This window comes from Pyrus communis, chromosome 10 (genome assembly GCF_963583255.1).
Source record: "Pyrus communis chromosome 10, drPyrComm1.1, whole genome shotgun sequence".
Lineage (NCBI taxonomy): Eukaryota > Viridiplantae > Streptophyta > Magnoliopsida > Rosales > Rosaceae > Pyrus > Pyrus communis.
In genome coordinates this window covers 13,239,636-13,383,814 of record NC_084812.1, presented here as the reverse complement: position 1 = coordinate 13,383,814, position 144,179 = coordinate 13,239,636, and the positions used below count along the sequence as shown (strand labels likewise).

Below are 144,179 nucleotides of genomic sequence, written 5' to 3'. Positions count from 1 at the left end.
ACTTTTTCCTAATAACACAACCCTAAAAGGTAAATATGATGTAGCTGGAGAGGTTTTTTTATTTTTTATTTTTTTTTTAAATTTAGTGTAGGATGGTGCTTCATTTATCCATTGAACTCGTCATGTGTCTTGTCTTAAAACATGGAAGAAAAATTTGATGCTTTGAATATTTTAGGGTCATTAATAACATGAATTGGTTTGGCCTAGGGCTGGCCACGATTTGGATAGGTTCAAGTTTAGGTTCAAATCACAATCCAAACCACACATTGCGGCTTGCCTGTATTTCAAACCACAACCGAACCATATGACTTAAAATTAATGTAATTGGTTCACCAATGTTGTGGTATAGTTTGGTTCGATTTATGGTTTAACATGCACATATTACCAAATAAATTTGTTTGAGTTATATCGAAATAAATATAAGAAAAAAGTATATACTATCAATTTATAAAAAATCCATCATCAAACTACAATCTCATAACTCAAAATCTCAAACTTTCAATCTCATAACTCTAAAATTGTAAAAATAAGAATGCGAAATTGGCTAACCAGAATATTCAAGTTATTAATAGGTGAATAATTCATTATCCTCGTACAAGGTGAATTAAAACGCCATAAACCCTAGTATTAATAGGGCAATCCCACCATCAATAGGATGAGTATACATCAATTCACCTTGACACGCAACTTGATTGATCCATAGTGCATGCATGTTAAAATGTTGTGATATTTGCTAGTGAATTGAAAGTGGTCACTGTCCTAAAATGACAACAATTTGATGGATGTTTTCCACGGATGCCGACACATACAGACAGGGAGGGGGTTTGGTAGGTTAACGAAACTGAGAATTGAGAAAAGGGCAGTTCCTACTTTAATAATTAATTGTTGAACCAATCTTTGGATCTACCACTACCACTACCATATTTTTGCCCTATCAGTCCGTCCGGGGGGTCAAAAATGTTCAAAGATTCAAGTACATTTATGCATGCATGCATGCTGATTGCTGAAATGGTGGTATATTGTTATCCTATCTTACTATGTTTTTTATGCATCCACCAACCAACACACACCAGAACAACCCGCTTTCCCACTGGTAATTTTCTTTGTCTTGTTTTCTATTTGGTTAAATGGGCATGGTTTTGTATGTTACTAAACTTTTAAGCATTTGTCAGTTTCGATAGGTAAATGATTATCACACGTATTTGTTATTCTCTTATAAATTCACGTTCACTTATATCTGTTGTTTTCGTTTAATTTATTTAAACTTATGGTAAAAAATAAAACAGATGTGTAAAAAGAGAAAACGATGTGATATCATTTTCTGGTTTGATATTATTTTAGCGGTTTTGATTTGTTTTTTCCTTCTTAAAATAATTATTCAAAGTGAAGGAAGCATCCTAATTTTGTCGCAAAATATCTAAAAGGAAGTATAATTTTGATAAAGACATTTTAACCATGACGCATCGTACCATTCAACTACTTAAGGCACAAATTTTGAGTAAAATAAACACATATTTGTCCTCATTTGAGAAAGACCGGTTACTTATGGTTAAATTTGTGTGGTTAGGGGTAAAGTTATATCGTCCAAAAATCCAAGCTGTTTTTTAAATTGAGTCTAATTGTAACATACTTATTATAATAAGGACTACAAAAAATTTCAAACAAAACATATTTAAAATAAAATTGAGTACAACTAATTTTGAAGAGTTAGATTATAAGCGAAAAATATCTGTAATATAGATAGCTAAAAACGATTTAGTTGTGATATAGACAATTATCGACAAACAAAATCTATGATATAGATATATCAAATAAGTAAAAGGACTGAATGCAATATGATTGAACAAATTTTAAGATTTAGGATATTACAATTCTTTAAAATTTCAATTTTATCACAAACTTAACAAAAATATAATAATTATTCGACATCGAAGGACTCGAATTTGAATCCTTGCTCAATATCGTATATGGTTTGTATCAAAAAATTGGAAAACGCTATAAGATTGTTTTAGACTTTTGGTCGAGGATGTCCAAAATTTGGTTCCTCATCTGAATCAGATGATCACCAATGTAGACTGTTAACTGGACCTGTGCATCGACCAACACTAAATGGGACAAGGCCCTAATCAACAGTCTGGTTTAGTCTTATGATCCCACTTCTTAATTTTTTGTTGAGTTCATATCATGTTTTGAACTCCATGTTTATTAGACACAAGACAACCCAACAAGAAAACGACACGAAATTAACGAGTTCAAATTGGCCATAAGCAAGCTTGTGTCATGATCGTGTTGACTCATTTAACGCAGTTGATGCAGTGTGTGTTTTTGGGTCAATCCACTTGGAAAGTAATACGCTTTAACACGTTTACGTAATGTACGATTCATGTAAACCATACAACACGAGATAGAACATCTTAACTGAAGGTGAAGTAGCAAGTTTAAACCCGTTCAGTTGATGTAAACATTCAAGTCTATGAATATATTTGTAACGTTAAATGCTAAACCGGTTAATCGTGTCACTGTCGATAAACATGTTTAATGATCGTCGTGTTCGGGTCTGAAAACATAAAAGGGACCAGAGCAACAAGTGTGTCATGTATGAGCTAACCCTAATTTGTTTGTGTCGAATTCATGTCGACCAGAACTTGACCCGTGAACACGAATTGACACCCCTAACTCTTGGAATAATTGTACGTATTCTCTTTATGGTATTAGAGGAGCTGTTTGAAAAGAACAAGCCCATTAGCCCATGTATGTTCAAAGTTGGGCTACCCTTGGATTCTGGTTGTTGTAAACCACTTGAACTACGAATCCCTGCAAAGAGCGAATTCGCGAACGCAATATACACTTCATTAATACTACTTAGCTAAAATTCATTAGCATTATCTTACCCAAGCTCCAAGTTGTTATGGTCGCGAACCACCCATTGAAGCCCAAGCTTCTTTACAAAGTCAAAATCTAAACGAATCTCAACCCAAGGCAAGAACGAAAAACACGTTTCATTTTCCTTTTCGCTTCGTTGCAACAAACATTTCATTTCACTTTGATCTTGGGTGGATATAAATGAATTAAAAGAAAATCAATCAACACACGTTTTATTTTTGAGGAACATGTTCGAGTACCATACAAGCTCTATGACACAACTTAGAAACCTATATGTGATGCTCTAAATCAAGGAGTTGTAGAAAGCGTCTTAGTTTGCATTTGATAGATCGATTACCTACCGTTTATTTTCTATCAATGTGACGTTGAGAAAGGGTATCAAGGGACCATCTAAATTCTAAAACGGCTTCATCTCCAACGTAAAGTAGTAAACACAACCTGTTCATTTTCTGACGAAAGAAACCCCCTTCTGAATGCTTGCTGCTAGTTCTTTCTTTGCCTTCTCCAAGCCAGCCCTGTTTTGCAAACACGGAAAAATGTAAAACTTTTCGTATAGAGTAAGTCAATTGCACGGCTTCAAACCAGGTAAGATTACAAACCTCTCATACTCATTCAGGGGGCCAAGAGGATATATTTCCTCAGCTCCAGTACGGCCAAGCCGCACCTTGGATGCAAAGAAGGGAAGTTCAGTCACCTACAGTAGGCATGCATTCCTTGTTAGGTCGAAGACAAGAAGGACCAGTTTATGCCATAAATTCAGTTCATACAGAAGCAAATAAAATGCTAGCAACATGCCTGAGAAGCCAAAAATGCACATTCGACAATCCCAGCATCTCCTCGCAAGCCACGAAGGCATGCATCTGCAAATTTAACAGCAGCATATGCCTGCATTTTTTTGTCAGTTACTGTAAAAATAAATTAAGAAAAAGTAAAAACTTCTGAAACTACTAACCATTGATAATGTTGCAGAACCAGCTCCAGCTTTTGCCTGAAAAACATGTAAAGATTGACTGGTAAACTAGCACTCTTGAGTATCAATAAAATTATGGTAGCACGAAAATGCAAAAGGTTTTGAAGCAAGGCACCGTTTTTTAATTTCCAATCACAAAATAGAGGAGACTTCACTCTTCTAAAAGATGAGACGAGACTAAGCATGGTGTTAAGAACATGACAGCACTGAGCCAGAGAGTGGTAGCCTATAGACAGGAAAAGCTATGACTACTAAACCTCTTGCATAAGACCTGATAACCACTTAAGGAGTCTCTGCCTGCAAACACTGAGGGAATGGGAAAAGCCCTCAATACCATCTGCTTTCATTTACAAGAGCAATTTTTGAATCCTAATAAGCAAATCTTTGACATGAGCTAGTCCGTGATACTAAAGTACCTTTATCCCACCCTGTTAATTGTTTTCATGTCTTTTGCATGCCCAAAATCTGCAACTATTCACGATGACCACAAAGAAAGTTGCTGCAAATAGAAAGGGAGCCCACAACTATTGCTCAGATACTCTGTCAATTGTACAAAACCTTCAGCCACCACTTAATTCGATTGTTGTACCCTCTTAACACCTTCTACGGTACTTTGTCAGGGTATCAGCCTTAACATACTATTCAGAACTTATAATTCTTCCAATCTACTGTCTACGGTACTTTCCCACATTTGTTCTGTCAAAAAATTATCTAACTTTCTGCATTAAATTAAAATAAATTGTAGGATTTGCATTCACTTAAAGTAAAGCATGTAGTCTCCATATGTAATTAGCAGCCAATCAAGAAAATAAGCATTTTGTTACTCACCTCAACCACCTCAGTGCCACCTTTCTGAATGCGATCTGTTAGGTAATCAACTTCTTTTGGGGTGAAAGAGCATGGAGGTTTAACCTGCATAAAGCAATAACGACAATGACTTTAAACAAACTCTCTGCACAATCACACACAGAGCTGAAACATCTGAAAACAAGGTGTCCTAACCTGAGACAGAAGAGGCAAAATTGTAACCCCTGCATGACCCCCAACAACGGGAACGTCGATGTCCCTAGGATCAAGACCCAGAATCTCTCCCTGCAATCATATAACAATTTCATAATCTATAACGAAAATGTGCAATTGGGTAGCAATAAAACATAATAATCAAATTACTAAATGCATACCACAAAAGTATTGGCTCTAACAACATCAAGCATGGTGACTCCCAATAGTTTCTTAGGATCGAAGGTACCAGCTTTTTTGAAAACTTCAGCAGCAATGGGAACTGTGGAGTTCACAGGGTTGCTAATCACGTTAACAATGGCATACGGACAGCACCTGGCGATTGCTTCACTGATCGTCTTGACGATTCCGGCATTGATGTTGAACAAATCGTCCCTTGTCATTCCGGGTTTTCGGGGCACACCGGCCGGAATGATCACCAGCTCCATTCCGGTCAGCGCTTCCTCCAGCTGCTGCTGCCCCAAAAACCCGCGCACCTACAAAACCCAATAACCCAATTTTGCAAATTTAGAAATTTGAAAATTGAAATGAATGAATCAACGAATTTGGGATTTGGGGTTTGGGGTTTTGGAGCTTACTACGGCGCCGGTGTCCATGTGGCTGATATCGGAGGTGACGCCGGGGGTGTTGACGACGTCGTATAGGTGGAGAACGGAGACCAAGGGGTTCATCTTCATTAACATGGCGAGAGGCTGGCCTATGCCGCCGGCTGCTCCAAGTATGGCTACTTTGAAACCAGCAGCGCCGCCCTTGGCGCGGCAATCCAAGCGGCTAACAGTGGCAGCGTTCTCCATCTGGAGATTTGGTGGGTCCAAATGGGCGGAAATTCTAGCAATCCGTTGGTTCGCGTTTACTTCTGAGCTCGTCTGCTGCTGCATCGTGTGATTTTTTGTGACGAAAATTGATCTGATCGTCGATAAATAAATGAGCAGAGAGAGGGGGTGGAGAGGATGAGTGAAGACGGGAAAGCTCTGCTGGGAAATTGGGCGGTGTGGAATATGGAAACTGATCTTATCCCTAGTTGAAGTTCCCAAAACCCAATAATATGACTGATCCGAACTTTCTGACTTCTGGCGCTTCACAGCAATTGGGTTAGGACAAGGATTGTCTGCTCTCTCATTTTCGATGCTTTTTTGTGCGCGGTTAAATCATGTTAATATTTTATATTACTATTCATTTTTCTCTTATTATCTCTATAAAAAAAAATAATATAAAATATTGATGTGGCTTAATCGTGACCACATAAAACAAGAGAGCACAGGAGGGCAGACAATTCTTGTCGATTGGGTTATGGGAAAGGAGGTGGATTATCTGCCCTCCCATTTCCATACTCTCCCCATGCCCTCTTGTTTCTGTAGTCACAGTTAAACCACGTCAATCTTTTATATTTCTATTACTTTTTGTTTTATTATTTTTATAAAAAATTAATATAAAATGTTGACGTGGCTTAACCGTGACCACATATCATAGGAGGGCATGGGGAGAGTATGAAAATGGGAGGGTAGACAATCCACCTCCTATGGGAAAATGATAAGGATTTGGATCTCATCCGGATCCAAATTGTGGGGATCCGTAACCTCACATCTTAACTATTCATCTATCCCCACATCTTAACTATTCATCGTACATTGTACGGTTAGAAATCATTTGATTATTATTATTTAAAATTAAACACATATAGTAACTAACAAAAACTGACCGCACGATATACGATGAACGATTAGGATGTGAGGATCCTTAGAATCTTCATAAAGAGGATCCTTATCCATGGAAAAAGCCATAATATGAAATGGGTGCATTTTTCTCACCCATAACTTTGGATAGGGGTGGAAAAAAAATTGGAATTTCTCAAACCGAATCGAACAAAAAAAGTCCCGAAACCAAACAGAAGGTTCTGAACCGATAACTATTTTAATATAATTTTATATATAGAATTAATAATAGCTTTTGGATTTGGTTGAGATTAAATCTTAACCATTCGTTAAAAACTTAACTCTCTCTCACCTTAATTCCTCACAGATCACAAACTCTTGACTCTCTCTCAACCTTTGAAGCTCTCTCTGAGTCTTGACCTATCTTCCTCTCTATCCTTTCTGAGTCTCCAACATCACCACCCACCACCACACTTCTCCCTCTTGAACCTCTCCAGCGTCGTCACGACTATAGAGGCATGCATCTTTGAATCTGTCCCTCTCAACCCTTTATGTTTCTTTTTATCATCTCATGCGTCACTCCCAACCACTCATTCCTTTATCAACTCATCGTCGACCACAATCATCTCTGTTTTATCTTCGGCGTTCAAGCTATTAAGGTAAGCAATTTCATATTTACAAAACGAATTAGGGATTTATGCTTTAGGGCTTTTGAATTAAGGTTCGAATGAGGATTTACAAAATGGGATTTTACGATATAGGGCTTTTGATAGTTTCTGGATTTGGATTTGGATTTCTTAAATTTGAATAATTTGAAATTTTTAGCATGCATGTTTGATTTCTGCAATAATATTACTTAGATTTATGAGTCATGCACATGATAACGCTCCAAGAGGTAAGTACCTTTGGTTATTTATTGTATACATGATGGAATGTAGATTTTACATGCTTACGAGTCATACACACGAGCTACACTCTGACTTGAGTTAGCCTTAATCATGTGTAACTTTTATATGATAAGCCTCTAACTGATTCAAGTCTAAATTCCCTTAATCGACCACAAGCAAGTCAGCTTGGTCAAAGAAATAATGTCCTATGCAATGACTCAGACACCTATAATGGGTCAACATTTGGAATTGCATATTTAGAGCTGGGAATGATCTTTCAGATCGTTTCCATGGATGGCCCAAGGAATGTGCCACCTTGCCACCCTCACAGCAAACTCTCATTCTTCCTTTCAAGAATGTATATGTTTTGAGCCTCGCATGACTTTGTTTATACTTTCTTGCATCATCTTTTTTGAGGTATAGGAACCCCCCAATATACCTGCAAACATCAGAACTTTGGTGAAATAATGTTCACTAACAAGTTAAATTTTGACTCGTTAGGGCTTATGTGGCTCACATTATGGGTCTTGCCAAATTGTGCACATTGCATGTGACTCATCAAGGACAGACGAGTGATCAAACGACACATGTCGACATTGAAATCTCCTTCAAACAAGAGCAAATTAACCATTGTTAAAACCAAATTTGCGCACCGATCATGTGTAGAGGAAGTGTTCGAACTCGACTACTTGCAAAATAATAAACAACTATGAACAAGCCTAGACCGGGGGAAGGGGGGAGGGTGTGTCGACCAAAGACTCTCTGACGGTCAAGTTAGTGAATAGTTTTAAACTCAAGCAGTGGGCAAGAGAATTCAAGTGTTTAGACTGCGCTACCAGAGATGAACCCTAGATGACTGTATTTATACTTTAAGGAGATAGGCATTTTTAGGATAGAATCCTATTCTAAGTCAGGAGAATCCTAGAGGATATCTAAAGGTAGATATTGCACATAAGTTATAATTACTTGCGATTCACACCAATTCTTAGATTGCAGGAACTCCAAGACTTAAAGGATCTGATTGTGTCCATATCCAGATTAGATCGCGTGTTTGCAAAACAAGCATGGTTATCTAGTGGAGTCGCTAGGGCTCCACCTATCGCCCCAGAATAGGATAATGGTGGCACTGCTACTATTTCCTCATCCAGTTTCCTCTCTGATATTTCGATGTTCAAAATCCTTAAACCAAAAATCTTCTTTTTCCTTAATAATCTCTATCACGGAGCTAAGTAATTCCCAATTTAGCCATTATTCCATGCTAGTATCCTTCGCTTCTTGCTTTCATAAAATTCATCCCCTCGTAGCACCTTCCATGCAATTCTTGTGTATGGGTGGAATCTCTGCAAAGTGTTGAGATTCTTCAGAGGGTTCTTCGTCATCGCTTTCTTCCTCATCCTCCGCTTATAGACGATGGCAACGACGGATCTCCATCATAATACTCACCCTCAATGTAGTATCTTGCTCGAAACATAGCAAGATGGGTATAACACGTAATTTATTATGTAGCAATATCTTTATTAGCACCAAGGACTCTTGCCAAGGAGCCTTCAAAATTTTTCTTTTGTCAGGGGTGAGAGCTTGTCTCCCCCAAACTATTGTACCTATTTGAACCCTTTTATTGAGACTTTGATAATAAACATGTGCATACGCGATCTTTTTACTTTGTCTTGTGCCTTTTTTCCTTAATCTAATAAATCCTTCCAAAGTAAATGAACTTGTAGAAATAAAATAAGCAATGAAGCAGGATACAAGTAAGTTTGTGGGCTTGGGACATAGCTCAAAAGCCCCATCGGTAATGTTGATGCGGAGTAACATTACCTCTCAAACTTAGAATCCATAAAGTATTCTCATTGCGATATCCAGAACACCACCATACTTCGGTACCAGGAATTAAACCTTAAACCCATGAAGAATCTTTCGCTCCGTGCTTTTCAATTCATTTATCGGACTTAAAAATTTCAAACAACCTGCAAGAAACAAATCAATAACAACTTTTTACCATACCTTAGTTCTTGGATAAAAAATTTTAATACTTGTAATGTAGTACTAGGAAATGATTTCTTTCTTAGATTAGATCACGTGTCCGTCTCCAGTGAAGCTTAAACAAAAGTTTTTTGGAAAGTTGGTCGTCGACATGTGGATCGAAAACACTTTTTGAATCCTTTTGTCAGCATCAAACCTCAACGTTTTCGATCAGACTACCTTAAGTAGCTATGTCAAAGCATTTCCACATATCGGAGCTTCATTGGAATAAAATTCCTCTTAGGGATTTCTAGTATGGATGCCCCTTTTGGACTTGGAAACATATAACGTCGCAGAACATACTTGACTTAGTATGTTGGTCGGGGATAGAAGTAGTCGTGCTTGGGGTTAGAGTTCAGAACCACATTTGGATAATTCCTGGGTCGCCCTTTCGACTATTCCCTTTAATAGCATAGAGCCTAGGTTTGAATGTTATAATCCACAACTTTACTAGTTGTATAAACTTTCCGGAGGCTAGATGGTGAGTTAGACTTTCGAGTCAGGGCGCCATGTGCTCATCCCCGTAGCTCGCCAATCGTAACCGCGCTGTTTACCGTTTAAGTCTCCCAAGCTAACATCTGTTTAACATGGAATGAGCTAAGAGAGACTTATCTGATAATGCTATTTTGAATTTTAGACTTGCATTTGTGTGAAGTTTTCAAAGTATGTGCTTTGTTTGGGACAAGTGAGGTACTCCATGCATCACAAAAAAGAAAAAAAAAAAAAAACAAACATCAAGACAACTAAAATTTCCTTATTCATGGTAAAAGTAGGATTAATTTTTTAAAGTGATGTGATTGAATCCGAGAAGGATTGCCTATATATCTCTGGGGAGGAAAATCAAATCACTTAATGTAAATAATTACATCAGGGATAACTTTTGACGATAAGCTTATGGTGAGGTGTTAGGAGATGAGTTCTCTACGAACTTGTCTTTGCGTAGACGATGGCTTTGCTATTGAGTCCGGAGTGGACTGCTTACATACTGGGTAGGGAATCGAACTAGGTGTAGTCCCGATTACCTTTTTTTTTACTTAATTTGAAGACATTAACAGGAAGTCTATCTTAGGGTAATAAGAGTCAGATTTCTTATAACCCTTTCCATCATTTCTCTTATTTTCAGAATTTTTCGTCCTCCATGGATGCAGTTTATGTTAAAAGTGGGCTTCTTCGCTGGTCGTCGATCTTCATCGTTTGTGTACTTATCTGATTGGTTCCTATCATTGGGTTCAACTCAGCCTTTTTTCCTTACTTTGTCTCTGATGAATTCCCAGCAATGCCCTGATCCAACAGTTATTCAATGTGATTCCTTAACATTCACAACCCCTACTGGCATGGCCAATGTTCTTGTGGAAAGAGCTGTGCTCGTTTAGGTTTTTTTTTTTCGGCAGGTGTTTCAGGAGCGGTTTTGGGCGTCTGAAGAATAACTTGTCCTTTATGCTATTAAGGATGTTGTTGATGGTGGTGCTTTGAGTAGTATACTGTTTTGGCTTTGGTGGGGCCTGTTTATTTGGACGTCCTCCTTTAAGAACTTGTCACAAAGCAGGATGAGGGGTGTTTTTGTTAGCTTTTCTTTTGTTAGTTTTTTTGGGGTAATCTGGGTGGTTTGTGGTTCTTCTAGTCTTTTCATTCCAAATAGTCAGATTGTCCAAGATATCAAAGTATTCGACCAAAGTGGCATAATCATGCTTCCTTTTGTTCAGTTTCTGGGAAATGAGTGCATAGACATACATGCCTTGTTTGAACGCTATAGTGGCCAACTTATCATTAGATTTTTACATTTCTATCAGCTCTACCAGAAGCGCTTCAGTTAGGTCATGAGATTTTCATTTGTAGATTGAGGGGTCATTCTGAATAGGGCTTTATGAAGCTTGCGAACATTATGGTGCATTGAATAGGTGTTCGTGAAGATGTCAGCCAAACTTTCAAAACAATCAATGGACCTGGTTGGCAGTTCCAAGTACCATCTCATGGCTAACCTCTCCAAGATGGATGGGAAAGATTTTCCCATCTAGGCATTATTGTTGTTATTTAGGACCATGAGATTCCAGTAGTGCATAACATGGTAGTTTGAAGTCAGAATCACCACAGAATAGTTTAAATTGAGGTTGGGAAAACTCTTTGGTGGGGGGGCTGATTTCGATCGCCATCGAAATCAGACTTTTGACTAGGACCATCTACCTACTGGGGATTCGAGGATAGTTGTTCCTGACCAAACTTCTGGGGTTCTCTCTATCTGAAGGACGTTGCCGCTCTTGGTCTTCAGAAAATTCAGGTTCGTCAAATCTTAGGTAACGAGGCTCCACTCTCAGTGTTCCCATTGTATTTTGGAAGGAGCATTATGTGGTTCCTAGAGTATGTCTTCACAGGCTACATTGATGACCTGTCCGCCGCATATGAGACCCCTGCTTGGACTAGGGACATTTGTGGAGATTGGGAAAGTAGGTGACACTATGGGTTCTCATTTAAGGGTTATGGTGATTATGTTTCCATAACCAAAAACAGGAATTTGGGTTTCAGGATTTGGTCCGCTCGAGTTTTCTAGATTCTGTTGGAAGTATGCCCTCAAAGCCACTCATTTAATGAAATAGCTTTTGGAATACTTATTGTGTTAAACTTTTATATGTTTAATGAAGGGCAAAGCTTATTGTTAATTATTATTTATTGTATTATATGTGTAAGCAATAAGGGAATCCAAGGAATGTATTTAACCTAAGAGAGAAGTGATCTAAGTAAGTTAGATTAATGAGACATTTCTCTTATGTTCATTCCTAAAACGTTCTTAGTCATAGGATTGCCAGTTGGACATTGACAATCTGCTAAGGTTAATATGTGTTATGTTAACTCAAGCGTGAGTATGACTAGTCTCAAGTCATTTGATGTCGGACACTGAGACAAACACATAGGTGCTCAAAAGGTAATTGAGTACACTGAACCACGATCAAAAGAGAGTTCGAACATACATGTCATGTAAGAGCTCATAAGTTGCAATATGCAAAGTAGCCCTTTGACTTGAAGCATCATAGATGTCTAATGGTTAGGCCCTTGATCTTTGATCATATCAAAGGCATTCATTCGAGAGTGTCCACGACATTGTTGGGGTCAAGCTATCTAGTCATGTAGGCATATGAATGTGGATCTCTAACATTCCATGGTGGAGGGAGAAGACTTTGAGATATGATTTGGGAGTCTTTGGCCAAAGCATACGAATATGACTTAGGAAGCTTGTTCCAAATCATATTCAATTGAATCATATAAGAGAAGTATCATATTGAATGGTAGACATGAAACAAACTATCACTCAAACAATGTGATTAAGAGTATTGTATTAGAGAATGACCGTATTGCGTTATAATTGTAACTGGATAGGTTCTCTAACCACATCTACTTAGCTTAGGTAGCCATGGCATACTGCTAGGTGTCACTCATGGTTTGTGGAAGCTCTGAAGATTAGCAAACACTAATCTTCATCAAATGAAGAATTGAAATGTAGTTTTAATTCACAATCGATCGTTAAGAGTAACAATCGCCCACTGCCTAGCTAATTGGAACCTAGTGGATCGTACACCGAGTAAGGATGAAAGTGAATAAATATAAATGAGATGGATAATCAATTAAATAGTTTAATTGAGAATGGTCAAAATTAATTAGTTAGTTAATTAATCTTACGAAAGGTTCGTAATGGGCTTTTAAGTTGGTTTTGGGTCCACAAGACCCATTGAGTTTAAGTTGTGTGACAACTAAAACTAAATGGAAATTAACCCAAAAACAAAGTCAAAACCGGCCAAGGGTGAGTGGTAGCAAACTTGGGTTAATTGCAAGTTTGCCACTCACATGTGAGGTAGTATAAAGTCATCTTTATAGCTTTTTCTCACTAGGGTTTTCTTAAGGCAAAGAAGATAAACTTTCCTCTTTTTTTCTCTATAGAGGCTGGCCACTTAGGGAGAATTTTACTAGCATCTAAAATCTTTCTAAGTCATCCATCTTCTCTTCACACTACATCTTTGGTGTGGAGACTTAGAGGTACCAAACCTTTGACACTTTTTGGAGTTCCTTTCCTCACATCTTCGAGGAGCAAATGAGATTCAAAAGGAAGAAAAATCACAAGGAAGATTCAAGGAATTAGGAGGTGACTTGAAGGCCTTCCACTTAGGAGGTGACACTTTTTGCACAATAATCAGATTGTTCTGACTTATGCAACAGGGACATCTGAGTGAACATGGTTTTACCTTTAACTCCAACCACTATAACGACTCAGAGAGTTAGCAGAGCACCAAAGATGACTCCATAAACGCCTATAAATAGGTATCCTGACACCTCACAACTGGTTAGATATTCTGAGCTTTCTCTCTATACACTTAACAATCTTTATACCTGTTTCTCTCATTTCCTGACTTAATCGTTGGAGTGCATATGCCAAAAACTACCATCCCCGGCGCTTGGTTTCATGATCTTTCTTAGTTTTTGTTCTTGCAGGTTTGATCATCCATTGTTGCGCAGAATTGTGTTCAACAACGACCCTTAAAGAAATCACATCTGATTTAGGATCAAGTGTTCACAACTCTTGAATTGAATTCTACTTAGAAGATCGAATCACAAGAATATTCTTGTAAAAGAATAGGTACACATAAACTGTAACCCTAAACACTCATTAAAGTCGTGCCTTGTGTAACTATTCTTTTACAAGAATATTTGTCTCATTTGATCTCCTAAGGTATCTATATTCTTTTAGGGATGAATCAAAATAGGCACATGTCACCCTACATCCATCTTGTTAGCTATGCATTTGGAATTCTGACCAGGGGCTTACAATTTGGTTTAGAAATATGAAAGATCAGATTTTTGATAAACATGCAAGTAGGACTAGTTGGACTTGGCTAGCTCCGAATCAAACAAGCAATTCAAAAGTCATATCGGTACGCATTTAGGAAAGGTCATTCTAGAATGATTTGCTTACGGTCTGTTGGTAACTATCTATCCTTGAAGGGAACGTATTTTCAGAAGTATAGTTAGGGTTAGTTGTGGGACCATAATATTTTGGCCCATGATACATGGCACTTAGGTAGGTTAGAACGACCGGAAGACCATTAGAGTGATTTCATAGGTATTTTGGATCGGACTACCACAATTCATGGTAGCCTGGCATGATTCCATTAGCTTTAAACTTATCAAAGAGTATTACTTGTCTCCACGGTAAGGAAACTCTATTTTATGTCAAATTAGGATATCTTGGAGATTAGGCAAAGTAATCATAATCCTAAGAGGATTGGATATTTTATCCTAGATTCTCACATAAATAATGTCCCAATTTAATAGGGATTGCTCTCTCAAAGAGCTATGTAAATACCCTAGTGTGGGCCTCTCTAGCTTTTTATTTTTTTATAAGGGATATACATCTCTAATCATCTGAAATAATCAATACACATTCTCCTAACAAGGAACTTGACATATTCTGAACACATCGTTAAATGAACGGCACCCTAAATCTCTAATTTGCGGACACCTAGCTCTGTAATTCTCCTACTCTATCCATCTGCCGTCAGGGATAACCAATTCCATATCTAAGGGGAAGAAGAAGAAATGATGCTATAGAAGGAAGGCACCTCTTTGCCGAGAGAAGAGTCGAGAGAGCGTAAAGAGAGAGAAAATGTATAAAGAAAAAGGGAAGGGGAAAAAATAACAAGTGCTACTGCCTTCCTTTTTTTTTTTTTTTTTTTTTCTAATTCTATTTATACTACACGAATAAATCCTAGTATAGATGATGAATCCAATAAAATAAAATAGCACACAAGTTACACACAAAAAATAAAATAAAAAATTCGACAAAAAAATAAAAATAAAAACATTAGTTAAAAACAACTAATCATATTATTTAACAATAAAATTATATTAGAGTCTTCACAAATCCATATATGATCTGAATATGATGTATTCAATAGGATATTAATCGAGACATCCAAGCCGATTATCCAAATAGATCTGAATCTAATCTATAAGTATAACGGGCAAAGTTATTGCTTATTATCTCTGTCAAAAAGTTGTGTCCTTGTATGTTATTAAGTTTTCTGTGTCCTTGTCTGTCACATTATCATTGATAATACTCAAAAGCTCACACCCATTTTGGGCCTCCAAGAAAGTCCTCATTCTTAGTTCTTGTATTTCATTGGCTAGAGAATGACAACGCTTTCATTTATTGTGCCCGAATTTTCTAAACCCAAAAAATAAAAGACCAGTAAGAATTAAGGCTAACTGTCGATTTATTCTCTGAATTTTCGCTTAATTTTTAATTTTCCTTCTAAATTTTTTGGAAAATTGAGGACTTAAACTAATTTTTTCGGCCAATTTCCCCTACCGTTAGTTTTTCATAGATTCCATCCAAATTAACGTTAAGTCTTATCACGTGCACACCACATAACTCTCATTTGAGGACAAAAATGTCACTTCACTAGATCTTCATATACAAAAGCTATAGAATCACACAGATTTGCATAGGTTGACATTCTAGAAATTTAGGGTTTTCAATTATTTTAAAGAACAAAGCGACCGAACTATCCTCACATATTGTGCACATGCTTCCATTTAACAGAAATTTGGATGGAATGAATAAAAAACTAACATCAAGAGGAAATTGGCCAAAAAAATTAGTTAAGTCCTTAATTTTCCAATTGAAAATTTTAGGGGAAAATAAAAAGTTAAGGGAAAGTTAAGAAGGAAAATCGATAGTTTATTTATTCTGAGAATTAAATAGGATAAGATTCAAAGTTTTGGATGGATGGAACACACTTCACATCAAGGTTTGGGGAAAAACTTGAGTCCTGTCTTTGGTGGCATGCCTTTCCCCTTGATTGCTAACCGAAGGATAAAAATCTTTCTTTGAAATTATTTTTCATACATGGGCTGTGTTGTAAATGACCTTGAACTAATTGGACGTGAGAGTTTTCTTCTTCTTCTTCTTCCGCCTATTGGCAATCCTTCGGCTCTTTAACACATGCATCGTTGAAATTGAACTCAAGAGTCAAGACACCATTTATGAAGGAAATCCTGAAAGAACATATTACACATCTTGTGACTCTCTCTCCCTGTGCTTTTTGATAGGAACCTTTTTTGTTTGCATAACCCATCCTTTTTTACCTTACTAATGTTGCCAATTTTTTTGTTTTTTTTTGTTTTTTGATACGCTAAAGGAGTAAGAGAATAAATTGGTAGTGAACTCGTCATTTTTAAAATTCGAACTTTGCTAATGTCGGCTAAATTACTAAATATGTTTTGTAATGCATTTCTTATTAATGTAGCTTATATTGTTTGGTACCTGATATCCCTCATCCAAACACAACATAATTAACTGTTAAGTGCCCTAGTAAAGAAAAATTGAAATAACTATAGCCTAAGTGGTAAGAGTAAGACGAATGGTAAATCAAACCGGAAGCACAATTCAACTCTGCCGATCGAGCGCGCTGTAAACTGTTTCGTCGGCCTTTTTGTTTCCATTGGTGGAGGGCACTCGAAAAGCACTAAAATAATGAGCTTCTAGATTACAGCACGTCGCTTTTGGTGTCTTATATTGTGGAGAACGTTTTGATGGGTTTCTTTGAAAATGTTGGTAGAGAATCATTGACGTTTAAGGCACAACACCACCACCACACTTTCATTGTCCACGGGGTCGGTAATGGATTTATGTCTCCTCCTCCAGTCTATGCCTTATTGTTTTATTTACTTATACCAAGTTGAATAATTCATAATAGTCCCATTATTTCTTTTGAAAAAAAAATACTCCTATTTTTGTTGATCCCTCATATTTCATTAGGTCTTTTCTTCTTCCTACTAACATTTATCTTCTAGCAAACTCAGTAAAAATTCAATACTAGTCATTTTGATTTAAAAAAAGAAAAAAGAAGATACTGTATGTTGTATAAGCGACGATCATAAGAATATTTCACGAATCATTTTTAACCATGGTGTAAGATTATAATTCCAATTGAAAGATTTTACACTGGATGTGGTCATACCTTTTATTACGTTATTAGTGACATGGTAGTATTATGGCATCGTATACAAATGAGAAACGTTGTGTTTGAAAATTATATTGTTTTTTTTTCCCCAAAAGGGGACCAGCTGGGCTTTGCCACGACAATCTATCCTTTCTTTTTTTTGAGCCACAATCTATCATTTCAGGGGCTGGGAAGACGCACATGTGCATTTCACCCACCTATGACCACCATCGTGTGATTCACTAGTGCCAAGAATTGAAACCAACTCGTGTCATGTGAAATACGAGCCTGGAATTCATCCTCAACCACTGTGCCACCCCGTAGTGGTTGAAAATCATATTCCTTTTTTCAAGATTAACTAGTTCAAAGTAAATATTGCCAAAATAAAAACAAAAGAATTGTTATTGACACTCCAAAATTCTCATTTTGCACTCCAAATTGTGGTAGCAAAAAATCCACTGTCTTCAGTCTTGACAAATTTGTACCGACAAAACAATCAACACCTGTGATAAAGACCAAAGCCTCACACACCCACGAGGTGCCGGGGGGGGGGGGTGGATGGGTGGAGGGGGGTCGGCCAATGGATCTTCGATGCCTAAGTTAGTTTCTCTAAAAAGAGTGAGTGTTTAGGGTTTGTATGCATATTAAAAAGCTTACTAAAGTTTGGTGGAGAATTGGTATTTATAGGGAGGCGGCTGACCTAGGTGTAGGGTTTTTTCTAGACGTGGCGACTTCCCATTGGACAAGGTTATGTCATCCGAAGGATGAATGAGCAAATAATGTTCCCAAGATATTAATGGAGAGATAATATCTTGGGATTAAGAATTCGAAAGACACAGAGTTTTATCTTGAAAGGGTGAACTATCGATTTAGTCCCTAAATTATCATTTGAATGAAAATTAGGTCTCTAAACTATTTTTTCTATAAAATCAGTCCCTAAATACATTTAAAATTGTTAATTTCATCCCTACCATTATATTCATAGCTATTCTATTGAATCTTTCGTCAACTTCAATCACAAGGCACATTTTAGTAGTTGATACTGTCATTTTTTCGCCTCTAAGTTCTTAATGTTGCATATTGGTTACAAATATAATTTCTAACTTACTCTCTAAAGCTATCATCTGTCCTCCAAAGTGTATCACATGTAAGTCACATGACTTAAATTGAGGAAAAATTAAATAAAATAGCTTCAAATATAATATTAGGCATGTAATTAGCAAATTTTAATTAGTTTAAAGACTAATTTTCTCGAAAAAATAGTTTATGGACTGAATTTTCACTCGGAGAATAATTCAGCGACTAAAACGGTAGTTCACCCTATATAGAAATGTTCTCTGGGTCACCTCCTCTGGTGAACAAGGAATGCATTATCACTCACCCTTGGATTTGATACAAGGGTTAGATATGCTTGCAATGTCTCAATGTTTTAATCTCATGATGATGGAGGTATCCTTGATTGATTATGATGAGGATTCCTTACTTGATTGAGTTGATCTTCAATTTGGAATGTATTAAAAATAAGATTTAGTAATTAGTCCTATCTTTCATGTCTTTTGACTTTTACATGCGACAAGCAGTGGAGCTTTAGTCAGTCGTTGTGTGCCCTATCTATTTAATGACGTCAATCTTGTCTTCTTCGGGATAAAGTCCACATGTCGCCTCTTGGATATGTGGGATTATTTTATGCTCCACACAAACTTTCTATATTTAGAAAAAAATTACACCTTTGAGGAGTGCAAAAAAAGATTTTTAGAATGTTAATAAAAGTTCCCTGAAAACAATTAAGAAAAATAAATAATTTTTTACAATTGAGAATGAAATTTCGATGATAATCTCCCCCCCCCCTCCCACCTCCTCAAGAGTAAAAAACTTGTATTTTTTAGGGTTTACACTTGACACACAAACTTGATAGTTTAAAGTTGCATGGAAAATGTCAGTTAGTACTATAGTCTAGTGATATTCTTTTTCATTTGTAAGTGAGAGGTTTTAGGTTTGATTCTCGCTAAAGGAAAATTTGAACCACATTATTGCTAACTCATTGTGATACTAAGTCCCTCCTCCTTCCTTTTAGTGTGGATAATATCGTTTGTTAAAAAAAAAAAAAAAAAAAAAGTTGCATGAAAAATGCATGAATCGTTGGGGCAATATAGTGTGACTAATTATGGGAATAACATAATTAAATGAGTGAATGGAACAAGAAAAGCACACTTTCTGTCTTACCAGAAAACGGACCAAGGAGTAAGTTGAAAAGGGCGTTTCACCGGCCAAATTTAGCCGCATGGCCCAAAACAAATGCTTCTTCGTCTTCCCATCTGGTTCTTCTGGCTCCAATCTATATAACCCCAGATCTCCCTCTCTCTTCTCCCATAGTCAGTCTCTCTCTCTCTCTCTCTCTCTCTCTCTCTCTCTCTCTCTCTCTCTCTCTGTAAAGGAGAAAGAAGCTACAGGGAAGAAGCAAGAAGAAAATAAGGGAAGAAAAAAGAAGGAATAAGTGGCGGGGTCCAGCTTTGGGCAAGCAAAGTCATCAGTAATGGCGCAGGACATAGAAGACAAGAAGCACTACTTGTTTCTCCACCACCCATTGCCCAATATTTCAGGTGCATTGACCAAAATGCCCTTCAAAACTAAGGGTAGGTACCCTATATATGAAGTCGTTCCATTGATCCAATGGGGCATGACCAGAGGTCACTTTCAAACAAATCCCAAGGATGATTAAGTGGTAATCAATGAATGTAACTGATCTCTTATAGGTTTTGTGTAGAGAGAGTACCAACTCAACCAACACCATTCCTTGGTAGAAATTTTAGAGGCAGACAGGATGGAGCCAGGCAATTCTACTTACAGTTTTCTCATGTATTTTTATTTGGTAAATTCCAAAGTAATTCTCCATTATTATTGTTCAAGATTTATATAAACATATACCAACTACCCTTCAATTCTTTCTGTGTGTGATTCTTCTAACTTCTTTTAATCCAAGGGAGGTGAAGAAGGAATAAGATGTTTAAAGCCTAATGGGTTCGTTGGTCGGTCATCGTCTTCATGGGTGAAAAGTTCATGGGAAGTATAAACAATTTATAATTAAGGGATCTGATTTAGTTCTGTATCTAATCTGAGTTTTTAATTTTCACTTTATCTCGTAATGATGATCGATGAGGCTGCTGCTGATTCTTTGTTGCATTTTCTTTCAGATATTCCCTTGAATTTCATCTGTTTAAATATGTGTAATTCTACTGGATTTATGCAATGAACTCGAGGCTCCTATTGGCTACCTAACAAACTAAGTCACGATTTTCTTATCATCCAAGTCATTATTGTCCGTTGATTAATTGTAATTAGATGATTGCGTGATCTGTTTGTTAATTGTTAGATGACATTGTGTTCGTATTTAGTACGTATTTATGATCTATCTGATTGCAAGGATCAATATTCCAGACTACAAAATTTCCAGAAAGTTTTCTTGAATCCCTCTACCTCCCTCCTCCAGCTATACTATATAGTTCCGACTTGAATGCAATATTGTTTAGAGAAAAGATTTTTAAGGGCACCAACTTATTTCAGCGTCTAGTACGTACGTATAGATCGTTCGTCATTGTTATTGTCAATATTTATGTAAGTTTAAGATGAATCAAATGTCAAGAAAATTATACATACTCGATGCTGTAGATTGGTACTAATGTACCAGTGAGCGAATCACAGTCCAAATGTATTGACGAACAAACATCTGGAATGTTAGGTACAAATTTACATTTAGACTCATGAGCCTTGGCACTGCAAATCTGCAACATGTCTGCGCAGGATAGGTTTAGCTTTTTGAAACTGAAGTTAACCGCACCGACACTTTTGGATTGGAATTTCTGTGGAATGGATATTGTGCAGGTGAAAAATACAGAATTCATGTTTCTTTTAATTACTGGCTTCTCATGTGCTTGATAATAGATTATATATTTTTCATGGGAGAATTTCATTTGATGATATACATATATACTTCAGCTTTTTATATACGTATAGGTTGCTTCCCAGCTCCTTCGTTTGTTCAGATATTTCTGCTGTATACATATCTGTTAGTCTTTATTTTAGGGTTCTTGAATCTTGCAAGTATTTTGAATTTTTTAGAATGGAAATCGGCCTTCAATTATAGAGACTTTATTATTTATTTTGAGGTGTGTGTGTGTGTGTGTGTGTGTATATATATGTATATATATAAAATATTCACATGCTTGTTCTATTATATCCGTGTGTTATAGGGCAGTGCGTGTATGTTTTCTTGTCTGGCGTCTTTCTGTCATGTTGTATACATAAGTCTGTCTATTCCAGGAAATCCAGGGTCAAGAAATGCGGCAATTTCCAATCATAATTTGCGTACGGTGATAGGAATGAACTATTTGCATGTATGAGCATAAAAGTCATCCTATCCTTTTGTGTTTTTTCTATTTCTCATGAATAATCAATCTACATAGGTCTGTATGAACATCAACAAGGATATAGCCATATTATTTGAACCATATTCCTAAACATTTTATGTGCAGCTGACATGTCATTGCCATGTAATTTAGAAGGATAATATTAAGGAGACGAAATTTTTAGACCAAATTCTGTAAATCAAATGATGTGGCTATTGATAATTGGATTATTACTTAAGTGTTGATTAACATGCTTATTTCGTATTAATGACATATCATTTGGTTTGCAAATTTGGTATAAAATTTTGATCTACCTTTCATTACTCTTTAATGAATGAATAATTCTATTTTATGTCAAATTTTATTCGTTTCATAATTAAAATTGTTTATTCCTAGAATAACTTGAAGCCTCTCAATACTTGAAACACAAATGTGTTTTTTTTTTTTTGAACAAACAATATTATCTACACTAAGGAGGAGAGGATGGACTTAGCCTCACAATGAACTAGCAATAATGTGGTTTAAATTCACCTTTGGCAAGAATCAAATCTAAGACCTCTTACTTATAAGTGAAGAGGAATACCACTAGACCATAAATGGTTACACACAAATGTGTTTTTAGATTAAACAAATGAATGCATCAAATAATGGCTCTAGGGTTTCTAGGAGAGTCTCCCCCGTCTTGGGGCAGCGGCGTCCTTTATGGGGTAAATCGAATGATTTTCATCCTTGTTTAATTAGGATGAGTGATTAAGGAAGATTATTGGTGGTGGTGGCGTAGAGTTGGCCATGGTGTTAAGTTTAGATTAACTAGTGGAGATAGAGCTAATTGGGCTAGTTTGTCTTGATTATTGGGCTCGGGTTTCCGTTTGATTTGTTCAGCAATTGGGGAGGGTTTGTGATCCTTAGAAGATGATTCGTCTGTTGTCATGGTTTGGCATGCTTACCCTGAAACCAGTGTTGTTTGGGTTTAGGTGTTTGAGATCTAAATATTAAGGCTATTTAGGGTTTTATAGGTTAAGTTGTTTCCGGTGCGTGGGATTAACCAAGTTTAGTGGTGTGACACTTGGGTTGCCTGCCTTGATTAACATTTTATTTTGTTACAATTTTATTTTCGGTTTTTTATGTGATATTTTAATTTGCCTGCACATTTCTGTTTGGTGGTTAATTTCAATAATTATAAGAGATAGGTATATGTTCGTTTCTTGTGCTTATTTTTGTGTGTTGTACTTGAGTGTGCGGCGTTGGTTTTGGAGTAATGTCATCATTAGTTCTAGTTTGTTGAGTCCTAGAATCAATAGTTGGCACTTTTCCTTCATGATAATCCCATCTAGGGGTTTCAAGTGTTTTCAAGGAAGCTTGCATGCGGAGGCGCCTCCTTTTTTGACCGTTGGATACCTTCAAATCTCAGCTATTCAAGTTGGTGGTGCCGTCTGTTGGTTCACTCACTTCTGTCTTCTAGCCTTTTATCCTTTTGTCCTTCTATTTCTTTTCCAATGGCCAACTCTCAATTTGCAGCTTTCAGTTCAAACCTAACCAGGAAAACCAAAATCTGTTCTAACCAATATATTCCTCGTTGGGCTAACCCTTTTCCGGTTCCTCAACCCGGGGAGGATCGTGTAGTGGTGGATAAGGCATTTGGTACCTTCAGAAGGAGCAAGGGGTTACAAGGGTTAGTACCAATCTGTGTTCTACTCTTAATGTTGAGCACATGCAAGCTAGAGTTCTGATGGGAAATATGTTTGGGCAACCTTTGGAGGCAAGGTTAATCAAGTGGAAGCTAGGGCTACTTTGGAAAAATGATGTTAGCACACTTTCTACCTTGACCATTATGGTAGGAAGTGGTTAGCTTTAGAATTCACTGGAGTGTGTTCTAACAACCGCCCATGGTATGTCCGTGGACAAATTTTTTACTTGGAGAGGTGGACGCCTAACTTCAGTTATTTGGACACAATCGATAAGCTTGTTGTATGGGCGAGGCTGCCTAGGCTTCCTGTTAGGTATAAGGAGGAAAATATTATCAAGGTGATCGCTCAACCCTTGAGTGGTATCATTAAGGTTGATGAGATCCCGCTGGTTCTGAACGGTGTTTTTGTTAAGGGTGTTGGTTGAAGTGGGTTTGCATTTTCCTCTGAAAAGGTCCTCATTATCCATAACGATGATGATCACCCGATTCTAGTAAGTTATAAAAAGCTTTTCGAGGTGTGTTTTTATTGTGGTAGAAGAAGGTTTGATGGACATGAATGTGCAGAAAGTGAAGTGGATAATAGTTGTTTTCTTACTGAGATGGTGTTTGAGATGAGCGTCTCATCTATCCTGGGGATACTAGGGAAGATGAAGATGTGAAGGGGGCCTTGCAAAATGATGTGATGTAGTCTTTTCCTTTTACGGTCCCGCATGATGATGAAGCGGTGGACAGTGAAGAGATTTGACAGAAATTTGGGTGGGATCATCATCAGGAAGATGGGTGGACTACGGCAGCCCCAAAGTGGAAGAAGAAAGTAGAGAAGCGTCAACTGAGTGAGGAGATGGGGGAGGGCAGGTCTCAGAGGGATTTGGGCAAAGAGGGGAAAGTTGCAAAGTACAAGTGGACACTTAGGGTTGACCTAGTGCAAGACTGGAGAAGGTCTCCGAGGCATGAGGATGCAATGAATGAGGTAAAGGTTAAGTGGATTTGTGTCTTACATGCTAAGTTTGCTATTTTAAAAATAAATTATATGTGTGTGATTTGTTTGTGGTGTGATAACTATAGTTGCTAGAATAGGAAAATAATTAGGTTCCAAATTATTATTGTTGTTGGTGCTTATGTTTGCAATTGAACCTTTTTTTTAATTAATAGTGACACCATTGTTATGGGTTGGTATATATGCTGTGGTAATTTGCTTGTTCAAGACATTGTTTATGTGAGGTAAGTAGGATAGCTGATGATAAAGGTCCAACTGTTAGGGATGTTGTGGATGCTGTCGTGGCTGAAGAAAGAAATTTGCTGCCGCCACCACCACCTAGGCCTAGAGTTGGAGTGATGAGTCCGAGGAAGGGGATCCGTAAGGAGTTTGTGAATCAGGAGGGACCTAGTTATTTGAACGAGTGTATCGGTAGTGGAACTGCAGAGGGTGGGAAAGACCAGAGTTTTGTAGCAATTTTAATCCTGATGGTAGTGCGGTGGCCTGTGTTTGTTCCGGAATTCCTCTGCAGTTACTATTAATATAATGAATCATTGTTCTAGATTTATTCATTGCCAGGTTCAAGATTTGAGTATGATCATATCCATTTTCTTACGTTTGTTTATGCTTATCATTAGATGAAAAGCTTGGAGGTGTTAGAAATACCACCGTTGATATGACTAATTTTATCAACTTCATGAATGATTAGAATCTAATTTCTCTCCATGCTTCGGGAGTGCCATTTACTTGGTCTAATGGTCATGGAGACATTTATGTAGTATTTGAAAGGTTGGATATATAGAGCCTTAGTTAATCCTAGCTGGATAAATACTTTTTAAGGATGCAAAGCTTCCTGGTTACCCTATTTTTGGTTCAGATCATAGTCTCATTTTCCTTTCAAGTAATGAAGTTTTCAAGAACAAAAGATATGGATAATTTCAATTTGAAGCAGTGTGGCTTCATCACCCTGATTTTAAAACGTTTGTTAATGATTCTTGGAAGTGGTGACGATGGGATATTACCTAGAGATTAGTTTAGATCCTGTGCGGGAACTTTCAAGTACTTGGTAATTGGAATAAAAACACTTATGGAAATGTTAATGACAAAAAAGATCTTCTTTTGAAAATTACTGACATTCAGGAAAAGAATATGAATAATTCGAATGCATTATTTAGATTTGAAATTACACCTCAAAAATGAGTTGCAGCAAGTGCTAAAGCAAGAAGAGATTATGTGGCTCAGAAGGCGAAAGTGAATTGGCTTAAGTTTAGAGATCAAAACACAAGGTACTTCCAAACAAAAGCTACAGTAAGGAAAAAAGGGAATGAAATTTTCAAAATTAAAAAGGATCATGATCTCCGGTGGTTTACTGGGGGAGGGTTGGAGCAAGTTTTTGTGCAAGATTTTAAAAGGCGTTTTTCCTATGCTGTTAAAAGTATAGGAGCACTGAATGCCTATGGCCCTATGGTTACAGTGTTGGTTTGTTTCATGAATGCTGGGATACCATCAAAGGGTCAGTGGGCTCTCTAGTTAGGGACTTTTTATTTTTTATTTTTTATTTACAATGGAATGAGTTTGAGATTAATTAACCATACTAATATTACTCTTATCTCTAAGGTAGATAATCCTGAGGTGGTAAGTAACTACAGACCTATAAGTTTATGTAGTGTGAGTTTCAAGATAATTACTAAAATCATTATTCATAGACTAAATCCTCTCTTGGATAAAATTATTTACAAGAACCAAGGAGCTTTTGCTTCTGGACAGATAATGTTTTGGTCGCACTTGAGATGTTCTCAGGTTTTAAAAGGAAGAAATGTAAGGATGGAGTAATGAGAATTAGATTGGATCTGGGAAGGAATATGATTTTCTGAATTGGAGTTATATCAGGTATGTTGATGGAATTTCTACCACATGTAAAAGTAGGGATAAAAACACTTATATCATGTATGTTGATAGCAGCTCAAGTAAGGTCGTTTCCACGTGGGTTGATTGAATAATTTGTATTTAAACTAATTCTTAATTAACTATTTAAAACAAAGTTTCAAAAAAGGTTGATTTTATGACTTAGAATATTAAAAACGAATTTTAAATTAAAACAATTAAAGAAACCAATTTGAAGGGGAACAATCTTAGAAAATAATGATAAAAGGACACTAGGGTTCCGCCATCACCTTAACAATTTTATATAGTTTTACCAATTACTTATGAATTACACATGCAACTTTGAAGGTGAGGTTTTCCTGATGCATATTCTACTTGTGGCATTCAAGCTAGAATGTATATCAAACATGCAACCCGTCTGTGGCATTAAGATCAAATATAAACATGCATGACTCATTACGCTTTGTAAAAACCCTTTGAAAAACCATGCAACCCCTAAGACGTGACATTCGACCTAAGTGAAATTACAACTATCAATCACAAGAAGCAATACTCACTCCTCTGGTGGCGTTCCGACCGAATTGCATCCGATTACTTATTTAAACATTTTAATGGTAGCTAAGCATTAAGATATATAGACAGTTTAAACACAGTGATTAATAATTCAAAGTATGCATGCATAATATCATAAACAATTAAATAAAAACTACATATTCATGTTAAGGCTCAAGGCATCGCCCTAGCAAACGGAAATTAGTTACAAACAATCATAAAACAAAATATTATTAAGAACATGGATAGAAAACACGTCTGAAATTCGCAAAATAGTGCGTTATACCTTTACCCTAATGACTAAATAGCTTTATTTATACTACTACAATATAAAATCCTACCTAGAAAAGGTCTTCTAAAAACTAGGAAACATAATAGAATAAGTAACTAGGAAATAAAAGGTTTCCTATTTAAACTGAAATTCGGACTTATCAGAAAATCAGACGTTTGACCTACCAAATCAACTCCGATTTGGTTCCAAAAGGTCTCTTTTGAAAGCTTAAGTCGTCCCCAATAAATCCTTAGAAGGGATATTCCTCAAAATATGCCATCTTGACCTTCAAAATACCCAAAATGTCCAAAAACGTCAATATGAGAAAGCTGCTCACTGGACCTCTATTTTATCGCCACGGTCAAATGGCTTGGTAGAAAAATTTGGAATTTTGACATAATCATCTTGAAAGACTTACGAACATCTTTCAATTGGAATCACTCCAAAATTCATCCGTTTGATCACGTTTTGCTCTAGAGGAAGTCGAATGTCCTACATTAAAAATATATAACAAAATATCAAAATTCTACCAAAATAACCAATAAACTATAACAAAGAATAGGGTGGACTCATCTTATGTCCTTCTAAATTTTTAGTTATGGAGTGTATCACATCGACAGTCTTTTTCTACCCTCCTAAATGGAAACGCACATGGTTACTTCTATCCCAAGAGGGGAATTAGACAAGGTGACCCCTTTTCACCTTATATTTCATCATTTGCATGGAACCGCTTATCAGACAACTAAATTTACTTGCCAAGGACCGTAAATCTCATGTGGGGATTCTCTCTTCCCGGAGGGGGCTCAAAATTTCTAATTTGGTGTTTGTTGATGATTGTTTGCTATTTGTTAAGGCTACGACTAAGGGTGCTAAAGGCTATTCTCAAATGCTTAACTAACTTTGCCAAAGTTGCAGGACAACATGTAAATTTTCATAAATCTTCACTTTGTTTTTCGAATAATACTTCAACGCAAATAAGGAATGATACAGTTCGAATTCTTCAAATTCAACATAAAACCACAATTGGTAAATATTTAGGTATTCATATTATTGTCCTTGGGAAAGATCCTGTTAATGCAAATGAATTAATTAAAAAGGTTAAACAAAAGTTGACGGGTTGGAAGGCAAATACTCGAAGTTTTTTTTCACTATTACCGAAAGAGTACCGAAAGAGGTATGCAATCATGATGAGCTACCAAACGGGTAATGATTTGGGCCCTCAAGGATTACACACGGTCTGACTATACATTAAAGGCGGTGTAGTCAAACTAAGATTTTAAAGGATTTTAAAAGTGATAGATTTGATAGGATTTAAGAGGATTAAGGACTCTTACAAAATTCATATGAATTTTTAAAGAATTTGAATGAATTGTGGTGGAAGGATTTGAAATCTTAGGAGGTGAGGTTGGATTCTTTTTAGTCTTGGTTATATATACTTTTGGCTCTCAAATCCCACAAAATCCACAACTTATTGAAATCCTCCAAAATCTTAATTTTTTGAATACACTTGGATTTGGATGGATTTTAAAATCCTTTAAAATCTTTTAATTGACTACACCTAGATTTTAAAGGATACTAAAATCCTTTAATTGTTTACACCTAGATTTGAATGGATTTCAAAATCCTTTAAAATCTTTTAAAATCTTTTAATTGATTACACTAGGATTTTAAAGTATTTTAAAATCCTCTCAAATCCTAGTTTGACTACATCCCCGTAAAACTTGATCATCGGCCTACTTATCGCTGAGGTTTATGCTTTCGCTTTTTTGTATTGCATTCACAACCTACAAGTCATCGCCCTCGAAAATGCACCGAATAGTAACCTAGTGAAACGACCTAAACTTAATCCTCTCCAGAAAGCCATAGCTTCTGCTTGAATGACGGATGAAACACTTGCGACATGACTTGTGCACTGCAGTAGCAAGAAAGTAACATTATTACATTCTCTTTTATAACCAACAAAAATGCTCCAATTCCAGTAATATTCCGGAAAGCCCTGTCAAAATCTACTATTAACTTCATGTGTTAACCTTAAGAACGATGAGATCAATGCTTATGGACAAGGGAGTTAGGGCATCGACTAGATCAAACAATTCAGGTAGGGGTGAGTCAGGGAGGGTAATTTCTTCTGGGATACTTTGTTTAAAAGGCTTGATAAACTTATACATATTATAGAAGGGCTTTTCATGTTTTTATTTTACACAATTGACAATTTTTTTTACGATTTGTTAACTCAACAAGAAAATAATTGGTTTTATAGTTAACCGTTAATGATTTGGTATCAGGTCACCTGTGAAGAACGTGTTAACGAATCCGGTTGTTATTGAGTCACCCGTTAAGATAATGGGTTAACGGGAATGACATGTAAACGATAAGGACCAACCCATTTGCTAGGTCTAGACATTAGACATGATAATTTCTTGTATGTTAATCCGACATGACCTATTAATGAGTCGAGTCGTTATTGGGTCGTCTGTTAAGAACCAATTAAGATAACGGGTTTGACACGACACGATCTATTAAAATAACGGGTATGAAATGATCACGATCCATTTGCCAAATCTAATCTAAAGTGAAGATCCAACAGTAGATCAATTGTCTCCTTTCCTATGTCTCCTTGGTGTCATCTTTCTATGATTTTGGTACATATCCTATGAGTTGATTGAGAACTAGCTCTGTTTTAGCACTAAAAAATATTTATAAAAAAAAAATTCCAAAATACCAGGAAATACGTTCGTGCATTGGTAATTAGGGCCGTCGCTTTTTCCCATCTCATCTCTCAAACTCTAAGCAAAATCCAGCCATAAGAGCACTCCTTTTTTCTCCTTTGTTATTCGTTAACAAGGTGAGCTGCGAGGCTCTACCTCACTCTTTTTATTTTCTTTGATGAACTAGACGGCGTGGAGAATATCAAAAGAGAAAAGATCACTCTTTTTAATTTTTTTTTTTTCATCAAATGTAACTTTATTACCAACAAAACAATTTTACAAGAGGCCCAATTACATTAAGCACACAACATAGATATGAACTTTCAAAATATAACAAAAAAAGGCCCAAAAGAAAGTTATGAGCCAAGAACAAAATAAAAACTGAAAAATGAAAAACCCTAACAACTTGTGACCACCGCCGCCTTGGAAGGATACCTACCAACTAGCCTGAACTAGCACCACCAACAATCACTTGAAATCAAGCCAAACAGAGCCCCCAAAGTAGATAAAAGAAAAAGGAAAACTAATGAAAAGGGCTTGAAAATCTTGAGTTTTAATGATGAGGACAAAATAAAAGGTAAAGTGAATAGTACCAGGATTGATTTTTTAGTGTAAAAATGTGGTTTTTCGTTAAAGTGACCAGTATCGTGGATTTTTCGTTAAAACTCCCAAAAGAAAAAGACTCTGACACCCTCCAAAGAGCACCACATAAATCGGCACCACAATTCAAAAGAAGCTCGCATGAAACAAGCTGCGACCAACAGTGCCAATAAGGGCAAACAGAGGAAGGAGGTGATGTTAACACCATGAGAAAACTCGAAGCTCTACGCACCTTCCTAGGAGCAAAAAACGGCGGTGTTGATTAGTAGGTGCAGATTCAGATTGTGGGTTACGTGAAAGATTGAGCCAATTGGAAGGGATAGGGAACAGAGTGTTGGAAATCATGGAGGTGGAGGCAATGGTAGGTCAGAATGGGGGCCTGGCACCAACACTAGCCATAGCCATAGCTAGTATAGAGAATGGTGGATAGGCTCGATCGGGCAAATGGGCAGAGGAAAAAGCAAGATGTAAGAGAATGAAAGGAATTTAAGGTAAGGAAAAGAGAGAGAGAGAGGAGGAGTAAGGGACTGGCACCAACACTAGCCATAGCTAGTATCAGTGGCTGCAAGGAGGAGGACGGAAGCTGATATACACTCACACACCGATGAGAAAACCCTCAAGAAGAGAGAGTCTCTCATGAAACGGGAGAGAACTTAACACAGAGAGTAGAGTGTGTATTTTTGTCTCCCACTTTTTTTCTTTTTAATCAACCCTCTGCTCCACTGTTTTTTATCTACGGCTATTTGATATTAACAGTTTTAGTTTCGATTTTAATGTGAAATGTTGATATTGAGAAAGCACAAGAGGACTAGTTGGTTATTGAATTTCTTAAATGCCGGTTAATTTTTGAAAGATAAAAAATTATGTGAAATATGCAATGCATTGAATCCTTTTATTAGCTCGCCTCGGGCCCCTGGAATCTCAAGGCCAGCTCTTATGAAAACAGGGAGCAAAATGCATGAAATCTTAAAACCAATACTATGATGGCACAATACACAAAATCACTCTTCCTCCCTAAAAGTTAATGAGCCTTGAGGATGAACAGAAGAAATGTCTCCAACTAGGTTAGATTCAGGACAATGAGCCAACTCGATAGAATTATTGTTTGAGGATGCAAGAGGTTCGGCTAGAAGCTCATCCCTTTGCTTTTTTATCTTCTTTTTTACATCGACAAGGGTTTCCTTGACCTTGCGTAACTCCTCGAGGTTGAGGCTATCCATTGGTGCTTTTAACCAATCAGGCCCCGAATGCTCCATTATTTTCCTGTTCAATTGCTTTCCCCTTTTCTGCTCAAATTTCACTTGTTCAAGTAAATGAGAGAAGCTGTCGTTAAGACCTTGCATAACTGGTTCTTTTGTAGCCTCGCTTTGACTGCTACTGGCATCAGGGTTTTGAAACTGATGAAACCTGTTAAGTACCGAATGAACGGAAGGGTAGCCAAAAGAAAAGGGCTTCCTTCCAAGTGAGAAGATAACCAGTAAAACCTGAACAGCACACATGGTGCAAAGCTCACTAGCCTTTTTGAAGAGGCTGGATCTGCGTTTGGAGAAAGAGACTTGCCGTGCATGTTGACTCTCAATCAACTCCATTTGAATCTTTTTGCGGCCCCTCATTCTTTCTCTACAAGCAAATGAAAAGGAGGCAAGAAAAATCTTGTTCGTATTGAATGGGAATGAAAAAACTTTCAGGAGAAACATGTTAATTTATAAGGACATTCTCTTCAACCAATTTATAAATACATGCATGTTGCCTTAGTCATATGACAATAATGACATAATCTTTATCGTTTTTGACCACATAAAATGAAATTATCAAATATCGTAATTCTTTGTGAGCATACCAAAATACGTAATTTTGACATAATTGGGCCTTAAATTCCAAAACAAACTACCAAAGATATCTACAACGTGAAATGTATGTGTATATATATATATATATATATATATATATATATATATATATAAAGTAATTATTATGGTTGACTCGTTCTGTAACTTAAAACAATTTATCGCGCCTTAATATAAATATATCATTGTATTACAAATTTAATTATATAAACTAATGTAATGTAATATGTTAAAACGCAAATTCTTAACGAAAGTGTTTGAAGTGGCTGGATTGCTATATTAAAAAACGAAATAATTTTTTTATGGTTACATTTAAACCATATTATTGCTAGCTCATTGTGAGGTTAAGTTCACTCCCTTCTCTTAGTGTAGATAATATCGTTTGTTTTAGAAAGAAAAAAAAAGTGTAATGCGGACCCACGTTCATAGGTCTACTGCCTTTTTTTATGTTTGGTTGGTCCAAATGCTGGATGGGAATATGGGTAATGCTAGGGAGACTAAATTAGTAAAATAAAATTTCAAACTAAATGATGTGTCACCAATAAAAATGAGCACGTTTATTAACGATCAGGTAATAATTCAATCATTAACTTTTATGTTATTTAGTTTACAATATTAAATTTACAAATTTAATCTCCGCATTACCCTGGAAATATAGATTGTACTCCTTTTCATAATAATTTTTAATGGTATGGTTTTGTGGATTCATTCCAGCGTTTGAAAAAACATTGGACTCGAGAAAAGAATCATTCACGTGAACCAAAAATCATTGGATATTGAGGACTTGATACGTGAACACAAAGAGCCCAGTTTTACGGAAATACCCCTCTAGCATTCGCATAAATCCAAGCCCAAACTAATTGTTCGTCTTGGAAGATTTCGTAATTGACCCAGGTTCCTCTACCAAGAAACCTAGAGCTTTCATATTCATTCCATCTAATAAGTCTAACTTAGGGATAGCATGAGCTCTTGGGTCACACCACGTTGGTGTGGGTTGTAAGGTCATCTCCAACCAAATGAGAGTTAGATGGCTCGTTTTAGACATCTGGTCCTCCAAGAAATTAATATTTTAATGAACAGTGCAGGGACATATTTCTTAATTACCATCTCCAACCGAAAGCCAAAGAGCCATATGGCCAAACATAACTCTATCACAAAAAACCATCTCCAACTGATGGCCAAAGGGTCATAAGGCCAAACATAATTTATTATTTAAATTTAAAAACTACAACTTGAATTTATAATAAAAAATGAGATTTTTTTAATATTTACATGAGGCGCTATAGGATAATATGTTCCCGTGCCACAAACAAATACCTACAACAAGATTTTGTTGCACATCTTTGGGCCAAAAGAAGCATGGAGGAGGCGTTTAATTTTTATGTTGTTAAATGTTTTTTTTTTTGTATAATTTTTATGTTGTTTAATGTTATTTAATATTGTTTATGACACACCCTGACCTCAATCGAGACATGCTGGTTGTCACGTGAGGGTGACGTAACTATGTGCGCTGTGCGGAAGTGGTAATGATATGAAAATGCGAATAAATAAAAACCACTAGTTATCTTACCTTAGACTAACCTATAAGTACGAGTGAAAGTGATTAGAGTAAAGATACACACAATCAGAGCAGAGGTATCGAAGTGCATTCCAGAAGACTAAGTAATAATTATACACAACATAAAGAAACCCTACATTGATGGATATCTGGCAGAACCGCCAAAGATTCCTCGTAAGCCACCAACGCCGAAATTTACCTAGAACCTGGAGGGGCGCAAAATAGAAAATGTGAGTGGGCAAAAACAAAGCTTTTCAAAACCATTTATCTTCCCAAAAGTAATGACCCCTCACCGTAAAACCCGTATAAGTTTCCCAGGAAATAATGTTGTATACATATATAAAAACTATGATCAAGAATAACAAACCATGTGTATGCCATGTCAATCATCTCAACCATGAATAAGTGAGCCAGGTGAATTGTACTAATATAAAGTGACATATCAGCCGGAGTCACCTAACGTGACCTGTGCGGCTAGATCTATAACTCAACAATCAAATCAAATCCTGCACACGAGTCGGAACCACCAACGTGGTCTGTACGACAGGCTAGGTGTAAATAAATACGCTCAAGTGCTACGATCACGTGAAGACTATGTGAAGTATGGCAAGTTACCTACGAGTCGGAACCACCTAATGTGGTCTGTACGACAGGTTAGCACCTGCCTTGGATCCAAGGTGAGCACATGTTGCGGGAGGTGAACAATTACATGAAAGCTAGGCCCTGACCTGGGGCAGAGCACTAACACCGGGGTGCAGGATATAAATCACTAAATGCAATCTAACATAATCATACACAACATCATCACTACCATTAAAATATACTCACCTGAGGCTTTCCTGAGCGTCCGCAACGTCAAGCAGTAATATACACAACTATACGAATGCATATTCTAGTATGTAATGCATACGACATGGCATTTAAAATGTAAAAATCATTTAAACAGTTTCTATGAAACATAAGGCACATATATATATAACCAAAAGCCCACTCACTGATATGTAGTCGGGTCGTAACCCCTAAGTCTCGCCTGGCTGCGCTCGTCCTCTGGAAACGTTTCACCTATATGTGAAACAACTATTTTAACGTTACTTTTAAGCACATAACCAACACTTTGTAATAACTTCTCATACGTTGCTCAATTCGAGTGTTTGAATATACCATCGTGGCTTGCTCAACACCACGAGCATCCCTATATTTTTAGAAAAAAATTTCAACATCCCACGTGCCCTTAAGCGTCGGCCAAGGCACGGCCACACGCACCAGCACGTGCTTGGCACACTGACGGATTTCCTAATAGCGTTAGGGAATATTTTGTTAAGTAACAGCATATACTGTTAACTTTACCTGAAGCCGTTAGTATATTCCGTCAACTTTGATGGAATATTCCCCTTTCTTCTTCGGTGGTCTGCCGGATTCCGGTGCTGGTCACCATTGCACTCGACGAAATACTAACCTTACACTCACAAATCGAGTGTAAGGTTAGTATTATCGTGTTAGTGTGTGACAAGATTCGAAGGTTAGAGGTTTTGGTTGTACGGACTCAAAGAGGATTCGAGAAAGGAAGAGAGAAATGGAAAGAAGGTTGCACGTGTGTGTGTCCTACGGGATTGAGCATCTTAAATTGTCCTAAATCGTAATTGGGCTACATGACTAAACTCATGCAATTTGGGTTCAACCTAATTTCCTTTCTTCCTTTGTAATTCTTCCACTATAAACCCGACTCAACCCTGAATTATGTCGACATTCTCGTGATGTTGGGAATAATTTAATTATATCAACGGGAAAAATAATTTAAAATTTTCTATGTACCACCACCTCACAAGGCCCACAAGGGCAAAATAGACATTTCCACACATTCGAGGATAAAATATATATTAATTTGGGACGGGTCGTCACAGTTTAATGTTGTTTCATGTTATTTAATGTTGTTTAATGGCTTAGGAAGTTACAAGAAAAAAATATTTTGTAAAAAAAAAAAAAATTCAAAAATAACGGCTAGTTGGCGTGAGCTAGTTACCTTTGGCCCTTTTTTGTCCAGTGGGGCCTATGAGTCCTTTGGCCTAGCCCTCGGTTGGAGACGATTTTTGGACTATTTTCGACCTTGTAGCCTTCTGGACCATTCAATTGGAGATGGCCTAAGGCACCAGAGTAATTCTATGCTTGTATCGAATTTGTTACCTAAAACTCTTTTCCTAGTGTATTATACATCCCTAAAATGAATAGGAATGTAAAATAAAATTTCAATAGTACCCTTTACATTGTAAAATTGCATACTTTTAGTGTTTAAATAAAAAAATTGTTACTTGCCAATGTGTATACATTCAAATTAAATACGGTAAATACCAAAACTATATATGACAATATTTGGTAATTTCTTATATATTCATTAATCTCCAAAGTGGAGTATATATAGGAGTTACAATTAGTACTACATATGCAGTTCGTCAATGTGGAACAACAGACTACTATTTACACTTTAACTATTATATAACTTGCAACACTCATCCTTAAGTTGGAGTAAAGATGTCACGCATGCCCAACTTGTTAAGTGAGTTGGAAAACACACTATTATACATAGCCGTAGTAAGCACATCAGCGTGTTGATCTTCAGATCCTACAAATGGAAACATAATAATTCCAACATCAAATTTTTCCTTGATGAAATGTCGATCAATCTCCATATGTTTTGTTCGATCATGTTGCAGTAGATTATGAGCAATCTCAATAGCAGCCTTGTTATCACAATGAAATTTCATAACACCCTCGGGTTTAAATCCAAGTTCTCTCAACAATTTTTTCAACCACAACAACTCACATACACTATGAGACATACCACGAAACTCAACTTCAACATTTGACCTAGCCACCACTTTTTGTTTCTTGCTTCTCCAAGTAACTAGATTACCACCCACTAACGTAAAGTATCCAGATGTAGATCGCCGGTCAGTGATAGAACCTGCCCAATTTGCATTTGTACACCTTTTGACATTCAAATGACCAGTCTTGGAGAAAACCAAGCCTTTGCCAGGACATCTTCAAGTACCTCAAAATACGGATTACTGCATAAGCAACGTCAGGGCGAGTGTGAGACAAATAAATTAATCACCCCAAAAGCCTCTGATACCGTACTTTATGAGTAGGAACTTGATTCGGAAATAAGCCTAGGCGATGTGTAACATCCCACATCGCCCAGGGGAGTGGATCATGTAAGCCTTATATGTATATTCTCATCTCTACCTAGCACGAGGCTTTCTGGGAACTCACATGAGAACTTCCCAGTAGGTCACCCATCTTGGGATTGCTCTCGTGCGAACTCACTTAACTTCAGAGTTCCGATGAACTCCGAAGCCAGTGAGCATTGTAACATCCCACATCGCCCAAGGGAGTAGATCCTGTAAGCTTTATATTTATATTCCCATCTCTACCTAGCACGAGGCTTTTTGGCAGCTCACTAGCTTCGAAGTTCATCGGAACTCTGAAGTTAAGCGAGTTCGCACAAGAGCAATCCCAGGATGGGTGACCTACTAGGAAATTCTAGTGTGAGTTCCCAGAAACAAAACTGTGAAGGTGTGGTCGAGGCTCAAAGTGGACAATATCGTGCTACGGTGAAGTCAAGCCCGGGATGTGGTGGGGGCCTGGGCCAGGATGTGACACAATGATTATGCTCAATCGGAGTATCAACAGGTTTGCAATCTAACATACTTGTTTCAGCTAACAAATTAAGAACATACTTCTATTGAGACAAAAAAATACCATACTTGGATCGTGCAACCTTGATTCCAAGAAAATACTTAATTCACCTAATTCTTTCATCTCAAATTCATTAGCTAGGTATTTTGAAGGTGTTGTACATATTTCCTTCTTATCATCACCAGTCACTATCATGTCATCAACATAAATAATCAATGCAGTTAGTTTACCATTTTGTTGCTTTAGAAACAAAGTATGATCTGAATGACTTTAGAAATATCTAAATTTCTTCATTGAACTTGTAAACCTCCCAAACCACGCTTTAGGAGATTGTTTTAAACCATACAAAGCCTTTCGTAATTTGCACACAACAAATTTTTCAAGAGATATTCTGATACCGGGTAGGAAATCCATATAAACTTCCTCCTTAAGATCATCATGAAGGAAAACATTCTTAACATCAAACTGCAATAAGGGCCAATCCTAGTTTGCTGCTACGGATAAAGAACACACATAGTATTAAGTTTGGCAATATGAGCAAAAGTCTCCTGATAGGACACCTATAGGTTTGAGTATAGCCCTTAGCAACTAATCTGGCTTTGTACCGGTCAGTAAAACCATCTGCTTTATGCTTAATAGTGAACACCCATCTACATCCAACGGGAATTCATTTCTAAAGTTTCCATCTCAACATTCATGGCATTAACCCACTTAGGATTAGACAAAGCATCCTGCAGTTTTGTTGGAACTAACACACTAGATAGCTGACATATGTAAGATGCATATGGTTTGAACAAACAATGAGTGGACATATAATTGTTGATAGGATACTTGGCTTTAGCATGCATATCAGGCTCATATTGTACTTTAGGTTTTCCACGATTAGCTTGTGGAGGCAATTGATAAGTAGAAGAATTATCAAAATTTACCTCAAGTGTGTCACCATCTTGTACCAAACCGTTAGATGAATCATCACTTGACAAACAATCATCAAGCAACTCGTTAGACATATCAACAATAGGCAACTGGTCATCAGAAGGCAATTCATCAGACACACTAACAACAGGCAACTCGTTGGGCACATCCGACCAGTCGTCGGTAGAAATAGTCTCGGGAATGACAGTTTAACGATCACTACCTATAGTTGACTGGTCAGTTTTACGCAACATAACAGGTTTTGTCCCCAACTCTTCCTGTAGCTCATCATTCATACTATTTCTTCGAATCTGTACTTTACTCATCCTCTTTCCCTGAAATGGAGAGTCAAAAGAGGGCTTCACAAAATACGAAACTTCCTCATGGAAGGTGACATCCATGGTAATATAAGTTTTTTGACTTGGAGGATGATAACACTTATAGCCTTTCTGATTGTTAGCATACCCAATAAATACACATCAGAGAGTATATGCATCAAGTTTACTCCGCTGATGAGAGTAAACATGCACATATGCCATAAACCCAAACACCTTTGGAGGAAGTTTAGATACAGAAACAGGAGAAACATGTTTTTGTAGCACATCAAGCGGTGTCTGAAAATCAAAAACCCTACTTGAAACACGATTTATCAAATATATAGCAGCCATGACTACATAACCCCACAAATGATTAGGAACACATTTATCCAACATCAAGAAGCGATCAACCTCCATTATTTAATGATTCTTCTGTTCGGACACATCATTTTGTTGGGATGTAAACAGAGTAGTCATTTGGTGAATAATACCGTGATCACGAAAAAAGCATGCCAAAGTGTGACTCACATATTCTCCTCCATTATTAGACTTGAAAAACTTAACTTTGGTCAGAAACTGAGTAGACACCATTGCACAAAATTCTTGAAGAAGCAAAAGGACACCACTCTTATTCTTCATCAAGAAGACTCAAGTTAATCGAGTACAATCATCAATAAAAGTAACAAACCAACAAAATCCATTAGAAGAAACCTTCATCAGACCCCACACATCATAATGTTTCAAATCAAATGGCAAAGTAGATTCAGAATCACCCAATTATCTTTCGAGTTTGAATGTCTTGAAATAACAATACATGGTAGTTTTCTTATCAACAAAAGATTGCACTTAACATCAGGACTAAGTAAAACATGGACCGGTGATAAGGTCGGAGTAAAAGAAAAATGCCTTCACCCTTCACAAAGGAAGGTGCTCCATTTGCACTAGTAATATACAGATCACAAACATAATCATGTAACTCATCAAACACTCTGGGATCACCAGTTACATGATCAGTGGCCCTAGTATCAATTATCCATATATTGTGCCACCAAGATGCATAACAACGCTATGATTATATTGAGCCATTTAGCTAAACCACGAACAATAAAGGCACAAAAGATACACAGCAGAATTAAGACAATTTACCAGAACAATGTAGCAGAGTCACTGTTCATGGCACTATAGTAGATCACTGTTCACACACTGCAGCAACAAGTAAAATTAAATATGGTAAATACAAAAATTATATATGACAATATTTAAGAATTTCTTGTATATTCATTAATCTCCAAAGTGGAGTATATATTAGAGTTACAATTGGTATTACCTATGCACTTCGTCAATGTGTGACAACAAACTACTATTTACATTTTAACTAATATATAACTCGCAACATATACAACGTTAGAAATAGAACCATTTGTCAAAAGCACTAGAAAAAATTTTATTTGCACATAATAATATTGTTAATTTGGTAATGTGAAAACATCATGATCTAAAACTTATTTCAAGTTCAAAGAAAATATCATTCTAAAACCAAAATGAACATTAATTTAAAATAAAACCATTTAAAGTTTTAAACATGATCAATTGGAACAATTGTTCCACCCTCTATTTCTTGAGATCTTTAGGGAGACTGAGGAGAAGGTTCACCATTTGTGGTAATTTAGCATCGTTGCCTTTTTGCATTTCATCTCTCAAACTCAAACGAAATCCAGTCATACCCTTTCTCTATAATATGTTCTCTTTTAAATCCAAATAACGGTTATAGAGGTGAAATAAGTTTACATATTCTTGATAAGCCTAAGAATTCTAACCCAAGGTCGACTGGCCAAAGGTAATCAATATCCCTCTACATGCAGACATGTCCAAGAAAATCGCCAACATACATGTTACTATTCAATTACATATCCGATTGGCTGTAAATTAATAATGCAACAAAGAATGAAGTCAAAGAAGATTTACTTACAAGATTCCTTAGCAGGTAATGAAATTAATTTATTTCACAAGTCATGAGTGACACTTGGAAACATGTCATGGCTACCTAGATTAGATAGAGGTATACACAATATAATCATGATACTCTTTTAGACCTTGATTGTATTACAATGCCATTTGGTTCTTTTATCAACCCTATATCGATCAAGTGATTTGAAAAAAATGCCAAATCACATGTGAATATTTTTTATCGCCATGATGCATTTCATGTTGAAGTGGTTTTGAAAAACGATAGCAATAATTACTTTGGCTAAATATTTTCGAGATGAATTTTCAAGTGGCTTCTAGAAATATCTCTTTTTATTGAACAATTACCACAAAGATGATACCTTGTTTGCACATTCATATATCTCAATATTTGCTCTCCATGTTGATTCTCTATTGAATGCTTCTCTATCCTGCTTTCCAATTGCACATTCTGCACACACTCCAACTTCTTCTATCAATTCTGGAAGTCCATATACCATTTCCTTCTGTTTTAATAATTGCATATTGGAGTTCAAATGCCCCAGCCTTCTATGCCAATTCCAAGCATCATCTTGAATTCTAGCCTTCCTTGCAGGTGGGTTTACATGAGTAATGGAAAACACCTACTACCACTTATTGGAACTATTGCCGCTAAGTACACCAGTTGTTTGTTCAAAAGTGCCAACCATATCATCACCAAAAAAAAGAAAATATACATGTTGATCATATGTCCTATGCTGTACTCAACAAATTTTCTTCTAAACCTGGTACTAGCCATACTTCCTTGAAGTATGTAGTCCTAATGTTGGTTTCAATCACCAAGTTTCCTTTACTACTAGCTTGCACTAGTTCACCATTTCTCATTTTTCACCTTGAATGTTACAGACTCATCAACATTGATCAAAAGTGTCTTTTGAGTTGTCATGTGGTTAGTACGCCCACTTTCAATATACTAGACACTAGGCTTGTTTTTCACCACTTTTGCAAAATTGCATGCATAGAACATTGAAGCTTCCTCCTTTATATTTTTAGCATGATTTTCAAGTTGATTCATCTAGTTATTAGCTAGGGGACCAAACTTGTCATACCTACGACACTTAGATTTGCCATTGAACCAACAAGTACCATAATACAACTTGTCACAATACTTACAAGCTTCTTTTGAATTTTCCTTGTTCACATTGTGTTACACCACTACATCAAATTTATCACCAGATTTAAAACTACCTTTCTTATCTTTGTTCTTCCAAGTTTTCTTCTTCTTAGAGCTATTAGCTTGTGAGCTATCTCTAGGATGAATGTATAATACAGTTTTTCTCCAGAATTGGTGTCATCCAGCCCGTGTGCTACCTTGGACCTTTTTGTGAAGGTTGTGGCTCAGTCTATTCCCATGTGCCTTAGGAGTTGTATTCTCCTTCCGAAACACTTTTGTGACGATTTGAACCGATTGGTGGCTAATTTCTGGTGGAACGGATCTGAGGGAGAACGCAAAATCCATTGGCTGGCGTGGGATAAACTTTGCGCTCCTAAGTCTGATTGAGGACTTGGTTTAAGGAATTTGTATGCCTTCAACTTAGCATTGCTGTCTAAGCAGGCGTGGCGAATTATTAATGAACCAGACTTATTAGTAGCCCGGGTACTAAAGGCCAAATATTTCCCCTCCTCTTCATTCACAGAAACTCTAGTAAAACCCAATTGTTCTAACTGGTGGCGAAGTATATGTGTTGCAAGGGATGTTATCAAGCGTGGTGCCAGATGGAGGAAAAGAAATGGTAGCTCAATCAAAATTTGGGGAGACCCCTGGATATCTTTGCCTAACTCGTTTAGGATCTTCTCTCCTAAGCCTTCGGGGTGCCATGCGGAGTATGTCTATGAGCTCATGGATCCTGATTGCAAATCGTGGAATCTGCAAACTCGAGTCTCTCTCTTCTCTCACACTGAGATTGACTTGATTCGGTCTATTCCCCTTAGTTTTCGGGATGTGGATGATCGGTTTATTTGGCATTTTGAGCCAAGGGGTGTTTTTTCCATTAAGACGGCATACCATATTGCTAAGGGCTGTCTTTTTCCACCCATGAAAGGTGCTTCCACTTCAACTATCGTGAATTCCTCTTCGGCACTGTGATTCAGGATTTGGAATGCAAAAATTGTTGGTATTCACAAGAGTTTACTAACTCAATACCAAAATATGTGGGTGATAAGTTTACAAACTCTATCACACCTCTCACTTTCACTCTCAATAAAATTGGACAAAGAAATAGAGAAAGGAGGGAAGCAACAAGCTTTGGTAAAACACTTGGACTTTGATATATGAAAGAAGTAGCAAGCTTGGTGATAACAAACACTTTGAAATATTAGAAGAGTTTACAACTCTTAAAGCTTACAAGCTGAAAAATGAGAATGGAAATGGGATTTGGATGGGATGCTATAAAGCTTAGCAAGATGGCCTTTTTATACAAAACAGAAATTGATAAACAATGCAACAACACATGCAATGAATGGGGTGTTTAACATCTTTACACCCTTTAAAACACATGCAAGAACTTTGGACAGTCTAGCACACATATGCAGCTATCTTTCCAGCTTGCAATCAACACTCTTTCGGCTAATACACAGCAGCACACTGTTGTCTTCCTGCTAGCACATCACATGGCAGCACACTTGCTGTCTTTCATCACCATTTCAGCTAGCACATGGAGGAAACTTTAGTCTTTGTAGTTGCAGCATGTGTGGATACAACCTGTAAAGAAACTAACAGCTAGAAGCAACCTTTTACAGCCTGTTTTTATTTGAATTTCCAACACGCCCCCTCAAATCAAAACGCCTTCATGCCTAGCATTTCACGCAATAACCGGAATGATTCAACTGGTAGTGGCTTAGTGAAGATGTCAGCCACTTGTTCCTTTGTGTGACAATAGACAAACTCAATTGTCTTTTGCTTCACATGGTCCCTTAGAAAATGGAACCTGGTATCAATGTGCTTGCTCCTTCCATGTTGAACAGGATTCTTTGCAAGTTTGATTGCAGACACGTTATCCACATGAATCACAGTCGATTCCACTTGTGGATGACACACTGACTTCAACAGATTTCTTAACCAAATTGCCTCACACACGGTTGAGGCTACAGCAACATACTCGGCTTCACATGATGACAAAGCAATAATTGATTGCTTCTTTGAAGTCCATGAGAAAGCTGTTGATCCTAGAAAAAACACATAGCCAGTTGTGCTTTTCCTTTCATCTTGGTCACCTCCCCAATCACTATCTGAATAACCAAATAATTTTGCATCTTCACCAAAATTATAAAATAGACCATAGTTTAGAGTACCTCTTATGTACCTCAAAATTCTCTTGGCAGCCAGCCAATGAGACTCCCTTGGTGTTTCCATGTATCGACTCACGAGTCCAACACCATAAACTATATCAGGTCTTGTGATTGTAAGGTACCTTAGGCTTCCAACCAAGCTTTTGTACACGGTTGAGTTTACAAACTCACATTCTCCTTCCTTGGACAGCTTCAATCCAGTTGCAACTGGAGTGTTGACAATATTGCACTTGTTCATATTGAATTTCTCCAATATATCTCTCATGTACTTTTGTTGAGAGATGTAGATACCGTCACTTCCTTGCTTCACTTCTATGCCAAGAAAGTATGACATTAATCCATTGTCAGTCATCTCGAATTCACTGAACATGGAACATTGCTTCATTATTTCCTGTAAACAACAAGTCATCTACATAGAGACAAATAATTAAGAACTCCCCTTTTGCACCATTCTTCATGTAAACTGAATGCTCGTATGGACATTTTTGAAATCCATTTTGGTGAAGGTAGTTATCAATCCTTGAGTTCCAAGCTCGTGGTGCTTGCTTAAGGCCATACAAAGCCTTCTTCAAACGATACACCTTTTCTTCTTCTCCTTGTACTTGGAAGCCTTCCGGTTGTTCCACGTACACTTCTTCCTCAAGAACTCCATTAAGGAAGGCTGACTTGACATCTAATTGATAAATTTTCCATTTATGCTGAGCGGCAAGAGAGATTAGTAATCTTACCGTGTCAAGTCTTGCAACTGGAGCATAGACTTTATCATAGTCCACTCCATACTTCTGTTTGTAGCCCTTTGCTACAAGCCTTGATTTGTACCGATCTACACTCCCATCTGCAGTGCGTTTGATCTTGTACACCCACTTAACACCAATAGTCTTCTGATTTGGTGGAAGCTTTGTCAACTCCCAAGTGTCATTCTTCTCGATGGCATGGATCTCTTCTTCCATGGCTTTCTTCCAACAATTTTCTTCCACAGCTTCATTGAATGAGAGAGGCTCATGGTCTGCATAGAAGCAGAAAAAATTGGTTTCTTCTTCTTCTTGTCCATAAATCTCTGTGAGACTCCTTAACCTCACTGGAGTTGAGGAGCTGCTTTCCTCACTAGATGTAGGACCACTCCTTGCAATTCTGTGCACTGGAGTTGTTGTGATTGTTTGAGCAGGCTGTTGCTCAATAGGTGGTACAACTTCTGGTTCTTCAAAATCAGTGGAGACGATCTTCTCTTTACTGACTTCTTTGTTGTTCCACTTCCATGTCTCTTCCTCACTGAAGATGACATCTCTACTAACCACTAGTTTGCCAGTTAGTGGGTTGTAGAGCTTGTATGCCTTGGACTCTTCACTATAGCCCAGAAACACACATTTCTCACCTCTATCATCAAGTTTCCTCCTCTTGGCTTCTGGAACTTGAGCATATGCAACACACCCAAAAATTCTTAGGTGTGTAACATTCGGCTTGTATCCACTCCAAGCCTCTTGTGGTGTCATCCTCTTGACACTCTTTGTTGGACATCGATTCAACAAATAAATCGAACAAGCTACAGCTTCTGCCCATAACTCTTTTGGCAAATTCTTCTCCTTAAGCATGGACCTTGTCATGTCAAGGATGGTTCGATTCTTTCTTTCGGCTATCCCATTTTGCTGTGGGGTATAGGCAGCAGTAAGTTGATGCCTAATTCCTTGCTCCTTGCAGTATGCTTGGAAAGCATTGTAGGTGTACTCTCCACCTCTATCTGATCTCACAGCCACAAGCTTGTGGTTACTTTCAGCCTCTGTGAGTGCCTTGAACTCCTTGAAAATTTTTAGGGCAGCTGACTTCTCCTTGAGAAAATAGACCCAAGTCTTTCTACTGAAATCATCAATGAAGGTAATAAAATACCTATTACCTCCATAAGACATAAGATCCAATGGACCACATATATCTGTGTGCACCAACTGCAGTGGTGCCTTTGCTCTCCATGTATCACCAACAAGGAACGATAGTCGTGCTTGCTTGCCAAGCACACAACCTTCACATACTTGGCATGTGGCTTCAATCTGGGGTAAACCACGAACCATTCCTCCACTTGACAACAACTTTAGGCCATTGAAATGAAGATGGCCAAATCGAAGATGCCATTTCCATGACTCATCTTCCATCACACCGATGTTGCAACTCCCAATCTTTGTGTTCAACTTCAACGGGAACATTCGGTTCTTTGACATTTGAACACGTGCAATAAGTTTTCTCCTTGCATTTCTGAGAGTGAAAAACATATTCTCCATATGTATAATGTACCCTTTCTGGAGCAGTTGACCAATGCTTAGAATGTTGCTCTTCATACCTGGTATGTAGTAGGTATCGGAGATGTATTATTCTTTACCATCCTTCTGGATGATCTTGATCTTCCCTTTGCCTTCAACTGGCAACTTTGAGGAATCACCAAGACTTACAGATCCATAGGCCCCATCTTTTAGTTCGGCAAAAAACTCCTTCTTTCCACACATGTGATTGCTTGCACCAGAGTCCAAATACCAAACATCTTGTTGGCTACTGGAATCATGGTGTGCTAGCAAGACTGTAAGTTCTTCATCAGTATTTCCACTTGATTCTGCCATGTTGACATGCTCACCATTTTTATGTGAACATTCATTGGCATAATGTCCATATTGCTTGCAATTGTGACATTGGATATGCGCCTTTCCTCAAGTAGATCTCCACTCTTGAGACTGACCTCGATTTTGTGCATAGCCTCGACCTCTTCCTCGAGCTCGTCCTCGGCTACGGTTAGATGAACTCCCACGACGTGAGTTCCACTGCCCACGACCTCCATTTGGTTAGATGAACTCCAAAGCTTGCTCTAGCGTTGTGGGGTTTGCATTCTTCTTAATGCGTTGCTCGTGAACTAGGAGGGATCCTAGTAGCTCCTCTGCGCTCATCACCTCCAAATCCTTGGATTCCTCAATGGCAGTCACCACATGCTCAAACTTAGATGTGAGTGACCGGAGTATCTTCTCCACAACTCGTACTTCATCGAGTCTCTCGCCATTTCTCCTCATCTAATTTACTATCACAATGAGCCTTGAGTGATAGTCGGAGATGCTCTCCCCGTCATTCATGTGAGCAGTTTCAAAATCTGCTCGAAGTGACTGTAACCTCACTTTCTTGACTCGATCTACTCCTTTGTAGATTGTACTGAGTGTATCCCATACTTGCTTGCTCGTTGTTGCTTCTGCAACCTTCTCGAACGTTGAATCTTCCAAACCCTGGTATAGAAGATACAGCGCCTTTTGGTCCTTCTTTCGTAAGTCCTTGAGAATGTTCCTTTGATCCACAGTATATACGGCTTCTTGCTCGGCAGTGGGTACAACATACCCACTACTGACAACTTCCCATAGCTCCTGTGATCCAAACAATGCTTTGAATTGGATGCACCATCTTTCATAATTTTCTTTCTTCAATGTGGGAACTTGGAGTTGCACTAAATTGGACGCCATAGCTACTGCACTTGCCAGAATGGTATTCTGGCTCTGATACCAATTGTTGGTATTCACAAGAGTTTACTAACTCAATACCAAAATATGTGGGTGATAAGTTTACAAACTCTATCACACCTCTCACTTTCACTCTCAATAAAATTGGACAAAGAAATAGAGAAAGGAGGGAAGCAACAAGCTTTGGTAAAACACTTGGACTTTGATATATGAAAGAAGTAGCAAGCTTGGTGATAACAAACACTTTGAAATATTAGAAGAGTTTACAACTCTTAAAGCTTACAAGCTGAAAAATGAGAATGGAAATGGGATTTGGATGGGATGCTATAAAGCTTAGCAAGATGGCCTTTTTATACAAAACAGAAATTGATAAACAATGCAACAACACATGCAATGAATGGGGTGTTTAACATCTTTACACCCTTTAAAACACATGCAAGAACTTTGGACAGTCTAGCACACATATGCAGCTATCTTTCCAGCTTGCAATCAACACTCTTTCGGCTAATACACAGCAGCACACTGCTGTCTTCCTGCTAGCACATCACATGGCAGCACACTTGCTGTCTTTCATCACCATTTCAGCTAGCACATGGAGGAAACTTTAGTCTTTGTAGTTGCAGCATGTGTGGATACAACCTGTAAAGAAACTAACAGCTAGAAGCAACCTTTTACAGCCTGTTTTTATTTGAATTTCCAACAAAAATACCCCCAAAGTACGTTTGTTTGCTTGGCGGTTGTGCAGGGAGCTCATCCCTACAAGTCTAAATCTCTCCCAAAAAAAAAAAAGGATCCGCTGGATACATCGGGTGTTTTGTGTAACTCAAACATGGAATCTAGCCTCCACCTCTTTCGAGACTGTTATTTTGCAGGATGCTCTTGGATCTCCTCCTTATTGGGAGCTTTACCACGTTTTCTTGAGCCTTCATCCATGATTGATTGGCTCTCAAAGCTTGCTGATAATCTTTCAACAATTAATTTTGGGATGGTTCTCATGATTGCTTGGGCTATTTGGAATTGCAGAAATTCCAAGCTTTGGAATGATACCTGCGACTCTCCAAGCTTGTGTGTTGCAAAGACTATCACTTGGTGACAGGAGTACACCAGAATTAACTCCACAGCTGGGTGTCCTCGATGTCCGCTTTCGGCTCCACCAAATGGTCCCTGCCTCCTACTGGATGTCTAAATATGAACTTTGATGGGACATGGAATGAGGCTGAAAAGATTAGTGGTGCTGGTGTTGTTATCAGAGCTGATACAGGGAACTTTGTTGCGGGTTTTTGCAAAAATTTCAGGGACATTTTTTCACCCATTCAGGTGGAGACGTTAGCTCTCAGAGACGGTGTTGTTTGGGCAGCGACAAGGGGTTTTCATAAGATTGTTGTTGAAGGTGATTCTCTTCAGATTGTTGGGGCTCTCACCGATGCTTCTCCAAATTTGTCTACCATTGGACAAATTATGGATGATGTAAAGCATTGGCTTCCTACAATCACTGAAGAAGTTTGTACCCATATTCATCGCCAAGCAAACACCGTAGCTCATCGCCTTGCCCGTTTTAGTTTGAGTGTTGCAAATCAGTGTGACTGGTTTGACAGTCCTCCGCTTTTCGTTGCTGCCCTCCTTCTCAACGATCTTTTGTACGAAATTCGGTTTTTCATTGGACTGTCTCATCTTGTTAGCTTATTAGGTTGAAGGCATTTTGGCTTTGCTCCCTTTTCGATGAAATAGCTGATGTTGCATTAAAAATATAAATAATAAATAAAAGACACCCACCATTTGTTAGATTACAAGTTCTAGAATATTAACATAAAAACCTAAAATGATTATTTAAAACTAAACTAAAAATAAAAAAAATGAAACACAAACCCTACCTCCAGTCCACCTCCATGGCAATCCCACTACCAAATCTCTCCCTTTCCATCGGAATCACACCTGTAGATTTTTCTTACTCTTATTACCTCGGCCTCGTTTGCTCCCTCCCCATTCATTTATGGTCTTCCTTTCATTCGTATAAGGCTTCTATTGGCCTATACACTCTGTCTCTATACTTGGCAAGGGTTTGCTACTTTGACTAATTTTAAGGTTTTGTGAGATGTGATTGAAAAAGAAAAATATGAAAAAATTGCTAGATTTGTTTGAAAGAATCTTTGTTACTGTGTATATTTAACAGGAATTTTTTTTTTTTTTTTATCAAATATACAGAGAATTACGTGCATCAAGATTACCGATTTCGTACGTTTGATATTGGTATGATTTCTAAGGTTTTTTAACAGGTTTTTATAAGTTTTAATGAGTCGAAGATATATATTTCTGGGTATGTGGGTTTTGATTTATGAAAATCATGGGGATCGGTTGGTGAGGACTAAAAGGAGAGGGATGAGGTCCACCTGAGAAAGTCATTTTGCTTTTGTTTTTCGATTTTAAGTAACTAATTAATTATGCTGTAATTTTTTTATTTTTTATTTTTAATTTTAAAACTAAATTTAGTATGGAGAGAAAGAAATTTAACTATAATTGGTGGCTTTTGTCACTTACTACAACAGTCTAGTGGTATTTCTCTTCACTTGTAAGTGAGAGTCTTAAGTTCGATTTTTGCCAAAGGCGAATTTGAATCACATTATTGCTAACCCATATGTGAGACTTAGCCAACTCTCATACCTCCTAATTGTAGATAATATCGTTTGTTCAAAAAAATAAAAAATAAATAAGGAGAGTCTTCCATTGGTTTGGCTTAATAGATGGCAAGTTTTGAACGGGTGGTAGTGCCACTCAACATGATCCAGTGGCAAATCAAGCCCTACACCAGTTTTTCTCGTCCTTATGACGTTATTGTTGATTTTTTTTGTCCTACATTTCTTCTTTTTTATTTAGTAAACTATGGTATTTAAAATTGGATGTGGCGATATATGAGTATTGTTGTGGTTTCCACATCATGCCACATCAACAAACTAAAAGAAAATTTAACAAAATTATATGGCAAAGACCAAATTGACGTGTTAAGTCAATTTTAAAGAGCAAAATGGTCAATTTTCAAATTAAGAGACCAAAATGATGAATTAGATCAATTTTAAAGACCATTTGTAATGAAAACACTAATATTAATAAGAGTAAACTGTCAACTTCTTTTTGAACTTTCATTTAGCTTTTGATTTCCTCCTAAATTTTTTAATTGGAAAATTAAGGGCTTAAAATAGTTTTTTAGCCGATTTCCCCATACTATTAGTTTCTCATAGATTCCATCTAAATTAATGTTAACTTTTATCACTTGCACACCACGTGACATTCCTTTGATACAGGAATTCTTGATACAGGATTCGGGATTGTCTCCTCAATATTTCAGGAATCCCATACCGAACCGAAAATGTATATTATTAATTTATTATATAAATTATTTTTTTTATTGTAGTTAGAGTTAATTTCAGCCATTGGATTGTTTCAAATTGATCTGTGATGTCTTCATTGTTAGGGTTCTCCAGCCTACTCTCCCTCCATCGTTCGTTCATAACTTTCTTTTCAATCGAAGCCAACCTCCCTCCCTCAGCCATCGAGCCCTCTCCTTTTTGTCTCGAATTCGAAGCCCAACTCCAGCCAATCATCGGTCCACCACCACACCATACTATTACTACTATCACTGACTGTCGAGCCTTCCTTCACCACACAAAGCCACCGCTCTCTATCTCTCGCTATTTCCTCTCACTTAGGATTCTCTCTCTTATAACCTGTTAATTTCTTAAAAATTCTGATTCTTTACGTTCTAAGTTTTATAGATTTGACTTGTCTCGAAATTATGTCTTCTAACTCTTTTTATGAATTATGATGCTCTTTTTTTACATTTCAGTCACTTGTGATGTTGGAGAGAAACTATGATTGCATATTTAACAGTGTGTGAATGCCATAGGGATCTTTATGTTCTTCATCGACTTAATATTGTTTTGTTACTGTTTGACGGTCTTGAAGTGATAACAACATCCATATGCGATAATTTTTAATGTTTATCTATCTAGAGATTTTATAAAAGGTTTTGTTTCTGAATTCTTGATCATTCATATACATTTGTCTACATGCATTTTACATGAGTGGGGACGCATGGAAGGAAGGAGGACTTGATGCAACTGTAAGCACAATATCAGCATTTCTAGCCGGTTTGCGTTTCTTGCCAGAATCAAAATTTAGTCCCGATTTGTCCTAAAATACCGAAAACATTTCGAAATTCTTGAAATTTGGGAATACTGAAATTTTGGTTTGGAATTGGTCTTCAAATTTCCGTGAATCACATAGATTTGTACATGTCGACATTTTATAAAATCTTGGATTTTCAATTATTTTAAAGAATGAAGCTGCCGAACTACCTTTACATGTTGTGCATATGCTTCTTTTTAACAAAAATTTGGATGAAATGAATGAAAACTGACAACAGAGGGAAAATTAGCCAAAAAAAATAGTTGAGTACTTAATTTTTCAATTAAAATGTTTAAGGAGGAAATAAAAAATTAAGTAAAAATTCAGGAAGAAAATTATACTCTGATAATACCAACAGCAACGATAATAGCATATGGATGAATGCAGATATGCCGGCAAATACACGTCGTCAGTTCGGCAGACATTGACCTAATCATAGCAAGCCGAAGGCCCGGATACCACCATTTCAGCCATGCAATTCTCAGTCCAGAGGTGTCAAAAATTACACTATGAGGACGACCACAAAATTCAAAAATTGATCTTAGCTATCTGCCTTATTGCATCTGACACCACACACCTCTTGCCTGCCGGCCCAATTCATCAGTCAAACATGCTAAAGCAGTCCATAAAGTACACACGATCCATCATTGTCTGCATACAAGTCAAATGGGTCACCACCCTGCGCTTACAGTTGGACTGCTTGACTAGAGAGTCCAAGTAATCTTTTTGTTTTTTTTTTTTACATTTTTTTTTTTTTTAATCCGGCACAGGCATGAGCTAGAGTTAAGACCTAAACAACAAACTTACCAAAATTTATTAAAAAGGAAAAGATAGGAGTACAAACAAGGAGGACATATAGGCAAAACCAGGCGGGGCCTTAGCTGCCTTCGTAAGGGTCCACGTAATATTTGTTTGTAGCAGCAATAATAATATGATAATTTACATTATGATGGATGGAATTAAAATATGATTAGCTGAAGCTATAACGTGATTTGGAAATTTGGACCCTAACAGTGAAATGGATAAGACCCAAATGGGTGTGTTAGCTCAACTACCTTGCCTTTGTCAACGGGAATCAGTTCCCCCACCGCTAGGCGCTAGAAAGTGATGGCTCATGTATAACCATAAATACAATATAATTATATAGATCACCAACAAAATTGGTCCACCTATATATATGTTCGTTAGGAAATAATATATCTGGGAAGACATTTTTAGCCTGTATATATGCACGAACTTAGCTAGAATACATGCATTTATTTAATATATTCGTTGTTAACGGTTATATGTAATTATTAATTAAATTCACATCTTAAGATCAACTTCAATGGTGGGCTAAAAGCCAAATTACCCTTCAAAATTTTCCCCCAAACTCACTCCAACCCAAGGGGAAAATTGGGGCTAAATGCTAAATGCTAAACCAAGGCCAAATTCCTCCCAAAATTTAGCCCAGAAATCAGAGTGGACTCCACCCAATATTTATCGGAATTTAAATTTTTTTAGATTAAAATGTTTATAAAATTAATTTACGATAGTCTACATATTTATTTATTTTTTAAATTTAATTTAACAAAAAAAAAAAGCCTAAGTTCATTCTTTAATAATCTCAGGCTAAAATTTTAGGCTAGAACGGTTGGAGCAGAAAAGTTGTTTCTGGGCTAAAAGCTAAATTTTCCGGGCTAAAATATTTGGCTTTTAGCCCAACCATTGGAGATGGTCTAAGAATATAAATAGTTTGACAAAAAAATATTATTCTACATTCATGTATGTTCAACTAAATTCTATTTAGTAACATACCAGAATAATGAAAGTCTTTTTTATTGAATTCTACAAAATAACCAACCAATCGATATAATTTAGTTAGCAGTTTTTTTTTATTTTTTTTTATATATAACGATATTCTATACTAAAGAAGAAGATTTGACTTAAGTTACACAGTGAATCAACATAATATATTAGTAACAAATTCGTCATTCATCAAAATCGACTATAAAACAACTCACTTACCGAAGAAGATAAATGTATTGTAGTACTAATTATATGTGCTCCCTGAAGAGAATTGGGCAGACATTAAAGTCACAAAGGACTCAGGAAACAGGTTAGGCTTCACTTGTTGGAGAGATTTTTTAAGGTATTCAAAACACAAGTCGGTACACTGCGTATGTGGTATAATACAAGTGAAGGGACGTTAAAAAAAATATATTCTCTCTCTTAAGTATATCATGATATGTTGGCTACCGACTCGGGTACAGGAAAAAAATCTCTCCACCCGTTGAGTTGAGACACAACTTGAGTCAAGGCATGTCAATGAAATTCCAATCCTTGGAACTTCTAGAAAATGTAAATGTTATGTAAATGGATGTAAATGTAATTTTAACACCTCGAATTTGCATCTTTTTATTGGATATGCTTTAGGGGAAATGGATGTAAATGTAATTTGCAAATTTTAAGTTTGCATTTCTCAATAAAATAGCCTAAAGAGAGTTTTTCTAGTTAACAAGAGATGTATATGTGTAACACATTTTGATAATACATTTCTAAATGATAATGTGACAACAAAAATAACTCGGGCATTAAATATTTTAGAAACAACCATTTTTAATAACTCCTACAATACAAATATCATAAATGATTTGTCGGTTTAATTTTATATTTTACCACACTATTAGGAGAAAAACTTGTGTGGGGCTTGGCTTACCACTGGACTTTGCTAAGTGGCACTACAAGTCACTAAAAAATCGCCACGTAACAAGTCTTAAATGTAATTTTTTTTTTCCCATTCTTTTATATTTAGGATTCTCATAATTATATTTCTCACTAATTAATACACATCAATCTAATGGATATTTTTTTTGTTTTCTTTCTTTTTTTTTTTAAAAAAAGGGACAATTGATGGCAAGATACGATTATCCATCCCAAATATTCCCTCCAATTTATGTTGCAGGACTCTTTCACTTTCTTCTCTCTCCCACTTCTTTGTCTCTCCGACTTTTTTCTCTCACTGTTCTTCAAAAAAAATTATGTACCCTAAACAAAATCACTTTCTCCAACTTTTGTCATGGAAATCAATCAATAATCTTTAAGTTTTTTCGTTATTTATACAATACTTGATTTGATCATGTGAACTTGACATGAATAACCCATATATATAGGTGTATTAGGGTTAGCCTAATTTTTTATTTGTTTTCGTTAACATGTTAATCTAATATTTGGGCTCAAATGTTAATCAATGTTATGGTTAATATGTTGATACGAATTACCCACATATTTATACAATAGTTTTTTCCATTCTTTACTATGAGTATTTTATTAATGTGGTAGTCCTTTTTCTTTTTTTTTTAATTGGTAGGTTGCTGCTGAGACAATGAAGTTTTAAGATGTAAAAATTAGAATGGTGGTGAATTTTGACATTGAAGCCTTTCAAGTACGCAATGCTTATGCTATGAGGAAAGGGTTCAATCTTCGTAAAGAGCATATTTGAAGAGATAAATCAAATAATATTACACAATGAGATTGTTTGGGAAGTTAAAGAAGGCAAGCATGCCCTGCAACATAAACTGGAGGGAATATTTGGGAAAAGAGAGGGGGGGGGGGGGGGACGAACAAAATATAAGCCATTAAATTGATGCATATTCATTAGTGAAAAAAATAATTATGAGAATTTTAAGTATAAAAGAATGAGAAAAAAAATTATATTTAAGACTTGTCACGTGGTGATTTTTGAGTGGATTGTAGTACCACTTAGCAAAGTCCAGTGGCATGCCAAGTTCCACACAAGTTTTTCTCCACTATTAGAGGAGTTTCGTTCTCTTTGTCACCTAGTGATTGAAGATTTTTTGTCACTTACAACTTTGAATTTGATAACAAGAATTGAGATTAAAACACTAAAAACACATCCAATTATTCTCTATTCTCGATATTAAATTTAATGATAAGTGATCATGAGCTCCTTAGTCAACTAGTGACCATAAGAACATTTCTAATTGTAATATGGCTCGTTTGGAACTTCTTTTAAAATGAATGAAAGTGTTTTTTGTGAAAACGTTTTTGGAATCAATTTTTAATAAAAATACAAGTAAACCTGAAAGGCACTTGAAGTGTTTCCTACAAGAAGCACATAGCAAGCGCCTCTTGCACGAAGTACTTTAAGTGAGTTTGGAACTCAAAAGAATTTCTCTAAAAGCACTTTTAGTTATTAACATACTACTCATAGTCTCATATAAACGAGCTTCATACTTTGATGTTGTAACTATTTGTTGTGTTTTTCTTAGTAGGAATTAATTACTGCAACTACCACCATAATTCAAGTGTGCTACCTTTAGACACAACCACTTGTTTTTCGAATTCAGTCAAAGAAGCTCACTACTGTCATCCAACGAAATAACGCCTTGCGCAACGAAATTTTGCGTGACGAAACACATATTGTGATTTTGCGCGATGAAATTAAAAGATTTCGTTGCCTAAACCCAATTTATTTATTTTTATTTAATTTTATATTTTAAATTGTAAAATAAATTATTTTCTTAGTTTTTATTATTTTTTAAAAAAAACTTTCTACGACGAATTTTAATATTTCGTCGCCTAAAACCTATTTATTTTATTTTTATTTTATTTTTTATTTTATATTTTAACCGAAATGATTTTCTTTATTTTTATTATTTTATTTGCGTGTAAACATTTCATCACCTAAACCCTATTTATTTTATTTTATTTATATTTTAAATTATAAAATAAAATTATTATTTTTATTATTTTTTAAAAACTTTGCACGACGAATACTTATATTTCGTCATATAAACCCTGTTTATTTTATTTTATATTTTAAATTGTCTAATAAAATTTATTTATGTATATTTTGTGTGACAAACCAATATTTCGTTGTGCAAAATCGTTAAATTTGGGCGGGTGCCGAAAATGGGATGCTGGAAATTTAAGTTTTAAATTATTTTAAAACTTTGAACGACCAATATTTCGTTCCGCAAAGTTTTGCCCGACAAACAAATGTTCCATCATGCAATACCCTAAAAATTTGGGAGGACGCCCGAGCGAGAATTTTTTTTTAAAATTTTTTTTAAGACTTTGCATGACCAATCTTTCGTCGCGCAAAATTGGATCCTTCGTTGTGTAAAGTGATACGATTTTTAAAACCAAAATAACTCCTCCACAATTTTCTCAATGTATCTCTAGTTCTTTTACCTCTCCTCTCTTTCCCTCTCCCCAAGTCCAACCCCATCTCTTACGCTCAATCTCTCTTCTCTCTCTCTCTCAATCTCTCTCTCACTCACTCTTTCACTATCTCTTCTCACTCTCTCACACTCTCTCCTCTTTCCCTATCTCTCACTTACTCCTATTTCCCTATCTCTCACTCGCTCTCAATCTTGCCAAAAGGTATTTTGTCTCTAAATTTTAATTTATTTTTCATTAATATGTGTTTTTGCAGTTAATTTTGGGTTGGGTGGGGTTTAAGGTCAGGTATAGGGTGAGGGGTAGAGTTTGGGGTCGGATTTGGGGTATGCCTATTTTAGGGGAGGTTATGCCCATTTTTTGGTATTATTTTATGTTTTTTTTTTTTTTTTTTTTTGTTATTTGACCATGTTTGTTTTTTGTTTTTGTAGGGAATCGTTGGGACTTTGACGGTGAAAGCTGAGGAGTTAAGGATTATGATGCTATCAAACCATATCCCTCGCCACCACCACCACAGTAGACTTGTAGGATTTTATTATTGTAATTTGTTAATTTATATGTACATTTTTAATAAAATGTATATTATGGATAATTTGATCACTATTTTTCATATGTAATTTAATTTTGAATATGTCAATTTAAATTAAAGTAATGAAACAAATAAAGCCATACAATTAAATTAAATTCAAAAAGTAAAAATTTTCAAAAAATCTTTCGCAACCAAATATTTCGTCATGCAAACAATTATTATAATTGAATTAAATAATAGAAATAATAAAATAGAAAGTCAATTTAATTAAATATAAAATAAAAACCAAAAACTTTTACCAAATATTTCGTCGCGCAAAATATTAAATTAATTTAATTAAATAATAAAATAAAAAACTTTGCACAATGAAATATTTTGTTGTGCAAAGTACCTTCGCGCGACGAAGATTAATTTTCGTCGCGCAAACCCTATCTTCACGAGCTTTGTGCGACAAACCATGCCGACAAAAATTTCATCGCATAAGGTTTTGAGCAACGAAATCTTACTTTATGCAACAAATCTTATTTCATCACGCAAAGTGTTTTTTGTAGTAGTGTCTTCTCAAAAGATCATCCGTTATTCCTCCTCCATCTATATAAGTGTTTACATTGATAGATTATGCACTACTTTATCATCAGATTAATTCATACGGGAAGCACATTTGCTCTAGTTAATGTGGCTGCTCCTACTTTTACTTTTTCCTTTTCTTTTTCTTTTGATACATCAATAAGGTTGGTGACCTCTTAGTGTTGCGTTCGATTTCCAAGTCAAGTTTGCTCTCCATTCTTGAGTTTCAGGCACGAAACTGACAAAAACATAAGTGATTCTCTGGTCGAAAGATTTCAATTGACGTATGTCATTTGACTGTGATCAAAAGTGGGCTAAAATGCCTTATACCTTCGGCAAATAAACTTTTATTTACAGGTCGATTGCCCACTGCATGAATGGCCATGGGCTTGTCTGCGAGTGAAGCTTGTTGACAGGTAGTGTGGGTACATGCTTGAAGTGTTGGCAGCTGTCGCACTTTTGAACAAATTCCTTAACGTCTTAATGTATGGTGGGCCAGTAACAGCCGATGTTAAAGACCTTCTGTGCTAAGGATCGGGGTCCTGAGTGGTTTCCATAAACTATTTCATGGATAGAGCTCAGAACTTTTAAGTCAACAAGAGGCGCTTAGTAATGGAGATATGGGCCTAAAAATGACCTTCGGACGAGAATGTTGTTCCACATGTAGTATCGTGCTGCCTTTATTTGGAGCTTCAAATCTTTCTGCAATGAGTGTCCCATTGACTAGGTTGTTGATGAGATCTTGCCAGCTTAGGGTTGTATTGACTTGTAACACCTTGACTATCGGTTCTTCTTCTGTACTTGGCTTTCGATCGGGATGGAGCGTCTAAATTGGTAGTCCAAAGTGGAGCCTAAGACTGCTAAGGCGTTTGCATGAGCGTTGTCTGCCCATGGCACATGTGTGAGAGTGTAAGTCTAAAACGCCTCAAGCTGTTTTCATACCTTCTCGAGGTATAGTGATATCCTGGGATGCTTTACTGCATACTTCTCGGTAGTCTGGCTAGTGATAAGCTGAGAATCAAAATATATTGCGAGATTCTTGACTGCCAGATTTAGTGCCATTCGGAGGCCTACCAATAAGGCCTTGTACTCTGCTTCGTTGTTTGATGCCTTGAATCCTATAGTGATTACTTGCTCAAGCATCGAGCCGTCTTGGGTGACGAGAACCAAGCCTGCTCTAGAATCCTTGTAATTGGATGAACCATCGACGTGCAGACGCCAAAAGTCTTTGTCAGAAAGGGTTGGTGCAGCTAGGGCGTGCTCGGCTGCTTCGGGGGTGCCTTTGGGCTATTTTTTGTGTTTTCTAGGCCGGGAGTGAACTCTAGCATAAAGTCTACCAAGGCTTGAGCTTTTATCATCTTGCAAGGTCATTAAACCAAGCCGTATTGGCCGAGTTCCAATGTCCACTTCCTCATTCGTTGAGAAGCTTCTGGACCATGTAGGATAGATCGTAGGGGAAACTGAGTCATAACAACAACCATATGCAACTGAAAGTATTCTCTGAGCTTCTGAGTTGCAACAATTAGCGCCAAATTAGCTTTTTCAATCCTTGAGTATCTTATTTCCACATCAATAAGAGCTTTAGAAGTTAGAATAATGATAGTTGAGCCCCCAGCTCTTCTCGTATGAGGGCAAAACTTACTGCTACGTTTGAGACTGCCAAGTAGATATATAATTCCTCGGCTGCTTCTAGCTTAGATTGTAGCGAAAGGGATGTCAAATATCTCTTATAGTCTTGAAATGCTTTCTCACACTCGTTTAGTAGTTTCTACGGGGGTGAAGAACTTCTTCTTTGACTCATTCAGCATTTGCACCATGCATCGTCAGGATGCGTCCTGGTCAGACTTGATCTCTCTAACTCCTCCGCTCGGGATATGAAATTAGATTTTTTGGTACTCAACGGATGTTACGGCGCCCAGTTTCACTAGCCAGGGCCTTCCCAGAATCCTGTTATAGGGAGACAGGTCGCTGAGTATAATAAACATCTACTTTGAGACTACTGGTGGTGTTCTCACATCGAGTGTTATGTTACCAATAGCAGTTGAGGTATATCCGTTGAATCCGATGAGTACATCTACTCTGTGTATTATCGTGTTTTCCAGGCCCATCTTCTGAATGACGGATAGCTAAAGTAGATTTACTGTGCTGCTGTTGTCTACCATCACTCTGTTGACTATAGCGTGTGCTAGTTGAACGGACACTACCAGAGCATCATCGTGTGGGAAGTCAACTCCCTCAGCATCCTACTTAGTGAAACCAACGATGGGTCTAGGTTTGGCGTCAGATGCCTGAACCTAGAAAATCGCTAGCCTGCTAGATCTTCTTCTTCTTGGAGTTATTTGTGGCCCCTAAGTATTCGAACCCAGCGATGATGCCGTTGATTCTGATGGTCTTGGAAAACAGCTCATCATCTGCGCTTGCGTTCCTCCTAGGCTGTGCAGCTGGCTTGTCTAGGTATATGTCGCATTTACCCTCTTTCACCATCTTCTCTAGGTAGTCCCTCTAGGTATAGCAAGTGTCGGTCGTGTGACTAGGACATCGGTGGAATGCACAATACTTGGTGTGATCCAACTTGGAGGTGTCTCTTTTGGATTCTTCTTGATGTTGAAAAAATGATTAGACTTCTTCTTGACTATAGAGGTAGGGTATGGAACCAATCATGCAGCTCGTCCTACAAAGTAGTGGTGAATATCTTTCACATTAAGGCGTCGTTGGCCCTATAGAGGATCATCGCGTTGTGTTAGTGCTTCAATACATTTTCAAGTCTCCATTTCCCTTGAATAGGGTGAAGTATGGCGTATTAAACTTACGCGGGGGCTCTGTCTACTCGATCCCGTCGGTGAAAGGTAATTTTCCCATATGAATCACGTCACTGCGAAGGGCTTCTTCTGTGGTCTCGATGCGCGGAAATTCACGCAATCGCTCAATTAGAAGCCTCTTTACTTCTTCCTGAATTTGCTTCTGTCAAGGCAGTTGGGCTTCCGGCTGCCTCCGATCATGACCTGTTGGTCTTGGTTATTCTTCTATATGCTCGGCTCATCTATATTATGATTGCTGTGCATGTAGTATGTTCTTAGCAGGTGAGTGGATTACTCATAGGTTACCAATTGAACTTGAGCTGAATTGTGTGACAGTTTTTCCCCGTCCGCTGTGCTGCCTACTCCGATGTAAGGTGAATGATGCTTCTAGTAGGCCTAGCAACGTATGAACACTTTGCCTGGAAGGTTGTCCATGTTGATTATTAGAGTGGGGCCCCAACCATGAATGAATGCTTGTCCGGGGGCATAACTGAGAGTGTACGCTCCTTCGCGCGCTAAGACAAGAGTCTATATTATCTCGAGGGCCCAAACGGGAATGTACACTGCCAGAATGCTTGATTCGTCACTGGTCGAGGGGCTGCTTGCCGAGATGCGTTAGAGAGAAATGTTATCACCTGCCTTTGTCCTACTTCGGGACACCTTGTCTGGGACATGCTACATCTTGGTACGCTGCAAGAACTGATTCGCCAAGGTAGTCTACTATGCAAGGGCGCTTGTCAGTTCGGCAACCTGTCGGGATATATGTTGTTCATCATTTGGAGTGGAAGAGTTGGGATGGTAAACATCTAGTTAAGTTGTGGAAGTGTAATGGACTCCGGGTGCAAAGCTTAAGCCAGGATGGGTCAGATCTGCTGTAAGGTGGGGTGAAAATACTTTTGGTTCAACTGCCGGCCTTGGAATCTGAATCTGGGCTGGTTGAACTGGTCTAGGACCATGTTGGACTGTTTGGAGAGTTGCAGGAGCAGGTCGGGCGCATAAACGTTGGCCTACCTTAGTTGGCATGGCTTAAGCTGCCTCGATCTGGGCAGCTTGCATCCAAGTGAAGGTGGCACGTGCTAAGGGCTACTGTTAAGGGCGAACATTTGCGTGGGTTTGCACCTACTAGCTGCTTGCGCCACAGGCTTCCTGCCTTCGGGTTTCCTTACGTCAAGTGGAGGCTACCCGGTAGGCCACTATAATTGCGGTTGTCGCTGCTAGCATGGCCATAGTACGTCGTGGTGGCAAAGGTGCAGTTTTTGCCGTGGTAAACCTCAAAGAGTGACGACGTTGAGCCACCTCGTAATCTCCATCGGTTGGTCCATATCCTTCAACGTAGGGGGTCCCATTGGTTGTAGTTTTTGAATTTCCTGACATCGTAGTCGTGTATCTACGAACGAAGGAAGTTGAAAGTGATAGTCTTCGAGCCTTTCCTTGACTAATGAATCTGCACCTGCAAAATAATAACACCTAAGATTAAGGCTAAAAACCTCACTCACTCACGATGAATTAAGGCCGAGGAGGGGGGTGGGGCTTTGGTCGAAGAATCTCCGGTGCCAAAGTTAGAATTCTGTAAAGAATGTGTTTTAGTGTTTGTGGGAAGAAAAAAGTCTCTTTAGGGGTAGCTAAAGCTTACTGAATTTTGGATATAAATAGAGTATTTGTAAGAGAAAATGAGGAGATGAGCCGGCTCTCTAGGGTTTAGAGGTGGCCAGCCCTAAGGTGGCATTTGGGTGAGAATATTCTAAGATATTTGTGTAAATAAATATCTTAGAATAAATAGGTAAATATCTTAAATAAATGGAATTATGATAACTTACTTGAAAGAGGTCTTCTCTGATTAGGAATATATTTATGATAAGAATAAGGGATTATTTTATCATAAATACCTTTGACTTTTCCTATGGGCAAGGGTGCCTTGAGCATTCGTCAATTTCTGTCTGCTCTGCCTCATCTGCATATGGTGAATGAGGCTGCTCCTTGCTCATTTAATAGGGGCAATCTTATCTTTCTTGGAAAATAATCCACATGTCAGCTCCATAATTTTTGAGATTATTTTTGGCTCCACAATCACCAAACAAAAGAAAATATCCATGTTGAATCATATGTCATACACTATATATACTCAACAAATTTTCTTCTAAACCTAGTACTAGCCATACTTCCTTGAAGTATCTAGTCTCATTCTTGGTGTCAATCACCAAGGTACCTTTACTAGTAGCTTGCACTAGTTCACCATTTCTCAGTTTCACCTTGAATGTTATAGACTTATCAACATTGATCTAAAGAGACTTTTGAGCTGTCGTCTAACTAATACGCCCACTTTCAATATACTAGACACCATGCTTGTTTTTCACCACTTTTGCGGAATTGCATGCATAGAACATTGAAGCTTCCTCCTCTATATTTTTAGCATGATTCTCAAATTGATTCATCTTGTTATTAGCTAGGTGACCAAACTTGTCACACCTACGACACTTAGACTTGCGGTTGAACCAACAAGTACCATAATGCAACTTGTCACAATACTTACAAGCTTTTTGAATTTCCCATTGTGTTATACCACTACACCAAAAATTGTAGTTCACTCCAGTGCACACAAGAGCTCAAAGATCAGCTCGAGATCCAGCCATCTCGCAACTTTGAATCGCTTGAGTTCTTCGTTGAAAACCCGTAAACCAAATTTCCAGTTTGCGCCTTGATTCAAATCGAACCAAGCTTTCAGGACCTGTTATTGTTTTGATTAATTTTGTTTTTGATTTTATGATTTGAATGCAAAATGAAATCGAAGAGAAGATTGATTCAAATGCAAACAAGAAGAAGAAGAAGACGGAGAAAAAAGGACGAAGACGTTGCTTCTATTGGATTGAATTCCATTACATAATGCTGAAATTTAGAGAGATACGGTCGTCGCAACCTCAGACAACTAGCATGACTAGATCACGTGCACAACACATGGATCACCTAAGTGAATCAGCTGCTATGACAGCTGGCACACATCTGACCATCCAAATGTTCTAATCCTAGCCATAGGTTACAACTGAGAACAAATATATTTCAAAACAAAATTTGAGGAAGAAAGAACAACACTTGATTTAGCTCGGATTGATCTGTAGCCAGCTTATATGTAAACAGGCTTCAATGGCTTAGTGTTGCGTCCTTCTGAAACAAAAAAAAAAAAAAAAAAAAATTGTATAGAGCTCAACTTGCCATTAAATCATGCTGAGTGTTATTACCATTCATACAAAACTTACCATTTGTTAGATTAAAAGTTTTAGAATATTAACATAAAAATCTACAAAGATTATTTAAAACTAAAACTAAAAATAAAAATAGAAAAAATGAAACACAAACCCCGCCTCCATCGCAATCCCACTACCAGACCTCTCCCTTTCCATTGGAACCACTACCTCGGCATCGTTTGCTGCTTTGACTAATTTTAAGGTTTTGTGAGATGTGATTGAAAAAGAAAAATATGAAAAGATTGTTTGATTGTTAGATTTGTTTGATATAATATTTGTTACTGGGTACGATTAACTGGAAAAAAATTTCATCAAATATACAGAGAATTACGTGCATCAAGATTAGGGATTTAATATGTTTAATTTGGGGTATGATTTCTAAGGTTTTTTAACAGGTTTTTATAGGTTTAATGAATCGAAGATATATATTTCTGGGTATGTGGGTATTGATTGATGTAAATCAAGGGGGTAGGTTGGTGAGGACGAGAAGGATAGGGATGCGGTGCCCTTGAGAAAGGCTTTTTACTTTTGTTTTTCGATTTTAATTAACTAATCAATTATGTTGTAATTTTTAATTTTTTTTTTTTAATTTTAAAACTAAATTTAATAAGGAGAGAGTCCTCCATCAGTTTGGTTTAACAGATGGCAAATTTTGAATAGGCAGTAGTGTCACTCAACATAATCTAGTGGCAAATCAAGTCCTACAATAGTTTTTCTCCTCCTTTTGACATTGTTGTTGGATTTTGTTTGTCTTACCTTTCTTCTTTTTTTATTTAGTAAACTATGGTATTTAAAATTGGATAAAAAAAATGAATTTCTTAGTTTAATCCATGTGGCGGTATGAGTTTTATTGTGGTTCTCACATCATGCCACATTAACAAACTAACAAAAAATTTAACGAAATTAGACAGCAGAGACCAAATTGACGTGTTAAGTCAATTTTAGAGACGAAAATTATCGATTTTCAAATTAAGAGACCAAAATGATGAATTAGATAGTCACTCTGTATTACGGTTTAGTGGTTTTCCTCTTCGCTTAGATGTGAGAGGTCTTAGGTTTGAATCTTGCGGATGGGGAATTCGATACCAAATTAGGCTGCCCATTGTGTGGCTTAGCCGAACTTCTCCTCCCTTTAGTATAAAAATATCAATGTACTAAAAGAAATGATGAAGGAGATCAATTTTAAAGATCATTTGTAATAAAAACTCTAATAATAATAAGAGTAAACTACTAATTTTCTCCTGAACCTTCACTTAGCTTTCAATTTCCCTCCTAAACTTTTGGATTCGAAAACTAAGGACTTAAACTAGTTTTTTGGCCCATTCCCTCTATCGTTAGGTTTTCATAGATTTTATCTAAATTAACGTTCACTCTTATCACATGTACACCACATGACACTCCTTTAAGGACAAAAGCATCATTTTGTTAGACCTTCAGATACAAAAGCTATATAATCATACAGATTTGCACAAGTGCTGATCTTAGAAATCTAGGTTGTTTAATTATTTTAAAGAATAAAGCGACCGAACTACCCTCCTATGTTATAAACCTACTTTCTATTTAACAGAAATTTGGATGAAATGAATGAAAAGCTAATAGATGGGAAAATCGGCCAAAAAAAATTTAATTCAAGTACTTAATTTTCCAATTAAAATGTTTAAAGATAAATTGAAAGTTAAATAAAAATTCAAAAAAAATCGGCAGTTTACTTTAACAATAATAACAACAATTATATGGATGAATGCAGATGTGCCGGTAAATACGTCGTCAGTTCGGCAGCATTGACCTCATCATGGCTAGCCAAAGGCCCAGATACCACCATTTCAGCCATACAATTCTCAGTCCAGAGGTGTCAAAAATTACACCCTATGAGGAGGACCACAAAATACAAAAATTGATATTAATTAAGGTAAACTAATGAAAAAATATTTGAAAATTTTAAGTTTTATAAAGATAAAATAAATAGGAAAGTAAATAGTATCAGAATTAATTTTTTAATATAAAAATATAATTTTTCGTTAAAATAAACAGTATCAAAACGTAAAATTCCCTATTAATTATTTACCTTATTGCATGACACCACACATCTCTTGTCTGCTGCCCGCCCAATTCATCAGTCAAATATGCTAAAGCAGTCCATAAAGTAGACACGATTGATCATTTTCTGCATACAAGTCAAATGGGTCACCACCCTACGCTTACAGTAGGACTGCTTGACTAGAGAGTCCAAGTAATCCTTTTTTTTTTTTTTCACCTCTTTTTTTTTTTTTTTTTTTTTTTTTTATTTTTTTAAATCCGGCACAGGCATGAGCTAGAGGTAAGACCTAAACAACAAACTTACCAAAATTTATTAAAAAGGAAAAAAGAGGAGTACAAACAAGGACATGGATCCTCTCCGGATCCATGCATTCTAATCTTAAGAATTTATCAATTTGGATCATTGAAATTTAATCTAACGGTTAAAGTTATTATAACTTTTTAAAGTGAACCCCTGTTTGTAATCGTTGAATTAAATTTTAATGGCCTGAATTGGTGAATCCTTAGAATTAGGATGCATGGATCTGAAGAGAATTCATGTCCTACAAACAAGGAGGACATATAGGCAAAACCTAGGAAAAAAAATGTTACAATAAAAAGAGTACACTTTCAAGGACAGAGCTAAAAACTTCTTATAGTGGAAGCGACTTTAACCTTCAGTTATATTTGAGAGAACAAAATTCATAATTCATAATAGTAGAATTTCTACTATAATTTTATTGTTTTTCTTTTTCTTCTCAAATTTCGTTCAGCCAACTTGTAAAGATCTTTTCAAACTTATTATGCATATTATTTAAAAATTTCAATTAACCGGTTAAAGTACTTAAATATCATAAATTTAAGTTCTATAAGCATCGCGATTTTTTTTCTCTACACAAAACTTCAATGGGGACAACTGCTCCAGGTGGGCCTTATCTGCTCCCGTCATTGTCCACGTAATATTTGTTTGTAGCAGCAATAGTAATATAATAATTTACATTATGATAGATGTAATTAAAATAAAGGAAATTAACGAAAAATTCAAAAAAAATTTTTAATAAAAAATTATTTTTAAAGGTACAGTGAATAATACTAAGAAAAGATATAAATGTGATTTTTTTTGTAAAATGAACAGTACTGGAAATGTTTTATTAAATCTTCTATTAAAATATGATTAGCTGAAGCTATAATGTGATTTGGAAACTTGGACCGTAACAGTGAACTGGATAAGACCCAAATGGGTGGTTGGCTCAACTACCCTGGCTTTGTCAACAGGAATCGGTCCCCACTGCTAGGCACTAGAAAGTGATGGCTCATGTATAACCATAATTATATAGATCACAAACAAAATTGGTCCGCCTATATATATGTTCGTTAGGAAACAATATATTTGGGAAGACATTTTTAACCTGTATATATTCATGAACCTAGCTAGAATACATACATTTATTTAATTTACTCATTGTTTAACGGTTATATATGCAACTAGTAATTAAATTCACATCCTAAGAATATAATTAATTTGACAAAAAAAGATTACTCTACATTCATGCATGTTCAACTAAATTATATTTAGTAACATACCAGAATAAAGAAAGTCTTTTTTATTGAATTCTACATAATAACCAACCGATCGATATAATTTAATTAGCAGTTTTTTTATTATATATAACGATATTCTATACTAAAAGAGAAAGAAATTTGACCTAAGTCACACAATGAATCAACATAATAGATTAGTAACGAATTCATCATTTATCAACATTGACTATAAAACATCTCACTTACTGAAGAAGATAAATGTATTGTAGTACAAATGACAATCTAATTAGCGGCTTATATAAGCTTCCAATTTCAATACAATTGGGTCCTCAGTTTGGTTTCTAGTCACATCAATCATTTGAAGTTGTTTTCATTAAAATATTATACAGGTAATATGAGCCTTCAGATGAGCTGCATCAACCCTAATTCGTGTGTGTAAATTTGAGGAATGCTGCAGATGAGCCTTCAGATTCACTCAGGTCACTTTGAAGGGACGCATAATTTGCACAACTCCAGGCAAATTCTAGGTTTTGATTTCTTACATAAAATAATTCAACGTGGGGGTGACTTTGGGAAACATAAAGTTTCGACAGCTTCGAACCCAAACAACTCAGTCTTCACGGCGACAGTATAGATCCTGTTTCACTGCATGGCTGCTAGTATCTGCAACTTCCCATGCATCAACCATCTCTAATTTATTCAACAAATATGTACGTACATTCAGACAGAGTGGTGTTAGAGAGATCATCTTAGACCATATTTGTAGGTCATATCATGCAACGGTTGACAAAATATATACCTAAATCAACCATCATCCGTCGCATTATTTTATTTACAAAATATAGTCTAAAAAGATAATTTCTCTAACATTTTTCATCCAAATATAACCTCATTCCGCTATATATATATACGCCCTTTGACCAAAAAATGCTATATGTGCTCCCTGAAATGTAAATAGTTGGAACCACAAAATTTTGTTAATTATAATTAGGTCCATGCACAATGTGCATGCTTTATGGGATCCCCATCCATTAGGTTTTGAGAATTGAGCAAACATTAAAGTCACGAAGGACTTGGGACACAGGTTCCTAGTTGTTTAGGCTTCACTTGTTGGAGAGATATTTCAAGGTATTCAAAACATGAGTGGATCGGTATATTGTGTATGTATTATAATACAAGTGAAAGGACGTTGAAAAATATATTATTTCTTCGATTATATCATGATATGTTGGCTACCAACTTGTGCTTTAGGTACAGAAAAGAATCTCTCCACCCATTGAGTTGAGACACAACTTGAGTCGAGGCATGTCCAGGAAATTCCTAATTGTTTAGGCTTCACTTGTTGGAGAGATTTTTCAAGGTATTCAAAATATGAATCGATCGGTACACTGCGTATGTGTTATAATACAAGTGAAAGGATGTTGAAAAATATATTCTTTCTCCGATTATATCATGATATGTTGGCTACAGACTTGTGCCTCGGGTACAGAAAAGAATCTCTCCACCCATTGAGTTGAGACACAACTTGAGTCGAGGTATGTCTAGGAAATTCCAATCCTTGGAACTTCTAGAAAATGTAAATGTTATGTAAATGAATGTAAATATAATTTTAACATTTCAAAATTGCATGTTTTCATTGGATATGCTTTAAAGGAAATGGATGTAAATATAATTTTTACATTTTAAATTTGCATTTCTTAATAAAATTGCCTAAGAGAGTTTTCTAGTTAACAAGAGATGTATATGTGTAACACATTTTGATAATACATTTCTAAATGATAATTTGACAACAAATTTAACTCGCGCGTTAAATATTTTAGAAACAACCATTTTTAATAACTCCTACAATACAAATATCATAAATAATTTTTCGGTTTAATTGTATATTTTACCACACTAATAGAGGAGTTTCGTTATCTTTGTCACCTAGTAACTGATGGATTTTTGTCACTCATCTTTGAACTTGATATCAAATGTTGAGATTAAAGCATTAAAAACACATCCAATTATTATCTATTCTTGATATTGAATTTAATGATAAGTGATAATGAGTTCCTTAGTCAGCTAGTGACCATAAGAACATTTGTAATTGTTATAGAACTCGTTAGGAATTACTTTTAAAATGAATGAAAGTGTTTTTTGTAAAAACGTTTTTGGAACCAATTTTTAATAAAAATGCAAGTGAACCATATAAACATTTATAATTGTTATAGGCTCGTTTGGAATTGTTTTTAAAATGAAGGAAAATGTTTTTTGTGAAAACATTATTAGAACTAATATTTAGTAAAAATACAAGTGAACCTGAAAAAACACTTGAACTGTTTCATATAAGAAACACATAGCAGACATCTCTTGCATGAAGTACTTTAAGTAATTTTGAAACTAAAAAAATATTCTCTAAAAACGTTTTTAATTATAATTATTAACATACTACTCATAGTCTCGTATATACCAGCTTTCATTCTTTGATGTTGTAACTATTTGTTGTCGTGTTTTTCTTAGTAGCAATTAATTACTGCAACCACTACCATAATTCCAGTGTGCTACCTTTGGACACAACCACTTGTTTTTGGAATTCAGTCAAAGAAGCTCACTACTGTCATCCAACTATAGGTTATTCTTCCAAGAAGATCCTCCATTATTCCTCCTCCATCAATATTAGTGTTCACATTGACAGATTAAGCACTACCTAATCATCAGATTAATTCATACGGGAAGCACATTTGCTCTAGTTAATGTGACTACACCCACTTTTACTTTTTTTTTTCTTTTTCTTTTGATACGTCAATAAGGTTGGCGACCTCTTAGTGGTCCAGTGGAATTGCATTCGAATTCTAAGTCAGGTTTGCTCTTTGTTCTTGAGTTTGAAGCACGAAATTAACAAAAACACTGGTGATTCTTTGGTTGAAAGATTTGAGAGGACGTATGCTATTTGACTGTTATCAAAAATGGATTGCAATACCTTTAGCCTTTCCGGACCCTACTAAAGATTAGTCCGACCTTCTAGGGTGTGAAATACCTTTGACTTCGACAAATGAACATTTTATTTACCGTAATACTAAGTAGCACCCACAAGTAGTGTGGATTCTATTAGTGACTTCAACCAAAACTTTTTGCCATGCTTGCTGCTGAAGCTGGCTTTATCCTTCACAAACATCACACATTGTTCGTCTCAAATTCCAATTAGTAATCCATGATGCTTAACGAATTCCAAACAGTAGTCCTTGATGCTTAATTGGCTTTACCAAAAAGCATCAATTCCCATCCTCCACAAACATCACACTGTTTTCCGAGCCAGGAAAATGTGGAAAATTCTCCCTATTCGATTCCCATTCCTAATTTCCGTTCCTCCTCTGTTCCAAATCCAATGTCCCTCCCAATACAAAATTAAGAAATCACATAAATAAAACCAAACTAGCCAATAAATCTCTCCATCTTCTAGAAAAAATACAATGGCCCCATCAATCGCCTATCATTCTTGGTCTTCCACTTTTAAATACAATTTGCCAAGTTCCAACTTAATACTAAATGTTGTCACTCTCTCCTAAAAAAGTCAAATCGAATCACGTTTCATTTGCTCCACTTAGCGATAATATCCTCCCAAATATTATCTTCGATACATTGAAAAATCTCATGCTCACAGTTTCGATTCACCAATCAAAAACCTTCTCTCTCACAATATCCCAAAAGATGATGAAATGAAGCCCTTTGAAAATTAAATCTCCCTCTCAATCTCTCAAACCGTTACCCGTGCTTACAACATAAATTTCATTTCCACACTCTTCAATCCTTAATTTCTGTATCCAAAAATTTATTAGGATGACGCAATTAGCAGCTGTAAAGCCGGTTTTAGTATTATTTTCCTCACTGTTATGCGTTTTAACAGTCGCTGCCTCTTTGGCCGGCGATACTCAGCACTTGATTCAGGTCAAGGCCCAACTGTCCGACCCGGACGGAAATCTCGACGACTGGGTCCCGAGCACGGATCCCAATCCATGCAACTGGACGGGAATTACATGCGACCCGAAGAACCACTCTGTTCTTGCTGTAAACTTATCCGGGTTTAACGTTTCCGGTGGGTTTCCGTTCGGGTTTTGTAGCATTCGGACCCTCCAGAACCTCTCTCTGTCCGTCAACTCCATCAGCGGCTCTCTCCAAACCCACACCCTCTCTCTCTGCTCCCACCTCCATGTTCTCGAGCTCGACAACAACCTCTTCGTCGGATCATTGCCGGAGTTTCAGCCGGAGTTCACCGACTTGCGAATCCTGAACTTTATGGACAACAACTTCACCGGCGACATTCCGGCGAGTTTCGGCCGGTTTCCCGCTTTGCAAGTCCTGATGCTCTCCGGGAACTTTCTCACCGGCACAATCCCCAAGTTCTTGGGCAATCTCAGTGAGTTGACTCACTTGGAACTCGCTATCAATCCATTGATGTCCGGCGAGCTACCTTCCGAAATCGGAAACTTGAAGAAGCTCCAGAACCTCTTCGCCCCCCAATGCAACCTCAGAGGCCGTATACCGGACTCCATCGGAAACCTGGCGTCCCTTACGAACCTCGATTTGTCCACGAATTCGCTATCCGGTCCTATTCCGGCGAGCATCGGCGGATTGGCAAGCGTGACGCAGATCGAGCTATTCGCAAACCAGATGTTCGGCGAACTGCCCGAGAGCATCGGAAACCTGACTTTTCTCCAGAACTTAGATCTCTCTATGAACGGCTTCACCGGAAAATTCCCAGAAAAAATTGCACGATTGCATTTGGAGTCTCTGAATCTCAACGACAATTTCTTTTCCGGCGAGCTTCCTCCGATCTTGGCTTCCAATCCCAACTTGCACCAGTTCAAAATCTTCAACAACAGCTTCTCCGGCTCCCTCCCGGAAAATCTCGGCCGATATTCCGATTTGGCAGACCTCGACGTCTCGACGAACAAGTTTTCCGGCGAGCTGCCGAAGTTCCTCTGTTACCGGAAAAAGCTCTGGAATTTGATAGTTATGGAGAACCAGTTCTCCGGAAATTTACCTGATACGTTAAACGAGTGTCATTCTCTGGAATACGTTCGAATCGAATTCAATGAGCTCGACGGCGTCGTTTCGGGCAAGTTTTGGGGTCTGCCCGGGCTATATTTCCTGACAATGAATAACAACAGATTCAACGGCAGCGTCTCTCCGTCCATTTCGGCGGCTACGAGATTCTCGACACTTACGATCTCCAGCAATGAATTTTCCGGCGCGCTTCCGTCGGCGATTTGTAAGCTTACGAACCTCTCGACCCTCGACGTGAGCGACAACCAATTCTCCGGTGACTTGCCGTCGTGCATGACGGAGCTGAATATTTTGCAGAAGCTAAAAATGGAGGTGAACATGTTCTCCGGTCAGATTCCGAGTTCAGTGAGTTCGTGGACCCAGTTGACGGAGCTGAACCTATCTCACAATCACTTATCGGGTCGGATCCCACCGCAACTCGGCTACTTGCCGGTATTGAATTACTTGGATCTCTCGGCAAATTTACTCACCGGTGAGCTTCCGGCCGAGTTGACCAAGCTCAGGCTCAATCAGTTCAACGTCTCGAATAATAAACTGTATGGAAAAATACCTACCGGTTTCGATTACAGTCCCTTCAGCTCGGGTCTACTGGGTAACCCGAACTTGTGCAGTCCGGATCTGGATCACTTCCCAACCTGCTCCAAACCCAAATCTCCTACCCCAATTTTGATAGTCATTTTATCCGTGTGCGCTGTGCTGGTCGTCGGGTCGGTTCTTTCGTTTTTGAAATATCGATCCAAAGCACTTGGCGGTAAAACGAAGCGGCTCTACAGGCTCACCACATTCCAACGGGTCGGGTTTAACGAAGAGGAGGTGATGCAATCATTAACGGAGCAGAATCTGATTGCAACGGGTGGGTCGGGTCATGTGTACAAAGTGCAACTGAAGACGGGGCAGACCGTGGCGGTTAAGAAGCTATGGGGCGGGGCAAGAAAACCCGAAACTGAATCCGTTTTTAGCTCCGAGGTAGAGACGTTGGGTCGGATCCGACATGGCAATATTGTAAAATTGGTGTTTTGTTGTAGTGGTGAGGAAAGTAGAATTTTGGGTTATGAGTACATGGAGAATGGAAGCTTGGGTGATTGTTTGCATGGAGAAAAGGTTGGGCCTTTGGAGGATTGGGCCAAAAGATTCAACATCGCCGTCGGGTCGGCCTACGGCTTGGCCTACCTCCACCACGACTGTGCTCCGGCCATCGTTCACCGGGACGTGAAGAGTAATAACATACTGTTGGACGAGGACTGGACCCCACGGGTGGCGGATTTCGGACTCGCCAAGACTTTGCAGCGTGACATGGCGGCCGGATGTGGTACCATGTCACAGATTGCTGGGTCCTACGGTTATATCGCTCCGGGTGAGTTTTTTCAAAAAAAAAAAAAAAAATGGTTGGCTTCTAAATTTTGTTTTTTGGGTGTCTTGATAGATTCTCCGGGTGTCTCACTATCCGAGATGGCGACCCAAATAGATTTTTAGGTTAAAATTGAACTTAGAAAAAGTATGGTTAGATTGGCTGAATTTGAATGTCACACTCCAAGTTCCTGTGGCCGTCATCTTCGTTAGTGTATAGTCTTACTTGTGCATATATACGAGTGGCTAAATTGCTAGGGGGAGCCAACAAACACTATCTTCCAACGTGGATATACAGCTTTGGTTGGTGACTGCCCTTTGCTGACTTATAGTCAACTATAATATATTTCTAAATCACTGTGGTAGTTTTCGCGCTATGTGTTATGGCACTTGATTTGGGATCTCGGGAGTACGGTTGAATGCTTTTAATCCGCTGAGTTACGGTTAATTGCTTCTCAACTAGCATGATCATGACATGGTTTTTGTTTTTTCGACAAAAAAAATGTTTTTACTTTGCATTTATTCTTACTATATGCTTTCATATGAATTGTTGACGTGGATAATTGTTAACTGTTGATGTATTTTAGTTTGTTCCATTTAGTTCACGATCACATATGTTGGGACTAATTGTAATTAGATTGTTTTGGTTTAAAGGAACATTATATGAACATGTATACTAAATCACATTGTGTTTGGTTTGCAGAGTACGCATACACTCTTAAAGTCACTGAGAAGAGTGATGTCTACAGCTTCGGTGTGGTGCTGTTGGAACTGATAACCGGCAAGAGTCCGAATGACGCGTCCTTTGGTGAGAACACAGACATTGTCAAGTGGGTTAGAGACGCTGCCATGTCTACTCCTGAAGGAGAAGAAGAAGGCAGCAATGACGGCGGCTTCTGCGGCGCCAATCTCTGCCAGATAATCGATCCAAGGATTGATCCGTCGACATGCAATTACGAAGAGATTGAGAAGGTTTTGAAGGTGGCTCTTCTTTGTACCTCTGCATTCCCAATCAACAGGCCCTCCATGAGAAGGGTGGTTGAATTGCTTAGAGATCAGAAACCATCTCGACCGTTCAAAATGATAAGCCTTTGATTCGTTGTTGCATAGCTCAGTAACTCAGTCTATGTGGAAATTTTCAGCAATCATTGTGATAAGTGTAGTACCGGATTGGTGGATCAAAAATTATTCACCCTGGTTTAGATTATGGGTCGTTTTCAGCAGTTATAATGTATGAACTAGAAAAAAGAAAAATCACATATTTATTTTTATCAAGTTTTTGCCTCTTGTACCGCGGATGTTTTTAAAAAAGAATTAGTCTTGCTCGCCATTTTAGACAAACATGAGCTTAATCAAATTAGATATAACAATGCCATTACTTTAGTAACAATAAATACGAGTTTAGTCGAGTTGGCTATAAAACCTACTCTTTTGTGTTATGTATGTTTCTTTTCTTTCTCCTTTTAGATGTGGGAGAAAATTAAAGAACACTCAAAGAAGCTTAAGTAGGCTTCACAAATACAATCAGATGGAATTTTTCTCAGTGAAGTTTGTAAGGTTTGAGTTTAGTCCTCCATATGCTCATATTGAAAGGTAAGGGTGGTTTGGTATGAGATCCGAAATCGAAAATGGGATCTCGAATCTCAAATTGAAAATTTTCGGGACGGAAATTTGAAGACCAATGCCAAACTAAAATTTTAGTATTCCCAATTTTCAGTATTCTCGAAATATTTTCGATATTTTGGGATGGTTTGGCATTCCCAAATTTCATACAAATTGAAATAGTAATTATTCATACCAAGTTAAATTAACATGCAACCAAAATCAAATATGTAACAAACCTAATATGTTTGACAATTAACAATATAATTTTTTGATTTCGTGTTGAAGAAATAGACACATTTGTGAGAGGTTCATACCAGCAGAAGTGACGATAAAGGGCTATGATTACTATTTGTACACCACACCAATTATATTGCTACTAGTACTTAGCAACAATTCAAATGTATAATATATATATAATTATTTATTTTCGGTTCGATATGGGATCACCGAAAGATTGAGTAGACAATACTGAATCCTGTACCGAAATTTCAGGATTCGTTTGGTATTTCATCCCAAAAATTTCAAGAATTTTGATTTGAAACTTTTTTGGTTTGAAATCGGAATTTTTTTTGTTTGGGTCGAGATTTTCGAGAATTTTTTCCAACTCTTTTCAAAGTTACATTTTCCAACTTCCAACTTCCAACAAACTTTGTGTCCGTGTATTTTTCTTTTAATAGTGATTTTGGACGTGGTTGGTTGTCCCACTTTCTTTCCATCACATCTGTTAGCAAGTCCACTGTTGGCAATAGGCCTGGGGATTGCAAGCCGAATGCCCCCCTAAAGTCACGCCAGCCCAGTCGGGTAATTGGGCTGAAGGGAGCCCGTGGGAGAGGTCAAGCGGAAGTCTAAGGCTTGAGAGTCTGAGAGGGGAGTTATTAAAGAAGGTTATTATTTATTTGAAGGAATTGAATTGCCTATTACCAAAGGGATCTTACACACTGAAGTGCTCTAAAGAATTTGTATTCAAAATCTCATTGTCTGTATATTTAAGTGTGCAAGTCATAATGGTGTTTCTGATTCCGACATTAAACTTTCTTAATGTTAACCTGAAAATTTATGAATCGGAATTTTTCTAAAAAGGTGGAATGAAAATTAGAATTTAGAATTCCTAAATTTTTGAATTTCTGATTCAAAATTTTATGAACTTATTTCGATAAAAAAATTTATTTTTTAAAGTTATTTGCTAAATATACTGTATTTTATAATTAGCTTTTGTATTTTATTGTTAGTTTTAGATACATTTTGTTCATTGTTTTTACATTATCTGATTATATATATATTGTGACATCCCACATCGCCCAAGGGAGTGATCCTTATATGTATATTCCCATCCCTACCTAGCATGAGGCCTTTTGGGAGCTCACTGGCTTCAGGTTCCGTAGGAACTCCAAAGTTAAGCGAGTAGCGCACGAGAGCACTCCCAAGATGGGTGACCCATTGGGAAGTTCTCGTCTGAGTTCCCAAAAACAAAACCGTGAGGGCGTGGTCGGGGCCCAAAGCGGACAATATCATGCTACGGTGGTGGAGCGGGCCTAGGAAGTGGTTCCCCCTGGGCGGGGATGTGACATATATATATATATATATATATATATATATATATATATTGCTATATTCATTCATTACTAGGGTGTCCACGATATCGTTGGGTTAAGCTACCTAATCATGGAGGCATATGAGTGTACAATAAGGGATCTTTAACAATCAAATAGTTGATGGAGAATACTCTATGATATAAGTAAGAATCTCTCGCCAAAATATATGAATATGATTTAGGAAATACGTTCCAAATCACATTCAAAGTAATCATATCGACAAGAGAATCACATTGGATTACAAATATGAATAAACTATCAACTAAACAATGTGATCAAGAGTAATGATATACAAAAAAACCCTATTGCATTACTGTCCCAAACTATATAAGGTTCTCCACTTCTTCTGCTTAAACAAGAGTAATGATATACAAAAGAACCCTATTGCATTGCAATCCCAAACTATATAAAGTTCTACACTTCTTCTGCTTAAATTTGGGCTCCTATTGTCTTGTTAATTGAGAATTAAGTTTATATAAGAACCCCTAAGGTAGCTACTTAGTTGGTAGTTTTGTTAAACGTGTTAAAATGGTCAAAATATGAGTTAAAATGTCATGAGACTCTTATGGGTTTTCTTATGAGTGTTCTTCATGTTCATCATGTTCTTTATGAGTTAGAGAAAGTGTTTGGATTTGATTCACAAAAGTAGTAGTCAACTTGATAGTGTAAGTTTTTGTGGATCACACTACACTATATCACTATACTTTTGAAATATTGAAAGTTTGAATTTTGAGATTTGAAATTCACCAAAATTTTCAGGTTCTTTAACCCTCTATTTGGATGAAAATATTTAAGATTATTAGGGGGCGTTTGTTGCGCCGGACTATCTCGGACTGGATTAGCTTCAAAGACTAAGCTGGACTGGCTTAGACTAGACTAAACTTGACTAACTTAGTGAAGCGTTTGGTGCAGTATTGGACTAAGAAGCTGGATAATAACAAATTCTAATATTATATTATTTAATATATAAATTATTAATATTTTATTATGATCTTATCTTTTTCTTCATCTTTTCCTACCATTTCCATCCCACTCTTTTCCTCTTCTCTCATCGTCCCACCCTCTCCCTCTTTTTTTCCTCTTAGACCTCTCAATTCATGTCTCTTTCTCATTCCTGGTCAAACTCCTTATTGATTCCAGTCTCTATTTCTCTGTCCTCCCTCCCTCTCTAGCTATGTGTTGTTCGAATGGAACCTCACAGCTCCAATTTTCCCAACGAGTTGCAGGTTTCTCGATGTGTTTTCCGGCCAACCCTCGTTAAATTGGATGAAGTTAGCACCGCCAAAAAATTCATCACCATCCCTAGACCGAGATCTTAGCTTTGAATGCTCGAATCTGTCATGGATTTGAAGAAGCCCAAACAGGCCGAGACTTCCAGGCCATTTTCTGGCCACATTCGACCACATTTTGGCCTTGATTCAGGTAAAATCGTAATCTTGTCACTCCCAGCTTCAATTTGGTATATTTTATATGAAAGTTGGTTGTGAAATGGATCTGAAAGAGAGTCGGAAAGTTAATGATTGATCTAGGTGACCGGAGATGACGAGGAGTCTGTCGGGAGTGGTCGTTGAGCATGACGAGGACGAGAAAGAAAGGATAGTCTTAGCTAGTCCCATGGTTATTGGGGGGTCTCGCTAAGACCTCTTAGTGAAGGGTTTTGTCCATGCTAGTCCCCTTTAGTCTCATTAATGTTAGTCCCAGCATGGAACAAACACAGTATTGGACTAATAGCTAGTCTAGTCCAGTCCAGTCCAACTTAGTGAGGGCAAACAAACGCCCCCTTAAGGAATTGTAAAATGACAGAATTTTAATTTCTAAAATTTGTGAATTTTCTTATTTGGTTAACTTGAAAAGCAATGGAATTTGAATACGAAATTTGATATTTTTGAACTCTCACCCATAAAAATTTGGAAATGACACTTATTTCCATATAATTTAAACTTGAAAATTGGTGGTCCCATATTCCAAGTTTTATTTTATGAGGAAATTGTAAAGTTCTATTTCTATGAATCCAAATAAGGAAATTGGTGCATGTTAATTTATAAATTCTGACTTTTGTCAAAATTTCAAATTTATTTCTCTCATCTAAATATAGTGTAAGGGTTTAGATTCGTGTAAAACTTCATCAAGTTGTTGAAATACATAATTTAGGTAAATAGGTGTCTCTTTGAGGTGCTGCTGCAAACCAATTTTAGAGCATCTCCACTAGTTGGTGGCAGGCAAGGGCAAGGGCAACAATGTTGCCGTCTAACCCAAAAAACCCTTTCTAGTAGTCCAATAAACCAAAGGTAAGTGGTGGGCCAACCACTGCTAGCCCAAGTGCCCAGCCTTCTTAAGCCTAGCCTATTGCCTTTGGGCAAGTTGACATCAATGCACTTTTTAATTTTTATTTATATATATATTTTTTTCAGTCAGGTGTGTAGCACACACATCCAGAAAGGAGAGTGGGAGACAAACAGTGCAGCGGTGGGCCACGTTGTAGCAGATAAAATAGAACCCTCCAATGGCTCACTGGAATGGCGAATTGTAAACCATTGGTTTTTTAACGGCAAAAATTTAAAATTATTAACATTGTGCCACGTGGCCCAATATGGTGCGTCTGATTCCAAATCAATTTGATAATCAACGGCTATAATTAATCCAACATTAAAAAATTATAAAAAATAGAAGAAAAAAAATCAGGAAAATAGAAAAAAATTATAAAAAATTGTAATCTTTTTAATATTTTTGTTCTAGGTTGAATGCTATTAAGAATAAGACTGTTTCGATTTCATAGTTGGGTATATGATTAAGAGAGTTTTTCGTCTTTTTCAAACATAATTATGTTTGTTGTAATACTATGCTTTTACATACCTTAAAATAATTGATTAGGGAAATAATTAATTATTTGTTCCCTTTGGTGTTTGAGTTATTTCTGGATAAAGTCCTTGATTTTCATAGCCTTCTAATTGATTAATGTAGGACTGTATTGGTAATAGCAACAATGATGCGCGATGGTATCAAGTTCAGAACATATCGGTTTCTGGGCCACTTTATGGAGTTATTGTTTAGGGACAAAGCAAAATCCTTTACTGTCGTCAAACTAGAGATAATACGGAAAACCAAATACCTGTAAGTTACAAATATTGGTTTGAATTAGAAATTCATATTAGAATTAGTTAAATATGTATTTCATTTCATTATAGTATTCTGGGACGGCGTTTGCAAAACTGAATGGATATGGATATGCGTACATGATTGGTACCACATGTGGCCAACTTATACGCCTAAGATTAGAGCATGAAAATGAAACGTGAGTAGAAAAAAAAAAAAATTGTTGTGTCGTGGATCTTGTTTGATGCTTTGATCATCTCAAAGATTCACTTTCGTATGATGTAGTGGACTCCATACCGAGCCTTTGGGGGAGATATCTGCTCCATCTTCAATTTCATGCCTAGACAGTGGACTTGTCTATGTGGGATCAAGTTCTGGGGACTCACAGGTATTACGTTCATACTTGTTGTATGTTATTATTTCCATTATTTATGAGGTTTTAACTGAATTAAGCACATTGATTCTAATTTTTTTTTTTTTTTTTTGGTATTAAAAGTTAATTTGCGGTACTAGATGTTAACGTCCCATTGTTATGCAAGCACAGCTTGTAGAGCTACATCAAGGGACGGATGCAATTGCTGTATATATAACAATTGTAAAAACCTATGCCAATCCGTGTCGTTATGTTGGGATGGAAGGTCGATGTCGGGTTGTAACTTGCTAGGAGCCCAGAAGGATAGTTCTCTACGCCTAGTTCGAGATCAGATTGAAGTAAAAGAACTGGTTTGTCTTATTTTAGCATTTAATTTCTTTTGGACATCTGCATTTTGTTCCCACACTGATACAAATTACTTGTTCTTGTCATATGCCTCTGGCTAGGCTTTGTATCGTGGGTTGGGAGACATTGTAGGGATGTGGTCTTATGTCACAATCGATCTGTATGAGTCATACGGTATGACACAGTCCACGTTGTAAGCTGCTGCATAGGACAGACACAAGTTTTTGAAATAGATTCTCAAGGTAACTTAGAAGAATATAAGATAAGAGCTTGGGTTCTGAAGAGATTTCCTTGGCCATAATGCTTTGAAATACCCATTATGGACGAAATCTCACTCATATTCTCGTAGTAGCTGAGATCAAGGAACTATTTAAGTAGATTGTCGTCTACGAAGTTCTTGGTATTAAGGGTACAAGTCAGTAATACAGTTAGAAATACAGTTAGTAAGTTTGTTAGTATTTGGTGAGAGTAGTTAGGATTTCTTTTATAAAAACAGTGTGTGTAATGTTCATTTAGTCAGCCAATACAAATCCTATTTCTCTCTCTAAACTCTCTCTCTCTCTAATATCTCTGTGTTCATCCTTTTGTTCATCATTTCTTCTTAATTTTCCCTTCAATTCCCAAATATTGCAATGTAGTTAACATGGTTCAGAGCCACCAGGCTCACGCCATGGATTCTGGTGGTTCCACTTTCCATTATTTTACATCTGTTTTTAGCTTAGTTTCTTTCCAAATTTTCATTAGATGCTAGGATAAGTTTATGGGTGCTTCCGCGATCGTTCTGGGTTGATTTCTTTTCGATCAAATTCATAAGTCTCCCCGTTCCCGATCAAAAGCAAGAGATCGAAAGTTGGAGAAAATTTCAAAACAAAATGGCGGCAGAGCAAATGCAGAGAGTCGCATCTCCACCACTGCAATCGGTTGAGGTGCCGAAGAAGAACAGAATTCAGATCTCCAACACCAAGAAACCGCTCTTCTACGTCAATCTTGCTAAGAGGTTGTTTAGGCCCAAAATAATATTATTGGGCCGAGCTTAGGTTTATGCTTGGCCCAGTGCTTTTCGAGAAGTATTATGGGCCATCTAGCTCTCATTAGCCGTCCAATCAGGTCGGTTGAGTCCTATTGTGAGAATGATTGATTTGGATAAGGGCGAAGAAATTGAATCATGGTACAACAAGGGGTTTCGGTGTTGGAGGCGTTGAGAACACGAAAATGAATCTGATTCATTATAAAGATTGGTTCAGAAACCTATTGAGATTAGGATTGGCCGAATCCTAATCAGATTAGATTGGGGAGTTTTTGTCCGGATACATCTTTGGTTCGGTTAGGCGTAGGTTCGCTGCTATAAATAAAGAGTCGCAAGCAATAGTTAAGGCCTCTCTAATTCAACACACAAACTGCCCTTTGCAAACTCTCGCTCTACGTGAAACCTCTCAACAACCTTGAGATTTTTATTTTCTTTTTTTCGCCAACACATCTTCAGTTTGGATAAACAGGTGGTGAAGGCAATCGGTGACCATCTTCAGTTTGGATAAATAACACTGTTGCCGTAAAATCAACCGATCGCGAAGCATCTTTAGTTTGGATAAACAGCACTGCGTCGAGGCCGACTGATTACCTATCCAAGTCTCGAGGCCGACTGATTACCTATCCAAGAAGGATTTTCGAGTCCTTATTGACAGAGGTCATCTCATTAGCCTCTCGGTGAAGTGAGGTGTTACAGATTATTAGGCTCTGCATATTGAACGCCGAGTTGTTTTATGATTGGATATTCACAAATAAGTTTTAGAGTTCGGTATTCTGACGGCCGAACCATATTCACCATCAAGACATACATCTTTTTTGAGTACTTTTGTTCGTATAGTCTCGCACCAGTTCATCGTGCTTATACTTTTCGGAATATAATCACTGTGACCAAACCCGGCGTTGGCGATTCGTGAACTTAGCAAGACTAGAAGCCTTGTTTTAGGCTCTAGAACCCGAAGGCTAATACGTGTTCTTTCCTTGGCCACAGTCGTAAGGTCATGAAGTCAGTAGCGCGCCCAATGCGACATCAGCACATTTTACTCCCCTGCCGAACTTGGCCAACAAGTTGGCACGCCCCGCACACAACCAAAGGATGTAGTTAGCTTATTAATTATTCGACCTACGTGCCACGTAGGCTTGGTAGTTTTTAGGGTAAACAAAGGTACATAAAGCAGTACAATGAGGTTGAGCTCTCTTCACTAGGGATGGCAATCACCACGGTTATCACTATTGCTGAAGATTTACTTAAAGATATGAATCTCTCTCTCTTTTTGGGCTTGATTTTCTATGACTCTTGGAATGTTTGGAGAAATGGAAATTAGAGGAAGTTCTTGCCCATTCGGAGGATTTGGAATCAAGTTTTTCATCACATCACCTGTGAGCTTTGGACTTGGGTCGACGTATGGATAGCGAGGCCATTCGCAGACCACCATTGCCTGAAATTGGGAAAAACTCAGACAAAATCGAATCCAGAAAGAAAAACAGAGGAGGAAGAAACCAGGAGTTAGTGTTTGTTTGTTCAAGATTGCAAATCTTGGGAGCTCTTCAAGTTATGATTATGTGCACTCCAACTGTTTGAAGGAATGGGTCAGTGAATTCTTTGATCTCTACCTTATTCTCTAGTATGGAAGAAATATCAGACATGGGTGCAGTTCAGGTGTATGTTGAAATGCCCAATTCTTGAACAATTAGAATGAATCTTTTTTGGGTTTTTGGTGGTTGTTAAAGGTTTCGACTAATTGCTCCAAACAAGATAGTTCTTTATTCTCTCTAGGTTCTGCATCTTTGATGTTTTGCTACTCGTTTTCTCTCTTGGTTCATGTTTTGAGATTTCATTAACATGCATTTTTCTCAGCAAAATGGTGTCATATTTCTTGCTTATGTCAATTAGAGTATTGGGCACAAAGTTGTTCTGGTTCAAGAAGGACGTTACACCATTATCAAACTACTTATGGAAGCAATACAATTTTTTTTTTTTTTTTTTTTTTTTAACTTGGAGTCTGGCTGCAATTTTCTTATTCAGTAGCTCTGCCTGGCTTAGAGTTGTACACAAAGCGGCAAACATACTTTCATTTGGCTTGGAGCCATCTTTCTTTTGCCTTGAAGCAGTCTGCATTTGAAGATTTATAGAGAGCGTTGGTCACATTATGAAATGGATACATTGCATTGTTGGGTTGAAGATTGACTTGCAGAAATGAATCCCTTTCTCTTTAATGGGTTTGTTTCTTTTTTTCTTTTTCTTTTTTTTTCTACGAAATGGTTATTCAGATTATGGTTTGTGCCAAAATGAGAAGTGTAATGTCTGAGAAGATTGTTCAGGTGCTTATTAAGGAGCTTGTGCAATATGTTTTCTTATCTCAGCCTATAATTTTAGAGTCTAACCAACTCATTTGTTAGCATGAATCTACAGTAAGTCTGGTTATATGATGAAGTTTGAAGAAGTTGTAAACGGTAAATCCCACGAAGGGTAATTCCGTGATGTGAATAGGTAAATCCCACAAATGGTAGAAGAAGTTGTTAACGGTAAATCCTATGAAAGGTAATCCCATGTTTTGAGTAGGTATATCCCACGAAGGGTAATCCTACATAGATGTTGATTTTCAATTGTTGAAATTTTGAAGGCCGATGCCATTGTTCAAAGAAGTTGTTTTTTGTAAAATGCATGAAGGGCGATCCCGTGGTGCTATAGTTAAGGCTGATGCCACACTGTAGTTTGTTAATTTTCTGTTTTATGTAAATATTAAAGGCCGAAGCCAAGTTGAATGAGATTGTTGACGGTGAATCCCATGAAGGGTAAACCCGTAAGAAGTTGTTATACGGAATGAGGGTGTGCTACGACTACCTTATAGAAGGTTGTCCCTTGAGAAACTCCTATTAGATGTAGAGGACAGGTGTCAATTACAGCTACTGTTATTCTTCCTACAAGGTGACGAGTCCCACAGACATGGAAGAAGATGACAAGTCTCTTCAAAAGCTTACTGGAGGTCATGAGTGCAACCCCACATATATAAATTTAGATGAACATTTCAATGCAGAGTCGGATAATGATTCAGAAAAGCATATCATTTACACAAAGAATCTGAATACTGCAGGTACTCCAGTAAACGAGGCAGAACAATTATGTGCTAGTGGAGAAGTCTGGAAGGCAGTTAATGTGCCACATTCTTACTATGATTCAAGGAATGATGCTCAAAAGTGCATATAAATGATGAATGGGAGATGGTTTGGCGGTAGCAAATACATACAAGTGAGGATGATGGTTTAATTAACCATGCTTCTATCCGGAATCTGGATAAGGATGTTGCACGATCAGGGCAGTTTGGCGCCGAACTTGAAGCTGAATGAGTTTTATATAAACACCCAATAGTTATATTAGTCATATGCAAAATTTGATTAATGTTGATATTGATGAAGCTATCGTGACATGCAATGAGAGGTGGATGAATTCAATCATCTAGAAGGATTCCAAGATTGCAGTTGTTTCAAGTCTATTATGTTTTTCTGGGTTTCATAGTAGTGATTGCAGATGTTCTTCCAATCTCAAACTGGGTTTCTGCAGTTGAGATTGAGGGAGAGTATTAAGGGTACAAGTTAGTAATATGGTTAGCAATATAGTTAGTAAGTTTGTTAGTATTTGGTGAGAGTAGTTAGGATTTCTCTTATAAAAATAGTGTGTGTAATCTTCATTTAGTCGGTCAATACAAATCCTATTTCTCTCTCTAAACTCACTCTCTCTCTCTCTCATATCTCTATGTTCATCCTTCTATTCATCCTTTCTTCTTAATTTTCCCTTCAATTCCCATATATTGCAATTTAGTTAACACTTGGAATCCAAACTCCTCTTGCCATGGTATAATGAACGCCACTCTTCATGGTTAAACCCTTTCCCAATCACCCTTCCAAGTTCGACTGCAGTTTCTAAAAAAATATGTATTTTTCTTCAGGAAGAGAAGTAATGATTCCGATGCAACCATTTTCAGTGATAAGGATGAGCGTCAGGACTTGTTCTTCAACCAAGTCTAGTTTGCACAAGAGCACCATGCCAAAAATGACTAATTATTCGTCAAAAGAAATGGGTCCATTGACTTCAAAATCAGTTGCAGAACTACCATTTTTTCCAAATAGTGAAGACAGCATAGCAACCTTCAGCATAAAGGCAAATGCCTCTGCCAATGGTCGTGAAATCTAATAACCATTTTTCGATGAAATCTCCATCAGTCTGTAGATTTAGGGGAAGTATGATGTTAGGGTGTTCTCATTCGTACTACTTTACAGGGCCATCATCCCCAAGTTTCCAATTGTATAGTAACATGGAGGTACTCTAGTCAGCACTGCTTACGGTTGCTAGCAGTTGACCCTTGTAGGCATTCAAAGAACAAACCGCACCTTTGGTTTGCTTATTACAAATCAGATCTCTCTTCTCAGAATGAGAGAAGGCCCGAGGTAAATTCCCTTGCCAATGAACACAGAATCTGATACCCAATCTAGCTCAGGTCTTCTCTTGTTCTGAGAAAAGAGAAGACATGATTTGTAATGAGGAAACCAAATGTGCAGCTTATTTAGTGAATGCACGCAATGGCCAACTGATAGCAACCGTGAGCAGTGCCAACTAGAGTACCTCCACGTTGTTATCTAATTTTCGAAACTTGGGGATGATGTCGCTGTAAGGTTGGAGTCTAAATGGGAACGCCGTGACACCGTACTTCCCCGTGATCTACAGACTAATGGAGATTTCATCACTAAGGCAAAATGCTTATCAGATTCCATGTCCATTGGCAGGGCATATACCTTGATTCTGAAGGTTGTTATGCTGTCTTTACTGTTCAGAGAAATGTTAGCTTTGCAACTGAAGTCTGTGCATCCATTTACCTTGATGAAATAATTAGTCGTGTTCGGCATGGTTCTCTTGTCAAACTAGACTCGGTTGAGTAACAAGTTCCGACGCTCATATCTTTATCACTGAAAATGGTTCCATGGGAATCATTACTTCTCTTTTAGATACATATTTTGAGAAGCTGCAATCAAACTTGAGAAGGGTGATTGAGAGAGGGTTAACCATGAAGGGTGGTGTTCATTGTAATATGGCAAGAGGAGTTTGGATGCCAAAAACTTCGTAGACGGCAACCTATTAAATCGTTACTTGATCTTAGCTACTAGAAGATGGGTAAGATTTTGTCGCCATTGGGTGTTTCAGAGGACGAGCGGCACAATAGAGTGGTCCAGTTAGACGACCCTTCAATCAACAAATTGGGATATAACCTTCCCAAATATTTAGACTTTTGACTTTTTGACCAAAGAAAAACAATTTTTGTGTTACAGATGATCGCATTGCATTGACTTTTATGTATTTAGTCTTTTAACCTTTCATTGAGTTTTATTTATTACGGCTTTAACCTTTCAAATTCTTTGTTCCAACTCCTTAGCACCATCGGATGGCAGAGGATTTGATTATTTAAACGGCTCTTATGGTTTACCAAAAATTTTCTTGAATTAGAGCGAACTGCAGAGAAAAGAGGGAATTCTGGCCTTTTGCAAAATCTGAGATGAGATGGACTCTCTCTTTAAGAGAGGGGACATAGTTTTGGAGAAATTTTTCTATGTACCCCAAGTCATAAAACAAGTGAAGGGAAACTGTAAATTATATTTCTTCCTCCACTTGTATTATGACATGTGGTGTACCGACTCAATTAGGCCGTAATTATATCATCCTGGATAACACATATTTAGACAAGTTTGAATGAAGAACAGGAAAGGTGTACATTTTACCTGAATGCGAGTACAAGAAAGCCATTAGTTGCAATTGCAGAAAAGCAGCTTCTGTATTGCCATATATCTGCCATCCTCGACAAGGTTTGTAGCCGGTTATGAATTTAGTTGTGTAAGTTAATTGTTTCTCCCACTATGTATTGAATTTAATTAAATATTGTTTGTTTTCTATACATGTAGGGGTTCGCAGTGCTGATGAATGGAAATTGTATTGAGGACCTGCAAAGGATGTAGTCTTTTCACAAGAGTGAATGCCCTTGAATCACCAGTACAAGCTCTTAGCTCATACACCCAGAGGGTGGTGAAGAGAATTATCATGGGTGAAGATGAATAAATGGTTGCCTCACTCGTCGTGAGATTGAAGTTTTTTGTTGACAACATATAGAAAGAAAGCTTTGTCAAGAATTTGGATACGGGCGAAAACCATTGAGAATCTGCAGGGAAGACACTTGATGAACCTTGTAGAAAATCACTCTCTAATTTTTCGAGAGATAGATGTGCCTTTCCTTGAATTGGTATCGTGACTATTCAAATCTTCGCAAAGAGACACTAATTCGTATGAATCTATTAATACCATGTAGAGTTTGTGATTCTATGGCTACACCTGACTGATCACCAAACACGATCAATCGATCACTTAAGACAGAAACTTGATGTTTTTATTTTCTGAGCATAATTGATCGGTGATCAAACATGGTCTATCAATCATCACATACCAAGTCTTTCTAACTTGATTCCGAGACAAATTGAGCTCAACCATCTATTTTTTAGGTTTTTCCTCAAAGATTATCTCTTCTGAAAATCACCCAAATCCAAAACCGTTTGATAATTGGATTAAATGATAGTTATTTTAGTGTTTACGTCTGTTATCTTCTCTGCTTGTCTTAATGGTTTTGAATTTGTTTTTTTTTTTTTTTTTTTTTTTTGCAAGAATGATCTATGAATAAAGAAGTGAAATATAACCAATTTAGATTAGGGAGTTTTAATGAAACACTCCCGGTACTGTTTACTTTTAATGAAAAACCACATTTTTTACCTTTTCCTGATACTATTAACTACACATTTATATGTCATTTTCATTAAAACCAAAAAAATTTGAACTTTTCGTTAATTTTCCTTTTAGATTATCGAGTGGACACTAAGCAAGTGTGTCAAAATGTGGCCCCTGATCCTAACTATTTATGTGAGACCTTAGGAATTTATTATATAAAGGAGTTAGAATTCTTGGAAAAGTATGTTTAGATTATTTTTGGAAAAGGTGTTTATACGAAGGTAGTGGATATCATTCATATAGGCCTTATATTGAGTATTTGTCAGAGGACTACACGATTTAAAAGTTAGTTAATTTTTGGCAGAGTTGATCTCTATATGGTACCTTATAAACAGATAATCCAAGTTATCATATAACAAGAAAGAGTTGATAAAATAGAACGAGAAGGTCCAAACAAGACGGTAATAACAACAGGACAAGTACGCATGCAGAACAGGAAGCAAAAAAGCCTGTGAAAAATTCCTCCATCCACCATATTCTGTTTGGGGTTGAAAGACATTCAGCACTTTTTTTTTTCTGCTCCTAAAAATCCTCCTTGTCTTTCTTGCATTATGTTGTTATTATTATTATTATATAGCATTATATCTATTGTATCAACCTTCCTCTCGTGCTGCCCTGCAGTTCTGCTGCCCGCTTGATATAATAGTAAGCGTCCTCTAAATGCTAACATTAAATAAATAAGGACTGTTCTTTGAATGCCATGGAGAAGACAAACCAGAAGGCTACTTCCGGCAACACTCAACATCTAGACACAAATGATATCCTAGTAAGCAAAGAAGCCGTCTTCCTTGTTCTCATTTCTTATTTTTCGCATACGATGATGTGTATTTTTCTGCTCGTAAAGCTCCTCTTGTCTTTCTTAATTAAACAAAAGATAGATTGAATTGAATAATTTATTACGATTAAAATTAACAATAAAAAAGAAATAAGAAATAAATAAAATAAACTCTTAACAAAAAGAATTTAAGAAACGATGGAAGCCTAAGATTATGAAGCCACCAACAACAATCATATTTACTTTTTCCAGAGCCAACTACTATCAAATTATCATGTCAATGTTAAAAGTTGTTCTTTCTAATGTATAAATTAATCCGTGGTCATGCATCAACTCTTGTATCTCTACATGATAATTATCCAACTGGTTAGGCATACAATTAAATACATAAAGACCCATTAAGCGTAGAAGAATCATGTCAACCAAACAGGGCTAGCTTGATATTGGTCATGCTCACTAGTTTATTTACTCATCTTAATCTTAGTTCCAATAAATGTAATTGACTGGTCATCCTCTTAGATTTATGTAAATATCTAGATGCAAAATGCCTAAGGGTAATCAAACATTAGAAATCCGAACCTGGAATAAAACAAGCACAAAGATTAAGAATATAACATGAGACATAATTGAATAATAATTAACAAAGTACTTCGCAAATATTCATGTCATGACTTCATGATCAACCTTAGAAAATAACTTAGTTACACATAAAAATAAAAATAAAAGAAAAATACAATCCATGGCAAGGCACGCCCCTAAGCTCTTATTCGCAAATTGCGTAGATGGTGAATGCTAGTATGGTGTGGCAGTGATGTGGGCTGGGGGGGTGGGGGGGGGGGGGGGGAGGGATTATGTAGAGAGAGCTTAGGATGCCTTATTTGTACTAGAAAAACCTTACAAAGTCTGGAAAAAAACTCTCTTAAACAAAACAAACTCCTAAACAATTAATGACACAAACTAGGAAAGAACCCTTCTTGGCTTGGGAAACATGTCATATGTCTTGCACGCCAGTTTTGAGGTCGATTTATCTTCTGAAAAATTCTGTAAAATATGAGAAACATAGCTTTATGTCTTATCTTTCCAAGCATACATCACACACCACCAGGAAAAATCGAGAAAGGCTCCATTCATTGTTAGAGAAATTAGAATACAAAGACAAATTATCAATGTGTGTGGTATGAATGAATTAGAATAGCTTCACAAGATTGAGACAACTTTAATGGAACATAGATTATTGTTCCTAACAGGATTTGCTTGATTGGCCTACCAAGTACTAACCTCAACGTTTAAGTATTTGTTGAAATTTTTGGTAAATAGAAAGGTGATGGTGAGGCACCCGAAGAAAGTCCACGACATTGAGCGAAGATCTTCACTGTACTCGGAGTTACATGGATACATCGAGCGAACAACTTGATTACTTGAAGTAGCGGATAACTAGTTCAAGTGTCTTTTCAACGGTTTCATACAAAGAATAAAAATGTGTGGAGAGAAAGAGCAAAAACTTATAAGTTTTTCAAAGAGTAAATTGTAGCAATGCTCCATCAACTAAAAATCCATTACTGTTGGTCACTCAACTCATCCAAAACATGTAGCTATAGTCCCTCAACTAAAAATCCATTACTATTAGTCCCTCAACTTTAATCCAACTGGAGAAATGATCCCTCAACTTTAACCCAATTGGAGCAATGGAAACTCACCTTTAACCCAATTGGAGCAATGGTCCCTCAACTTTAACCCAATTGTAGCAATGGTCCTTCCAACATTACTCATTTTGACAAAATTCTGACGAAGTTGACGAAAATGACCATAGCTACACATTTTGATAAGTTAAGGGATCTTAATTGTAGTAATGGTCATTCCAACATAACTTATTTTGACAAAATTCTGACGAAGTTGACGAAAAGACCACATCTACACATTTTGATGAGTTGAGAGACCAATGGTAATGGATTTTTAGTTGAGGACCATTGCTCTAATTTGATTAAAGTTGAGGGATCATTGCTACAATTTACTCTTTTTCAAAAGAGGCAAAAGTCTTTATGCTCGTTTTAGGGGCAATTTCCAAAGTTTCCCACCCAAATCATGTTGTAAAGATTCCTTTAACCAACTTATAAAAATATAAGGGTTAATCTGAATTTACAACCATGAAGTTTCTTGGTTTTCAACATTTCATATATCAAGCTTTTTTTTTCCAAGTTTGGTACCAAAATTCATAATTCTGGGACACTTTCATACATCTGTTAAGTTTTCTGTTAAAATGGCCGTTAACTTGTGACGTGGCTCTTACGTGACCAATGATAGGGTGCCATGTGTCAATCTAGCCCTACATGAATATTAAAAAATTAAAAATTAAAAATAAAATTACAATCTAGCCCCACATGAGACCCCCAAGGTTTGAATCCTGGATATGATGTACACTGGTCACATAAGTACATTTCTTCAGTAACCAATTCATTGATCTGGAGATAATTTAAGCAAATAAGCATAAAGAATAATCACGAAAATGGCTATCACAAATGGTTACCACAAATAGCACCGATACAGATTTATTAAAAAAACATAGACGAAACTAGGTCTGGCAAACGGGTCGTGTCTGTCGTGTTCGTGTAACACATGTTGATTTAACGGGTCGTGTCGTGTCACACCCGTTATCTTAACGGGTCCTTAACAAGTCGGGTCACTTTACCCAATGGGTCAAGTGACCCAACCTGTTATGACCCACTATGACCCGTTAAGAAAAATGTATTTTTTTTTTCTTAAATTTGCACATACCACACATTGCCACATAAATATTACTTCAAAATATTAAAGCATATTTGTCGTTTAAGTACTACATCTACACTTGAAAATAAGAGCCTAATAAACAAACATCCATACATTACTAGTCTATTACAAAATATTAAATGTGCAAGGATATGCAAAATGAAAGAGTTTTTGTTTTCAAGGTTGTGAAGCCTTCCTCAAAAGTTTAAACCTTGCCAATGGAACTCAAAGCTTGCATGTTATTCCTTATACAAAATCCTCAATTTTCATCGATCATCATGACATAAGATTTTGTGGTATCCACTAGTATAAATAATTTAAAGTGAAAATCGAATTCATTCATTGTATTCATATAGGGTCAAGGAGTGTAGCAGTAAAAAATCATCAAAATCAAAGTTAAAATAACCGTTAAATCGTGATTTTTCGTTGATAACCGTTGAAAAGTTTTGTCCCGTTACTTGATCTCTGAATGTTTGTTTTTTTGTGATTTTTGGTGTATCCGATTTTGAAGCATATACAAACAAGTTTGACGGTTGGATCGTTGAAATTATTTTCATAGAATGCGTATCCCATCAAAACGATAGATTCACTAACACTTGGACTTTATTTATACTTTCATTAAGTATAATATAAGATTTTGTGGTATCCACTAGGTTAAATATTTTAAATTGAAGATCGAATTCATTCATTGTATTTATATAGGGTCAAGGAGTGTAGCTGTAAAAAAACATCAAAATCGGAGTTAAAATAACCGTTAAATCGTGATTTTTCGTTGATAACTGTCGAAAAGTTTTGTCCCATTACTTGATCTCTGGATGTTTTATTTTTGGCAATTTTTGGCGTATACGATCTCGAAGTATATACAAACAAGTTTGACGGTTGGATCGTTGAAACCAGCTTCGTAGAATGCGTATCCCATCAAAATAATAGATTTACTAACACTTAAGAGTTATTTATACTTTCATTAAGTATAACATAAGATTTTGTGGTATTCACTAATGTAAATATTTTAAATGGAAGATCGAGTTCATTCATTGTATTCGTATAGGGTCAAGAATTGTAGCTGTAAAAAATCATCAAAATCGGAGTTAAAATAATCGTTAAATCTTGATTTTTCATTGATAACTGTCGAAAAGTTTTGTCCCGTTACTTGATCTTTGAATGTTTTTTTTTTTTTGCGAATTTTTGCTGATGCAATCTAGATGCATATACAAACAAGTTTGACGGTTGGATTGTTCAAATTAGTTTTGTAGAATTTGTATCCCATCAAGTTCAATGTTGTGTGTCTATATATATATATATATTTATTTATTTATGAAGTAGATTTAAATTTATTTATTTTGTACGTATAACACTTAAGAAATTGAATGGTATGTATATTTAAGTTGATCCAGTGGTCACCAATTTTTAATATTTAATTTAATATATATATGTAATTATTATAGTTTTTAGGGGTATAAAATTGTTAAATTAATATATATAATTATTATAATATTCTTTTTAGGGTTATAAAATTATAAAATTAATATTTTGCTTATCATGTATCGGGTTACCTATGTATATACCCGAACTAACCCGTTATCTTAACAGGTGCTTATTGGGTTACCCGATTCGTTATCGTGTCGACCCGAACACCTGTTAATTTCGTATCGTGTCGTGTCCGGTTATTGGATCGTTTCAAGAATTGCCAGGTCTAGACGCAACCAACCTATATACAAGGACACACGCTGTATCATCGCTAACAAGTTAGACTATGCTTATAAGTGAGGCCACAAATTCAGTAGCATTGGTCCCATCTTGTAAGTTGCTTTCTTAATTTGGTTGAATAAAAATTATATTTATTACTGTTCCATACGCAATATGGACCCCCAATTTCATAAAACATTGTGTGCCAAACAAACGCGTGTATGCCATTTTGTGTGTGTATTGTTTTTTTGTCACAGAGATCGTATGAAGACAGCCGGGATTCAATATATCCGTGCACGACAAACGCAAATTGTCAACAGTCTAGAAGGTGTACGAATATGCATGCAATTATTTGGATATAAGTTCGTTTTTACAAACTTAATGCCTTCATATCATTTTCAACACTTTATGCCAAGGTAGAATGTGTGTCACGTTATCACGAAACCATGTGCGATCTAGCTTTTGTGAAAGGATGTGATTTGTAAATTGACTAATTAGATTAATTAATCACTTGGATTTTTATACATTTCTTTCTTATAATACATCCAGAAGGATCATGGCATCTAGTAGAGGTAATATTTCTTAGTTGCTTCAGTTATAAGCTTGTTGTACATTTTATATGCTTTGGATAACAATATGGTGTATTTTTGTTTCTTGGGTGATAGTTACCACTACTTAAGCTTGATTATATATGAACAACATGCTAACATTTATAGTTGTATTAGAATTAAAGGAAAAATGTTTTATTTTTAGCTATCCTTCCTCTTGGAAGTCCATTTTAATCTCATTTTGCCCTCTGTAACTTAAAAGTGATCACTTTACTCTCTAAAGCTCAAAATTTGTTCTACTTTGACTTGTGGACTCTCTTTTCTCCATGAAATTTATAGGTCACCTCCTAAAATATATGTGGACCTTAGAATAAATTCGATTATAAATCTCCATTATGCGTAAACAATTAACAATCGGAGAATATTAAGTTTAAAAGAAATTGAAGAGATGACAAAAATAAAAAAGATTAATTAGTATGGCGCCCCAAAATCAAACTCACACAAGAAATTAACAGATCTGAGGCAATGTGGAGTGAATTTTGAGTTTTATAAAGACGACTTTCAAGTTTCCAGGGGTAAAATGGGATCAAACTTGAGTTTCATGGGGCAAAGTGAAGTGAACTTTGAGTTTCAGGGAGTAAAGTGAGAGCTTTTGAGTTATAGAGAACAAAGTGAGATTAAAATCAATTTCTAGGGTGCGTAGATAAAAATATTGACAAATGATCGGATAATTACACTTAATTCATTTAGATTACGGAAATGGGGTGATACAAATTTGGGTGTAGAGGAGAGTACAATGCTCTAACTGACTTAACTAAAATTCAAAAGATTGTGTTTAGTTATGTTTTTTGACATATAAAGGCGTATTATTTATTTTACAAAAAAAAAAAAAGAAAAAAAAAACTCGATAATCTTGTTCTAGCTAGGGTGGGTAACAAACAATTTGGCGGAAGGCCAACTCTACACAAATTGATTTTCTTACATATGCAAGTTAGAGATGCAAGCAAGTGGATTTCAAAAGACTCTTTGTATTTAGTCATTTCAATGGAAAAACATCTCGTAATGTATTTAACCAGAAAATAAATTATGCTTCTACGAAAGTATTTACTTGTTACAGAATCTTAGATATCACTGTATCTAGTTACCTAAAATTAATTTTAAACACAATGTATTCCCATTGCTTTTATGGTTTATTTTTCCTTGACTAAAATATCCCTATTGCCAAACTAATCCAAACTATTTCCTTTCAAGCCAAATTAATCCCTATTGCGATTAATATACAGTTTTAAATGTCTACGAGACAAAAGAGGCATGAAATGCAACGCATACATACGTATATATAATAAGATGCCAACGAAACCAGGAGGTGAGGCCTCATGTTCCATGATATATACACACAAGCATGCACTCAAACTCCCCCCTTCTAAAACGAAACCAGGACGCGGGAGTCTTCCCGATTAAGCAAATCCAACGCGGGAGTTTTCCGATTAAGCAAAATCCAACTCACGCATATATTTTGATATACACTGCTTCTGCCACCTAAATCTAGAAGTCGACGTTAAAACGTACGCTTCCTTCGACGACTCTTTCGCCCAAACAGTTCATCAAAAAAAAAAAAAAAAAAAAAAAAGGGAAAAAAGCATCATCTTCCCCTCTTCTCGTCCTGCTCCTCCACCAAATCATCCGGTCAAAAGATTCAAAACTAAATAAAATTAATTGATAAAAAAAAAAAACTCCATTTCACATCTTCATCATCTCCACCGAATGGCACCGTCAGCACCAACCAACCACCACACGATCATCAACAAGCTGCCACCAAAACCCAACTCTAAATCCACGACTGCCGCAGCCAAACAGCCGCTAGTCTGCTTCTCCGTCGCAGCCTACGCCAAATCCGTCGTAAAACACCTCCACTCCTCACCCCACAACATCCCAATCGAGCAAGGCCTCACCGATCAAGAGCTCGCCTCCCTCGAAGCCGCCTTTGACTTCACCTTCCCACCTGACCTCCGCACCATCCTCCAGGAAGGCCTCCCCGTGGGCCCCGCGTTCCCCAACTGGCGCTCTTCCTCCCACCAACAACTCCGGATCCTCCTCAGCCTCCCATCCCGAAGCCTCCTCAGGCAAGTCTCCAACGGAACCCTCTGGTGCAAGTCGTGGGGTCCGAAGCGTTGTGATGCTGACGTGGCAAACCAGCTGGTGATGAAAGCGCCGGTTCTCGTTCCGATTTACCGGAACTGTTACGTGCCTTCGAGGCCGAACGTGGCGGGGAATCCAGTTTTCTACATTGACGCGGAGAGGGTCAAGGTTCTGAGCTGTGACATCACCCGGTTTTTTTGCCAAGAGTTTGGGTTCGTGCACGTGCCCGCATGGGCCCCAAAGACAGCGCGGAGGATCGAGTTTTGGAGCGAGGTGGTGGGGCGTGAGGAGACGCGCGGGTGGTGGAGTGGGGAGGACTTGGCGGAATGTTTGGAGGAGGTGTTTTGGAGGTTGAGGGAGGGCGGGTGGAAGGAGGAGGAGGTTAAGGAGATGATGATGATGGACGGCTGTGGTGAGAAGGTGAGAAGTGGGCCCCACATGACGGGAGATGGTTATGACGAGGTGGGCGTGGGGTGGCGCGTGAAGGTACTGTCTATGGTTTTGTTGCGTGGGGGTTGGACCAAAGAGGATGCGATGGACTCCCTTGGTCTCGAGGGAACGGGATGAGTACCATGCTATGCGCTTCTTCTAGAGGAAAATATTGGATTCGGGTTTATAATTAGATCTATAATCCGAGTTATGTTATCAATTATTCAAATCATAATTGGATCATCCCATTTAGATTCAGTTGATATTAGATTAGATTTTATTTATATTCTAATATAGAAGGTATCTCACCAGATGTGATTGCATTTAATTAGTTAGGATGGAAATATTTTGATATTATTTGGAAAGCTATACATGATAAATTAAGTTGTTCGATAATGATTTCTTTTCAGATTTTAGCTTTTAGTTTTTTTTTTTTTTTCTTGCTTGTTAAGAGTCTTCTTTAAACAGGACTCTTAATTGATGTCCCTCGTCATGCCTCTATATATTAGTTAAACATTGTTAGCTAAATGAACGGCATAACTTGATGTACAAACAATCACATAAAAAGCGTCACACGTGCCTTATTATGAATCAACTTCAAGTGCATACTTGCCGCTATATCATTGCATGCAAACATCCATGGAAAGGTAATTGTTCATTAGAGCCATAAAACCTAGAGCTTACATAGTTACATATTCATTTCTCCAATCAAAGTCCAGCTTATGCATTAACAAGGATTTCGTTGGACTAGAATATAGAATGAAGTAACATCAGCCTGTAATGCAGCGAAAGTAATTTCTTAGTCGGCAAATGAAAGATAATTGTTCAGTTGCGTCTTTAATTTGAAGCCACAACTTTTTGCGTGTTTTGTTTCGTATCATTGTTATTTACCATCGTAGTTAAGTATATGAAACATCAACTTTCCTTGTTAATTGGCTCAAATATGACAGTGGCTCTTGAATCTTGTCGTTGTTCTTGTTCCTTGTTCTTTTTTTTTCTTTTTTTTTTTTTTTGCCTATCTGTTTTATGACAAAACAAATCTGAGTCTGCGAGTCTAATTGTTTGGTTGTTGGAGTGGAAAGCTGCAGATTACTAGAACAAGATAACCACATTTAGCCGTTAAAAACTAGTTGCTAAATGAATTATATTTTTATTGATTAATGCTACGTTATCAAATTTTTTATATAACATTTTACTATCTCTCTAGTAGAGGTATAGCGCACAAACATGTGTGTGTTCTATTTACTAGAGAGATAATACAAATGTGGTACGATTTGCATTTTGCTAGAGTTTTCTTCTTTTTTTTTTTTTTTTTTTTTTTTTTGGACAAGCATATATTGCCAAAATGACTAAAAACTAAGGATTACATTTTGATAGACCCAATTTTGAAGCTATATTTTTAAGAAATGAAACCTTAGAAGACCTAATACTTGACATACCTAAAATACTCAAAGAATAAAATAAATCTAAAACACTAATATCTTCCAACACTTTTGGCCCTCGGGTTAAATAGTATGTCAAACCAAAGTCGGTAGCCCTAAAATGCATTTGATAGATTTAAAATTCGAGTTGGGATTCATAACATTTGCTTACTTTTCACTAAACTAACTCGAGTTTGAACTCTCACGATTTGCCAAATAAATTTAATTTGTATCTAAAAACGTCAAATCTTTTGTCCAATAACGCATGAATACGTTAGTTTTCAAATCGTATGTCGGTAGTCTACTCGAGAATGTCTCCACACTGAATATCAACTAGGTTAAATCTATATTGAAATTTCATTTATGAACCACATGTTTACTAAATTTCATCTTTGGCTACCCAATAACTCCCGTATTTCACATTTTTTGGTTTTTTTTTTTTTTTTTAGAATTTAAATCTAGAAAATGCTAGTGATATTATATTTTGTAAACTATATGACGTGGCGGTTGATGATTGGATTTCTTATTTAGTGATTTAAAAAAAAAAATTCAACTATCAATCGCCACAACTTGTGGTTCATATTTATGCAGTCTACAAACGATAATTCCAGTAGATGATCTCTGTAGCTTCATTCTTTAAATCCTAGTTGTGTTTAAATTATGTAGTCAAATGAAGGACAAGGGACTGTACTGCCCCTACCCCAAACAACGTACTCTACTTTTAAGAAGCTTGACCATTAGTAGAATCCAGATGTCGGCACTAAACAAAGTGAGGATAAATAATCAAGAGATTAACAAAGATTACTATGATCTCGAGAACAGCATAGGGAAGGACCTCCAGTAAATATTTGATAGAACAGAGCAAACAAGAGGATCTTAACAAAGAGTGTTATGATCTTCTCAAGAGGCAAGAATTTGAGAATAAAGATTGTTTTTCTACTTTCTTGCACACTCCTGTTTAATTATATCCGTTATTTTTATTTAATTTAATCAAGGGTACTTTGATTTAGGTCTAAAAATTTGACCTCTAGTTGGATTTACTCAAATTTTCTTATTTTTCAATTTTAATTAGATTTCTTAATTTATACATCTTCATAATTTTTTAATTTTTTAATTTGAATATGAAAATCACCACTTTTATTTTATTTTTATTTTATTTTATATATATATATAGAAAATAATTAAACTAAAATTTATATGTCATCGTATATGATACCTATACCATAGATTGATAAAATATATTTAACCAGTTATACAAGTATGTATGAAAATAAATGAAAATTAATCTACCTATCATTAATGAAAATGATATATATAGTACCTACAACATAAATTAGTTAACACAATTAAAGTGTGATGGAGATAGAGTAAAAATTTGAGATACGAATTGGGAAAGGAAAAAAGGAGAAACAATATTTAATTCTTATATTTAATCCTAAAATTAAGTAAAAGATAAACATATACGTAAGAGATTATATTTATCACAATTTAACAAAAATATAATGAAAAAATCTGAGGTGGATAATCAGTGAATTGACCTAATTCAACAAAGTGGACCAAATTCTATGGACACTTTTAAGATGCGTGCTGGGACTTTCAAATATATGGTTAAAGGTTGGAATAAAACAACTTTTGGTAATTTAAAGGAGCGTAAGAAAAAAATCATTGGGGACCTTGCTAAGGTGCAAGAAACCATCGTGAAAAACCAAAATGTTGATTCAGAGATTGATTTAGACATAAAGCTTAGTGAGGAACTTAATTCAATACTAAGACAAGAAGAAGTCATGTGGGCACAGAAAGCTAAATTCAATTGGCTGCAATTAGGTGATAAGAACACAAGGTATTTCCAAACGGTGGCAACTGTTCGAAATAAGAGAAATGAAATTAGAAAGATAAAGGATAGTTGTGGGTTTTGGTGGAATGAGGGTGAGGGTCTAGAACAGGTTTTTGTGCAGGACTTTAAATTGCAATTTTCTTGTGATAGTCCCCGTGCTCTCGTGGATATCTCTTATATTGCAAATATTATTGATCCTTGTATTGACCACCATCACAATGAACTTTTACTCAAGCCTGTTGAAAATATAGAAATATGGGATGCAATTAAAAGAAGGGTTCTTTAGATATAGACCCTTACCACTATTATTTCCTAAATAAAAACCCACCTAGTTACAAACATCAAAATAAAACCCAAATTTGAAAATGATTGCCAAGTAGAGAAGTAATTAACCTATTATTACAAAATATTTACAACTTGTACCACAATATTCAAAATAAATCAATAAATGTAATTACTCACCTTAATTACAATGAACAAATAGTTATTGCACATATTATTACCCCTAACATATATATATATATATATAGTACTACTATATGTTCAAACATATTAACTAATTAATCTACCTATATGTAAATTTATGATGAGCAATAATGCATATTTTGTAGGTAAATTAATATTGAAACAAATAACATTCTTTTATTTTGTAGGTAATATATTTTCCATGTATTATTACATATATTTGGCACATTTTTATTATTATAAGATATATGTACAAATAATAGGTAAACTAATTTTGAATCAAAATAAAATTGCTTTATTTGTAAGTAAATTAATTTTGAATCAAATAACATTTTTTCATTATGTAGGTATTTTATTTTGTATGTATCATCATATATATTGGAAACATTTTATTATTATATGTACAAATAATAGGTAAACTCATATTCAATAAAATAATATTATTTTGTATGTAGGTACATTATTTTCCATGTATTTTGGGATTTACTTTATTTTGTAGGTAAATTATTTTGCATGTACTTTACATTTATTGGGTAAATTATTTTGCTTTTTAAAGCAATCTAACATTTAAAATTTTGAAATCTAACATCTTTTTCGACTAAAAAAAAAAAACATTTTAAAAGTTGAATGGTAGGTGCACTGAATCAAATAACATTTTTTTATAGGTAAATTATTTTGCTTGAATTTTTACATATAGAATGCATATTTTTTTTTTTTTTTTTGGTTATATATGTGTGTGTGTGTGAAATAATTTACCTACATTTATATGTAAAATATAATATAATTGACTAAACTAAGCATGTGTTATTACATATATTAGGCAAGTTTTGTTGTTATTATATATTAGGCAATGAAGTTATTATTATTTTTTATTTTTGTAAAATCATTCACTCTCCTTTACAATCCGTATGGAATTAATTGTGTACATCAAATATAACATCCACATCGCCCATAGGAACTCCGAAGTTAAGTGAGTTCGCGCAAGAGCAATCCCAGGATGGGTGACCCACTGGGAAGTTTTCGTGTGAGTTCCCAGAAACAAAACAGTGAGGGTGTGGTAGAGGCCCAAAGCGGACAATATCGTGCTACGGTGGAGTCGAGCCCGGGATGTGGTGGGGGTATGGGCGGGGATGTGACATCAAACATTCAAATAGGGGTATTTTAGGCCTCAAAATTTTTTAAATGTGTAAAGTCAAACATAATTAATGAATTTACTGATGTGGAATCTTATTAATGAGTTTTATTCGAGTAAAAAACTTATGTTGGGCTTTATGTGGAAAAAATTAAGTTTTAGGGGTTAAAGTCATATTTTCAGTTAAAAGAATTGGTGCGTTGAAAGCACCAGGTCCGGATGGAATTGGTGCAAGTTTTTATCGTGAATGCTGGGATACAATCAAAGATTCGGTGAGTGCTATGGTTAAGGATTTCTTTGAAAATAGTACTATCTTGAGGCTTATTAATCATACCAATATTGCCCTCATCCCAAAAGTGGAAAATCCTGAGGTGGTAAGTAATTATAGACCAATTAGTCTTTGTAATGTGAGCTAGCTATAAAATAATCACGAAAATCATCATTAAAAGGTTAAAGCCACTTCTCGACCATTTCATTTTTGGAAACCAAAGGGCCTTTGCTCTGGGATGTTCTATTTATGATAATATTTTGATTGCGCATGAAATGTTTTCTAGTTTTAAAGGTAAGAAATGAAGGACTAGACCAATAGGAATAAAGTTGGATTTAGAAAAAGCATAATTATCTTAATTGGGAGTATATTAGATATGTGCTTCTTAGATTTGGTTTTGCGGAAAGATGGGCGAGCTTAATTATGGAATGCATTACTTCAACTTCCTTCTCGGTTTTGATTAATGGTTCTACTCATGGTTAGTTTTACCCTAAGAAGGGAATAAGGCAAAAGGATCCCTTATCACCTTTCATTCTTTGCATGGACCCGTTGATTAAACACTTTAACAAAATGGCCACTACCCCTAAATTGCATGTTGGTATTCTGTCATCTCATGGTGGATTTAGAATATCGAATCTAGTTTTTGCAGACGATTGTTTGTTATTTGCTAGGGCAACTACAAAAGGTGCTAGGAATGTACTTCATGTTCTTAATATGTTTGCCAAAGCTTGGGGTCAAAAGGTAAATTTCCACAAATCCTCACTTTATTTTTCAAAAAATACTAATGCTCAAATTAGAAATGCTATTGTTAATATTTTACATATTCAACATAAAACTACTATCGGCAAATATCTGGGCATTTATAATATTGTTTTTTTTGGAAATATCCAGTGAATGAATGTGAATTAATCAAAAGAATTAAGCAAAAGCTTGTTGGGTGGAAGACTAATACTCTCCCTAAGGCAAGAAAACTAACCCTCATTAAGTCCAACTTATTTGGTATGCTGAACCATATTATGTCTTGCTTTAAATGTCTTACTTCAGTAACTAAGAACTTAAACAAGTGTAGGGACTTCTTTTGGGGGAGAGATAGGAAGTTAAAACCTATGGCTTGGAAAAAAGTGTGTACTTCTAAGGATAGGGGGGGGGGTTGGGCGTAAGAAGAGTGGGTCATTTCAATAATGCATGTTTGACTAAGTTAGTATGTTTGACTAAGTTAGTATGGAAAGTTTAAAGGATGAAAACAATTGGTGGGTGCAAATTGTTAAAAGAAAGCACTTAAAGAAAGATGATTTTTTTAGTTGCAAAGTCAAGCAAAACCACTCTTTGGCCTGGAAAGAGATTTTGAATAGTAGACATGTTATTCATATGGGAATTAGATGGGTTGTGGGTAATGGTGAAGATGTCCTTTTTTTTAAACCCATCGTTGGGTTTTTCCTTATCCATTGTTCTAGCTAATTCCTGAAAATCAACGGCAGAACATAAATTGGGACACTAAAGTGAGTGAGTTTATTGATAATAAAGGTTGGGATAGAGTTCGTCTCTCCCAAGTGTTGGACCTGAATGTTGTGAGGAAAATTTGTATGGTGCCTATTTCCCTTCAAAATAAAAGCGACAATTTTGTGTGGGAACACTCCTCTATTGGTGAGTTCTCAATCAAGTCAGCAACTTGGATTCATAGTAATAATAATCAAGAAGTTAAAAGGTAGAAGCTCCTTAAGAAGATTATGTAAGTTACTGATACCTCCAAAGGTAAAAATTTTTGCATGGCTTTTTACTCATGAAAAACTTCATACTAGGATGAAATTGAGTAAATTTATTCAAAATATTGACAAATTGTGCCCTATGTGTGGCAATGAGGATGAGACTCAAAATCACTTTTTTCTTAATTGCAAGCATGCTAAAGAAATGTGGAACATCTCTCTGGTAAGTCCTTGGAAGAATAATTTGACTTAGTTTAATAATGTGTTAGATTGGATGAAACTAATTGACAATGTTGAATGCAATGATTTGAGTGATCGTAGTAAAGCTATTTTGAATTGTTGGCAAATATGGAATGATAGAAATAATAAATTTTTTAGAAGTATGATTCCTAATCCGACTAGGAGTATCTCCATTGCCGTAAGTGTAAGCTTATCTTTTTTTAAGGATAATTGTAAGAAGATCTCTAGGGGGTGATCCTTGCCACCAACGACCCATTTGCTGGCGTCCTCCTCCCCATGGCTATGTGAAATTAAACTTTGATAGGTCGGTTAGTTTTGGATCGTTCTGCAATTGCTTTTGTTTTAAGAAATGCGGAGGGGCAACCTGTTGGTGTTGGGGCATTGAACTTTGATGGCGCCAACATTTCGGTTGCAGAGGCTGTTGCTTTAAAGGAAGGAATTTTGTTCGCTAGGCGCAAAGGTGTGAAAAAGCTGATGGTGGAAGGGGATTCTAAGCTTATCATCCAGGTGGAGAAAGATGTTTGGACGCCCCCTTGGCATCTTAAACCTATCACAAAGGACATTAGATGGCTGGCTTCTGAATTCCAGCATATCAGTTGGAAGCATATTCATAGGGAGGCTAATTTCGTGGCGGACGCATTATCTCATATGGGCCTCACTTGCCAACCCACAATTTTGGGATTTTTGTCTTCCGATTTCGGCTATGGAGGCTTTTAATTTTGATTGTATGGGAAACAATTGTATTAGAGGTTTTAAGCTTTAATAAATTTCTTCTTCATAAAAAAAAATGTTAGGTGGACAAAATTTGTAGATGAAATTTATAAATTAAATGATACATCATCAATAAGAAATAAGCACGTTAATCAATACGTAATTAATAATTCAATCATCAACTTTCATATTATTTAGCTTACAAAATTTAGTATATGTCATATTTAGTCTCGCTAGTATTATCCTTGCTGACAAACATGCATTTGCAATAGGTAACCTTGGGCCTGTAACTTGTTGGGTGTAAACAGAAACTAGAGTTAGATAAATGGGCTTTTTTCTCTTTTTAATTCCTGACTTCCTCTACTACGCATTTTCCGTAACGAAATTGTCAAAAAAGGGTTTCGCATTTTCACTCGCCATAAATTCTCTGCACAAAACAACATCAAAAGGTGAAAGATAAGTCTTGCTAAGAAATGGCGACGGCGATGTTCCGATCTGCTGGGCTTCGAACCGCCCTGCGTGGCGGCTCTCGATCCGCTGCTCCCCCAAGGCGCTCATTCTCCTCCTCTGCTGGACACGACGATGCTCGTAATTTCTTGTCTCTCTATCTGTCGCCGTCGCGTGCGCACACACCCACGCGAATATATGCGACTCGATTATTTAATTGTTGATCTTTGATAGATAATTATTATTTCTTAGTTTTAATTCGAGATTTATTAATCTGAGAAAATTCAATTAGCATTTGCGGGTACATGTTAGGTTTTGACCTTAGTTTCTTAGGTTTGGGATGATTTTCCCTTTTTGTTCAATGATTCTATAGATATGTGTATATTGTAGTGGAAATTAGCAAAATGTGCCATAATAGATGAATTTGATTTCGGATTTCGGTGGAGTGGAAACCTTTTCCGGTTAGTTTGAATAATTTTGAATGCCATGGTGACAGCTTAAGGATTCAGATCCATCTGGGTTTGGAGCAGAAAATTCATTGTTTTAATACGTTGGCATCGCCGATTATTTTAGTGGTTTTACATTGTATTTGATCTGTTTTTCTCTTTCATTTATTCAGGTGAGACGGCCAAGTGGGAGAAGATAACTTACCTGGGCATCGCTTCCTGCACTATTTTAGCTTTTGTTAACCTGTCAAAGCCGCATCCTCACTACGATGCTCCTCCCGTGAGCTTTCTTCTTAAGCATTGTGATTTTTTTCACTTTGTTTTCCTTGATATTATATATAGCTTTACCTTATGCATTTGATAGTGATTCCTCGTTATCTGCTGTCTATGTTTGCAGGCTTACCCATACCTGCACATCCGCAATAAGGAATTCCCATGGGGTATGATTCTGAACATCATTATGGCCTGAATTTATAATAATCTTCTATGACTCGAATATTTTTTGTTCTTTCTTTACTTTAATATTTCTGCAAAGTTCTACATCGTGCAGCGCATTCTATTTGATTGTATTCACCGTACCTATTACTTATCGTTGTGGGTTTTGTTATAGTTGATCAGTGTGTCTAGTGAAGAACGTCATTGGTTGTTCAGTTAGTGGAAGGAGCATGTTTGAATTGTTTTAATGACCTTAGATGCATTTTTATAACCCTAAAAAGGATAGAGGGAGACCAATGTTGTCCCATGTATGTGTGATGTGGCCCCAAGTTGATAGTTATTCTACCACTGGCTTTTAGAAATAGATGAAGTTTTTTGGTAGCAAGGAAAGATATGATCTTCCTGTCTTGAAATTTCTTCTCCCACAGATTGGTCAAACGAATAAGTAAGATTTTTGTATTTAACCTCAAACTGTTGATAATAATGGTTTGGCCCTGTCTTGAGTGGGGGCTAATAAGCTAAATGATCGTTAATAGTATGGCTCACTATTTACTGCAGTAGTGCTGGCATGTTTTACTAATGTAGGCACCTATTTCTGTAGTGTCTTACAGTGTATCGAGTTCAGACTGCCATATTTGATGCCTGAATATTCTTAACTTGAGGATATGCAAAACTTTGAAGTCATTGTTAAAGCTGGTACATTGTTGTTGTTTGCGGATATAGTACGAGCCTTTGTCCTTTTCAGATATTCTAGATAGTTGTCCTTTAAAGATATTGGGTAGACATGTTGTATGCTTATTGGTAAAATGGTACTTTCAATAACCTGTTTTTGACTTTCTTAATTAACTTACAAGAACAGAAATTTGAGATGTTGAAGCGTTATTGTTTTCTGGATATGTGTTCGTTAGGTTTCACCTTTTTATTCTCTTTCGTAATAAACATTGCTCAAATATCGGAGCGTTTATATTTTTGTTGTTCAGGTCCAGATGGCCTTTTTGAAGCAAAGCATGAGCACTAGACTGTCATTTGGGACATTTCAAGGAGGCACCATTTGGAATAACTCTGTTTCACGTTCATGTCAGATGGATTCATTTGTCTTTGAATTTCTTTCGATATGAAAACTTGCACTTATTTTTCAACATGAATTCGGGATCAAGACCTTGTGGCAAGTTGTTCAATTTTTTGTTATGTTTGTCTGTAACCATTGACACAGATAAATAAGATGATGACATGTTGGTTTGTTTCCCTTTCCAGCTTCCTGTTCTTCAATTTATGCCTATCTTCTTCCGAATATGGAGATTTTTCGGTCTCCTCATTATGTCCGACACAACTTTTTCGGAGAAATTTATTGACTGATTGATTAGAATGGAAATTCGGGATGCAAATGAAAACTCAAAACCACTAATGAGGTTTGTGGTGAACAAGTGCCTGATAACAAATACGGAGTATAGACTTGGTACATGTCATTCGGCAATAGCACTCGAAGTAAAGATATTATGTCCTACCGAAACAATAATCTCAAGTCCTTTCTCCGGAGAAATTTTAAGGTCAAACTACTGGACCGCCTAATTCGTAAGGGCCTAGACACAAAATACCTTCCCCTATCCCACGTCCAACTACCCCCACACCGCTTGAATTGTCATGCTCATGCTAACCTTGGCCAATTGAGGTTCCACACTCCCACACCGCCTTCAATCCGGGTGCCGTGCCCAAGAACCTCTCCTTTCCTTGACTTAACATTTGTCGAAAGACAGGTAAAACAAGAAAGACAGATTCTTGTTTCCTTTGGCAAAAATAAGTAAGATTTTCTCCCCTCTTATTTAAACAGTTACGATTAAGTCACGTCAACATTTTATATTAATTTTTTTTTTTATAAAGAGTGCCAAAAAAGGAAATGTGAGGGGAGAGGAGAAAAGAGGAGGGGTTTAGGAGGAAAGAGAATCCTACTCCTGGCAAAAGACAGGTAAAACAAAAATGATTCGTGTTTCCCTATGCTTGTATAGGGTACTATACATAAGGGGCAGGTTGGAACAAAATACAAGGGTTAAGGATTGTGTTTCCGGAGAGAGTCCTATGGTCTGGATGTCCGAACCTAAAGAATTTCTCTAGAAGAGTAAGAGGAAATACATCATCAGACTGGATGATATGAAGTTATAAACTATGCAATTTCAAAAATATTCCTGTCAAAATATTGCCCTCAAGAGTCAAGACTGATATGATAACTTTCGCACTATAATCACAACAAGGTACAGCCATCAATGAAGGTTACAGTTATGCCGAATCACCTCACAAGAAAAAAAATAAAATCAAAATGACATAAATGGTTGCGGAAATGAATGGTGAACTTATTGAAATGTTTTACTCAGCGGCCGTATGATCACTGTTACTAGTTGCAGTTTTGTCCTGGGATGCTGAAGAATTTAACGATTCTTCTTTGTCCTGGGATGCAGTTTTGTCCTCAAGATTGGTATTGGCGTTTGACGATTCTTCTTTGTCCTGGGATGCTGAAGAATTTGACGAGTCAACTGATTCTTCCTTATGGCCTGCACCTGTATCAGCGTTTTCGTTTGTGTTGTTTGGAACACCACTGCCATTTTCGTTCTGGCTCGCATCCAATTTGTTATCTGGGTTTGAGGGGGCATCTTTCTCTTGTTGAAAGGAAGAAGAATCACCACCTTGCTTTTGGCCAGCATCTTCATTCTCGTTTGTTTTTTGAGAGAGTATATTTTCCTGTGTTCCTTCTACCTCGGTGTTACTGCTGAGCTTTTGAGTCTGAACAATGCTCATGGTTGAAGGTGCAGAACTTTTATCTGTTTCCGTAGGTGTACTGGAGTTGACAGTCTGACTATCCGAGACACCAGATTCAGAATTACTAGAAGTATCTGGGGTTACTCCATTTGTAGCATCACCATTCTCAGTTATAGTGGAAGCTGTTGTGCTAGAGTCTTGTTGCTCACTGTTGGCAGCTACATCAGATCTCTCGGTTTGCTCTAATACAACGTTTTGCTGTGTAGAGTCATCGGACTTAGTCTCCACTTGCTGCTGATCTGTAGAACTTTGCGGTGTAGAGTCATCCATCTTTGTGTCCATTTGCAGCTGATCGGCTGAATTTTTCGGTGTAGAGTCATCTGTCTTGGTGTCCACTTGTTTCTGTTCCGTTGGATTAGGCGTGGAACCATTGTCTGGTTCCAAGTGATTACTCTCACCACTGCCCACTTCAGTTTCCTTGGCCTTTTCATTACCATTCAGTTCAATCTTTTCAGTCACTTCCACATTTGAGACAGACTTGTTTTGATTAACATCAACCACTTCAGTGCTATTTGTATTAATCTCTTTGTCTCCAAACTGCTTTTCTTCATTAGAATTTTCTGAACTGCCGTGTTCATTATCTTGTGTCGCATTCTGAGTTTTGTGGGCCATAGCACTGGAAGCATCATCAGCCTTGTAAGGCTCTTCTCTTGCCCCCTCATCAGTTTCACCTCCATCTCGAACCCGATCATCAGTTAAAAGCAGCTTCTCAATCTTATCACCTTCCTTCTCCTCGGCCTCCTTTTCTTTATCATCCGTATCATTGCGTTCCTCTCCCTCTTTATTATCCACCCTTTGAGTCTCCTCTGATGTTCCTTTCTCTTCAGTTTTGTCCTCTTTGATCTCTTCATTCTCCTTCTGTTCAGTTTCTTTCTCTTTGGTTTCGTAGTTCTCCTTCTGCTCGCTTTCTTTCTCTTTGGTCTCGTAGTTCTCCTTCTGCTCACTTTCTTGCTCTTTGTTCTCTACATTCTCCTTCGGTTCACTTTCTGTCTCTTTGGACTCTCCATTCTCCTTCTGTTCACTTTCTTTCTCTGTAGTCTCTACATTCTCCTTCTGTTCACCTTCCATCTCCTTGGTATCTCCGTTCTCCTTCTGCTCACTTTCTTGCTCTTTGTTCTCTACATTCTCCTTTGGTTCACTTTCTGTCTCTTTGGACTCTCCGTTCTCCTTCTGTTCACTTTCTTTCTCTGTAGTCTCTACATTCTCCTGTTCACTTTCCGTCTCCTTGGTCTCTCTGTTCTCTTTCTCTACAGTCTCTACAATCTCCTTTTCTTCACTTTCTTTCTCTTTGGCCCCTTCGGTCTCCCTCTCATTGCTTTCCTCACTCTGCTTGGCTTTGTCGTCTTCATCCTTCCTGTTTCCATTTTCGTTCTCTTTACTCTGTTCATTTTCATTCACATTGCTCTCTTCACTAGTAACCACCTTGTTCGTTTCACTTTCTCTCTCACCTTCTACCGAATCACCTTGATCTTTTGTCCTCTCATCAATTTTGTTCTCACCATTTTCATTCACCTCATCATCTCCAGTGCCTCTTCCAACATTATCAATCTCTTCAGGCTTGTTTTGTTCTTCTTCTTCCTCCTCCTTCTGCCCTGCATTCCTATCGACAATTTCCTCCACGACAGGCTTGAGATCCTTTCTTCCTAACTTGAGGATCTGATCCCCACCATCCTTTATTTTATCCCTGAACTCCGCTTTTTTGCCATGAGACTGCTTGACTTGGTAAGCCAGCCAGACGCACACACCCAGCAAAAGAAACAGCTGCAGTGCATGCTTGACCTTCAGCCCCCTAGATCTCGAGCTCCTGCGAGGAGATAGCTTGAACATCCTCAATCTCTTTCAGGCTCCAACCAATACGTCCTTTAAACAAAACCTGAGTAACAGTTAAACTTTTCTTAATTCTTCGATTCGCATCCAAACACGGGTAAACAAAAATTGAAATCTTCCCAGAGTCATAAAACCAAAATTTAGTACAAAAAGTACATGTTCACTTAAACCGATCTACTTATAACTGCAAAAATGTATTTGCGTAGCAGTAATTATGTGAATGATGAATCAAACTCTTACAGATGGAACCGAAATCAGCAATCCTGAATTCAACTGGACAAGAACCAGAGAAATCCATTTCCACATGAAAAGCTATCAACATTGGTCATTTTTGCAATCACTAACGAGAATTTTCAAATTCCAGAGAAATCCCACTTGGGTTTGATCACCATCTAACCAAATCAGTAATCTTTTTCACATTCCAATCCAAGACATAACAAAATTACCATCAGATCTAATCATGTTCCTAGTTTCTAAATCAGAAAATGGAGTCAGAATGCCAATCAAGAGAGAGAGAGAGATAAATACCAGAGGGAGTTGCAGGCGGTTGGATTTTGCCAAAGGATGAAAAGTTGAAAACTTTTCCTTTTAGGACTAGTAGTAGGTATACTCCTTTTAGAAATGCAGACACTTGGAACTCTACACGCACTAAAATGCTGCCTTTTCTTCTTCTTATTCCCACCCACCTTGGATTTCGATCTGGAATCTGGTAGTAGTGCAAATTTGGGAGTTGCAACCTCGATAAAACGACAATTTAACCATCAAATTCTAGTGAGAGAAGGAGAGAGGAGAGAGAGAGAGAGGGGGGGGTTTCATAAAATCACCGGGCTTGCTGTCATAAATTTAAGGCAAGTGGGGGACGTGGCCCAAATCCAAACCCTTTGCTTTACATTATCGGTTGCCTTATTTCCTCCAAATACGACGGCGTTGCATTTGGCACGTACCAGATTCGGGGTTCACGACCCGCCACGTGTCCATATCGAGATCGAGGAAGTCGGATAGCTTGGTTCCAACTCAAAATGGTACTTTGCCCTTTGCGACTTCATCACAACACCGCCAAAACGACGCAAACGACGACCCGCAAAAAATAAAAAAAAAATGGCAGCGAAGCTTCTCGCTTCCGCTCTCCGCCGCCAAACCCTAACCCCAAAACCTGCCTCCGCTGCCTCCCATCTCGTCCGCACCGTCTCCACCGCGGCTGCCGTCGCCGAACCCTTCGACGACGCAGATGGAGTTTCAATGAAAGGGGTGAAAATTTACGGCCGGCCTCTGTACCTGGACATGCAGGCCACGTCGCCGGTGGACCCCAGGGTCGTCGACGCCATGCTTCCTTACTACCTCACCCGGTACGGAAATCCCCACTCCCGCACCCACATGTACGGCTGGGAGTCCGACTCCGCCGTTGAGACGGCCCGCGCCCAGGTCGCCGACTTAATCGGCGCCTCCCCCAAAGAAATCGTCTTCACCTCCGGCGCCACCGAGTGCAACAACATCTCCGTCAAGGGCGTCATGCACTTCTACAAGGACAAGAAGCGCCATGTCATCACCACCCAGACGGAGCACAAGTGCGTTCTGGATTCGTGCCGTCATCTGCAGCAAGAGGGCTACGATGTGACCTACCTTCCGGTGAAGTCCGACGGGCTTATCGACCTCGATGGGCTACGGGCCGCCATTCGGCCCGATACAGGGCTCGTATCGGTCATGGCGGTGAACAACGAGATTGGGGTTATTCAGCCCATGGAGGAAATTGGGGAAATTTGCAAGGAGTTCAAAATTCCATTCCATACCGACGCCGCTCAGGCGCTTGGGAAGATCCCAATTGATGTGGACAAATGGAATGTGAGCTTGATGTCGCTTTCGGGGCACAAGGTTTACGGGCCGAAGGGGGTCGGGGCTTTGTACATGAGGAGGAGGCCGAGAATTCGGGTGGAGCCCCAAATGAATGGAGGTGGGCAGGAGAGAGGAATTCGAAGCGGAACAGTTCCTACGCCGTTGGTGGTAGGATTTGGTGCGGCCTGCGAAATTGCGAAGAAAGAAATGGAGTACGATGAGAAGAGGGTAAGAGAGTTGCAGGATCGGATGTTGAAGGGGATTAGGGAGAAGCTTGATATGGTTGTGGTGAATGGTAGCGAGGAGAGACGTTATCCTGGGAATTTGAATCTGTCGTTTGGTTATGTGGAAGGGGAGAGCTTGTTGATGGGGTTGAAGGAGGTGGCGGTGTCGAGTGGGAGTGCGTGCACCAGTGCGAGTTTGGAGCCATCGTATGTGTTGAGGGCATTGGGGGTGGATGAGGACATGGCTCATACTTCAATTCGGTTTGGGATTGGGCGGTTCACCACGGAGGAGGAGATTGACAGGGCGGTTCAGCTGACAGTGCAGCAGGTGAAGAAGTTGAGGGAGTTGAGCCCGCTGTATGAGATGGTGAAAGAAGGGATCGATATCAAGAGTATTCAGTGGTCACAGCATTGAGGAGTTTGTTAGAGGGACTGGGTGAAGCAGCAAGTATAAAGATGCACAAGTCAGAGCTGATCGAGTAGATGGAGAATTTGAGGTTCATTTTGCTATCCTTGTTGTAAATGCTTTCGACAACTCTCCCTAATTGCTCCATAACTAAGTTTTGCAAACACATAGTTGTTTTCGATACTTGCCCCGTGCTGTTGTGCATTCTTGGCATTTGATATGGGCAAAAATACGGGAGGATGATACGTTTGTTGGTCTGATATTTTGTTTTCTTTGCTAGGGTTTTGTATCTTGTTGAATAATTAATGTTTCTCCACAGAGATGTTTCTATATGATATATGACGATTGTGGTGAATATTTGAATAATGGTTGGAAATTTTACTTCTTTTTCTTACATAATATTCACATGTGTGTGAGAATGGATAACGCACAAGAATGCCCCATTAATGAACTGATCATACAATACAAGAACACAATAACATAGGAAACAGTTGCCTCGCATTTTAGTATCTCTTCTCGAGCTCTTTATTTTCGCAGCATTAGACACGTCATTAATAATTTAAATTATGTTGTAGCATATTAGGTTTTAAGGACGTGGAGCATCTGTGCAAATCTCAATGGAGGAGTATCTCATGGAACAGTTGTGGTTAAAATTCTAGGTCATTTGATTTTTCGGCTTTTGTATTGAATTGTTTGTTAAAGTGAAGTTTATGTGTTATTTGTGCACGTAAATAGTTAATTACTTGATTCAAGAGGAAGTTGTGCAATACATGTAGTCAAGATGAACCTTGTTGCTTGAAATACACTTAGAAATGATATGATGCGAGGCGCTTTGACTTTCTCGCAGTGAGAGGTTTCTTGATGGTGTGTAATGCATATTTAGAAGTGAACGCTGTTGGTAACGGTGCTTTGCTTTAAACTGTTAGCCAGGGAATTCGGATACGTTAGGGTAACACCCAAGTTTAGGATATGCTTCTGTTAATTAATGATATATTGGCAATGTTCTTTAAATGTTGGCAACGGTGCTTTCCCTTGTGTTTTTTGGTAATGTTATATTGGCAATGTTCTTGAAATGTTAAACATGCTTAGAGTCTATGAACCTAGGAGAACTCTGTGAAGCTGTTGGGATTAGAAATAAGTGGGGGCTTAACTAATAAATTCTAATGTTAGCAATCTCACCCTACACGGCGCAAGGGTTTGAGTCTGAATTTCCTGAAATTGGCCACCCTGCTGAATTTTCATATCTTTCTAACTGAGACCATTGCTTCCAGTTGGAAGCCATGTATTCTGTCTCGTACTCGTCTTTCTTCATTAACTGAAGTGCAGTGCAGTTAACGTTACTTTTCATAACCGTGCTGTATTTTGTGTTAAGTGTAGGCTTACATAGTGTTTTGTGGTGTATATTATGATCATGCGATACAAAATTCGAGTAGTTCATTTATAGGGGTTTGATTGTAACTTTATGAAGTGTTCCAGTAGTTCATTGGTAGTGCATTTTTAACAATGATGTCTAAAGTTCCTTGGTACTTTGACAAGTAGGAGATATATCAAGCTCTGTTACAATTAACTTTCGTCCACCCTCGCTCAAGCATTTCTTATTGGTTTTGTGGTGTAAATTTTATACCTCCAATTTGTACTTGGAAGTTATTGCAAATGGTAACGGACCCGAAACCACAGCTTGATTAGCAGGTAGTTTCGGTAACTTAGAGTTTCATGATATGATAAGCAAATACACCATCAAACTTGTACAAATGAAAGATGAAACGAGTAAAGACTGTTTTTCAAGTAAGCAGCATCAGAGTTTGCGGGTTCGGAGCCATTGCCGGCGCTTTATTTGGCGCTGGGTCGGTTTAGCAAACCTGTACCTCCTGATGACAGCATAACAGAGTCTGCAGCATACTAGAATGATCAGAATGCCAACTGGACTGTTTTTGGGTAGCACTACGAACATACCTGAAGAAAATGCCACCACCATTCCTCCAATGGAGTACTGAATGAGAACTGAAGGTGTCGCTAGAGCAGTTCGTGAGATAGTTGCCAACATAAAATGGTTAAACACCACTAAAATTGATAGAAAGAAGGAGATGGCGTCGAATACCACAAACACTTGGAAAATTGCCCTTTTGTACAGGACGGGCATTCCGTTGCTTTTGAATCCTCCAGGCAGGGTGAAAGCTGCTGCAAACGTGACGGTTGCAATAAGCATCGCTACCACTAGATGGGTGTCAAACTTGCTCGATTCATCCCAATCAGTTCGCAATGCTCTCTTCTCTGCAATGTCCAACATGCTGTTTGGCGTATCGCTTTTCTCCGGTGATTCCAGTTTCATAAAGTCAAGGCGGATTTGTTGTTGGAAGACTGGCACACCAACAGAGCGGCCCAGAAGCTTCAAAACCGTATATCTACCGAAGGTGTCCTAGAGTGTATAATGCTTTGTTAGGCTAACCGGGTCTAAAAATTAATATAGAAAGAGTAATGTTCTCTTGCCAAACAAGTTTTTATGTTGCCAAACTATAAATCTAAACAAAAGACGAGAGCTAAAAACTCAAAATGAAATAGCTGTCGCATATTTCTTACCAGTTCAATATTGTCCCCAAGAAAAATGTCAGCAGCCTTCAAGAGTTGATTATTGATAGCAGTATTATCCACTCTAGGGTCTCTTGCCATGACTCGTATGACCGCAAGATCACGTTGAATAGCAGCTAGATGCAAGGGCGTGTTTCCGTCGTTGTCTGCTTCATTTATAAGTCTTGCAAACTTAGTCGTCCTCAAAATGTATCTGACAGTAAAACGTTGATTACCTAAAACTGCTGCATGCAGAACCGTTTGGCCTTTGTGATTGACCAATTCACAAGTATCAGGCCGGAATTGAGTCAGCACTTTCATCACTCTCCGGCGGCCTGCATATGCCGCAACATGAAGAGCTGACATTCCAGATTTGTCCAAGATGTAAGAAATACAACTATCTTGCTGCATCAATAATCGAGTTGCTCTAACGTTTCCTGTCAATGCTGCATAGTGTAATGGAGTCCATCCGTTGGCATCAACTTCTTTGATTATTTCAGGGTTCCTGGAAACCATCATCTTCACGATGGCTAAATGTATGGAAACATAAAGGCCGGCAGGAAGAGAGAAGTTTCAGTTAGTTAAATTTTGTTTTTAAGAGAAGTGATTTTTGTACATTGTTCTTTTATTTATTTTTTTATTTTTTTATTTTTTATTTCCTAGCCTTTGAAAATTTAGAAAAAAACTTGATATGAATCGAATTTTGTGAGCCGCTTCTAAGATGATTCTAATTATATTCTATGTCAATTTCCTTTCATTCACATAACCAATTTACCCCACTTGTAACTAATCAATATTATCGCTTGATTTTTAGATTAGGATTAGGGTTTCTGATGAGTTTTGACTTGAGGTTTAAAGAATTTAATTCTCATAAAATTGTTGGATTTAGTTCTTTGTGTTCTTTCCTTTTCTTCTTGTTATATAAAACCCTTTTCTTATTGTTATACAAAACCCTTTCTTAGTTGGGATTTAATATTTACCTTGCTAATATTCTTCCTTTTTGTGCCTTACGGTATCATTTTTCAGTTTTCTTCTTCTCCTACCCTTTAGCATAAACAAAGCACAATAACAAAGAAAGCGTGGTATTCTTGCACCTGCCACAAAGTCATGCTTGACATTTTGACGCTAGGTGTGCTGTGTGACAGCCCGTTCCGAATTTTCGAACCGTAGGGGTGAAATGACGATTTTGCCCTTATTACGGTTGTTTCGTTGTGTGGTTGTTTTTGGGTGTTGCTTGGCTGGTTTTGGACCACACACACACCACACTCACTCACCCTCTCTCCCTACCCTGTCCCGAGCCCTCTCTCTCTCCCATTCCTATTCTTCTTGTACGAACGACAACCAAAACCATTGAAACCTTCACAGATCGAGGAAACAAATTACATATTCGTGCTCGTGAGGTCCTTGGGAGTTCAACCATACCCATTTCAGGTAAGGATACCTTCGTTTTCACGTCGAACTTGGATACCCCGATTTGGTCACTGTTCATGCACACGTTAAGTCTTGTGTTTTTGGGAATTTCAAGCTTGTAGTAAGCTTGGTGAGGTCCTTAGGAGGCTCGGGGTGGTTCGTTTGAAGGTTTTGGACATCGGGATCGTGAGTTTCAAGCTTGACCAGAGTTGGTGGTGTTTTCTCGGCGAGATTCCGTGGGTTTTAGTGCTTGAAAGTGGTAAGCTTCATTTTGGTACCAATTTTGTGAAATTTGGTTGAAAAACGAAGAAGATATAAGGTTTTGAAGTTTTCCCGGTTTTCTGGCGCCGGCGACGGCACCGGAGTTTGGTCGGAGAAGACGACGGAATATTCCGTTAGTTTGGACAGAATATTCCTAACGGCGTTAACGGAATCCGTCAGATTTAACGGAATATTCCTGACGGCGTTAAGTGACGCTGTCAGTGTGTCAGGCACGTGCTTGCGCATGGGCGGCGCGTGTGGCCGTGCCTTGGCCGGCCCGTGGGGGCGCGTGCGGCGTCAAAAATTTTTTCTAAAAATATGGGGATGTTCCTGAGGTTGAGTAGATCACGTTGGTGTATTCATACACCCCATTTGAGCATTGTATGAGAAGTTATTTTGTGATGTTGGCTATGTGCTTTAAGATTAACGTTTTTATAGTTGTTTCGCATATAGGTGAGACCTATCCCGAGGACGAGCGCGATCACTCGAGGCAAGGGGGTTACGACCCTTCTACATACCAGTGAGTGGGTTTTTGGTTTTCCGTATATACCTATATACTTATGCTTTTCCTAGAAAGTGAAATGAAACGTTCATACGTTTATATGCCATGCTTATTGTTTGCCATTTATTTACGCATTATTAGTTGCATATGTATATATATGTTTGGTGCTGCGGACGCACAGGTAAGTGCCAGGTGAGTTATGATTTATGTTTATGTTCAATAGTGATTTGAGATGCATAGAGAGCTCATAACCTGCACCCCCGGTGTTAGTGCTCCCGCCCAGAGTTGGGCACAGTCCTTCACATGATGTTCACCTCCCGCACCACACGCTTATCTTGGATCCAAGTTAGGTGCACAATCCTGTCATACAGACCACTTTAGGTGGTTCCGACTCGTAGGTGACCTGCGATTAGTCGCCCAGCCTTCACGTGATCGTAGCACTTGAGCGTACTTATTATACACCTAGTCCTGTCGTACAGACCACTCTAGGTGGTTCCGACTCGTGTGCAGGTATAGTTAGTGAGATGGAGATTTGAGCTCTAGATTCAGCCGTACAGGTCACATTAGGTGACTCCGGCTGACAGATTACATGACATTGATTTGACATTACCTAAGCACTTGCATTTTATTTCGAGGCTTTTGGCATGGCATGGCATATTTCTGAGTATGACTTATATATATGTATACTCTATTTTTCTGGGAAGTATATAGGTTTTACGGCAAGGGGTTAGAATCTTGTTTATGAAATGGTTTTTCAAAAGCTTTGTTTTTGCCCACTCACACTTTTTTGTTTTGCGCCCCTCCAGGTTCTAGTTGGCTAGCACTTTTGGTGCCTCCCCAGAGGATTTCCCTGGCATATCTGACAGATTATCACTAGTGTAGGACCACCTTTGGGTGTGTTTATGTAGTGTTATTTCTCCCGGACTGCATTAGGTCTTCGAGCTCTGAACTTTGTTTTTCACACTTACACTTGCACATGTATGTTCTTACTTTGTGTAAAGCTAGTTTTTATTTATTCGTACTTTTATTATTATTTTATTAGCTTCCGCACTATGCACATGGTTACGTCACTTCCACGTGACGGCCAGCATGCCCTGATCTCGATCGGGGTGTGTCAGTTTGGTATCAGAGCCTAACCCTAGTCGCATGTGTGCCGACGAGGACGTCGGGCCCCTAAGGGGGGTGGATTGTGACATCCCACATCACCCAGGGGAGTGATCCTTATATGTATATTCCTATCCCTACCTAGCACGAGGCCTTTTGGGAGCTCACTGGCTTCGGGTTCCGTAGGAACTCCGAAGTTAAGCGAGAAGGGGGCTAGAGCAATCTCATGATGGGTAACCCACTGGGAAGTTGCTCGTGAGTTTCCAAAAACAAAACCGTGAGGGAATGGTAAGCCCAAAGCGGACAATATCGTGCTACGGTGGTGAAGCGGGCCAGGGAAGTGATACGCCCTGGGCTGGGATGTGACAGGCTGGCTGGAAATGGCCAGCCCGTTGGCCTGATTTGGGGGTTTTAGTCCAATGGGGCCCACAAGCCCTCTAGCCTAGCCCTCTGTTGGAGACGGTTTTCGTGTCATTTTGAGCTATTTTTAGCCCTACAACCCCTTGGCGGGGTCGGTTGACGATGACCTCATATTTTGAAAATAAAGGGTAAAGTAGGTTTTAAAAAAAAGAAGTTAAGTGGACCTAAATCAAAAATTTCAAAACATTCGACTGAGGCGGATGGTACATGAATTTTTTGGACATTTATCTTAATGCTCCTTTAATATATATAAAATGAAAATTTAGGGGAAAAAAAAAAGAGAAAATCATTTACCTTTGCAGCTGATATTGCGAGTTATTGCTGCATGCAAAGCTGTGACACCATTAATTCCCTGTAAAGAAGACGTTGGGAACTTTTTTAACATATAGCGAGCAATCTTCGGAAAGCCCTTGGTAGTAGCTAAAAACAACGGGGATTCGTTGGCGCTGTTAGTACAACAACACAACTCAGGATCGGCTTCGACCAAAAGAATGACCACTTTGAGGTGACCGTACTTGATGGCAACATGTAATCCTGTATCTTCAATCAAATTTTTGATTCGGAGCAAATCTTTATACGCTCTGCCATCGGCCAGCACACTTTCTTCATCTGCTCCTTCATTGTATAGCATCCTTGCATGATTAATGAGCAACCCTACTACTTCATCACAGCCTGCTTTGGCAGCTACGTGCATGGGAGTGTCGCCTTTGTTGTTGGTATCCCAATACAGTGGAGATTGATTATCAATCGGGATGCTTTTGAAGAAATCGATTTGTTTGAACTCAGCTGCAAGGTGAAGAATATTGTTATTTCTAGGTGTTTTCTGCAAAAGAAGATTAATTGAAAGATCACCGTCTCGAATTTTTTTCAGGAAAGCAAGATCACCCAATCTTGCTGCCTCGTATACAGAAGGATCCATGACTTCAAACTGCATCTTTCAACTTTATGGAAATATATAGTAGAAAAGGCACTAGTGTGAACATTAGAAAGGCAATGTACAAATCTGCATGACAAAATTAGTTTATTGCAAATTGCCCGTCAACGGGCACATGATTTGTGTTTTTTGTTTTTTAGGTAAATAATGAGTCATGTCAGTGCAATGCATACTTGCGGAATCAAATTGAGAAAGTGTATTACGTATGAATGGCGCTTATTTTATTACGCCAAGGTATTTATTGATTTGCCCTTGAATTTGTATGCCACTGTTAATTTTTTTCCTAAACTTTAATTATTGGGTGATTATCTTTTAAATTTTTTAAATTAGCCAATTTCCACCTTAAATTTTTATTTTAGCTGAGTACCCCTCTCAACTTTTATAAATAACCAATTCCTCCCTTGACATTAGATTTTAAAAACTTTCATTCAATTTTTCATCATTTTTGTCCTCATATAGTTGTCATGTGTTGTTTCCATGATCAAGATGGATGGAAAATTGGATGTAAACTTTTAAAAACTAACGCAAGGGAAAAATTGGCTATTTATAAAAGTTCAGGGGGTAATCGGCTAAAATTAAAGTTCAACGGAAAAATTGGCTAATTATAAAAGTTCAAGGGGGGTAATCGGCTAAATTTAAAGTTCAGGAAAAAAATTGGCAGTTTTATCAAATATGCCTTTTAAATTTTAAGGTGCCATTCGGTTAGTAGCGGAGGAAGGGGGGTCAATGGGTCGACGCGACCCAACAACTCTTACTCCATACAATTTTGCTTTTGATCCCATTCAACCATAGTAATGTTAGAGAGACTAAATTTGAAGACTAAAATTATAAGCTAAATGATGTGTCACCAATAGAAATGAGCACTTCTATCAACGCTTAAATAATAAATCAAGCATCAACTTCTGTGTCCTTTAGTTTTCAAAATTTAATTTCCAAATTAAGTCTCCCTAGAATTATTCATCTAACAATTAGGTTCAAATTAAGTTTTATGTCTCCACGCTTTTATTTTATTTTATTTTTATTTTTTTTTATTTCCATTATTTTTCAGACAAAATTAATTAATAGTCTTTCATAAAAGTTGGTGTATTTGCTTATGACAATCAAATTGACAGTTGTGACTGCTTGACTCGAAAGATTCTAACTAATTATACGGTGAATATATATAGTTATAATTTAATTGTATACATCGAGATATATAGTAACAATAATAATAATGATATCATACAACGATGAGTTAGAAATATAAGAACCAATCATGAATTATGTGCAAGTAAAAATGTTGTTACAATATCTCCTTGATCACGATTGCAATGAATTTAAATTTTGGATCCATTACTATTTTTTATAAATATTTTATTTTTAATTTTTATAACCTTAAAAACTAAAATTTTGTTTGATAACTCCATTCATCAACTTTATATCGACATATGTAGTAGAAAAGACACTAGTGCGAACAGGGCAGAGGCGTTGTACAAGTTTGTTTTGGTGGAGTAGTCTTTTGCAAATTGCCTGTCAATGGGCCCAAGATTAGTATTTTGCAATCTCACGAAATTAGTTTATTGCAAGTTTGTTTTGGTGGAATAGTTTTTTGCAAATTGCCCGTTAATGGCCTTGAATTTATTGATTTGTTTTGAATATTGTGATAAAAGTTGTAAATATTTTGTAATAATACGTCAATTACTTTTTTACTTTGCAGTTATTTTTAAATTTGAGTTTTATTTGGATGTTTATAACTAGGTGGGTTTTTGTCTAAGAAATAAGAATTGTAATGGTCGATATCTAAATAATCCTTTTTGGTATCACATTTATGCATCATTTAATGTGATAAGTGATATGTACATATTACGTTAATTAATGACTTTATCCAATTGAATGATGATTGTGTACATTGTTTGTACCATACTTGACCAATCCCGAAATTACTGAGCATCGGTCAACAGTATACCGTCAAGGACCCACATGACTTTTCCTCCAACCAGGAGGCCAATCACAACGTGACACATGTCGGTATCAGAGGCCAATCACAACGCAACATGTGTCGATATCAGAGGCCAATCACAACACGACAAGTGTCAATGTCAGAACAAAGCTAGAAACTCTCTTCTATAAAAGGGGATCATTCTCCCACAATAATCCCTAATGTCATTTGTACTAAACTATTCACTAGAACTCATTAAAAGAGAGCTTGAACCTATGTATTTGTGTAAACCCTTCACAACTAATGAGAACTCCTCTACTCCGTAGACGTAGCCAATTTGGGTGAACCACGTACATCTTGTGTTGTTTCCTTCCCTGTCTCTATTCATTTACATACTTATCCACACTAATGATTAGAGCAATCTAGCGAAGGTCACAAACTTGACACTTTCTGTTGTACCAAAGTCCTCGTCGATTTTGTGCATCAACATACATCATTTGTCACATGAGATAATATACCAATGTGGTATAATTATGTGATTTACCAGCATTTTTTTCATTAATTTTTTTTATTTCAGAAAGCAGCTTGCTTTGTCACATCCCAGACTCCAACCTCTCGGATATTGTCCGCTTTGGCATTCTGGGCCTGGACTATGTCGCAGCCACCCAGCTACCGCACGGTTTTGTTCTTGTGGACCGTAGTCCACAAAAGGCCTCTCTGAAGTTAAAGCTCTGGGCATGGATATATAAGGCCCAAAGACCACGCCCTCACGGGCGATGTGGGATACTACAATCCACCCCCCTTAGGGAGCCCGACGTCCTCGTCGGCACACCACGACCGTGAGTCTGGCTCTGATACCAAATTGTCACATCCCAGACTCCAACCTCTCGGATATTGTCCGCTTTGGCATTCTGGGCCTGGACTATGTCGCAGCCACCCAGCTACCGCACGATTTTGTTCTTGTGGACCGTAGTCCACAAAAGGCCTCTCTGAAGTTAAAGCTCTGGGCATGGATATATAAGGCCCAAAGACCACGCCCTCACGGGCGATGTGGGATACTACATGCTTAATTTGCACAAAGAATTCAATGTAGTGCCTTATTTGAGAGGAGACCAGAACCATAAAGTCAAGAAAGATACATCTCAATGAAATTTCATAGAAGATTCGTAGAAAACAACTATCCAACAATTTATAATTTGTTATATTCTCTTTTCTGTGGTGCCTTATTTGAGAGGAGGAGACCAGAACTATAGGGTCAAGAAAGATACATTTAAATGAAAGTTCATAGAAGATTCATAGAAAACAACTATCCAAAGTCCTCGTCGATTTTGTGCATCAACATACATCATTTGTCACATGAGATAATATACCAATGTGGTATAATTATGTGATTTACTAGCATTTTTTTCATTAATTTTTTTTATTTCAGAAAGCAGCTTGCTTAATTTGCACAAAGAATTCAATGTAGTGCCTTATTTGAGAGAAGGAGACCAGAACCATAAAGTCAAGAAAGATACATCTCAATGAAATTTCATAGAAGATTCGTAGAAAACAACTATCCAACAATTTATAATTTGTTATATTCTCTTTTCTGTGGTGCCTTATTTGAGAGGAGGAGACCAGAACCATAGGGTCAAGAAAGATACATTTAAATGAAAGTTCATAGAAGATTCATAGAAAACAACTATCCAATAGTTTATAATTTATTACATTCTCTTTTCTGTGGTGTCTTATTTGAGAGGAGGAGCCAGAACCATAGGGTCAAGAAAGATACATCTAAATGAAAGTTCATAGAAGATTCATAGAAAACAACCATCCAACAGTTTATAATTTATTACATTCTCTTTTCTGTGATGCCTTATTTGAGAGGAGGAGCTGATAGGATTAAAAGCACACCACAAAGTAGCACACAAATGTCCTATTAATTTTCCTTATTAACAATAATATTTGTCAATTGTAGCATATGAAAATAAGGGTCTTTCCCGCAGAAGATTGTTTTATCTAACTACTTAAAATGTCACAAAAACTGGGCTGCTGTCACTACTGACCAGCCACCAAAACATAATTATTAGAGCGACTTACACTTATCTAAAGTCTACGAAATTTTATATGCAGATACTAGACACACAGAGCTACACTCACACAAATTTTTGGGATTTTTGGAGTTGATTTGATATTTAAATTAAATCGAACAAAAACAGAACAGAGACAGATTTTTTGAGTAGTTCGCAAATTAAGAAAAACGAGTTAGGGGAATTGCTATCCACCACCAAATAATCATGCAAACATGTTATGTTTAATTCAAATTCCTTTCATTTTCGGATGAAGATGCTCAAGTTGGTTCAATGTTAGAACCCAACCTATTACTCTTTCTTATGTAGTATGTTAAGAGAATGGCGTTTTCAACTTAACTTAGTCCCTAACATGCAATCTAGAATGGTGTGTTCATAGATTTAACAAGTAGAAATCATTAAGAACGAAAAGTGTTTGAGTCATCACAAGGCATCATAAGTACTAGCGTTGTCTTACTTATCCTAGAAATTGATTTTCATGTTAATCGCAATTAACAAGTACTACTCTAGAACATATGTAGGTCCTCATTCAACAAGGGCAGGCACACACATATTCATAGCATTAGAATCCTAGATATGCTTACTAAGTATGCATCCGTACAAAACACAAAAAGAATTCATCAATGAGACAAGTAGTGAACCAATTTTCATCCATTCGTAAAAGTAATTCAAACGAAATGTCATAACAAACTTGCAATCATATTCGGGGCTTCAAAACAGCCCCTAACTACTAAAAATTAGTTACACATAATTCTCAAATTAAACCAAAAGAAAGACATGAGTTTGAGAAGATAAAACCGAGAGAAGAGAATGCCAAGATTTCCTCCTTCTTTTCCTTCCTTCCCCAACGCAGCAGCCTTTCCTTTTTTCCTTGCTTCCTTCCTTGTTTTTCTATATTTTTTTTCACACTTTTTCTCCCCCTTTGCTGCTGCAACCTGTAGGTCTTTTTCTTCTTTTCTGCTGCCACAGTTTTTTCTCCATAACTCCCCCCACTAACAGCCATTTAGTGATGACAATAAGTGGGAGGAAATGCTAAAACAATTGTAACTCTTTGGGCAGCCTTTATGCCCATTACTCTCACTTAATTTTTCATTTCCTCTGATATTTGAATAGGTGTTAGCTGACTTGTTCTTGGCTGCATCAGTTTTGGCTGTTAGTTTTATGGGATTTATTGCTTTCAATGCTTTCTTGTCAGTTACAAACTGCTCAGCCTCCTGGGAACATTTCAGTGTTAGAACGACCATAACTTTTTTTAGAAAAATGATATTAACAATCCGTGAAATGCTCCAGAAAATAGACATCCGTAGCTTTCCAAGCATATAAGGCTCATTCTCTAATTCATTCTGAGCTGTCCGCAACTTGCTTCCAAAGTCAGCTGACCTGCACAGGCAGTTTTGACGAATTTATTACTTAAAATTCCACTTGTGTTATTTTTCTTTTCTTTGCTTGACAAATCCTACAAAACACAAAAACAAAGTAAATAACTCAAAAATATAAGGAACTAACTAAGAAAAGACAAGTGAATTTGATATAAAATATATATAAATATAAGCTTATTAGGAGCCCAGAACCATAGAGTCAAGAAAGATACATCTAAATGAAAGTTCATAGAAGATTCATAGAAAACAACTATCCAACACTTTATAATGTATTACATTCTCTTTTTTGTGGTGCCTTATTTGAGAGGAGGAGCCAGTTGCATAGAGTCAAGAAAGATACATCTAAATGAAAGTTCATAGAAGATTGATAGAAAACAACCATACTACAGTTTATAATTTATTACATTCTCTTTTCTGTGGTGCCTTATTTGAGAGAAGGAGCCCAGAACCATAGAGTCAAGAAAGATACATCTAAATGAAAGTTCATAGAAGATTCATAGAAAACAACTATCCAACAATTTATAATTTATTATATTATCTTTTCTCTTTCTTTTTAAATTGGGTCATAATCTATGTTTTATTAGACTTAGGATTCGTGTCATGCTTTTCGTGTTTGTGTCGTTTTCGTGAAAAACTTAATATCCTAACGAGTTGTGTCATGTAACACCCATTAAAGTAAATGGGTAATATGAGCGACTCGAAATCAACCCGTTAATATTATAACTTAATATGACACAATCTATTACACGTTAAAGAAAATATATTTTAAATTAATAAACAATGGAAATGAAAAAGACCCAAAAAAAATGGAAAGCATAATACTAAATTAGTATATGCATACCACATTGTTGATTTACATTAAGATTTTTAACATTAGTGAAAATATTGCTCGAAGTTTATAAAGTCTCTAGAAACTATATAACATCAACTCATATTTCAATTAACCATAAATATTGGAAAGTGATATTCACGATCTGACCCGTTCATCTTTCTACATCCGTTAAAGATTACTTTTCAAAAAAGAAAATCTAAAAAATAAAATTCGGTGAGTAGAATAAAGCGTAAACGACAATCGACGGTTAAACATAAATCTAAGTTTTATGGATTATGGTGTCGGATTTTGGAGTTGACCCTTTCACAAGAGTTGTAAAGCTTGTCATTACGAGTGATTGTGTGTGTGTGTGTGTGTAGTATTTACATTTTTCACACTTCTACAATAATTATTATTAATTTTACACTCAAATAAAAAACACTATTCATGAGATTTGGGGGGTTTTAAAATTCTAAATAACCATGTAACCATTGTCTATGCGTAAAGGATGTAATCATGAGTTTTTATATATGTTTTCACATTTTTCAGAGTTATACATTAATGATTATTAATTTTATTTATTTTGAGCTCCCTTTAAAATGCTATTTATGAGGGTTTGTATGGTTTTGAAAAATTAAAAGGATGATGTACCCATCCTCAAAATGTAGAGGATGCGATCATGAGTGTTTGCATATTTTTTCACATTTTTCGCACTTGTAAATTAATTATTATAATATTTTTAATTTGTTTGGTATTTTTAAATTACTTGATATTTTTATTTTTAATGTGTTTTATAATTTTTTTTTAATCTCACTCTTTGCCTATAGTATGCTATAAAAACCAATAAGGATCCACGTGTCAAAACGGGTTACCCATGTGTGACCCTCGTGTAACCCTGTTAAGGATCTGTTATTAACGGGTTCTTATCGTGTGACTTGATAACAATTTGGTTAATTATCATGTTGATTCGAAACGTATTATTTTTGTGTCGTTTACGTGTTATGTAAGAAATTGCTAAGTTTATGTGTTATCATATTAATTAACTAGAAGGTCTGGGTGGCTTATTGTTTTTATAGAAGAAAAACATTGTTAAAGAGAGATCCCACCAGGTTTATTTATTTTATTTTATTTTTTGTTTTATTTATTTATTTATTTTTTTGCAGAAGAAAACTTTATTAAATAGAAAACCCACTACAACCAGAGTCAATAAAGTCCAAATCATTTAGCAAATAAAGGGATACAAAACTCCCAAAATAATTATGTTGAACGAGAAGACCCTGTCATGTGAAAGCATCCACCACAAAAGTTGTCTCTCTGAAAATGTGTTTCCACCGGACATCAGTGAAGTTCGAGGCCAATTGACGGATATCTTCAATTAAAGAAATGAGATTCCAAAGAATCTCACAATGGCCGTGGGCCGCTTAGATGATGAGACGAGAATCACCCTCCATCATGATCTTCTTGAAACCTTTCCTCCTAGCATACATCAGCCCTCTTGTTATAGCCCTTTGCCTCAACTTCATTAATTGTAGCACCATTAAAGTTAACAGCTACAACTCTAATCATATTACTGTGATATTTCTTACAACACACCCTGCAACTGCTTTTTCTTGCACAACATATCCATCAAAGGTTTTTTATTTTTTATTTTTTATTTTTATTTTTTTTAAGCAAACAATATTATCTATACTAAATGGGTGGGGGAGGGGGGATTGGGCTTAGCCTTACACTGGGCTAGCCATAATAATATGGTTCAAATTCGCCTTTGGCTAGAATCGAACTTAAGACCTCTCAGTTACAAAAGGTCATTCTCAGTGTGGGACAAACTTTGAAGATTCGGAAACCTCCCTTTATATATGGTTGACTATTCTGAGGATAAGGTCGCATTCCTTGAAGTTTCGCGGCTTGACTGTGTGGTTGTAGGCTTTGATAACTTGTTGGTGGTATAGGGTTGCTTTCTTAGCCATTTCTGTTCTTTTTTCCTCAAGTGACTCGAGTTCCTTTGACCTCTAGTCTGCGGAAGCTATCGAATCCCCACTCTACATCGTTGACCACTGAGACTCTTGCCATTGGTATCATCATTTCCACAAAGGTAATAGCTTTAGATCCGTACACCAAAGAGTAGGGAGAGAAACCCATGACATTCCTTGGAGATGTGCGATAGGTCCACAGAACATCTAGGACATGTGTACTCCAGCCCCCAGCATAGTTGTGTGCCATTTTGCTTATAATCCTTAGCAGTATCTTGTTAGTGGCTTTGGGTTGACTGTTTCTCTAGGGTAGTACGGCGTGGAGCGGCAATGCTTGATCCCGTACTGGCAAACAATGCATTTCCTGATGAAATTGGATACTGGAGCTCGTGTTGCTTTTTGGAGTGGGATGGCCTCTACCTATTTCGTGAAGCACTCAGTGGCTACTAAGATCCATATATAGCCTCCAGAAGCTGAGTTAATTATTCTAATTAAGTCAAGAAATACCATACATGTTAAGTTCATGGAGTGTTCATGTCTTGCAATAATGTTAGAGGTTTGTGATTAAATTTTCCATGAACTTAACATGCATGGTATTTCTTGACCATATTGTGCGTGTCTTCCTTCATGATGGACTAGTAGTATATTAGGTTTAACATCTGCTTCTGTGTAGCTTTTTCCTTCCTTGATGTTCTCCATATTCTCCAACGTGCACTTCCTGCATAACTTGTGATAACTCAAATGACCTTTGGCATCTCAATGGGTTACCCACTGAATCCATTATGGTATAGTGTTGCCCCATCCATCAAATATCTCTTGGCTATTCTTTTGAGTTTGCATGCGTCTTGAACATTACTTAGCAAGCCTCTGTCAATGAAAAATGTGAGGTATGGGGATCTCTAATCATCTGTGGTGGAAATTGTAAATGTTTCCCTGGAGAAAATGTTTTGTTGCATCTTAGACATTCGGCTCGGGTGCATATGGTTTATTCTTTCATCTCTGGCCAATAATTTATTTTGTAGCCAAAATTTGATTGACTCCGCATGTGGCTTTGTGAATCTCCTGCAATTGTCTCTGCACTTTCGTTGGCCCAAGACATCGAGTTAGAACTCTTCAGATAAGCATTTCTAAAGTGTCCAAGTAACATTGTTGTATTCCTTTAGGTGCTTGATGCTGAGCTCTCCGCTTGGCTTGGAAAGTTCCTTCTTGATGGCTTTCTTCCAGTCATCGTCCTTTGACGTTTTCTCTGGGAAGGCTACGTCGATGACTAGGGCCTTTCTTCTGAATATAGCAATATTGGGATGTTCCTTGACGAAGATGAATTTGGAGCCTAGTATAGCTAAGGCATCTGTATATCTATTGGTTGTGCCAGGAATGTGTTCTAACAGAATTTGCTCAAAGCTTGCCATGAGTTTCCCTACCATAATGCGGTATGGTGTCAAGGTTATATTCTTTACCGTGAAGCTTCCCTAGACCTGGCTCAGGACAAAGATTGAGTCTTCCATGACTCACATCCTTCTTGCACCCATTTCCTTGGTCGTGGAAAGGCCCATGACGAAAGCCTCATATTCAGCTTCTTCTTTGGTGGTCGTGGCTTGAAGGATAGGGCAAATTTAGCTTGAAGGATAGGGCAGTAGCTTGAGCTTTTAGATTGACAAGTACAATTCCAGCTTCTTCTTTGGTGGTCGTGGAAGAACCTTTGAAATGCATGACCTATGACTCATCTTCCACTATGATGACAACCATCTCTGGTAGTGCACCAATAACTTCCTTGGAAATGGTGGTCTTTTTTTCCTCAAGGAACAATGCTAACATGTCTATCATAACTTAACCTTTGATAACCTTTGGCTTTATACATATAATATCGAACTCGAAAAATTGGGGTAATCAACGAATCAAACAACCAAATAATACAAGTCTAGTAAGCAAGTACCTTACGAGATAATACTTTACCATTAGATGCAATTTGTGGGCTAGGAAATAGTGGCGTAATTGTTGTGATGCATAGACAAGTGCTAGGCAGAGGCATTCTGTCTTCTAATAACGAGTTTCTGCCATTTTCAATTGTCTGCTAACGTAGTATATTGGTGTTTCATCCCTATCCAGATTGTCCTGCACAAGCAAGGCTCTCACGGTAGTACTTGTTGTAACTAGGTAGAGCTTGAGTGGGAATTTCAAGATTGGTGCCTTCATGGTGGGGACATTGGTGACTAGTTGCTGAACTTGCTGATAGTCTTTAGTGTCTTCCTTGGTCCACACAAACTTTTTCTCTTTCCTAAGCAGTAGGGCGAAGGCTTCTATTGTTGCTGCCAATCCTAGGATGAAATGGCAAATGAATGATAGATTCCCCATGAAGCTTTTCAGTTCTTTTGCATTTATTGGTGGCATGAGGGCTCTAATGGTGTGCACCTTGGTTAGATCTACATCCATGCAGCGCTGATGCATTAAGAAGTCTAGGAACTTATCGGAGGAAACGTCGAAGGCACACTTGTTGGGGTTCATCTTTGATAGGAGCATATTCATGCGACTTAAATGGCTTGTTCTCGTGCATTTACGTTATGTTTCTCTAGTTATTTTAGTCCTTTATGCTTCTTTTGTGTGTTTTCAGGTTCTAAGGGCAAGGTATGCAAAAGGATGCCTTTTGGAGCCTTTTGGAGCAAATTAGAGATTGGAATGGATATCATATGCTTGGAGCCAAGAGGATGGACGAAATTAAAGACTTGAAGTAGGAAAGTTAAATCCTAAAAGACCTCATGTTTAAGCATCATTGAAGACTCCTACGCATTTTAGAACACAAAAACAACATTCCTTGCAACCTTAGGACATTGTCGTGTGTTTCCTTGTGTCTTCCTTCCTTGCCATGCAAGGAAGGGCTTTGTTCCCTATTTTAAACACTTAAAGCATTCACTTATCATATCATTCACTTATCATATCATTCACTTATTATAAGCATTCACTTATCATATCATTCACTTATCAAACCATTCACTTATCACTTCCATTCACTTATCACTTATCACTTCCATTCACTTATCACTCACCACATATCATTCATTTATCACTTAACATATCATTCATTTATCACTTAATACATCATTCACTTATCACTTATCATACTCATAATCATCTACACATTTCAACCATTTAAACATATGCATTTCAACTCACATGCATCATCATCATGCAACCAACCTTGCCACATGCTTTCCAAGCTTTCCCCCTTCATCATTAAGCCACATTCACTCCCATTTCTCTCCCCTTAACAGCCCTAAACCGTGCATAATTAAAGGACACCATTCAACACACACATGCACCAAAAGACAACATTGGCATGCATCACATGCATTTCCAACACTTCCCCCTTTGTGTCGTGCCTTCCCTTCCACTTTCCAACCACATTCTTTCAATTCCCACTTCATCATTACACCACCTAAGCCACATGCACTCCCATTCTTTAATTCAGCCACTTAATCATTCAACCACAAAACAATCACACAACACACCAACACACATGCATCCTGAAATTCTTTGCCGTGCAATCACATGCATTTCCCTTGACATTTTCAGCCATCACACTTCATCATTACACCACCATTCACTCTTTAACCCACACACACTTCACACAAACAACATTCACATGCATTCACATGCATTTCCAACACAAAACACACTCAAAACCGTGGCCACCTTTGCATTTCAGCATTCCCATTTGCATTTTCAGATTTCCAGCTTTCCAACCTAGCCACATTCACATGCATTCACTCATAATCATTCACCAAACTTGCAGCCACATTTCCACCCACCTCCTAGCTGTCATGTTCCCTCCATTACTCCTATAAATACCCTTGCATTCATTCATTCAAGATCATCTCATTTCATACACAACACACCACCAAACTTCCTTTGCCGTGGCTTCCCATCTCTCCCTTATAATCCAAACACCATTCCTCATCCATTTCCATAATCCCCCAAACCTCACCTTAGACCTTGTGCTACAACAACGAGGAAGATAAGAGGGCCTAAACGGTGATACAATTCAAGTTTGAGTTGTTGGAATGTTTAGGTGTTTCTTTGATTTCAAAGTTTAAATTCAATTCTCTTTGTTTTGTACGTATGAGGAATGGAAGAGAAGAGTGCCTAAACGTTCATACAATTCAAGTTTGAGTTGTTGGAATGTTTAGGTGTTTCTTTGATTTCAAAGTTTAAATTCAATTCTCTTTGTTTTGTACGTATGAGGAATGGAAGAGAAGAGTGCCTAAACGTTCATACAATTCAAGTTTGAGTTGTTGGAATGTTTAGTTGTTTCTTTGATTTCAAAGTTATGAGGAACTAATCCCCCTTTAGCTAGGGGGTGATTCGAAACTATGTTTATGTTTGCAATATGAATTGATTAACTTTCGTTGGAATTTCATAAGTTGTGGATTCAATTTGTTTAACCGTTTGATTGATAACTTATTTATGAATGTTTATTAAGAATGCGCGCTTAATTTTCATGCATGAATATGACGCTAGAATATAAGTGAGTTTCACCTAATCGTTATGAACTTATATTCACAAGTGGTGGAGGTTGCTTATAAACAATCGCGTTAAATGAATTCTTGGCAAGAGTTTCATGCTCATCATAGTAACGAATGCCTCGTCAACACTTATAGTTTTCATAATGCTTAATGATCTTTGATTGTATCTTTATTGTGCTATTCACGTAAAGGACTTTTGGAGAATGTTGTGAATTGCGTTGCGCAAACCCATCCAATTCATTAACTTAAGGAAAACTTGACGGTTAATTTAAGCGGACCTAATTAACCCGGGGCGTTGAGTTTCATAATTTATCGAAAGACCAACTGAGAATCAATCTTGTATGCAAGTGTAACATGTGTGGAGAAGAACCCCTTGGCTATTCCATCATCCATATTTTCATCACGTTCATATTTACGTTTTGCCTTTAATTACAATTTGTGCATTTTAGTTAATTTTCGTCAAATCAAACCCCCCCTTTACTTTCTTGTTCTTTAATGCTTAGAATTTGTTTAGTTTATGTTTTAAAGTATTTTTGAATTCTTTGAGTCTAGTATAGTGTTTTAGATTTGACTCAAAAACGTAAAAACACAATCTAAAACACTGTACTAGACTCAAAGAATTCAAAAATACTTTAAAACATAAACTAAACAAATTCTAAGCATTAAAGAACAAGAAAGTAAAGGGGGGGGGGGTTTGATTTGACGAAAATTAACTAAAATGCACAAATTGTAATTAAAGGCAAAACGTAAATATGAACGTGATGAAAATATGGATGATGGAATAGCCAAGGGGTTCTTCTCCACACATGTTACACTTGCATACAAGATTGATTCTCAGTTGGTCTTTCGATAAATTATGAAACTCAACGCCCCGGGTTAATTAGGTCCGCTTAAATTAACCGTCAAGTTTTCCTTAAGTTAATGAATTGGATGGGTTTGCGCAATGCAATTCACAACATTCTCCAAAAGTCCTTTACGTGAACAGCACAATAAAGATACAATCAAAGATCATTAAGCATTATGAAAACTATAAGTGTTGACGAGGCATTCGTTACTATGATGAGCATGAAACTCTTGCCAAGAATTCATTTAACGCGATTGTTTATAAGCAACCTCCACCACTTGTGAATATAAGTTCATAACGATTAGGTGAAACTCACTTATATTCTAGCGTCATATTCATGCATGAAAATTAAGCGCGCATTCTTAATAAACATTCATAAATAAGTTATCAATCAAACGGTTAAACAAATTGAATCCACAACTTATGAAATTCCAACGAAAGTTAATCAATTCATATTGCAAACATAAACATAGTTTCGAATCACCCCCTAGCTAAAGGGGGATTAGATCCTCATAACTTTGAAATCAAAGAAACACCTAAACATTCCAACAACTCAAACTTGAATTGTATGAACGTTTAGGCACTCTTCTCTTCCATTCCTCATACGTACAAAACAAAGAGAATTGAATTTAAACTTTGAAATCAAAGAAACACCTAAACATTCCAACAACTCAAACTTGAATTGTATGAACGTTTAGGCCCTCTTATCTTCCTCGTTGTTGTAGCACAAGGTCTAAGGTGAGGTTTGGGGGATTATGGAAATGGATGAGGAATGGTGTTTGGATTATAAGGGAGAGATGGGAAGCCACGGCAAAGGAAGTTTGGTGGTGTGTTGTGTATGAAATGAGATGATCTTGAATGAATGAATGCAAGGGTATTTATAGGAGTAATGGAGGGAACATGACAGCTAGGAGGTGGGTGGAAATGTGGCTGCAAGTTTGGTGAATGATTATGAGTGAATGCATGTGAATGTGGCTAGGTTGGAAAGCTGGAAATCTGAAAATGCAAATGGGAATGCTGAAATGCAAAGGTGGCCACGGTTTTGAGTGTGTTTTGTGTTGGAAATGCATGTGAATGCATGTGAATGTTGTTTGTGTGAAGTGTGTGTGGGTTAAAGAGTGAATGGTGGTGTAATGATGAAGTGTGATGGCTGAAAATGTCAAGGGAAATGCATGTGATTGCACGGCAAAGAATTTCAGGATGCATGTGTGTTGGTGTGTTGTGTGATTGTTTTGTGGTTGAATGATTAAGTGGCTGAATTAAAGAATGGGAGTGCATGTGGCTTAGGTGGTGTAATGATGAAGTGGGAATTGAAAGAATGTGGTTGGAAAGTGGAAGGGAAGGCACGGCACAAAGGGGGAAGTGTTGGAAATGCATGTGATGCATGCCAATGTTGTCTTTTGGTGCATGTGTGTGTTGAATGGTGTCCTTTAATTATGCACGGTTTAGGGCTGTTAAGGGGAGAGAAATGGGAGTGAATGTGGCTTAATGATGAAGGGGGAAAACTTGGAAAGCATGTGGCAAGGTTGGTTGCATGATGATGATGCATGTGAGTTGAAATGCATATGTTTAAATGGTTGAAATGTGTAGATGATTATGAGTATGATAAGTGATAAGTGAATGATGTATTAAGTGATAAATGAATGATATGTTAAGTGATAAATGAATGATATGTGGTGAGTGATAAGTGAATGGAAGTGATAAGTGATAAGTGAATGGAAGTGATAAGTGAATGGTTTGATAAGTGAATGATATGATAAGTGAATGATATGATAAGTGAATGATATGATAAGTGAATGCTTTAAGTGTTTAAAATAGGGAACAAAGCCCTTCCTTGCATGGCAAGGAAGGGAGACACAAGGAAACACACGACAATGTCCTAAGGTTGCAAGGAATGTTGTTTTTGTGTTCTAAAATGCGTAGGAGTCTTCAATGATGCTTAAACATGAGGTCTTTTAGGATTTAACTTTCCTACTTCAAGTCTTTAATTTCGTCCATCCTCTTGGCTCCAAGCATATGATATCCATTCTAATCTCTAATTTGCTCCAAAAGGCTCCAAAAGGCATCCTTTTGCATACCTTGCCCTTAGAACCTGAAAACACACAAAAGAAGCATAAAGGACTAAAATAACTAGAGAAACATAACGTAAATGCACGAGAACAAGCCATTTAAGTCGCATGAATATGCTCCTATCAATCTTCAACCCGTATGATCGATATATCTTCAATACTTTCCTTAGTACTTCATAGTGCCCCTCCCTAGTCTTGGATTTCACAACAAGATCATCCACATAATCTTCTACTTCCTTACCTATCATGTCATGAAATATTGCCGTCATTGCTCGTTGGTAGGTGGCACCGGTGTTCTTGAGTCCGAAAGGCATGATCGTGTAATAGAAGTTTCCGAATATCGTGCCAAAAACTATCTTCTCAGCATCTTTGGTAGACATCTTGATATGGTTATACCCACTGAAGCCATCCATAAATGATATCAGGATTTGCCTTGAGGTTGAATTGATCATAATGTCCATGTTAGGCAGTGGGAACTCATAATTTAGGTATGCTGCATTTAGATCTTGATATTTAATGCATATCCGTATTTGGATGGTGTTCTTTTTCTTCACAGGGACAATGTCGGCTAGCCAAAGAGGATGCTTCATAAGCTTGATGAAACCTACATCCAAGAGCTTCTTTACCTCGATGTTAATTTTTGCTTCAATTTTTCGGGCAAAGATTCCTCATTTGCTGCACCATAGGCATGATCCTTGGCTGAATGTTTAACGTGTGGCATACAAAATTTGGATCAAGGCCTAGCATCTCTTCATAGCTCCAGGGAAGACATATTTGAACTTCTTCAGTAGCTGACTAACTTATTCCTTTCCTTGACAGTCAAGTAAACACTAATGATCATCACTTAGGTTTAAATCTTCCATCTTTTTTGCCACTGCAATAAACCCATCATAAGTGCATTTTGACACATGCATAATCTTTTGTAGGGATCCATCCTCGGCAGCAGGCGTATGAATGTCTTCAATTTTCCTAAGGGCTTTGCTTACTTGGCGTGCAGTACCTCCACACTCGGGACTTTCCCAGATGATGTGGTTGGGCCCTCAACCCGCCATAAACGGTAAGCTACTTGCCTATTAAACAACACGACCTTGGAGTATTGAGTGTAGGCAATGACGTTGATTTATAGCTGCATCTTCTTTCCTTTTTACATAGCGGCTATCAATTATGGGTCACTGAGATCCCATACCTCTTCCCATAGAGGTAGAGGTATCCCTGAAGCTTGTTATATCCCACTTCTAGCGCTTGAGAAATCATTATGGAACTCGGCATCGAGCAAAGAACCCCATTCTGGTTGAACGACATTTGATTTCCCAGGATGCGAATAGACCTCATGCTAGTCTTTGCCTTAACAAATTGGTGATAGATGGACACCATGAGTCTGTGCTTATTTATCCATAGTATTTCGAGCAGAGCATGGTAGGCTATGTTGATGTCGATCATATATAACTTAGTGAAAGACCTGATAGGCCCAATTTTCAAGTCGATCTCGACATATCCGATGGTTTCCTCAAAGCCATTTCTAAACCAGTTGATGGAAATATGAGATTTTATTATCTTTCTGTTTGGGTCCAAAATAATGTTATTGGGCCGAGCTTAGGTTTATGTTTAGTTCGAAACTCTTCCAAAAATACTATGGGAAGTCCAGTGGTTGTAGGCCTCCTAGTCAGGGTTGGTCGAGTCTTATGGTAGGACAGATTGACGCATATAAGGGAGTAATCGAGACCTAGTGTGATAAGGAGTTGAAAACATGCCAGGACTCGGAATGAATCTAGTCCATCAGGAATGCGGGTTCAAAGTCCTATTTGCAATAGGATAGGCTAAGTCCTGGTCAGGTTAGGTTAAGGAATCCTAATTTGAATATGCTTCTAGCTCAGCTGTGGGAAGGTTTGATACTATAAATAGAAGAGGTGTGCATCATTGAAAGCCCCTCCAATTCAACACACAAATTACCCTGCGTAAACCTCTCAAACATCTTGAGATTTTTAATTTTCTTTTTCCACCAACACACCTTCAGTTTGGATAAAGAGCACTGTTGCCGTAGAATCAATCGACCGTGGAGCACTTTCAGTTTGGATAAATAGCATTGCGTCGAGGCTGACTAGTTATCCATCCAAGTCTTGGTCGAAGAGGATTTTCGAATCCTTATTGGTAGAGGTCACCTCATTAACCTTCTCAGCGAAGTGAGGTGTTACAGGTTACTATATTCGGCACATTGAACATCGAGTTGTTTTATAATTGGATACTCACAAGTGGGATTTAGAGTTCGGCATTTCAACGGCCGAACTACATTTATGATTAAGACATACATCTTCTTTGAGTACTTGTGCTATATAGTCTGGCGTCGATTTGGCGTGCTTCTATAGGCTGGTGTCGATTCGGAGTACTTCCTGATAGCAGGCTTCGAGAGCATGTATTTGATTACATCTGTTTTGGTGATAATATGGATAATGGATGGAAGCATGTAGTGCCTCAACTTTGTTATAATGAAGAATAAAGTTAAGCACAACTTCTCAATCAGAGTGTACCTTGTCTTCACATCGGTCAATATCTAATTAAGATAGTAGATACTCTTTCCTATTTTCATTGTCTTGAGCCAACAAGCTCCCTATAAATCTCTCAACAACAGAAATGTACAACTTCGTTTACCTCTCTTAAGGGGCGTTATGATAGGAGCATATTTAGGCGACTTAACTACCTTATTCTAGTGCATTTGTGCTATTATTTCTTAGTTAATGTCGTATTACAACTCAATTTCGTGTGTTTGTAGGTCCTATGGGTTAAAGTATCAAGAAAGTGCATTTTGGTGCATTTTGGAGCTATTTTGGACACTAGGTGGTGAGCTTGTATGTGGGCTAACATGGATGGACGAATTTGGACTTCAAGAAGTTGGAAATGTGATAAGAAGAGGAAGGAACTAAGCTAAGGACAAAGTGGATAAGGAAAGTGCAAGAAAATAGGAAACATTATCCAAAACCTTATCCAACCTTATCCAACATTATCCAATTATCCAAAACATTATCCAAACCTTATCTCATCTTATCCTATCCAAACCTTATCATGTCTTACTCCTAATTGCATGGGGACCTAAATGGATCATTCTAGAACCTATTTCTAGAAGCATCCTAGTCTAGAAGGCCCAAATCTGCCACAAAACCTATTCTTTCTAGAAACCCTAGAAAAGTGGCGCCCAAACCTTTCTAGAAGGCTTTACCTTGCCTTGCAAGGCAAGCTACCCTCTCCCCTAAATCAGCCGCACCTTCCTAGGCCCAATCCCTTTGGGATTCTGAATTCCAAGGCCTAATCCTTGTGGATTTGGGTATACAAATCAGTTTATAGAACTATGTGGGCCAAAACCTTCTCCTAAGTGGATTTGAATCACCATGGCCGAATTCTAGGGCCCTAATCCACCAAATCAGCTAAGTAAACCCTTATCTAATAAACCCTAGGACTATATAAACATATTTTCAGCCACAAATTCGTACCACCCCCTTATGCTATTCAGAAACCCTTGTGCCGCACCTCCATTCTCCATTCTTGACCTCCATAGACCTTCCTCCACATCCATACACCTCTGCCGCACCCTTCCCCACCATAATCAACCATTCTCCATCCCTCCAAACAAGAAAACACCATCCAAAACCACCAATTCCATCACCCTAACTTTGTGCCGCAGCAAGGAGGAGGAAGAGGAGCCAATCTGTGCATCGAATCCATCTTGGAATTGCTGAGCATTTAGGTGTATTCTTTCTTATGATTTCCATGTTTAAATTCAATACTTTTTGTTGTGCAAGCATGAGGAACTAATCCCCCCTTTGGCTAGGGGGGAATTTCGAAACCATGGTTATATTTGCATGATGATTTGATTACTTTCAGTTGTGATTTCATGAATGATGAATTCAATTTACTTATCTATTTTAATTAAAACTTGCTTATGTATATGAATTGAGAGTGCACGCTTGATTTGCATGCATAAACATGATGCTAGGGTATGAGGGAACTTCACCTAATCGTTGGGAACTCACATCTATGAGTAGTTAAGATTGTTGGTCGCAATTATGTTAAGTAAATTCTTGGTATAAGTATCATGCGCTTTCATAGTTACGAATGCCTCGTCAACACCTATGATTTCCATAGAACCTAATGATCTTTGATTGTCTTTCTATCATGCGCTTTCATATAGAAAACTTTTAAGGAATAATTTGATTGCAATGCGCTAATTCCATTCAATTCAATGACCTAAGGGAAATCTGAGAGTTAATTTAAGCGTACCTAATTAACTTGGGGTGTTGAGGTTCATAAATTCATCGAATAAGCAACTGGAGATTATTTTGTATGCAAGTATGCCATGTGTGGAGAAAAAAACCTCCTAGCCATCTCACCATCCACTTAATTTCACCAATTTCGTCAGAATCTGCCTATTTTACATATTTGTTTTGTTTGTTTGATTTTCGTCAAAAACCAAATCCCCAAGTGTCTTAGAGTGTCTAATTAGTTAGAATATGTTTTAGATTGTGTTTTTGAGTGTTTTGATTCAAGTTGTTACCCAAATTCGTCCAAATTAGTGAAAGTGCTCAAAACTGCCCAGAAAGTGTTTTTAAGGCAGTTTTGAGTGTTTTGGGGCAGTTTTGAGTCTTTGGGTTTGTTTTAGTGTTTTTATTGTTTAGCTTTGCATTCTTTGAGTCTAGTTTAGTGTTTTAACCTTTGTTTTACGTTTTTGAGTCAGTTTCCAAGTGATTTAGCAATCCCTCCTAATCCCCGGTTTAGAACGATCCCTACTTATTTATATGCTACAATTGTCAAAAGAGGGTTAATTTGTGTGTTAAGTTAATTTTCGCATCAAATTTTGGCGCCGTTGCCGGGGATTAGCAACTTTGCTAATCCCTTGGATTGTTATTTTCGTTTTTCTTATTAGATCAGATTCTTATGTTATTTTGTTTCTTGTTTTAGGTACTTGTTTATGACTCGGAGTACTAATCCGGTTCACGAACATATTTTAAACTTTGACGACGATTTTGAGCGTGAGTTGAGACGTAAGAGGAAGAACCCGGAACCTAGTGAATCAAGTGCAAGTTCCGAGTCCGTTTCTGAATTTGAAGAGGAAGTGGAAGACATGGCAGCGGACAACCGAACAATCAAGGAGCTTTCCGCTTCGGGATTGGCCAATGCCGCACCCTTGTGCATCCAATACCCAAGGGCGGCTCAAGACAAGACTGCCGAGTTCGAATTGAAGTCAAGCCTGTTACATCACATTCCGAAGTACCATGGGCTGTCCATGGAAGATCCGAACAAGCACTTGAAGGAGTTTGAAGTCGTTTGCTCAAGCATGACTCCGGTGAACGTGGATGAGAGCATCTTGAAGATGAAGGCCTTTCCCTTTTCTCTCCAAGAGAAAGCGAAAGATTGGTTGTACGAGTTGGCTCCCGGAACGGTCACATCATGGGAGAGCATGAAACGAGCTTACTTGGAGAAGTTTTTCCCAACTTCTCGAGTCATCCTCCTAAGAAAAAGGATAAGTGGAATTCAACAAGATGAAGGTAAATCCTTTCCTACTTATTATGAACGTTTTAAATCTCTTGTTGCTTCATGTCCACAGCATCAAATGAAGGAGGAACTACTTCTACAATACTTTTACGAGGGACTTCTACCTATTGAACGTCAAATGCTAGATGCCTCAGCGGGAGGAGCATTGGTGGACAAGACCCCCACGGCTGCAAAGTCCTTGATTGCTAATCGAGCATTGAACGCTCAACAATACGAAGGCGTTGGACAGAGGAGTACCCCACGGCAACACCAAGTCAATGAGGTAAGTGCCATAACCGAACTTCAAAATCAAATGGCTAACCTTACTACGTTGCTTTCTCAGGTGGTGGAAGGTCCAAAAGTCAAAACCGTAGCTTCTTGTGGCGTATGCTCCATGCAAGAACACCCTACAGACAAGTGCCCACAATTAATCGAGAATGGAGGGTGGGAGACACTCAATGCCGTGGGATATGGCAACCAATACCAATCACGTGGTGATCCGTTCTCTAATACTTACAATCCCGGTTGGCGTGATCATCCGAATTTCAAATGGCGAGACCCCCAACAAGGTCAACAACAAAGCGGATTTAGGCAACAACCCCCGGGTTTCTATCAAAAGCCGTTGGCACCACCACAAGCCCAAGCACAACCTGGCCAAAGCAATGTAGGTAATTCAAGTGAAAATGATAAGATTTTTCAATTACTTACTACTTTGACGCAGGAAGTCCAAACTCAAAACAAAGAGAGGCAAATCCAAGACAAGAGGGTGGACAACTTGGAGAAGCAAGTGGGACAGATTGCCGAATTCATGGGGCAATTTCGTGAGCAAGGAAGGTTGCCTAGCTCAACAGTGGTCAACCCGAAAGGAGGATTCGAATCTGCGAAAGCAATCATGTTGCGAAGTGGAAAACAAGTTGGAACGGCTTCACAACCCTCTAATTCAGCCCCAATGGAGGACGAAAAGTTGCAATTTGAAGAGGGGGAGCATGAGCAAGCCACGGCAAGGATGGGAGACACCATGCCGCAGCCACCCAAAGTACACCACTCGGCTTCGAAGGGTAAGGATGTTCCAAATTCGGTTATTTCTAATGTTATTCCTCCAAATGCACCCTTTCCTCGTAGATTCATGCAAACAAAGAAGGAGGAAGCGGAAAAGGACATCTTGGAGACATTTAGGAAAGTACAAGTCAATATACCACTTTTGGATGCAATTAAGCAAGTTCCAAGGTATGCTAAGTTTTTAAAAGAACTTTGCACTACTAGGAAGAAAATTTCGAACAAAGAGGTTGTAAAGGTAAGTGAAAATGTCTCAGCCATCTTGCAACGTAAATTGCCCCCTAAATGCAAAGATCCGGGTAGTTTTACAATTCCTTGTGTTATTGGCAATAATCGTTTTGAACATGCCATGCTAGACTTAGGTGCATCTATTAATGTTATGCCTTACTCAATTTATGCATCTATGAACCTAGGTGAGTTAAAAAATGATGGTGTGGTTATTCAATTGGCCGATAGATCTAATGCCTATCCAAAGGGTGTTTTGGAAGATGTTTTAGTGCAGGTTAATGATTTAATCTTTCCGGCTGATTTTTATGTACTTGAAATGGAAGACTCGGTTCATTCTCCACCCTTGCCACTCCTACTTGGAAGACCATTCATGAAAACAGCTCAAACGAAGATTGATGTGGCCAAAGGAGTATTAACAATGGAGTTTGGTGGTGATATAATTAAATTCAATGTTTATGACTCTATTAAGAAGCCTAATGATGTTCGTTCTTGTTTTTCCATTGATGTGCATAAGGATATAGGGCAGGAACAATCCACACCTATCAAGAAGGATGCATCAAGAACCACCATTGAAGAGGGAATTGGAGTGGTTGCCCTAAAACCATCCAATCTGGCCGAGAGTAGCCATAGTGACTTTGTTGATATGGCTGCCACTTTTGAGCCTCCATCACAATATGTGTGTAAGTCTCCAACCCCAATTCCAATTCCCATGTCAACTAATACGGTGTTACCTTCTTTGGTGCAGATACCTAATCGATTTCAAGGTGGTGGGAGCATTTACATGGACTTTAGGAACCAAAACACCACAATCCGGGAGGATCACTATCCCCTCCCATTCATTGAGCCATGCTACGAACACTTTGGGAAGCATGCCGTGGAGGACAGATCCCTCCATGCCGTGGGTACTACTAGTGAAGCTTAACTCGGCGTATTCGTCCGGCTGGAAGACGTTAAAGCAAGCGCTTCTTGGGAGGCAACCCATGTATTTGACAAGGAGAAGATGGAACTTCCACTCCAAACCCAGATTTGCGTTTCTAAACCCTTCTCCTTGCTATTTATTTTATCGTGCGTAGTTGCTTGTTATTTGTTTGCTTTTATGTGAGTCTTTGTGTGAAACATTGAGGACAATGTTTGATTTAAGTGTGGGGGGGTAAACAAGTGTT

The 144,179-nt window shown here is 37.4% G+C and overlaps 8 protein-coding genes and 1 pseudogene across 9 annotated transcripts; 4 read left to right on the top strand and 5 right to left on the bottom strand.

Annotated features, from left to right (window-relative positions):
* Positions 1-3,083: 3,083 nt before the first annotated feature.
* Positions 3,084-5,959, bottom strand: LOC137747353 (malate dehydrogenase, glyoxysomal-like). Its single transcript, XM_068487450.1, has 8 exons — positions 5,452-5,959; positions 5,035-5,349; positions 4,856-4,945; positions 4,682-4,765; positions 3,836-3,871; positions 3,679-3,768; positions 3,483-3,577; positions 3,084-3,398 (listed from the first exon to the last, which is right to left on the bottom strand). The coding sequence occupies exons 1-8, from the start codon at positions 5,749-5,751 to the stop codon at positions 3,326-3,328; spliced, it is 1,083 nt and encodes a 360-aa protein (XP_068343551.1). The 5' UTR covers positions 5,752-5,959; the 3' UTR covers positions 3,084-3,325.
* Positions 5,960-31,504: 25,545 nt separating this feature from the next.
* Positions 31,505-32,116, bottom strand: LOC137747891 (agamous-like MADS-box protein AGL29). Its single transcript, XM_068488023.1, has one exon. It carries the CDS (start codon positions 32,114-32,116, stop codon positions 31,505-31,507), a length of 612 nt encoding a protein of 203 aa, XP_068344124.1.
* Positions 32,117-43,613: 11,497 nt separating this feature from the next.
* LOC137747890 (uncharacterized mitochondrial protein AtMg00810-like) lies at positions 43,614-45,075 on the bottom strand (annotated as a pseudogene).
* A 26,265-nt stretch (positions 45,076-71,340) lies between these two features.
* Positions 71,341-75,378, top strand: LOC137747376 (LRR receptor-like serine/threonine-protein kinase HSL2). Its single transcript, XM_068487475.1, has 2 exons — positions 71,341-74,055; positions 74,752-75,378. The coding sequence occupies exons 1-2, from the start codon at positions 71,475-71,477 to the stop codon at positions 75,141-75,143; spliced, it is 2,973 nt and encodes a 990-aa protein (XP_068343576.1). The 5' UTR covers positions 71,341-71,474; the 3' UTR covers positions 75,144-75,378.
* Positions 75,379-96,025: 20,647 nt separating this feature from the next.
* Positions 96,026-97,609, top strand: LOC137748964 (uncharacterized). The gene has a single exon (XM_068489149.1). The coding sequence runs from the start codon at positions 96,436-96,438 to the stop codon at positions 97,375-97,377; it is 942 nt and encodes a 313-aa protein (XP_068345250.1). The 5' UTR covers positions 96,026-96,435; the 3' UTR covers positions 97,378-97,609.
* Positions 97,610-105,378: 7,769 nt separating this feature from the next.
* On the top strand, positions 105,379-107,587 carry LOC137747136 (cytochrome c oxidase subunit 6a, mitochondrial-like). Its single transcript, XM_068487160.1, has 4 exons — positions 105,379-105,601; positions 106,080-106,186; positions 106,304-106,346; positions 107,322-107,587. The coding sequence occupies exons 1-4, from the start codon at positions 105,487-105,489 to the stop codon at positions 107,357-107,359; spliced, it is 303 nt and encodes a 100-aa protein (XP_068343261.1). The 5' UTR covers positions 105,379-105,486; the 3' UTR covers positions 107,360-107,587.
* Positions 107,588-108,552: 965 nt separating this feature from the next.
* Positions 108,553-111,769, bottom strand: LOC137747247 (uncharacterized). Of its 2 annotated transcripts, XM_068487321.1 has the most exons (3): positions 111,505-111,769; positions 110,364-111,022; positions 108,553-110,210 (listed from the first exon to the last, which is right to left on the bottom strand). In XM_068487321.1, the coding sequence occupies exons 2-3, from the start codon at positions 110,974-110,976 to the stop codon at positions 108,700-108,702; spliced, it is 2,124 nt and encodes a 707-aa protein (XP_068343422.1). In that variant the 5' UTR covers positions 110,977-111,022; positions 111,505-111,769; the 3' UTR covers positions 108,553-108,699. The 2 variants fall into 2 exon arrangements, with proteins under 2 accessions (XP_068343422.1, XP_068343421.1); XM_068487320.1 differs by having other exon boundaries at positions 108,553-111,022.
* Positions 111,770-112,006: 237 nt separating this feature from the next.
* Positions 112,007-113,817, top strand: LOC137747575 (cysteine desulfurase, mitochondrial-like). The gene has a single exon (XM_068487706.1). It carries the CDS (start codon positions 112,075-112,077, stop codon positions 113,443-113,445), a length of 1,371 nt encoding a protein of 456 aa, XP_068343807.1. The 5' UTR covers positions 112,007-112,074; the 3' UTR covers positions 113,446-113,817.
* A 1,414-nt stretch (positions 113,818-115,231) lies between these two features.
* LOC137747888 (ankyrin repeat-containing protein At5g02620-like) lies at positions 115,232-120,617 on the bottom strand. The gene is made up of 3 exons (XM_068488021.1): positions 119,993-120,617; positions 116,014-116,531; positions 115,232-115,852 (listed from the first exon to the last, which is right to left on the bottom strand). The coding sequence occupies exons 1-3, from the start codon at positions 120,615-120,617 to the stop codon at positions 115,232-115,234; spliced, it is 1,764 nt and encodes a 587-aa protein (XP_068344122.1).
* Between the last annotated feature and the right edge of the window lie 23,562 nt (positions 120,618-144,179).

What these genes read in the sequence shown, in the direction of transcription:
- LOC137747353 (XM_068487450.1), bottom strand. Translation starts at nt 5,751, where the DNA reads ATGCAGCAGCAGACGAGCTCAGAAGTAAACGCGAACCAACGGATTGCT. An exon ending in ACATGGACACCGGCGCCGTA is followed by an intron (nt 5,350 to 5,451) that starts GTAAGCTCCAAA and finishes TGGGTTTTGTAG; the next exon opens with GTGCGCGGGTTTTTGGGGCA. An exon ending in GTGGCACTGAGGTGGTTGAG is followed by an intron (nt 3,872 to 4,681) that starts GTGAGTAACAAA and finishes CATGTTTTTCAG; the next exon opens with GCAAAAGCTGGAGCTGGTTC.
- LOC137747891 (XM_068488023.1), bottom strand. Translation starts at nt 32,116, where the DNA reads ATGAGGGGCCGCAAAAAGATTCAAATGGAGTTGATTGAGAGTCAACAT.
- LOC137747376 (XM_068487475.1), top strand. Translation starts at nt 71,475, where the DNA reads ATGACGCAATTAGCAGCTGTAAAGCCGGTTTTAGTATTATTTTCCTCA. An exon ending in CTACGGTTATATCGCTCCGG is followed by an intron (nt 74,056 to 74,751) that starts GTGAGTTTTTTC and finishes TTTGGTTTGCAG; the next exon opens with AGTACGCATACACTCTTAAA.
- LOC137748964 (XM_068489149.1), top strand. Translation starts at nt 96,436, where the DNA reads ATGGCACCGTCAGCACCAACCAACCACCACACGATCATCAACAAGCTG.
- LOC137747136 (XM_068487160.1), top strand. Translation starts at nt 105,487, where the DNA reads ATGGCGACGGCGATGTTCCGATCTGCTGGGCTTCGAACCGCCCTGCGT. An exon ending in TGCTGGACACGACGATGCTC is followed by an intron (nt 105,602 to 106,079) that starts GTAATTTCTTGT and finishes TCATTTATTCAG; the next exon opens with GTGAGACGGCCAAGTGGGAG. An exon ending in CAATAAGGAATTCCCATGGG is followed by an intron (nt 106,347 to 107,321) that starts GTATGATTCTGA and finishes TTTGTTGTTCAG; the next exon opens with GTCCAGATGGCCTTTTTGAA.
- LOC137747247 (XM_068487320.1), bottom strand. Translation starts at nt 110,976, where the DNA reads ATGTTCAAGCTATCTCCTCGCAGGAGCTCGAGATCTAGGGGGCTGAAG.
- LOC137747575 (XM_068487706.1), top strand. Translation starts at nt 112,075, where the DNA reads ATGGCAGCGAAGCTTCTCGCTTCCGCTCTCCGCCGCCAAACCCTAACC.
- LOC137747888 (XM_068488021.1), bottom strand. Translation starts at nt 120,617, where the DNA reads ATGGATCCTTCTGTATACGAGGCAGCAAGATTGGGTGATCTTGCTTTC. An exon ending in TCGCAATATCAGCTGCAAAG is followed by an intron (nt 116,532 to 119,992) that starts GTAAATGATTTT and finishes CCATACATTTAG; the next exon opens with CCATCGTGAAGATGATGGTT. An exon ending in TTGGGGACAATATTGAACTG is followed by an intron (nt 115,853 to 116,013) that starts GTAAGAAATATG and finishes TATACACTCTAG; the next exon opens with GACACCTTCGGTAGATATAC.